Source organism: Brugia malayi (assembly GCF_000002995.4).
Source record: "Brugia malayi strain FR3 genome assembly, contig: Bm_v4_ChrX_scaffold_001, whole genome shotgun sequence".
NCBI classification, from domain to species: domain Eukaryota; kingdom Metazoa; phylum Nematoda; class Chromadorea; order Rhabditida; family Onchocercidae; genus Brugia; species Brugia malayi.
The window spans coordinates 16591044-16722940 of record NW_025062479.1 but is presented as its reverse complement, the minus strand read 5'-3'; the positions used below and the strand labels follow the sequence as shown (position 1 = coordinate 16722940).

At 30.3% G+C, this 131897-nt stretch overlaps 22 protein-coding genes across 25 annotated transcripts; 8 read left to right on the top strand and 14 right to left on the bottom strand.

The window, feature by feature from the left end:
* Positions 1-2165: 2165 nt before the first annotated feature.
* Positions 2166-5607, bottom strand: Bma-dpl-1 (Uncharacterized protein; the record flags this gene model as incomplete). Of its 2 annotated transcripts, XM_043075107.1 has the most annotated exons (10): positions 2166-2252; positions 2505-2642; positions 2761-2932; positions 3047-3122; positions 3320-3498; positions 3738-3886; positions 4067-4288; positions 4704-4763; positions 5061-5348; positions 5518-5607. In XM_043075107.1, 10 exons carry the CDS (start codon positions 5605-5607, stop codon positions 2166-2168), a joined length of 1461 nt encoding a protein of 486 aa, XP_042931041.1. The 2 variants fall into 2 exon arrangements, with proteins under 2 accessions (XP_042931041.1, XP_042931042.1); XM_043075108.1 differs by lacking the exons at positions 4704-4763; positions 5061-5348; positions 5518-5607 and having other exon boundaries at positions 3104-3122; positions 4067-4270.
* A 1848-nt stretch (positions 5608-7455) lies between these two features.
* Bm9501 (Uncharacterized protein) lies at positions 7456-8668 on the top strand (the record flags this gene model as incomplete). The annotated part of the gene is made up of 3 exons (XM_001897834.1): positions 7456-7695; positions 8293-8384; positions 8569-8668. 3 exons carry the CDS (start codon positions 7456-7458, stop codon positions 8666-8668), a joined length of 432 nt encoding a protein of 143 aa, XP_001897869.1.
* A 4675-nt stretch (positions 8669-13343) lies between these two features.
* On the top strand, positions 13344-16325 carry Bm6916 (Uncharacterized protein; the record flags this gene model as incomplete). Its single annotated transcript, XM_001897833.1, has 7 exons — positions 13344-13539; positions 14121-14218; positions 14765-14987; positions 15261-15395; positions 15576-15715; positions 15815-15936; positions 16199-16325. The coding sequence occupies 7 exons, from the start codon at positions 13344-13346 to the stop codon at positions 16323-16325; spliced, it is 1041 nt and encodes a 346-aa protein (XP_001897868.1).
* A 102-nt stretch (positions 16326-16427) lies between these two features.
* Positions 16428-16843, bottom strand: Bm18024 (Uncharacterized protein; the record flags this gene model as incomplete). The annotated part of the gene is made up of 2 exons (XM_043075106.1): positions 16428-16547; positions 16742-16843. The coding sequence occupies 2 exons, from the start codon at positions 16841-16843 to the stop codon at positions 16428-16430; spliced, it is 222 nt and encodes a 73-aa protein (XP_042931040.1).
* An 832-nt stretch (positions 16844-17675) lies between these two features.
* Positions 17676-20137, bottom strand: Bma-tmbi-4 (Uncharacterized protein; the record flags this gene model as incomplete). The annotated part of the gene is made up of 5 exons (XM_043075105.1): positions 17676-17882; positions 18171-18334; positions 18854-18980; positions 19570-19688; positions 19942-20137. 5 exons carry the CDS (start codon positions 20135-20137, stop codon positions 17676-17678), a joined length of 813 nt encoding a protein of 270 aa, XP_042931039.1.
* Positions 20138-21432: 1295 nt separating this feature from the next.
* Bm18105 (Uncharacterized protein) lies at positions 21433-23348 on the bottom strand (the record flags this gene model as incomplete). Its single annotated transcript, XM_043075104.1, has 4 exons — positions 21433-21523; positions 21681-21743; positions 22128-22214; positions 23257-23348. 4 exons carry the CDS (start codon positions 23346-23348, stop codon positions 21433-21435), a joined length of 333 nt encoding a protein of 110 aa, XP_042931038.1.
* A 300-nt stretch (positions 23349-23648) lies between these two features.
* Bm384 (Uncharacterized protein) lies at positions 23649-24530 on the bottom strand (the record flags this gene model as incomplete). The annotated part of the gene is made up of 3 exons (XM_043075103.1): positions 23649-23804; positions 23993-24125; positions 24430-24530. 3 exons carry the CDS (start codon positions 24528-24530, stop codon positions 23649-23651), a joined length of 390 nt encoding a protein of 129 aa, XP_042931037.1.
* A 3083-nt stretch (positions 24531-27613) lies between these two features.
* On the bottom strand, positions 27614-28360 carry Bma-cytb-5.1 (Uncharacterized protein; the record flags this gene model as incomplete). Its single annotated transcript, XM_001897831.1, has 3 exons — positions 27614-27691; positions 27982-28110; positions 28232-28360. 3 exons carry the CDS (start codon positions 28358-28360, stop codon positions 27614-27616), a joined length of 336 nt encoding a protein of 111 aa, XP_001897866.1.
* Positions 28361-31083: 2723 nt separating this feature from the next.
* Positions 31084-36014, top strand: Bma-rab-6.2 (Uncharacterized protein; the record flags this gene model as incomplete). The annotated part of the gene is made up of 7 exons (XM_001897828.2): positions 31084-31147; positions 31265-31377; positions 32057-32162; positions 34832-34943; positions 35284-35377; positions 35453-35516; positions 35944-36014. The coding sequence occupies 7 exons, from the start codon at positions 31084-31086 to the stop codon at positions 36012-36014; spliced, it is 624 nt and encodes a 207-aa protein (XP_001897863.2).
* On the bottom strand, positions 32637-34620 carry Bm9500 (Uncharacterized protein; the record flags this gene model as incomplete). The annotated part of the gene is made up of 4 exons (XM_043075102.1): positions 32637-33013; positions 33181-33500; positions 33992-34161; positions 34420-34620. The coding sequence occupies 4 exons, from the start codon at positions 34618-34620 to the stop codon at positions 32637-32639; spliced, it is 1068 nt and encodes a 355-aa protein (XP_042931036.1).
* A 2827-nt stretch (positions 36015-38841) lies between the features above and the next one.
* Bma-ubc-13.1 (Uncharacterized protein) lies at positions 38842-39749 on the bottom strand (the record flags this gene model as incomplete). Its single annotated transcript, XM_001897827.2, has 2 exons — positions 38842-39301; positions 39721-39749. 2 exons carry the CDS (start codon positions 39747-39749, stop codon positions 38842-38844), a joined length of 489 nt encoding a protein of 162 aa, XP_001897862.2.
* A 2008-nt stretch (positions 39750-41757) lies between these two features.
* Bm4960 (Uncharacterized protein) lies at positions 41758-42288 on the bottom strand (the record flags this gene model as incomplete). The annotated part of the gene is made up of 2 exons (XM_001897826.1): positions 41758-41780; positions 42072-42288. 2 exons carry the CDS (start codon positions 42286-42288, stop codon positions 41758-41760), a joined length of 240 nt encoding a protein of 79 aa, XP_001897861.1.
* Positions 42289-42670: 382 nt separating this feature from the next.
* On the top strand, positions 42671-42940 carry Bm9499 (Uncharacterized protein; the record flags this gene model as incomplete). The annotated part of the gene is made up of 1 exon (XM_043075101.1): positions 42671-42940. One exon carries the CDS (start codon positions 42671-42673, stop codon positions 42938-42940), a length of 270 nt encoding a protein of 89 aa, XP_042931035.1.
* A 1290-nt stretch (positions 42941-44230) lies between these two features.
* On the bottom strand, positions 44231-45346 carry Bm1248 (Uncharacterized protein; the record flags this gene model as incomplete). Its single annotated transcript, XM_043075100.1, has 3 exons — positions 44231-44245; positions 44730-44869; positions 45319-45346. 3 exons carry the CDS (start codon positions 45344-45346, stop codon positions 44231-44233), a joined length of 183 nt encoding a protein of 60 aa, XP_042931034.1.
* A 576-nt stretch (positions 45347-45922) lies between these two features.
* Positions 45923-48789, top strand: Bm9498 (Uncharacterized protein; the record flags this gene model as incomplete). The annotated part of the gene is made up of 8 exons (XM_043075099.1): positions 45923-45948; positions 46393-46477; positions 46710-46766; positions 47009-47181; positions 47507-47654; positions 47862-47976; positions 48252-48358; positions 48706-48789. The coding sequence occupies 8 exons, from the start codon at positions 45923-45925 to the stop codon at positions 48787-48789; spliced, it is 795 nt and encodes a 264-aa protein (XP_042931033.1).
* A 1861-nt stretch (positions 48790-50650) lies between these two features.
* On the bottom strand, positions 50651-52862 carry Bm4872 (Uncharacterized protein; the record flags this gene model as incomplete). The annotated part of the gene is made up of 6 exons (XM_043075098.1): positions 50651-50729; positions 50975-51093; positions 51581-51750; positions 51941-52173; positions 52455-52615; positions 52806-52862. 6 exons carry the CDS (start codon positions 52860-52862, stop codon positions 50651-50653), a joined length of 819 nt encoding a protein of 272 aa, XP_042931032.1.
* A 2594-nt stretch (positions 52863-55456) lies between these two features.
* On the top strand, positions 55457-56982 carry Bm9497 (Uncharacterized protein; the record flags this gene model as incomplete). The annotated part of the gene is made up of 3 exons (XM_001897824.2): positions 55457-55525; positions 56423-56647; positions 56839-56982. The coding sequence occupies 3 exons, from the start codon at positions 55457-55459 to the stop codon at positions 56980-56982; spliced, it is 438 nt and encodes a 145-aa protein (XP_001897859.2).
* A 2141-nt stretch (positions 56983-59123) lies between these two features.
* On the bottom strand, positions 59124-67352 carry Bma-dlg-1 (Uncharacterized protein; the record flags this gene model as incomplete). The annotated part of the gene is made up of 21 exons (XM_043075097.1): positions 59124-59233; positions 59377-59468; positions 59620-59732; positions 59922-60091; positions 60185-60286; positions 60471-60524; positions 61294-61432; positions 61787-61997; positions 62068-62167; positions 62410-62530; positions 62665-62876; positions 63254-63428; positions 63795-63941; positions 64185-64406; positions 64518-64620; positions 64761-64948; positions 65812-65886; positions 66186-66290; positions 66434-66573; positions 67072-67203; positions 67331-67352. The coding sequence occupies 21 exons, from the start codon at positions 67350-67352 to the stop codon at positions 59124-59126; spliced, it is 2733 nt and encodes a 910-aa protein (XP_042931031.1).
* A 12009-nt stretch (positions 67353-79361) lies between these two features.
* Positions 79362-80832, bottom strand: Bm18158 (Uncharacterized protein; the record flags this gene model as incomplete). 2 transcript variants are annotated; one of them, XM_043075095.1, is made up of 4 exons in its annotated part: positions 79362-79514; positions 79683-79772; positions 80165-80283; positions 80757-80832. In XM_043075095.1, 4 exons carry the CDS (start codon positions 80830-80832, stop codon positions 79362-79364), a joined length of 438 nt encoding a protein of 145 aa, XP_042931029.1. The 2 variants fall into 2 exon arrangements, with proteins under 2 accessions (XP_042931029.1, XP_042931030.1); XM_043075096.1 differs by having other exon boundaries at positions 79441-79485.
* Positions 80833-82026: 1194 nt separating this feature from the next.
* Bm9496 (Uncharacterized protein) lies at positions 82027-87061 on the bottom strand (the record flags this gene model as incomplete). Its single annotated transcript, XM_001897822.1, has 15 exons — positions 82027-82059; positions 82464-82589; positions 82760-82870; positions 83097-83329; positions 83506-83576; positions 83824-84164; positions 84440-84565; positions 84761-84910; positions 85176-85298; positions 85385-85546; positions 85728-85882; positions 85960-86068; positions 86327-86514; positions 86618-86734; positions 87019-87061. The coding sequence occupies 15 exons, from the start codon at positions 87059-87061 to the stop codon at positions 82027-82029; spliced, it is 2088 nt and encodes a 695-aa protein (XP_001897857.1).
* A 1118-nt stretch (positions 87062-88179) lies between these two features.
* Positions 88180-90121, top strand: Bma-rpl-5 (Uncharacterized protein; the record flags this gene model as incomplete). Its single annotated transcript, XM_001897821.2, has 6 exons — positions 88180-88368; positions 88685-88762; positions 89066-89322; positions 89485-89659; positions 89798-89872; positions 90008-90121. 6 exons carry the CDS (start codon positions 88180-88182, stop codon positions 90119-90121), a joined length of 888 nt encoding a protein of 295 aa, XP_001897856.1.
* Positions 90122-101078: 10957 nt separating this feature from the next.
* On the top strand, positions 101079-127943 carry Bm3148 (Uncharacterized protein; the record flags this gene model as incomplete). Of its 2 annotated transcripts, XM_043075093.1 has the most annotated exons (27): positions 101079-101157; positions 102223-102295; positions 105885-105991; positions 110287-110415; positions 114412-114593; positions 114933-115089; positions 115890-116012; positions 117658-117891; positions 118034-118188; positions 118296-118482; positions 118559-118851; positions 119072-119298; positions 119576-119693; positions 119822-119960; positions 120095-120323; positions 123002-123170; positions 123283-123429; positions 123556-123735; positions 123816-124053; positions 124404-124534; positions 125000-125207; positions 125476-125714; positions 125903-126235; positions 126406-126651; positions 126814-127071; positions 127222-127527; positions 127755-127943. In XM_043075093.1, the coding sequence occupies 27 exons, from the start codon at positions 101079-101081 to the stop codon at positions 127941-127943; spliced, it is 5076 nt and encodes a 1691-aa protein (XP_042931027.1). The 2 variants fall into 2 exon arrangements, with proteins under 2 accessions (XP_042931027.1, XP_042931028.1); XM_043075094.1 differs by lacking the exons at positions 101079-101157; positions 102223-102295 and having other exon boundaries at positions 105901-105991.
* Positions 127944-131897: the final 3954 nt, after the last annotated feature.

Here is a 131897-nt window from a genome sequence, read left to right as displayed (position 1 = left end):
ACTGAAACGAAACTTTTACATTTTGAAATTTAAAATTTTTTTTTTTGCTTTTACTGATTTGTGGGAATTTTTTAGGACATATTTTTCAATAAAATATTTGTGTAGAACTTTTGTGACAGTTTTCGAGAGATTAAAACTAATATCTCCTATTAATAGAACAGAAGATATCGATTAAAATTCAATAGCAGAAAAAAAACCCTAATAGACAAGAAACTTTGATGGAAACATAAATTTCTATACACTAATCCATTTGTAGAAGAATATATGAGTTGAAGAAGTATGATTGGCAATTTGGTAATAATATCACTAAGCTGTTCAATTGACTAATTTAAATTATTGTTTTTAATTTTTATTAAAAAAAGAACTAATATCCAGCGATGTTTATTATAAGCCAATTCCAATTTAATACAAACATATTTGTCTGGCTTAAAATTCAAAACATAGACGAATTGGTAAAGATATATCTCTCATATATTATTTGAATTCGGTTTACGCTTTACATATCTGAATTTAATGCAAGAGAATAAGTTAAAAACAGAGCTTCTCTAGCTTTAACATCAATCACTTCTCTTTTTACGATATGCTTTAGAGTTAATGCATTTATTTATGCAAACATATTTACCTAATTTGTATTTACATTAATGTACGCACATCCATCCCTATTTGATGAGGCAATCATTGGAGCAATATTATGCAGTCAGGAATGATTGTTATTCAAATGCGAAGCAATGATAACCTGCAAGTATAAATATTTTTGTGGTCCAAATTATTGACCAATATATCCCGAAATTCACAAAATGATTTCATAGGAATTTTTCTATAATAATCATCAACTCAGTCACAAATACTTCATTAATCGAGCATTAAAAGATAACATTTCTGACGTCAACTTTAAGATAATTTTGATAATGATGTAACCAAAAAAATCAATAACATCTAGAAATTTTGATAAAGTAAATCGCTGCACCCAAGGGTTCTAATATGTCTTATGCTACAGTTAATCTACAAGCAATTTGAAATGATTATCCAAAAAATCTCCTATGACCTATACAAACTGACACCACCCATAACCTCCTTACTTAGCTGTGAAAAGAACGTCACTTTCAGTCATAATCATTATATTCTCCATTGATTTTTACTGCACATATGAGAAGCTTTAACCACCTAAAATTATATATTGTCAGGAAAACTTCAGCAACATGCCCTGACAAATATAGGATCATTGGAAGCTTCCTTGACTGAAGCTTTCCCTAGGGGAATGCTTTTAATTCTTTCTCTGCAATATTTAATTCAATCAAAATTGCATAACACTGTTCATTAGAAACTTGGACCCGTACTTCCATGAAATTTTATTTGAAAAATCAACACTCTACTAGGTCCTACTTATTTCGTAATTACAGGTTGAGTTGAAACAATCTTATAAAATCAAAGCATTTAAAAAATGAAAAACTTTTGTGCTTGAAAAAAAACGCACATTGCAAGACTAAAATTTTTTGCAAAAATCAAAGTCACATTCTATGCAAATGTACAACAAAACAAAAATAGTTCATTAAAAAAATATATGTTCACAGCTTATCCGAGATTTTCCCACAATAATGGATAGAAATGCAATAATAATGGGTATAAAAACAACTGCAAGCAAGAATTGAAAAAAGAAGACTGAGAGACTTTCAAATTAGTTAACGACATAAAACAGCAGAAATTAATGAAATGTCGTCACAATTTCAAATCATATAAATTACACATACTAATTGACAAAAAACAATTCTACTCGGACTTTCAGATGATATTTCCGTAAAGAATGGAGAGATCACTTTTGCATCAGATTTCTAAAATAAAAATTAGAACTCAGATATCATTCGCCGCACATATCTTACTAATGAATAATAACTATGTGATTATCAGTACACTGCGATTACTGAGCTTGATAACATATCTTGAAAACTGATTATCACGCAGTTATTAAATGTTCTATCCAGCAATTAAGTTGTTCAGCATTTCTCTATAAGAAATAGTTTTTGTTCGCACCTTAGCTAAAAATGACTCAAACAATTAATATTAGCAATACTCAACCATAAATCATCATACAAAATATACACATTAAGTGCAAATATGGAAGCTTGAAATAATAATTTCGAAATATAGTGTGGATTGTAAGCTTTAAACTATTCATAGCCCAAATTTTCTTCCTCTTCGTCCTCATAGACTTCTTCATATTGCTGTTCTTCAGGAAGTTGGTCTTGTTCGACATCCTAAATTATATTTTTCAATAGGATAATCTTTGGGGTTTAAGAATCAGCAAATTACAATACAGATGATGGTGAGTAAAATTCTTATGAATTATTCACCTTTCAACGAATGCAAAATTATACTGAAACATTAAGCAAAGCTTAACACCTCAAACCCAAATTCCATTAGTGTCGCAAAGAATGATCAATTGGTAAGATATAAAACAACTATGGTTACTCGCACCAGTGCAAGGAGGATAGAAAATGTCAAGAAACCTGAATGGTATAAGTAACTTGTCTATTTGCAATAAATGCCCTTTGCTGTGTGTTGCTTGAACTTTCCTGTTGCACATTATAACGCCGTACTGGTGTACGAATAGCACGATATCCGTTCGAGCTTGCTGTTATATATTTCTGAAAAAAAGAATCTATGTCATTAGATAGGACTATCAAGAACACATCCCTTCATATCATAACCACTGATTTATTTGTTCCCAAAAGTCAAAATTAAAATAAAATAGTAGAAAATAACCGAATCCGAGTTTGTTTGAACGGCATTCGTGCCAGTAACCACAGTTCGTGGAAGAACAGGTGGAATAACTCGAGCAGAACATGATGCTAAACGTTTTGGACGATGGTAGCCCTGCGGGATACTAACTGTCGATTCTTCAACGCGCGGTGTCGAAGCTACGGCGTAAACAGTCCTGAAATTCAAGTTCGTACTTTTTTGAAAGCTTTAATTAACGAAATGTTTTAGAATTCACCAAGTTAGAACGAAGAACGTAAAAATATAATTAAATAAAATAATTTAAACTTATTGTTTATTGTCTTGCAATGTGTTAACCGTTGAAACAATGTTTGATGGAATATCGTACGCGATATTGTTCCAAGTACCTGCAAAACAAGTTTGAAAAGAAATATGCAATCACTACTACATCATCCTGAGATTTACTAAAACGTTTGGTATTTTTGAAGACTAAAATTTCTGAAAAAAAAAAAAAAAGTCATAAAGTAAATTTAAATTCAGTAAATTATGTTAATGAAGATTTACCAGTTTTGTCAGTAAACACTTTCAAAACTCAAAAAATCACCATCAATAATTTGATCAACATAATCTCGAAGACAAAGGGGCAAATACGACTTGATTTTATTACGATCAATATCATTAACTTCACCGCGGTCTAAACCATACGCAAGACCAAGTCTTTTGAGTACTTCGATATCATCATGTATTTCGAACGGTTGATCAAAATTGAACAAATATTCGGTTCTTAAAGTTAAATTTTATGGGGGAAATAGACTAACATCAGCTCTAATTTACAAATACACTAACACCAATTCTAATGCACGTAGAAATAAAACTTAGCAATAGTGACGATGTCATGCAGTCATGAAGAGTAACACATGACACTAATTTATATTTTACGGAGTAAGCAACATGAGAGCAGAGAAACTATGGTTACCATATTTTGCGGAAAAAAATGAAACAGAAAGAAAACTGGAACAAACTTGTCATGGGAAATAGCACAATCGATGAATGTTTTCTTCGCTGTGTTGACAATAATGAATGGCAAATAAAGTATTGAATCCTCCTTTGGACGACCGTTATCACGCTCCAATTCGCGATTTTTTTCCACCAAGGTTTTGTATGCCACAAGCTACAGACAAACGGTGAAGTTTTTAAAATAAAAAAATTTTTCGTATTAGACCATACATATTTCAACATGAGCTAAATTCAACAAATTTCGTTCTGCAAAAAACTTTGCTAGAATATTCTGACAAATTACATGAAGGACTCAGTAATCAAGGAACAGAACAATATCAGTAAATGGGTTTACCTGTATTATGAGCTCCTGAAGTTGGTCGGATTTATGACGTATTCGCTCCTGTCGCTTCGCTTTTTCTTCCTCTAACTTACGACATTCCTGTACTGAAGATGTTGGTAATCCAACCCATCGAATTTCTTTTTTCTCCTTCTCAATAATATTCATAGCCATTAGCACATTTAATGCATCGTAGACACGGCGTCGAATGTTTTTCATATCATACTGTTGTTTTTCCTAAACATTCTTAGAAAAAAAAAAAAAAAAAAAACAAGTCCCTATATAATTAAGAAGAAATAAAATATATTGTTAAGCGAATTAAAAATTCTTAAACTATGATAGCCTCTTCTTTTTACAGTTACTTATTCTCTATTAACTGGTGTTTTAATTTTTATTTAAACTTATCACTAAGTCTATATTAATTTAATTTTTTTTTCCTTTTTCATCTATATAGCCTTACAGCTTACTCATTTCCAAAAGTATAATTTTAAAATTTTAATTTAAATAAGCACATCTTTTCAAAATTTATTTTAATTCTTATTAAAATTTGAGTTAAATCATTTAACGATGAGAGAAGACACTGCATTTTCTCCTCCTACTAAAATCTGCAAATTTGACTTCCCAGAAAATCTAATTTCAGATAAAAACACACCGTATCTGTAGGCTGAACATCGGCCGAATCGAAATACTCAGAAACCAGCTCATCAGCTACCTAAGAAAGATTCTCTTAACAAGCAATCAATGAAGTCATAAAGCTCTTCATATATATAAACGAAAATAAAATGCTAGAGAAAAATATGGTTTTAAGACACAAATAATAATTGAATACCATTTGATGCGTGATACAGTTAATAATTTTAAACCTTATATTTCAGAATACAGTGTGAATTTCCTTATAATAGCTATAGACGTAGATAGAGAAAACAGCAGAAGATATCATCTGTTGAAAAATGAGTTCATACCAATCGAAGTTAAATAAAAAGAGAGAAGAAACAGCAATAGCGCGTGCCTCATTATAATTTGTATGTCCTTTTTCCTTCACTTTCTCGCAAACTTTGGTACTGAAGTGTCGCAAGCCTTTGGATTTATCAGTACTACGAGGAAATTTCCGTATTAATTGAAGATCGCACGCATAATTACTTGATAAAGGTCGTTTTGCTTGATACACAGATGAACTAGCAGCAGGATGTGTGCTTATACGATTAACCGACATATACCGATTGGGAACTACCGCAGAAACTGACATAGGCCGACCGGCTGATGGATGCGTCGAAAGTCTTCTTGCTGCTCCGGCTCCCTAAAATAGATATATGAATAAGGGGGTATCTAAATTTATTTTATGAAAGTTGACATCATGTACCATTTAAATAAAAGCCTTCCATAAATGACTAGAGAATATTAGTGATTTTGTCAATCAGTATTCACTAGTTACATATTTGTTCAACTGTATTACAATTTAAACTTACAACATAACTATTCTGACTAGATGTGACAGCTCTGCGTGCTAAGTGAGTTATAAGCTCTGACGGTGTGCTGCTCGTTTCACGCTCATCCATTACTCTTAAAATAGTAGATAGAAGCAATTCACACTTAAACAAAAGAAAAGACCGGTCAAAAATGCAACATAACAACAAATAATGAGAACTGTGTAAGATAACACCAATCAAATAAGACTATGAAAAATAATCTGAAAACTAGAAAAAAAAACGATCTGAGATATGCCAACAACACTCAAGATGGAATAGCTATTAGCACCTGCTACTGTTCGACGAAATATTTTCCAAAAGTTACAGTAGATTTCTAAAAGTCTTAATCTGTTCTTCCAATAACTAAAAATATTTTTCCTAGCACGAAACCATCGAGAAATAACAGCTAAGTCGGAAGCATTTAGAACAAAAGAATGAAAAAAACTAAAAACACAATCAGATTAACAAAAATGCCCTAAACACCATTATCAACATGCTTTACATTTACTTTCACCAACATTTTATGCGAAACAGGAAAGAAGTCTAAAAATGGTAATCAATGATAACTATTAGGTGCCGAATGACGACCCGATTTGCCAAGAAATAATTATCGTTTACTATATTAACTGATGTTATTATATCGTAAGATGTCTCCAATTTTCAAGTCATATGATTAAGGAGATAGCATAGCTTCAGCGTAAACAGCTAGCATACAATAATAATGATGGAAAACAATGTCTATAAAAATAGCAATAATGATAATGGTAATGATAATAATAACAACAATAAATAATGAACCAGATAAATATATAAACAACACATTAATTAAATAAAACAGATAAATAAATAATGCATCAATTCAATAAATAGATAAGTAAATAAACAGCAAAACAGATAAACAAATGAATAATAAATAAATAAAATAAACAATAACAATAATGTCCACAAAAAACAACAATAATAAGGATGATGACAACATCGATAGAAAACAATAATGACAATGACAGAAATGAAAGGCCCAGAAAAGAAAATGCAATAAAGATACGAGAACAGTAGACAGAAATAAAAAAAGCTTTGAAAAAAGTAACAAGCCACTGACGCCTAGTGCTTGCTGCACGCGCAAAAACCTCTAACACGTAAATTGGGAAGATGAAGAGAGTTGAATGACAGACAACAGCATGTCCAGTTCCGATTGGATTACAGACGCGGCAAAGTTCAAATAATAGCTCCTTGCAAGACACATGGCAACAGTTGCAACCAAATAGTTCGATTTGTTGTAGCAAGCTGTTAGGAGGCTCGGAACAACCGTACTAGAGCCTCGAGATTCTCACTTAATGTGCCTTAAAAGTTGCGTCTTTGCTTACATCAAAATACCCTTAAATTGTTCAGTTCACTTTTTTTTCCGGGAATTTCCATCTGGAAATTGCTTGAGGTGCAATATTGATCGTTGTTGTCAAATTCGATGAAAATTAGACTATAAATACGAGAGAATGGCAGTCATTGTGTCATTTTTAATATTTTACACATCCCGAGAGGCAGCTTGTCTAGCTCCATGTATTACTAATCACATCTTGCTGTACCGCGTAACTCATCCATTTTTCCCATTCTTAAAGTCAACCTTTTTCAGAAATGTAAACATCATTTTCTAACATTTTCTCTAGGCATTTCATATCAGCATTAAACAGTCCAAATTATTATCAGCTTCTCATCTTTTTATACTACAGCTTCCAGCTTTTCTGATTGAAAAAAAGTGGTTTTAAGGTTTACCAGAAGAGAGAAATTCCGGAAAGTAAGAAGAAATTTTCAAGGGAAAATAAAACCTGAAATTCTTGAAGAAGATAAAAACAAAGCAGATTTCGATGATTTATTCATTAACTCTGGAAAAACTTTTAAAAAAAATAAAGACAAATAATATTCGCTTACAGTGAAAAGAAAAAAATGGAAGACCAGTTAGAAAGAGATAATTCACCACAAGCATTCGATGCTGAGGATGGAGATGGAAGCTCAAATACTGAAACAAACAGTGCTATATTGGAACGTTTACGCGAAATTTTGAAGCAATGCGAATCGACTATTGAAGATCTGCGCCAAACAGTAGCAACGTTAAAACATAATATTGAGGAACAATGTGATGAAATTGTACGCTTAAAAAATTTAAACAGCAATACTCATAAGCCGGTGAGTTCATGTCTTTAGGTTTACGGAAATAATTTGTTATCAATATTGTGCTCTTTTCTGGTATTACCTGTTATTTTTGCAGCAAAATTCACCAATCTCATTACCGTTTGAGCTTATCAAGATGATCTTTTATCTGTGTGATGCCCTTACACGATGTCGCATTTGTTGCAGTAATAAACGGCTTTTTTTTTTAAAATAAATCTTTGGAATAGTAATTACATAAATTATTGCTACTCAGCGAAAAATGAACAATTAATTGATATCGAAGTGAATTTTAAAAGAGTTAAATTAACAAATGTAAGAACAAGTTTTGCAAGTGAATTAAACATGGTTAGCAAACGTAAGTTTTAAAAAGTGGCAGCTAATGCATGTTACTAAGTAAACTTTATGAATTAAATACTAAGTATTTAATTTCTTGAAAAAATTTAGATTGACTAAAGAGTTGAGCAGCTGGGTTGATGTTCAACACCTTTACTTACCAAGAGTACCAACTGAAGATGAAGCAAACAAAACCGTTGATTGATACCATTCTATTCTCATGGACACAAATATGTTTGATGAAATCCGTTCATAAACGTTCAAGAGAAAATATTTTAGGTTGTGACAGATATCTATCAAACTGTCACCAATTCTCCTGCAGTAGGCATAATTCGTATCACTAAAGCTATCCCGATGCTCTATAATATCCGGTCATTTTTCTGTGTTTTATAAGACAATACATTACTGTTTTATCCCAGGAAATAGCTAAGTAAATTGATATATTATATTCACCAGATGCAATGATTAGTGAAATAATTTTGTCCGTAAGATAAAATTGAGTATTTCGTAAATGATCCCAAAAAAAGTCTTGAAAAGACCAAAATAATATTACAGCAATGTGAAAACAATCCCGGTACAATCTTCAACAGTGCGATTTTTAGATCGTTGCAATAAGATAACAGAAGAGGGCTTTTTGCTTTGTCACGAAAATTAGAAACCGTAAAATTATGCAGTATACGAGAAAAATTTTGCAAATGTTTACATTAATTTCTAGAGTAAATATATGGTAAACATTCTATGCCACATGTGTACATCTGTATTTGTCTGATACAAAATAAATAAAATAAGTCCAAAAAATTTAAATTATGTCGAAAAGCTGCAAATATCAAAAAAAATTCATTCGTTGAGACTAAAAGTGAAAACTGAATAACTCTGGGACTGAATGGTTGGAAGTAATAATTATTTTTATTTAAAAATTTGATAAATGAAAAATACTGTTCATCAATAAATAGATTTGGATTTTTCAATCTTGTTTATACTTTGAGCGATTTCCTCACATTGCCAAATCTTTATACGCTCTATATCCAAAACACTAACATTAGCTAATGTTCCACCAGTGGATAAAATCTGCGCTCCAGCCAGAAGAAGCTGCTACAGCTAAGTAATGCATCTATTTTATTTTGAATTAAAAGAAAAAAAAAAAAAAAAAAAAAGAAAAACAAAGGTAATGGACATTGGAAATTATGTTCTTCATGATAACTTCCATGCAAAGAAATGCGCAAGACAATTTAGAGGCTTCAGTTATATATAAAATATATAATTAAACTAATTTGATCATTTATACGCTTAGAATCGTAGTGCTACTGTTATAGAAGTAGCAGAAACAATGACTAATATGGAACATTTGAGTCATTTGACGCTTGCGAGAGCTTTTCTTAAGGTAAGTTAACAAAAAAAAAGAAATCTGTAAAAATTCAGGTATAATCAAATTTATAAATTAAACCAAGAACATATTCTTTCATTTATCTGCACCGAAAAAAAGCGGAAATTTCAGCTTCGACAAGCGAACAAATATTTGAGCTCTTAAAAATATTCCATTCACTGTCAAGAATAACATTTGAAACATTAATTTTAAATGATTTCGTACAACTTGCAAATGTTCATCTATCGCCATCAGTAGCTTTGTTACCTTATCCCATTTATTTTCCTCAACGTTTAAAAATCATTTTTTTTTTTTCAGAGGGCTAATTAATCTTTTATGAGAATTATCTATTAAAATTTCAGACCAATATTTTTAACTGGCAACAGCAATCATTTTCGTAAGGGAGTTACTTAAATGAAATTAGAAATCATGAGTGTAGTGCATAATATAATATTTTGATGATCTCAATGAAATATGAAATTATTGTGTTCGTTAAAGTCTTTCAAAGAACAATGTCTGTAAATTCTTTGTTATTTTTAGGTAAAACGAATAACAGAATCAATCAAAATCGATCCCTCATGGTGAATCCACCTAATTCAATTTCTATGGAATTTTTTGACGTTTTCACGATGATAATTAGTTCAATTACTGATTGCAATTTAAAATGTAATTTTCTTTTTCAATCGAAAACACAAGAAATAAAATTACTGCATTTCAGCTACTACAACATGTGTGCTGTAAAGTACGACGTGAGATCACGTTCCAGCTTTAAATTTCCAATTGAGTCTTGTATGTATTTTGACCAATAAGATGCCACCGTTGCGGTTTGGAAGGCGAAAAAATGATTGCGGTGTACTTTCTCTGGAAAGGACATATCCTCATACGTAGAGAATATTTAAAGATAAATGATATAAATATTGATGGGATTATGTGACGTTTACTAATAAATGAACAAATCAATAAATCATGTCTGTTAAATCATTAATACCAATTTATCTAATGACAGTGATAGAAGATCAGGACAATTTAGGATAAAACTATCAAAGCAATCCATTATTAGCTTGGCTTCACTTCTTACAAATATGATGCTAAGACTTCATACCACTGATAATTTGAAGCTTAATGTTTTGTTTTACTTCACATTATACGAGTAAGTCACTATGGTACAGTAAATGAAGACGAGAATTGAAATTTATATTGAGATAAGGTGCGAATGAATATTAAACATGTTTTAAAGTTATTAATTATCAGGCACCTTTCGATCGATCAATGGGGAAGAAAACGTATGTTGGAAGTTGCAGAAAATATCGCTTTCATTGTTTTCGCATAGAGCAATAAATCTTCCACAATTTCATCGTTTTTTTGAAATCTTTTTTGTTGGGAATTTGTAAATTTCGGATTTCGACTAATTAATTTTTTCAAACCATTCTCTCTAGTTAAAATGTTGAACTGTACAGAGACTGAAGCACAAATTGTTAATAAGTTGATTTGCCAAGTTAATTGTTTTGTCGATAAATATATCTGTAACAATAAATTAGTTAAGAAAATTTTGCTGTTGTTTACTTACTAAACATACCATTCTTTCTGAACAGAAATTAATTTTTAGACGTTCTTTCTTTTTACATCTTTTCACACTTACTGATTTTGTTTCTTTATCTATATATCTTTTTTACAGGTTAAGATGATATCTTTGTTCACTTTTAAGGAAACATATTGCAAGAGAATAAGTTCCGTTTTTCCAATTTTGACTTTTACATATGCAACAATGTAAGAATATATGTTCCATCTAATTATTTTGGCTATATTATTAACTTCAGGCTAACAAAAAACTTTATTAAGAGTAGAGCTGTACAAGGGATAATTTCAAGTATCATCCACTTTTAATTCTCCTGTACACTATTGTCCCAGATTATGGCTGTCCCATACATATCCATCGGGAAGAAATTGTCCCCATCTATTAGAAAAAAGTTTTCCACATTTATTGCTGTGAAATATGAATCAAACTCGAAAAAACGAAATAACGGCATAAATATATTATTAGATCCTTCCCAAAAAATATAGATCCATAATTTAAACTTATTAATTTCAACTAAAACTTGTAATTTAACTTCCGTCTAATCTAATAGAATTGTTTTGAGACTGTCACATAGCTCTACCTGCACAAAAATTTGATCATTATCTTCAATATTGATGCATCGATTAGAAACACTTTAAAATTTCCATGTTGTTTCAGCTTAAACGATAATTTGATATCACAGTATTATTTCCCTAACTTCTTTTCAGGTTAGGATGACTATTTATTAAAAAGTTTTCTGAAGTTCTACGTTCAATTAAGTTCAACAATATAAAAAGAATATTCATTCAAGGGTGCCACGCATCATGCATCCCACAACTTATTCGCACTTATTCTATGTAACAATGAACTCACCATTATAAAATTAAATGAGCAGTTTAACTGCTTCATTTTGAAAAGATTGATTAAATGATTGAAATGTTCATCGCAAGTATGATTATAATAATATCTTTTATAAATGATTATAACAATAATAAAGTTCAAGATATGGAAGGAAATTGCTGGAGGTGCTACTGGTTTTCCAACTGAACCAAATTTAGAAGTTAGCAAAGAATGAAAAGAATCAGTTCTTTGATGATATTTTAAAGCGATACATACATTCTTCAAAAATGACTAGCTTTTTCAACAATTTCAAGGATCAGATAACGTCATCTAATATTCTTATCAGCAGTAGTTAACGATGATAAGCAATATCACTTGGATTTATCATTGTTTATCGATTATTGCAAAAGATAATTGAAATTTTAACAACAATATCGAGTTGCTCCAATCAAACAGTTTGAGAAAGCCAATCCGCAATAACGATAGCAGCAATCAATTTTTGTTTCATATCAGAAAGATTGCGATCACAACAAACAGGTAGATTCATAAAAACAGAAGGATGAAACAGGAAATTATATCTAGCCAAATCAAATTTGTTCGGAAATTAATTCATGAAGATGAAATGTATCAGAGAGTATGAAATGACAATACCCACTGTTATAGTAATTATCCACCATTGCTAATCTTTCGTCGTTTTTTTCTTCGCCGAGGGCTACCGACTGATTTAATTTAACAAAGCGGTAATCTACGAAGGTAGTCGGGTATCTATCATTTCATTTTACATATTTCCTTTTTATTTTTCAATTCTACAAATGCACCTTTTTTCCGACATTTTACATCGAATTGATTAATTAATTGCCATACCAAATAGCAAATATCTCTCCTTTATACAAAAAAAGCTTTATTAAAATCTCAAAAAATAAGATTGAATATCACTAGCAGATTACTTCCCTTACCACATAAGCATCGAGATTTTCATATTTCTTTCTCTCACGGAAATGAATTACTTTTTAGCTTTTCCCTCCATTTATTGTACACTCCCTTCCAATTCCCATAAAAGTTCTTCGTAATTTATTTGTCAATATTGTCAGCTATTAATTATTAGCTGGGCAAAACACACACAAACAGTATGCGCATAAAACTTATCGATATTCTTTCCAATCAAATAAATTGGATCTCAGGGAATAAATAAAACATTGATGACATCCCAATTAGTGATCTCACATTTTGCTACCTTTCTTCCCCTTTATTAATAATAACTTACTGCCCAATTTTTGCTAACTTCAGAACTCTTTTGTTGTGTTATAAAAATTGTTCCTATATTTAAAAGAAGCGAAATATTAAATCATTTTTGCAGTTCAAAAATTGTTTTATTTCAGTTTTTATTACAATTTATTAGAACATTCAGGACGAAAAAAAAAAAAAATGAAGTTAAGAAATACACAAAAATCAAAATTTTCTGCTATCATTTCAGCAGCTCTTTTTTCTTTTACTTTTTTCAAAAAAGTGAAGAGAATAGCAAAAATCTTAACCTAATTTAAATTTGATTGAAGAGAATAATTCCTAGACGGTATGTGTATACTATCGTCAGCTGTGCTTTATATATCCGTCAAATTCGTATTTGGAGAAGATTTATCATTAATGGAAGGAGCTTTTGAATTTGACTGTTCTCGAATACCTGCCACGTACTGCTGTACAGCACGTGTCCGAACAGTCTGTGAGACGCGATGCTCTAATATCCATTGTGATTCAGATTTTTATAGACAAGGTTCGTTTTCTTATCTTAATTAGCAATTTTTTTTATATGCGTGCAAGTGTAGTTTTGTAGTTTTAATAATTGCAAACTTTTTATTTACTAACAGCGCATAGCAAGAAGCATTATGCAATTGTATCCAAGTCATTTCATAATTAGATTGGTAATAAATAACATCATAATTTGGAGAGAAAAATTTAATTTGTTTTTGAAAGCAAAAATAATTTTTTTTTTCAGTTAAAAATTGAGCAATGTAAGATATCAGTTGACGCTATAAATAGTTTATGACTAAGTGACATTAAAATATTACAAATAAACTTGTTAAATCAGTGCAAACCAAAGCACAGCGATAACTTAAAACAGTAAATTATGAGTATAAACTGTTTAAAATTTAATTTGATAAATCTATTTTTAAACTGACATGAAAATTTCATTTCATTACTTGCGAATGTCACCGTTTACTCATCTATCAAAACATCTATCACAGTTAATGAATCTATGAAGCATTCTATTAGAGGTTAGTTTCAAATTTGCGAAATAAATTTAATTCTATGATTAATCTAGCAATTTTGTCTCGCAAAAAAAGAAATATTCAGATAAGAAAATGAAACAGCTGATAGTTAGACCAGAAACGATTTACAAAAATGGTTTAAACGACGGTGACACAGCAAACTTGCGTAGTGACAGTGAAATGGTACTTCCTTTAAAATATTTTGTAGCTAAAAATATATTTAAGTATTAAAGTTAATATTTTTTGGTCATTAATGTAGCTCCCACTTTTCATTTTGATTTTCGAAGACTTAATAATTAAGAGTTGCATCATCCATGCGAGTCACATTTGTCATCTTAAATACTATAATGCATGTCATGTGAACAGCTATACCATATCATCGTCCATTCTTCATGTTTTCATCCTTTTCTACCTTATCATTTATCTCAACACAGTGACTAGTAAGTTTTTTCATCATTTTAATTTGTCATTGGAAAAGAATAACTGCGAACCTGTAAATCAAATTTGACATACAAATTAACAACATTGGTAGGTACTATCGATGTATTTCTGTTTAATAGAATATCACAGTAATAACTTATCTACCTGAATAACAATGATTATGATAATACTTATAATGTTATAGAAATTGATTCAAATAATGTGCAAATTTAAGCTCAACATCTAGAAGCATAGAAATATATGACGCCGTATTATAACATAAAAACGTATAATTTTGAGAAACTTCAGGAACGGTCAAGCCAAAAATCGCTGTCTCGAAATGTACTCAAAAAACGATACTTACCTGTTCCAACAAACAGTAACGAGAATGAATCACTGATAGGCATGTCAAGTAGTGAGGATGATAAAGCAACAGAAGATGTAGTACCGTTTGTCACAGCAGCAATATCATCGTCTAATTCTGACTTAGATTCCTCTAATACGTTAGATCCTCAATCACTGTTAACTGCAGGTAACAGATTATAATTATTTTCCTCTTAAAAATTTGAATATATAATTAAAGATTTTGTTCAACATAAGTGCTCTCAATATTTTGAATACTGTGTAAAATATTGCGTATGCTTACGTTATGAATGATCAAATGATTTCTTGCATTTATTTACCGTTGTTTTCCCCCTTTCTATTACCTCGATTGAAATAATTAATAAACTACTTACAATTGTTTAGATATTCAAATATTAATCATTAAATAAATACTCCTATTTAGACTAATAAATTTGTTTAGTTCAGGAAGGCTTACAAAGACAACATTGGGGAATACGTTCGTTTGAAATAATATATCATGTAACTCCATCATTAAATTGGCTACACAATCGTAATTTCATGGGCTCTAATAGCAGCTTGGCGAAGTTGAATAAGGGTATGAGATTCTAGCAAACCACAACTTCACTTAATGAAAATATTAAGTTTAATTAACTTCACAAAAAAGTACTGATATATTCTTAGTAACTAATTACTAATGACTAATGATAAGTTACAATAATTGGAGCTCTAAAGACATAAAAATTTAAATGATTTTTTCAAAGTGAAACATTTACAGCAGAATGTGGCACAGCACCACATTTTTCACCATGTATGTCAATTTCACAAGCAAATATTCAATTTGAACAATGTTGTCGAAACAAAATGCTTCCAACGAGTTGTCAACATTCCTGCAAATATAATGTGAAAGAAAGTGAGGTAGAACATTTCGACTTTACTAGTAACAGATACCGTAGTAATTCGCGGTTGCTGTTATGCCTCAAGTCTCATAAAACATTGTGAATTTTAAAATTTAAGATAAATAAGATTATCGGTGCAGGCTTTTGCGCAATTTTACATATCATACCAATTGCTCAGTGTGCTTCAAATGGACGCGACAACAGTGAATGCTGCAAATACAAACAAGTAGCAACCAAAAGGTTATATATAAATCATTTAATAAATGATTTAAATTAATAGGATCCGTTCATGTTGATTTGCATGAGAAATTATTTATATGAGAAGTATGAACTCCTTAAACGATGTAGTATGAAACTTAAGAAAGAGCAGATGACTTATTTCTAGAAATACTGATACGAATAAGTTATGACAAAGCCATGACAGTAACACTTATTGTAGCATTAGTTTGTAAATAAAGTCGTGCAGTTATAATCAGGTGAATGACAAAATCATGATTTGCAGCGCGCCGCAATGCGAAATATTTTGCCGTTCCGGACAAGAAATAGCAAGAGTTGGTTTGGAACACTTGGTTTGCCGAAAAGCAATGAATGAAATCATTGCTTGCCACTTATCCGGTTTAAGAAATTAGTACTGCTCGAACTTAAATTGTGCTTAAGCACAACTTTGACTAAAAAAAAAATATTGTAAAACCGGAACAACGAGTGCCAGTTAAAAAACATCGGCAAATTTATTACCAAATAAATTCAATAGATACTTTTATCAATGATGTGCCGCTTTTAGTCTCGGTCTCCTTCAGAAATTGGGGCTTAACCGCCATAATACGCCCTTGCATACCACAATATGATTTTAGCTGTAAGACTTTTCTTAACATTCCAACATAAATCAGATAGGACAGTCTATCTGCAAATATCAAAATATCAGTCCCATATAACAAAAAAAAAAAAATACTTCCCAAACATGAAACTACCAGCCCCAACATGGTTATATGGTTTTGTCAGTTATTTGATTATCGACAACTAATGCAAAGTTTAATTCAGAGCTCACCTTTTCCAGTTCATATATTGCCTTTGGGAAACGATAATTGATTAACCACTTACCATCGTTCGCTTTTCGAATTGTTGACGGTTCACAAAAGGAAATACACATTATGATAACTTTACTAATTTGATCTCAAAAAAAATATTCTTAAAATTTTACTGCTGTTGGACTTAGTTGTGAGGACTGCATGTAATTATATTTTATTGCAAAAATTTTCAACTCTTCAATGACCAATTCTAAAATAAAAGTGACTCGTATCATTAACAAAAAACAAAGAAATTGATAGCTAAATATGAAATATAAAAAACTCATTTTAGTTACTTCTAAACTGATTTTTTTATATTTGTTTTCATTTTTTGATATTGATACTCTTAACCGAATACTGCGTATGTGATTGGAACGGAAGGAATAAGTATACACAACAAAAGAGTTAATTTTATTATTCTTTTACATATATACATATCATACAAGAGTGAGGTAAGACGATATTTCTAATTCTCACCTGAAATGGTCATCGAAGCTTATGCAAACGAAGAGTATGTCGCGTCCAACTATATAACCCAAATGGAAGTTTTCTCTGAAAAACTCTATCCCAATTTGATAAAAAGACAAAACAAATCGCTACTGAAACATGGAACTAAATAAGGTGCTGAGATAAACCAGTTATTAGGGGTCAAATTTTCACCGTAAAATACAATCGTTCATGCTAAAAACTTATCTAGAAACCATCATTCTATGTCATTCCATCATTCTATGAAATTTTTTAATGTGAAAGTTTTAATATGAAAATTCACCATGTTTAATTTATAGAATCGCTTAGAATAATATAAAATTGATATCAGCAATTCAAAATGCCTTCCAAAATTCCCAGACCTTTTTAAACTAAAAAAACAATGTAGACTGATTCAAAATTTTTCCACGAAAATTAAATAATAGGAAATTAATTTCGATTAGTTTCATTCAAAATCTCTAATATTCTCAGAAACAGATTAATAATTTCTAAATACAACGATACGCATGCTTCGATATAATCTTCAGGTGAAGTGTGATGCATGATACGATCAATATCGAATACCAAATATATGGAAAATAAAACAGCACCAAATGCAGCCAATAAAAAATCAAATAATACTGACGGTATAAGTAGCTGTAAAAAAAGGAAAAAATGCTATTTCGTTGTTTAAATATTACAACTACTTCTGAAAGTAATTGGATAATAGCTTTTTGAAATATCTATTTGTTTCCAAATAAAAAATCACCTCATTATAACGAAGTAATAGATTAAACTGATAATGCTACAATATGCATGCATGTAATATCAACAAATTGTACTCAAATAAAATTCAGCTGAAATTAAAAATCACTTTATTGCTTATTGCACTAAGATTTAGATGGAAATAGTTTCTAACAGTTTCTACTAAAAAGAAATGCTTACATGCACAAAGATAGCAGCCAGGAAAATCATGGAAATACTGAATAACGCAGCCCAATGGCTTTGGAAATCGCGTTTTGATTGAAGTGTATAAAAGAAAAGGCCAATAACAGTCAATGCTGTTAGACCAACTGCCTCAATTACGATCTTTACGTCAAAGAAAGAAACTGAAGTTTACCGTAATACAAAAACTCCATAAATGTATATTTTCATGCATTTTTCGATGTTCTGAAGACCTGAAATTTATACCAACTACTTTAAAAACATTGGCACTTCTTATACTAACAGATATGATAATGCATGCCACTAGAGGTATCAGCTACTTCATGCTGGAACTTAGTATAATTTAAGTCTCATCTAAAACTTAATACTGTACAGAAGCGTAATTGCTGCACAATGTTAAATTTGAAAGCAATTCCAAGTTTGCCTAAATATTCACGACGAGGACAGAGTTTAGCAGAATACCCAATTTTAAAAATTGAGCTCGCATAAACTAAAGCTTTGGTGCCATCTCTTTTTCAAATAATATTCCATTTAAATAAAGATGACATACATTCATTATCACTGATTTAATCCCTTTCTAGCTGGTCATCAGAACAGAAAAATTACAAACACAATGGTCAACAATGAATCTTCTTGGCTGACTGCACAAAATATTGCTTTAAGACCTTACCAATAGCACCTACAGTAATGGATTGCATGATAGTCCAAAACACCAATAATATGTAATTGAGAGGTACTGAACGGGCGTGAATAAACATTGCGAAAAGTAAAATGAATGAGCCGATGAGTGAAACAAATACAATCCACAACCTAAAACACGCTGGGTTTTCTTTTACGCAGGGATTTTTTTTTTTTTTCTTTTATTCTGAAATGAAATCAAGAACTATACTGAACATATACATGCACCATCCTTCTGAAACCGACTAATCCTTTTTTTGAACTAATTTTAATATTTTCAGTTTGATATGGTATCTTTTTCATATCCTGATTATTGCGGCACTTTTTCCCAGTTTCCAAAGGAACGAATTTAGCCATTTTATTAGCTAATTCTTTTTTTAGACCAAATTCTAAATTCCTTTTTTTAGCAACCGTTATAATAACAACTCAGAACTGATTAGTCAGAAAAGTAAACGAGACAGATAAACAACTACAGGTCTAAATAGCATTGAAGCAACAAATGCATTGATCATATTAATCTCTTCTAAAGTTTCACTGCCAACCAGTTCTTGAAAATATTTGAACTATAAGTGCTTGAAAAAAAAAAAAAAAAATATTTGAACGAAATGAGTCAAACAAACGACTAACATTGCTGAACTTAACGTGAAAAAATTGAGGAGAAACAATGAGTTCCTACCAATATAGACATGTCATAAATTAATTCAAAAAAAAGAGAACTCACTGTTGTTGCAGAAAAAGACGAATTTCCAACGTTACATACAATGCCATAAAAATACAGCTGTAATGAGTAGCTGCAAAGATAGTATACCAAATACTTCTCGTAGAAATCCTGGAAGTTATCTAAATTACGAGAAAGTCTGAATAAAACAGCATAAGATTCTTTAACTCGTCCTTCATATATCAAGAAAAATTGTACACAGTATATGTAAACAAAACAGTAACAATTACAGTTATGATGACAAATAGAAAAAACTGATAGCATTTTTTACTACTTAACTTAGGATTTCTGTTATCTACAACTAAACCGGTGATAAATCATTCGAAATATTCTAGTGATGAGACAGGGAATAAAACATAACAAGCAAGATGATACCTAATCTAATAGCGACACTGGCAAATACAACAGGTGTAAAATTTGCAGTCGCCTTGGCGAAATTAAAATCAAAAAACCAATGACGTTGCAATGAACGATCCTGCAATGTCCATTCCACATCCACTGCTTCCTTATAACTGGGCGGTGAACCAAGTTCGATATTTTTCTCCAGCAGTAATGGTACTGTTGCTGACATAATTCCGTTAGATAACTGAAATCTCACGAGAATTACTCCCTCCTTCAAAGTATTCATTTCAAATTCTCCCTCTCATATTACTCTTATTTTCCAGTCCTCATCACTTGACACCTTCGTTGTCACCCACAACCCATAGAAAACTCACCGCACATAAACCAACAGTCCACCCTCCTTACCAACCACCAAATCTCTTCCCGCACCTGTAACCATTCTCCAGGCGCAGACGGTCGTTCCAGAAATCGTTACTTTATATTACAGCTCGATTCTATCAGCTTATGTTACTATTCCTTTAAAACCAAAAGCCAGGATAATTGATATTAGGGTTAATCGGAAGATAACTTATCGAATCTTACGTGGTCCATTGCTCATTCTGCTTCATTTTTTCGTCTATTCCATCTTATAGTACATACTATTTTCGGAAATTCTAGCAACTAAAACTTAATATTTCAATTTTATTTTGCCTGCAAGGAAAGAAGAACGATTTATTGAAGTGACGAGCAATAGAGAACTATGGCAAATAACAACACAAATAGAATTAACAAAATCACAAAATGAATTAAAATTTTTATTCATATAAGCTCTTTCTTCTTGTAGATGCTTAGTTCATAATAAGATCAGATCTCACTTTTCTTTTCAAATTAAATTATGAATTAAATAAATGCAGAGTGAAAGAGCATAACTTTCAGTGAATGATTCCTTTTTGCAGTGTCAAGGAAAAAAATTTAATTTATAATGAGCAAAACGAAAATTTTAGGTTTCAGTTATCAAAAAAGCAAATTGCTTTTACAAATTGTTTTCCATTTATCTTCATTTAAGCATCCAATTCCTGATTGCCATCTCTTTTCCATCCATTTTTGTAATTTCTAAACTTCTACTAACAACATTTCGTCGCCCGCATCTTACTGAACGTAATCCATCGGAATTTTCACGCCGAACAATATCACAATCAATTTTCATTGATTTTTTAAAAATCTTTAACCTTTTTATCATTGTATAGAAATTGTGAGGATGAATTTCTTTCTTTCATTCTGCAATTATTTCAGTATTCATTCACTTTAAAAAATGCTTTTATTCAACTAATTCCTATTCTTTTGAAAGATTGATTACTCATTTCGTAAAGATAGATCTGCTAGATTATTCAAATTTATTTAATTTGATTTTCTCCAGAGGGTGACATACGAATGTCCATCAGATTGTCAAGAGAAAAGAAAATCCTGTATTTTTGGACTCTAATTTCAGCTCGTTTTCAAGTCCTTGAATAATTTTCGCAAAATTACCAGAATTTAGTTGTAGTCTTATAATAAATATCCTGCAGATTCTTCATTGCTCTCATCTAAAGTAAGAATCTGTTTCGATTCATTGTCAATCGCTTGCTGAATATGATGCCTATAATTGCATTCAAAAGTTGTTAACACTTAAAATATTTCTTTTCCCTCAGTATCCTATTGAATTTCCCGAAAACATCCATTTAACACTAAGTTTCAAGTCGCTGTACTAAACCCGCAAATTTTGCGCTCAATTCATGAAATTTAAATAAAATAACCTCATCAGAGATGCAGACGACGCTTCATCACTCTTATCTTGTAATTCCGGTACGTTAAGCAAACTATAAGCAACTAATTAATTTCGTAACTGAAAAAAAAAATTCAAAACTATCCCAATTTGTTAAAGATGATATTTTGCCTAATTTTAAAACATAATCAAAATATTTCATATTAATCAACTGGCCCTAAAATTGGATTGCGTTTGAGCTGGAGACTCATACTCAGCCGTTTATAAATATGAAAATAAAGAATAAAATGGGGTGATTGTTTCCAATTTTTCAAATTTGCAAAAATGCACGAAGAATTTTAATTGTTTTTGAAAATGAGGCAAAATCTCCTTGAAAGCAGAACTGTTAATTTTTCATGGCATATTCATTATTTCAACTATTGCTTTTTCAACTTTGATTAGATTTACTTTAATCAAATTAAAACGCGTGAAAGCAAACCCTTCTTCCAACTTATTGACCCAAACCAACGAGGTTAGACCAATAATCGCTGATAGTTCCTGTTTATGTGATATTCCCGCACCAACTCTGTAAATTTTCTGATTGAATTTTTTAAATGACTCAAGCAGTTTTAAAAATATGAGAGAAAATTGAAATTTATATCGAAGTAACTTTGTCATATGTCTAGTAGGACCGAATTTCACAATATTGTCTTCATTATTAAATTTCGAATTGAATCGTTCTACACTTTTTAGCAAGCCAATTTCATTTGTTCTACAGAAAAAGAGTATCACGTTTGTTAAATCTCGTAGAAAATATGACTAATAAATGGAATTAAACTTCTGCAGATTATGCGGTGCATGCCCTGCATTTTTTCTTTTCAGCCTTGACGTTATTTTATGCTTGGCTTTTGGTACTTAGTTGATCTATGTGACATATGCTGCTAACGAATAATATATGTGTTTATGAATAGTTAACAATTCGATTTTATTAAAATTGCCAAATGACAATCTTTTAAATGTGTTTTCCTCCACGCCTTTATCTGTTATCATTTCTTTTCCTTGTTCTAAGATTGTTTCTATTGGATTTGCTGATAACTTGATAGAAGCTTCTTTTACAAGTTCTATTGCTACGATGAAGAAAAAAAATAGAAAAACTTTGAAAATTCTTGAGCTTAACTTAAAATACTATCTGGAGAAAAAAAAAAAAAAAAAAAAAACTAGATAAGAGTAAATTAATGAAAGTATAAAGTTGAGTTGATAAGTGAAACAATCAATATGATAACGTATACTTAGGTTTGTCTTAAAAATTTGTTGGATTCATTGTGCATGAACGATTAGCTGCGAATGATACAGTCAATTAATCATCTTCTATATGCAAGATTTGCATAGATGATTAATAATAGATAGATCGTCACGTGAGAGGTGAGATATCGGATAATCAAATAGGAAGTATTATTGCTACAATATGAAATAGTATAAATCATAGCTAAATAAATCAGTGTGTCAATTAAACTGATTTTCTGGTTAACTTTTCTTGCAATTTCTTATGCGAAGCTGTGAAATTAATCCAGTAAAGAAATGGATGAATGAAATAAAAAGAACAGTTCTGAAAGCATTAATAAGTTCACTTTCTGATAGAAGATGATAGATTTCTGGGTAAATTCGAGCCAACAATCAAATGATTCGACTGAAATATCCTTTGGTCATTTACTTCAGCCATCCAGGCTCGTCGGCAACGAAAATAACAGTATATGTTGTAATTGAATAGTATTGTGTAACTAATTACAAAAATCCTAAAAAAATTTTCTACTGTAGTTTTTACTTCCAATTTAATAATTTCGAATTTATTGAACAAATGGATAGAAATTTTAAAAGGGAGAATTGATACGTTTATTTATTAAGAAAAATAATTTGCTGCGATACTGACTTTAATTTGCACAGTAATATTTGGTCTGATTACCATCCAATTTCTCAAACTCAAGAAAACTTGCTAAAAAAAAAAAATTGAGAGAAGAAATAATTACACTATGTTCACACAAATTACTATAAGGCATCGTTCGGTAGGATTTTCACGAATTAATTTCTGGATAGTAGCTAGTTGCTTTTTAATCTCTTTCTCGCTTCGTGGCATCACAATTCGGATTGTTTTTCCGAATAATTTCCATGTGTATGAGTGCTGAAATTAGGGTAAGTCTTTGGAATTTAACTTTCTTTTTGCATTATAATTCATTAAATTAATGCAATTTTTCTAGGCGAACTCAATTTGGCAAAGTTAATGCTTCAAATTTGCTTTGGACAGTGGTGGTGGCTTACTATTATGAGAGAAAAAAATTTAAGTTTGAACTTTTTTTCGAAAGGAAACACCTTGCCATCAAAAAATCCTGCGGTTGCCCAAAAAGTTTTGTTGTATACTTCTTCGACTAATCGTTTTACTTTTATCCATATTTGATTAATTATTCCTTTTGAAGACGATTGTTTCGGCTTATTCTTATCTGTGCTGAAATTTAATTTAAGCAAGCACTTTTTAAGTCTGATAAATTGTTAAAATGATCTAACTAGCTTAGCTTAGCTTCAAAATTAAAATAGTAATGAAATTATTTCATCGTGATGGGAAAAAAATTTATAAAAGTATCAAAGTCAATAAAATTTCAAAAATTTACTCACTAAAATCACAAATACTGATGTTCTATTTATAAAAAATATTTTATGTATACATTCTAAATATAATTTAAATAATATTTTATGAAATGAGTCAAATTGCTCATTGATGAGAGATTTAAAAGAAAAAAAGAAAACACAACCTATTAAAGTCCTCTTTTTTGGTTTGCAAAGCCTTTTTTGATGATACAGTGATTATTTCAGCCGCAATGGCTAAGATTATTGTCAAAAGCCATAAGTTCATTCTTTGGACCGAATATTCATCGAGTTGAAATGTTGAGATTTTGTTAATTAATTGTTTTATCCTTATATAAGCAATATATCTTTGGCCCCACCATTTAGCAATTGCTTTCTCTAAAATTAATAATGTGCAATGATGCAATAATTTAATCAGATTTATTTTGAAAATTGTATTCAACTAATCAACCGAAAGCGATAAAATTGTAGAAGTTGCGAATAATTTAACCTCAATCCTAAACGTTACAATCCAAAAAAAAAAAAAAAAAATAAATAACAGAATGTGCAGAATTGATTAGCAAGCGATTAGTTGAGGATCAATGAGATCTTATTGTTCAGTCATTCTGTATATGTAGTTTGCATCGATCAAAGTTAATTTTCTTACCGCCAAAATATATATTACCTCGTGGAGAATCCGTGATGATTCACAACAAGTAAGCGATATTTCTTGAAAGCTTCCAAGCAAATAAAAGTGAAATAATCAAAATACAATAAAAAAAAAAGATTCATAAAGTTCGACTTGTTGCAAATGGAATTTCATTTCTCATTGCAAGTTAAAATTTATTTCTTCATTTTCAACAAAATATTGTCGATGAAAACTTTGACGCCAAGCATCAGTCTTACTTTTTAATAAATATATTGCTGGAATCAGCTGACAGAAATTTGATAGGAAAAAAATGTCAGAAAGAAATACAAAAATAATGTCAGAAATTATACAAAAAATAATTATACAAAAATAATGTCAGAAAGAAAGAACGGAAAATCTCACTACTGCTGTTCATAATTAAATATTTTACATGTAAAAGGAACTGTTAATCATTAATCATTTTCTTGTGCAAAAATCATATTTCAATTTAAAAGTGAAGTTTTTTTGCGAAGAATTAAGTTTGAAGGAAAAAAAAATCTGAAATAATACGAAAAGTCTCATTAAGCAAAGTATCTATAAATTTGGAGCATTTAATTGCATTGAAAATCTTGCCAGATTTGAAATAAACACTATGAACAATAATGGAATTTTGGGAATTCTAAAAGGGAAGTGGAAAATAAATTACTACCTAAAAGACGAATAGTAGTATTATTTAAATATTAACACCACAGTTTCAAAATTATGTAAATTAATAAAAGGCGTCAGGAAGTGTACTATGCTTCTGGAATGATAACACTATTAATAGATCTCATTTCACTTAAAAGCATTTTTAAGCATACAACTAGAATTCTAGGTGTTACTATACATTCTAAATGTTTTAGTACTGTACGAGGCGAATATTCTTTTTTTTCGAAAATTTCCAAGCAGATCCGACAACAGTAGATGAAAAAAACAACAATTCATTTAAAAAAAAAGAAAAGAGAAAACACAATTATAAATATTAAATGAAAGGAACAATGCATCTGAAGAAAATTGACGACCTTTCGCCTCAATTTACATTAAAATTTTCTTTCACTTTTCGTTTTTTGTTTTTCTAATTTTCTTAATTGGAAATTGTTATTCACTTATAAAACTAGACTGTTCAACATATTGCATGTGATAAAAAAATATCGGATGTCGGTATTAAGATGAAAAATTTCTTTTTTTTGTAAGAAAACATTTTGAACAGCTCAACAAGTCATATATATTATCTCCAAACTAAATTATAAATATTATAAAAATTGTTTCAGTTTATTGCAGGCAAATAGTGAAAGATCTAATATTATTTCCATAAAAGCTGAAGCAAAGACCCGATGTGTTCATGAAGTTTATGAATATCTTGGAACAGATCATATCTACATAATTATTTTCGAGAGTTCAAGCGGATATCGTCCTAGTATACGATACTTTTTTTTTTTTTTTTCACAGATCCAAATCAAATCTACAAATCTTCGCGTGGAAAATTTAATTCTCCTTTAGTTCTGTTGAAAAATTCTTATGCCAACTTAACTGTGCTCAGAATCAACTCTGGCCACTTTTTTCTCATTCTCTAACAAATCTAACTTTCTATTATTACCAATTATCATTTTTAGCACTTTTGGATTACTTTGATCGAAAAACCACCTTCATATTTCGATTTTGAATCCTTAGTACCAAAACTAAAAAAGCAAAAGGCAAAAAAAAAACATTCATTTCAGAAAGCACCCATAATGTAAAATTAAAATTTAATGTACAGACGCTTTGAATTAATCAATTTAATAACAATCTAAAATGTGACCCATAACATCGTTGTTAGCATTACACTTTTATATGATGAAACATTGAAAACAGAAAATGTATGGTTCAGAGAAAGATACTACTACTGCGGAAGGTTACTGACATTGTTTGTTTGAACTGTTGTTAATTGCACTCTACCAAAGCCGTAGATCTTCATGTGCATCATCTGTTTCTCACTTTTACTATGCAAATAGTAAAAAGTATTTTTGATGTGATTATCGACTGTAGAAATAAAAATAAGCTAGGAGTTCAAAATCTCTTGATGAAACGATGACTTTAGAGATGCTTAAAATACAAATATCAAAGAATTGTTTTTGTTCATTAGCAATTCCCCATAAAAAAAATGATCATTTTTGAATGTATAAAGTTTTTTGAATTCGTTCAGGAAATTACAAATGGATAAAAAAAAGATCAGTTATCGTAATGTTCAGCTTTCGGAAGATAAAACGTGCCAGTATTGGATGATTTTAATTAAAACAGAAATTTGCCGAAATTTGGATGAATTTCCTGTAAAAACAACTAGAAAAAATTTTTTTTCGTAACACTTGTTCTTTTATAAAAAATCACGAAAAGAACAAAACAATTAAATAAAGCACTAGGTAATGTGTTAAATCTAGGAAAAATATGAAGTTTAAAAAAAATAAACAAATTTCTAAACAATGTAAGAACCAAGTAAAATTAATACAACAGGAAGTAGTATATGATAGCAAATACTACAGCCAATATCGCAACAAAAACCATCGGATCCATCGTAGTAGAGTCACTAAATTTAAAATATTTCATTAATATTATACTCTCACTGTTTTACTATAACTAAGGGCAATACTGCAGTTGATATGTACAAATTGAATTCAACGAAATCTCTTCTTTTCCATGATAACATTTCATAAATTCCGTTCCTACTGAAACTACCTTTTGTTTTCAGCTTCAATGGTTTCTTTCTCGAATAATTCCTCTCCATCATTTGAATAAGTCATCTTTTCCTCCTGAAGTTAATAACGATAAGGATCTCATAACATGAATATCAATAATTAATCATTCACTTCGGTAAAATCATTAAAAATTTTATCCATTGTCTTGCTTATGAACCAAAATGAATTTAAATGCATTTTTTTTTATATTCAAAAACAAAATTTAAATTTAACGCATGACACACAAAAATTTTATGATTAGGAATTTTGCAAGAATTTCGGTAATAAGCTAAAATAAATGATAGAGAAATCACTTATGGTTTATTTGAAAAAAAGGAAAAAAAATTTGAAAAGTATTTTTTTACATCTACTATTTCGGCAACCAAATATTTATCCTTCATAAGTCGGGCATCTGTAGAATGTCCGATATCTTCATACTGTTCAGTAGCATCATGACCAGCCAACTTCAGCAAAACTTCACTACCACCCGGATGCTGAAATTATCGCAATAATCTGCGATGACAATGCTGTGGAATATGGTAGAGCAGTAACAAGATAGTAGATAATTTGTATGTACATATGAAGGAAGATGATGCGCAAAAGCAGTAAAACTACTGGAAGCAAGCTTGCCTGATCCAGAAATGTGGTCAGGTCATAAACTTGGTTCTCGATGCACATCCATACACTACTATTAGTGTTGTGTTCTGCCACTTGCGCCCGTGTTACTCTTTGCAAATCAGCCATTTTGCCTATAAAAAGAGCCATTTTTAAATATGTAAAATTTTGAGAACTCCACCATCTTCACTACCGTAAATTTCGGTTTTTTTTTATTCATCATCATCAACAAAATCTAACAAAATTAAATTAATTTTAAAACAACAGAAGATTTATATTTGCAAAAATTGCGCTGCAAACATCAAATAAAAAAAAACAAATTTGTTTGTAAAAAATAAAAAGAAAAAAGAAATCTGTTCAGTCTTGATACAATCAAAACTAAACACTGGTCTCATCTGAATTAATTAAAATATGAAATTCAAAATCTGAGTAAATTAATTGAAGAATGATTTCTAACAATGATATTAATAGTGAACATTTTATAATATTTTCAGTGTTCATCGAGGTGTTTCTTTAATTTAAAAAATGAATTTCAGAGTTCACTTTACTTCAGAAAATTGCAGTGAAACCAAAGTTACCATAGTGATATGAGGAAAGTGACATATATCTTCCCAGCATGAATAATTGAAGTAATCGAAAGCATTCATTCAGTTGCATTATATAATGTCAATATTATTCATAGATTAATGACATTAAATGTCAGATTTTTTTCCAAAAAACAAGAAAAAAAAAAAACCAGAAAAAAGTTGGGAAGAAGACAGAAAACATGTGCAGAAATGCCGAAAACTAGACAACGGTACTGTGACATGAAGGGTGAAAATAGGAACGACAAAACAATGTCACTAAATGAGCATCACATTGCATAATACACTTTCTTAGCAAAAAAGGACAGTTCCAAGTAACCGGAAAGAGAGAGAGAGTAAAACGGAAAGAATGAGAGAGTATTTGTAATCTTGATGAAGGACGATATTATCTATATTAGGGAGAACTAGGAAAACATGTAATGTAATTACTTCATCAAGCTACGCACAGTAAATATGTATGTCTGTGTCATCGTAATATAAAAAAAGAAAGTTATTAAAAATCTTTTAAAAATATGGAATATTCAGAGAATCAATATCGAAAATTTACAGTATATGAAACATTACATTCATATCTGTGCGCACCTGAATGATTCCGGAATAACTACTAATAATAGTCGATCGTAAACTGATTAAATATATTGACACTGATATTTCGTGATACAATTGATATTATTGTGATAAGAATGGCATAATCAAATATGACTTTAATCTTCATTTTCTGTATATAATAGTGTCCACTAATTAAATATTTAATAAATATTTAATTTTTAATGCTTAATAAAGATGAGTGCAGAACCATAGCTTACATTTCAGCGTATTTGAAAAAAGTGCTTGTCGCTTTTGCATAAAAATGGGTGAGTGAACCAAGTATATTTTATTTGCATCTAATTTCATTACAATTTTAAAACTTATTTACTGAATTGAGAAACAGTAAAAAGTTTGATTCAAAAATCGTTTAGAATATTTTATCACCGATTTCAATCAAAAATGCAAAAACAAAACTAAACTAATATGGAGAGAAGGAGAGAAAGAGAGAGAGAAAGGAGAGGAGAGAAAGGAGAAAGTTAATGAATAAATTTGATAATTTTTTTCCTTCTCAAATTGTCCACCAAACAATTTTTCATTATTTATTGACTACTTTTTCCCCAATCCAACACAGCAAATTACATTTTAAACAAAAAAAAAAAAAAACGATTTACGGAGTTATCACCCCAACAAAGACCTTTAAGTCACATGAGTTAAATTTAATAAGCGCAATCGTCCTCGTCACCTTTATGACCTCACAAAGCAACTTTTTGTTGTCATCAACGATGATCTAAGCACTTTTAAAATTAGCACTGATGCACTTTTCCTCATCAATAATTTGAATCAGAAATAGCATAAAGTTTTAGAAATTAGTTCTTATCACAGTTTTCCATCGTTAATAAAGAAGATATATAGAGGGAGAGAGAGAAAGAGAAAGCGAGAGAAGTAGGGGAAAGAGGTAAATAGAAAAGGTTTTGATAATAAGTCGATAAGGCAATCATCAGTTCACTGCTCGCACATATCTGACTTCAAAATGCAGCATTGATGAAAGAGTTAAGCGATTAGGACTGAAACCTTCGAAGGAAGTTCGTCTTTCGGTGCCTGTCCAATCCGAAAGGTAATAATTTAACTGGTAACTCATGCCACTTTCGATGATAACAAACACTCGCAATATGTTACCGAACTATATCCCATTACTCGTAAAATATTGACACTATGCATTCGTGCATTTCTATATAACATACATGCATGTCCGTACGTGTGTATGCACGTGTGTGCGTGTGTGTACGAATGTTGCCTCTAAATCAGCTACAAACGTTCCTTCGACGGCCTGAGAAAAGTAGAGTGCTGCAACAGGTCAAAGAGTGTGTGATGATGACATGGGACGATGGATTTTCCAGTTATGGTTGCAAAATAAGGGTGGGAGTAGGTTGAGCTTCCGGGTTGTCCTTATTCTCATCACAGCGTTGTTAATGCTGTCTCTTTCACGTGTCACTCTGTCACTTCACGTCCTCACGTGGTTTTATTGGCATTGCTTCAGTTCTTTGGTTATATTGTATGTATATGTGTTGAAAGATTAAATCTGTAAATTTCAGATTAGAATTCGATGTAGTATATGGAAAATCTTTTATAACTCAATTAAAATTAAGTGAGAAACTTTGTTACACTGATGTATTGCCCTGCTGAAGGCACCAAGCATTTTATTCATTAATATAAAAAGTTGAATGACTATTATTTCAGGATATGGCTTCAGATTTTGGTAATCCGTTGAAAAAATTCAAGTTGGTATTCCTGGGTGAACAGAGTGGTAAGTATTGGATGTCATTCTTTCTCCCCTTTTACATTTCTGCAACTGCTCTTGTTTTTCTACTTTTAATATGCAACTCATTGCTGTGTAGCTGCATTACATTGTAAATCATTTCAGTTGGAAAAACATCACTGATAACACGATTTATGTATGACAGTTTCGATAACACGTATCAAGCTACTATAGGAATCGATTTCTTAAGCAAAACTATGTATCTCGAAGATAGAACGGTACATACTTTGAAAACTCTCGAAGTTTCTTCGCGAAATACTATGTTCATATATCATTATCAACATGCATTTTTTAAAGATGTCCATGTTTCTTAGTCACAGATGCAAAATGATTGTGGGGGAGGACGTAATATGTATGATTGATATATTCTTTCTTTTCTGGGAAACCTAATTCATAGCGAATCCTATCCAGTTTAGAGCAAAAGTCTTGCCGGCTTAACATGTCATACGACTGTCACGAAAGCATAAATTGTGATGCATCAATATATTTCAAATTGTGACTATCATGCATTAGATTTGGTTAATATTTGACATTTTTTTATTCGTTTTACGTGTGAGTTTTGACGGACAAGCTTGATATCGTAATGTTGGCCAATGAAAAGAAATTTTTTATGTAATTAGGTCATCTTTAATATTTATTGCTCAACATTTTTAGTGGTGTACTGAAGCACAAATCTGATTAAAAAGATTGCATACTTTAAAATGATCATCTTTGTTTGTCGTGAAAGATTTCTTATGCACGAGCAGTCCATTTCATTCTCTTGCTTGCTTGCATAATCTTTTGTACCCGACAGTAATGGGTAAAAAAGACTATAAGTATTATATAAATTGTTTTGACAAAAATTAATAATAAAAATTAGAACATGATGTTACAGTAATAATAGCATTTTTACTCCAGGTTCGGTTACAACTTTGGGATACGGCAGGTCAGGAACGTTTTCGATCCTTGATTCCATCTTATATCCGTGATTCGACTGTTGCTGTCGTCGTATATGACATCACAAGTTGGTTTTGCAATTTCTAGTATTTTGACTGTCTTGAGAATAAGTATCTATTCATGACAGTCATGAACTACTACTACTATTTGCCGTATGAGATACAATCATCAGCTTTAGCCTAGTTTACCACGGTATTTTCTGCAGCGTATTTTACACATATCTTTCAATAATGTGTAATTTACGAATGAGTGTCGTTATATTTGGGATGGCATTTTTGTAGATTCTGGAAATATTTTTCGTAGAAAAGATTAACCCCTAAGTTGAAAGTGAGTGCCATATTTTTATTTTCAAACTTTTATATACAAAGTATTTTTATCCCGATTTTTTTACCACTGAATTATTCCATTATATTTTCATTTTCAAAAGTTTTCATTTTTTTTTTTTTTTTTTTTTTTTTTTGGCAGTTCTTTTATTCTTTCTACTTTTTCTTGATTTTCTTCGACGATTAGCATATTTAAATGAGGTTGTTTGTTTCGTTTTCTAATTAGATTTCTTCTTTTTTTTAAACATTGCATTTCTTTCTTTTAACCTCTTTTTTGCTTCCGTCAGCTTTGCTGCATGTTTTTTAAGTGCATTACTTGTGTTACCCAGTTCTGTCGGTGTAGACATCTTTAGAACAGATTTAACTTTTTTTGATCGACTTTGTTTTGCATCTTTTTGAAATGTCTTCTTGGGTTTTTTTTGGCATTTTGTTTCACGGTGGCTTTGTGACTTCACTTTTCGAGTCCAGCGCATTCTTTTGGAATTTTTTTGAACTGTTCCCTCAACTCTCATATCTCTCACATGATGTTGAGAGCGGTCATTTTCTGCATACGATGTTTTTTCTAGATTTTTGTAAAGCAGAATTGGATCCTTTCCTGTAAGATTTTAACTTCAATATGCTCATGGAATGATTGCACGTATAGCTAATAAAAGACGAGAGAAAACAGTAGTAGCGATGTTCTCTAAAGTATACACAGTGGTGTTATGTTGATATATAAACGGTAACGTCCCTAAAATATTTGGAAAAATATTCACTGGGTACCTGAATTAGCATTCTTTATTCGGAAAAAATTGAAAGCGCTTTTACTCCAATGACCAACTTTCGTCAGCGCTGTCTCACCAAATCCCTTTATTTTTTTACCAGTGTTATCCGTATGTTCGATGAAGATTTGTTCGCTTTCAACTTTGTTTGGTGATGTGACATATGTATCTTTATGAGTTGGATCTGGTACGATGTTATGTTGTAATATTAACTGTTGTTGTTCCTTTGGCGATGTTTCGAGTTTATCAGATGTTGAACCTGTTTGACTGGAATTGATTCCATATGCTCCGTCATAGCTATTTTTAGTCGTGATTTCTTTGCTGAAATATAAAAAATTTTCGTCAGCGTTTTTTTTTTTTTTTTTTAAAGTAATGGTACTTGATGTATGTGTTTCTGAAACCGCTGGTAAATCATTCGTACTTGATGTGTTGAAAATTGAAATCACTTTTTATATTTATATTCTTTAATGCATTAATCTTTTTGTTGTTCTTTTTTTCCACTTTCAGATTTGTTTTCTAAAAAGAAAAAAAAAAAAAAAATGGATGCTTGCTGTTAAAGTTTCAGATTTTTGCAAAGCAGAAACATTTAAATAGAAATTTTCACAACTCTTTTTAAGGAACATTTTTTGTAATGTAAGATTTTTAGTTAATTCAGAAACTTTCTGCACTCATTTATACTCTCCCCAGTCTGGATCATTCAATGCAAAGCGTAGTTTGGTTGGTTTATTTACAGCGTGTAATGTTCGACTGGTCTTTTACTGCTTGTCAATTTTTTCGTTTAACTTGTCTTTTTTTCAACTTGTCATACCTACAATGAATTTTTAATGAGTGTTTCGGACTGAATTATTGTTTCAAACGCTGCTGCACGTGCTTCCATCTCAGCTCGTGTATTAATACAAGTTTTGATTTTTCCATCGAAATTTTTATCGAAAACAGAATTCAGCATGTCTCTTCTTTTATCACCTTCTTTCTTCATTTCTCTCTATAATTGTTTCTTTAAATATGGAATTATTCCTTCGTTTTGGTTTGAAGGAATTAGGTCACTTGAAAGGTCTTTTAGATTCTTTAATTTGGATGATTTAATCTCGACTTTTTGTTCAGAAACTCGGGACTTTCTTTTCAATCCGTTGTTCAGTTTTGTGGTTATAGGATAATTAAGTTTTTTTTTTGGATCATTTTTGAAATGGAAGTAAGAGTTCAGGAATTCCAGTATGAAAGAAGGAAATGTTTTTTGGAATACCAAAAAATTGTTCATAGCTTCAATCTCGTTGACAGCTTCATTTCGTTCAGTTGTATTGCTACTTGTTTGAATATTTGGTAACCATCCTGATATGTCTGTCGTTACGGGATGTGAATAGTTGCTCTGCTGCCGTTTTTTCAAAGTAATCTGAGACGATATCTGAAGTTTTTCCAACCTTTTTTTTGACGTGTCGTTCAGCATAATGAAAATCTAAAGAATGAGAAAACCGAGAAATTTTTCCGTTAAATAGTAGGAGTGGTTAGTATTTCATCCTAAAAAATTTTTTGATACAAAATTTTTATTTCTGTATGAACTAAGAAGACTGGAAAAGTCTCAGTCTAAGTAAGTCAAAGTTGTAGTATGCAAATTGGAAATGAAATAAAGTTTAGTTGTAATGGATTTACTTCTGCAGATGCAAATTCGTTCCACCAAACATCAAAGTGGATTGATGATGTACGTACTGAAAGAGGAAGTGATGTAATCATTATGCTCGTGGGGAACAAAACTGATCTGGCAGACAAACGGTGACTTTAGTTTCGAAATGTCGATTCAAATGAATTTTAAATGTTTTTTCTTTGTGCATTGCAGATTAATTTCAAAATTAGACACTTAATACAGCAATGTGAAATTCAAGAAAACATTGAGCGAAGAAACCTCCAACAATGCACTAATGCTCTTTGTTAGGATTTTTGCTGATGATCATAGAAAATATGATCGTATTAGCATTTATTGTCTTATAAGTGAATGTAATATTCTTATGAGTCCATTTTGAATCAATATTTGCAAATATTTTGTATTCATTCAAGATGATTAAAAGTTGCTGAATCCTAAAATAAAATTTAAAAAATGGTTCAAAGGTTCCAGGCAAGTGTCTACTGAGGAAGGTGAGCGTAAAGCGAAGGAATTGAATGTTATGTTTATTGAGACATCGGCTAAAGCTGGATATAATGTGAAGCAGGTAACTGGATCTTGAATATGAATTGCAATTGATACACTTGAGGTATATATTTTAGTAAATTATTTTATTTTTTAGCTTTTCCGACGTATTGCTGGAGCGTTGCCAGGCATTGAAGCCGATCAAAGAGATAAACATGACAGTATGTTTTTTAATTTATTCTCCCATCCTCCAGGAAATTCATTCTTCATTTTTTCCCGTAATTGTAGTTCATTTTAAAACTTTATGCTTTTCTTTCCATCATTTCTGAAATTGATAGAAAAAATATGAAAACTTAATACTAAATGCTTTCGATTCTGTTTAATTCATTTACGTATTTCATCATTGTTAGGTCCTAAAGATACATTTGGTACAAGGTGTCAACAAAGAAGCTTTTTTTTTTTTGAATGAAATTAACTTATTTGCTGTGGAGTAGACCATTAATTAAGTAAATACTGCTTTAGAAGCTATCAGATAATGGTGTTACAACAATACAATATAGTACTATTAATGATATATATGCCACTAATGAGATGATCTGTAAGGGTAATACAGTTGATGTGGAGCTATTGCATGTTTTCTGTTTGTAGTGCAGGAAGTGAAGTTAAGCGATGCGCCTATTCGACAGGTTCAAATGCAAGAAAGCGGTTGTTGGTGTTAACGCCGTCATTGTTGTTTTAGTACCAAAAAATATCAACCAGGATATCATCGCCATAAAACATTATTCCGTTTTTGGTATATCTGCATGCATTTCTCGCTGCGCGCTATATCAAAATGATATTTATTACGATTACTGTTACCATTTTTATTTAAATTAAAGTTCTTTTTGCCTTCTTGTGATCATATTGAAATTTGAGTCACTATCCTGCTTTTATCGGTTCAAATAACTTTTTAGCTTTTATGGAAAAAGTTCAACATGTGCGCTTTATATGCATGCTTATTTATGTTAATGATGAAGAAACTGTTTGGTATTATAGCATTTGAAGAATTGAAGAAATTAAATTTAATTGCTTAAATTCGCAAAATATTTCGCTTCGTACGCATTCTTGTCGACACTGAGTATATTCGTTTCAATGCATTTTAATCTGTATTGCTATTTATTTGCTAAAGTTTGTATAATTTTAATGGCTTAAATTGCATGGCAAGTTTAGTCCTTAGTTTCAGTTTAATGAATTCTCTTTTACTTCAAGCAGAATTTCAGACATCAATTTCTAGCGAAGGCCGTTTTTTCATCAGCATGTGTTGTCTTGTTTATTGTTATTCTTTAATTTCTTCCTTTTTTTCTTGGGTATTTCAATAATGGTATCATACGAATTGTCATAGCTCTGCAGCAACTTCTACATTCCTAAATCTTTGTATTTTTGGCGTTTAAATTTTGAATTGGAACAAGTATGGTGATTAGTAGGATGCTGCTCACTAGAGAACATATTCAAGCAAGATGAGATATTCGAAAATCTTCAATTTAAAATATGTCGCCATCGTTGGTAGCTCAGTACTTTAAATATGTCGTTTGTATTACTATGTTGCTTATAAGAATTCTAAGTAATAATTGCGGTGAATATATTACAGCCATTATGCTGTAATGATTAGTAAATGTTTCATATCCGTTCACTTTTTCAAAAAAATTTTCCAGGTTTTTCAATTTTCACTTCGAAATATTTCTGAAATATTTCTTCGTTTACTAACATTTCTTTTTGGTATTTTCAACTAAGATAGTAAAACACCTAATAGAGGTTTTTGGTTCCAACTAATCCTAACAAATGTCCTAGTTTTTTATAGTGTGTGGAAAAAAAAAAAAAAAAAAAAAAAAAAAAAACGTAGTTTTGTTGCATATGTGAAGATTTAGTTTTGTAACAAAGTATCTTGTAGAAAAGTCGACTGAAGACTATATGATGAATTCTGTTTTTTGATGTCTAATCTTTCTGATATAATTTTCGAATTCTGCACGAAGCTTGGATAATTGTTTGACATGTTTAACGTTAGGTGACTATAATGATGTTGAATACATTAAGGTTAAAAAGTCGAGATGACGAATTGCAGGAACACAACCTCACCCTTTAATTTTATGCACATGATATTATAGATCCAGTGATTGAAATTGGTCCTATTAAACCAAGAAAGATAGAAACAGAAGAAGGTTCATGCTGGTGCTAGTGCTTTGGTTGTCATTATCTCGAATTCCTGGCTCTGCTAAGACACTGTCAGTTTCAATATGAAGTGAAGTATTTGAAAAACGGTTTTACACTTCCTCGTTATTTTCTATGTTTCCGTTTCGCTTGGATAGGTTATTGGTATTTTCATATGTGTAATAATCTTCTGACCTAAATCTCATTTTGTCTTTTCCAAGTTTTTAGTGGGCACTTGCGAACAGTAAAATGACTATGTGATTAGAATATTGACTTAAGTGAAAATTGAGTTCCTAATTATTCCTAATTAATATTTCAAGAAAAAGAAAAATTAAAATCGTATTTCTAATACAGTGGAGTCTGTAGCATATTTTTATTTTGCTCGTCCATTTGCAGTATCTCTGAAGTGGCATTTTGTCCGTTCTGTTTCCCTGTTATCCATCATTTAATCCATATTCTAGATCAGATGTTTGCACCATTTTCCTTTGTCTGTAATACGTGTATTCAATAATGGGCTGTTTGCTGTGACTTTTTTTTACTTACATGCTTGCTCGCTTATTATCTTCATCTCGTTTTTTTCTGGTGGATAGTTAAAGTTATACCAGCACTTAGATTATGTATTTCGTAAATATAGCTTTCTCATATGAAATATCGGAATTATACTGAGGACATTACACATCGACATTATCCGACGTCTTAATTCATTGCAAACATTTCGACTTCATATATGAAAAATTCGATCTAACATAAAGGTAAATTCAGACAAGCTCTAAATCAGAATTTATGAAAAGAGATAATGCTATATTAAAAGAGGCATGTCTTCACTTAACTACTAGTAAAGGTTTTCTAGAAATGAAAAAACGGAAATTATCCACCCAATGCAATGAATACTGCGGGAAAAACCTGATAGAGATCCTTATTGAGAAAAGCAATCGCTTTCTGTATTAAAGACTGTAAATCTGTCGTAAGAAAAAGCGATAAAACATTATGAAAGAAAAGACAGAAGAAAGAAGTAGGGCTGTGAACTTTCCGCATTCACTTCCGAAAGAAATGAATTATATGAGATATGATATGAACAGATCAATGACAAGTGTGATAAAAATTTGGAAACTTGGGAAGTATTGGTAATGAAACAATTATAACTGTAGCTTAAACAAATTATGCAATATCTGGAGAGACAAATGCTCTTCATATTTATATAAAAGTAAGAAACGTAGCGAAGATTTTGTTAACGATATGAAAAAGTTGTCTCAAACATAATACCTATTGAAATCAAGAATTTTAGAAACTCATGCAACAAAGAAACACGTCTTGATTATTTAAACTGGTTGATTAACGTGACCAGATTTGATTTAACGGAATTCAATCACCAGTTGCATAAGTACGTGTCCATTCTTGTGCTGTGCGTATCGCATCACTTTCATTATTCTTCCACTGTTCTGCAACATCAGTTGCCAATGGATCGTCTGGATTTGGCGCTGATAGCAATGCCTGGATTGAAAGCAGAACAGTACGTATTTGAAGCGCCGGTGACCACTTATCCTTTAGGATATCCAAACATATTCGTCCCAGTTTGTCAATATTTGGGTGGTAAATTTTAGTCATAAATCGAACTTTCGGCGCAGCCATCGGATATTCTTCAGGTAAGAAAAGTTCCAACTTAAATACACCTCCAGCAAATGGACTACCTTCAGGACCAGCAATAATAACATGAAAATAACGAGCATTACTTTCATCCGGTACTGCCGAAATCCCAGGTACTGGATCATTCATTAGACGTTGTGTTTCTTTTGTAATGCGCCTTGGCAGGGCACTCGCCATTCTGCAATTTATTACCTGTAAAAGGAAAATCGTCCTACTGTACTTTGCTCTCTAATGAAACAAAAAACCATACCAGGATACATCTAATCTTTTTTTTTTTTTTTTTTTGAAGCATTATATGAACTAATTCCTCAGTAAATTAAAAATAACATTATGCAATAAGCAGGTTGGTAATCAAACTCAAGTGATAACAGGAAATATTTTTGACACAAGAAATTCCTTCAAAAAATTAAGAAAAAAGTGATGTGAATGAGTCATACAAATAGGTTCAAATAGGTTTACTGCCAACAACTAGCAAGAACAATATACTCATAAGAAATTAGTAACCGTTTACTATAACTCTGAGGTGAATCATTCCCATATCTATATATTTTAGTGAATGAAAAGATGCATTTAGTATTCACTGTAAAGATGATATACTTTTTACGAGTTCTACTGTGACACAGCATTACAACAAACTTTTATTTCCACATATTATTGAAAACAAAAATCAATTTTTACAAACTGTAGGGGTATACAGTGAATCCCTATAAGCTCTAAAACCGTGAAAAGTAATGCTCACGGACGCAAAACCTTCACCCTATGTACGATTCGTTGGATACAACTGACAGATACTTTGACAATATTTAGTTTACAATATTCTCATAACTTTACAAAAGCTAACCAAATATCATTCCAAAAAATGTGACAGATTTTTGCGCCAATCAACAACATAGTAATCCAAAACAGCACAGCAAGAATTGTATCAGAAAGAGGAAGCAGAATTCAACAAATTATTAAAAGTAGCTGCAGTGTATGTTTTCTGTCCATCACATAGTTAAATCAGTAGTGTACATAAAATTTATATTTCGTTCTTTCACGACCACTTCGTTCATAGAAAAGTGAGAAAACTCTCTTCCCATTGTATAACCTGTGAAGGAATTACTTTTGCATTTTAATATAAAAAAAGTGCGAGTAAAACATTTAAACCGAGTATAAATTATTCACTCTCCAGTCCTCCATAGTCTTTTGAAAACCGCCAGATATATTATATATAATGGAGTTATTTCATTTATTCGCTAGTGCACTTATCATCAGTATTCCAAAAGAAAGGATGAGGTAAATTCTAGAGGACGATCACTGAGCAGCGACTTGAAATAAATAATAAAGACATGATCTGCTAAATTGAGAATACAAAACTCTGTTAATTTCAGTAAAAACTTTGGATTTTAATCCAATTATTGATAAGCCTTAAAATCTACAAGGAAGGAAATATGCAACTGACAATTAAAGATCTAATAAAAAAAAAAAGTGCAGCTGCTGACATTAGGGCAAAATCACCTGTTTTGTTCTAAAATAGGGATTGTAACAAATAAAGTTTTAATCCACTGTGTAATCAAGCTTTTTCACTGAAGATTAAAAAACATCGTAAACAGTTAAATTCACTTTATAATAGAAGAGATCAATGAAAAAGCGTTATATATTTTCCTTTGAATTACTAGTAAAGTAAAGCCCTGAGAGTCCAAAGAAGTTCTTCATTTTAAATCGCATCTCAATGGATAAGTTATCCATTGTTATCCAAGTACATTATATATTCGCTTATGAAAATATGAATGTGTCAGAGCAATCTCGGTTTTTCCGAGATGAAATTAAAACTTCTACAGAGAACTAACATGGAAATTCCACGAAGAAAATTCCTGCATTCACAATTTTTTGAAAATATTACAAACTGAAGTTCTGCAGTTTTTCTTCATTACTCTGAAACTGATGTTATGCCTTCAGAAAATGAAGAACGACAGAGGAGAAGAAAATAAAATTGTATTTTTGAAAAAACAAAACAAACAAATAATTTCAAAAGATCGAAGATTAAAAGATAAGTAAGTAGGCAAAGAGCATAACTGAGCACTAAATGTGCAATTTCTGGTTAAGACAAAATATTTGGCAACAAATAATTAATATCTGACCAAATGATAGAGCAACTTTCAAAAAATCTGAGGACTGGCTACTGAGATAAAGGAAAGTAAACATTAATTTCAAAGAAAATAAAAAGGGAAAAAAAAAAAACCTTCTATGACTCAAAAACCTATATCCTTCTTGCTGTTGCGTCTTTAGCAAAATGATGACTTTTGAACAATTCCCCAATTTTATCGAGAAGAAAAAACAAATTTGGTAAGATCATGCGAAACTAACCGCTGTTATTTGTTCACTTGCGGAAAGCAAATTACTGCTCAGCTGTTTGCGTTTCAACTGCTAACCCCTAGCCTGGTTAGTTATTATCAAAAAAAAACATTTATAAGAAATCACTAATTAGGTGGCTTCTTGGTCATAATAATGCATAACTATCACACAGTGCTTCCCTCCTTAGTTCAGTAAATGCATACTTTTTGAATATTTGCTTCATGTTTTTTCAAACGAAAAACCATGCGTATTTCATCGGGTAGTGAAATAGTCGCTCACTAACTGCTACTGAATCGATTGCTAACTATCCGTATCTTTTTCTCCTAAAATACAGCAATTAAAAATCAATATCTGGAAAACACTGCATAAATCAGTGGAAGACAAATGAAGCAAATACGTATATTGAGCAACAAAGCAAATGATAAGTCAACAGATATGGATGATGTAACAGGTTCAGTTGTATAGGAATATTCATAATGATGACCTTATTTTCGCAGAAGAAGGTTAAACAAATAGAAGAAATTGCAACTTTTGTCTATGAACACCGAGTGGTGAAATAGCGCAGGTCAAACAGCTTTAGTTTTGTTTCATTTTTTAGACAAATCGATAGTTACCTGTAGCATCACTTATAGTGCAATCATCTCGGCTAACTGTGTTCATTGATGATAAGCGTTCTGCAAGTTTTGCAGCACCCGGATCTATCCCTTCCGCGTCAACTTCCGGTATAGCATTCCGTCTGCCACTACGGCCGGAATTGACAAAATTTTTCATTTGATCATCTTCCGTCGTACTACCACCTTTTCCTTCTACGACATCATCCATTTCGCCCATTTTTATCACATTCAAATGAATTATCAGCAATTATCATGAAGATTGCCATCAAATAGCCAAACTCACTGCATACTAATGCAGTCGTCGAAATGCTGCAGTAATCGATACCGTTGCTCAACTCTGAAGTGATCTGCAAACATAGCTAAATCAAAAGATTACTTTTTTCTTGGCAAAGAGAATATTTTGAGCAATTAATGCAAGATAATTAGACGAAGGCTAGAGTTGAATATTGTGTAAAATGTCATGACGAGCAGTGTAAAACATCGGATAAGTGTTATGGTGGGTGATCAGTTACAATGATTGGTGCAATGATAGGCAAATAATCCTAGCTATTCAGCAAATGGAATGTTTCAAAAGTTCAATTTTTTTTTACAACGTTTGGATGACTGTAAGAATAAAAGTAGAAAATGGGTTTGAGAGGATAACAGTTGACAACAACATGTACGCTAGACAGTACCGAAATACGCAACATCCGGTAAGTGGGTCCATAGCAGTAGACGGTGCAGCAGGTGAAAAGAACTGGTCTACTGGTGCACTGCGGTGCACAGAAGCACGTCTAACGAATCAATACTGCACGAGTGCTGCACAACGGGAGAGAAGGGAGTGCAGGGATGCGAGTGATGCCCGGGTGGAAATGAGAGAGAGCTGCTAGGTGGAGGAGTGCTGGTTGACGAGTGTCACCAATTGGAATAACGTCGCACTGACGTGTTAGCTATGGGTGTTGGCTGGCATCTCATCTAATAGGACGACAAGTAGTGATTATCTATCGACAAGCAGTCTTGTGAGCTTTCCGGCTGAATTTGTGATGAATTGCTAGTGGTGGTCTAAATAGTCGCAAAGAAGTTGATTTGAGGTACAATCATATCGGAAGAAAAATTTTTGTTCCTCTGCATTTAACTCTAATAACGCGATAATCTGAAGTTGTTGAACTACAATTTTTGCATTAAAAATTAAGTAAATTATTTAGTAATTAATCATGGTTCAGTCCCAAACTTTAACAAATGCTTTTCTTAGCAGTAAAGAAATGGATTTTTGAAAACCTAATTTTTGCAAAGAATAGTTAGTTATTCAGTCGAAAATAAACTTATCAAAATTGTTAATCAAAAATTGTTTCAAAATAAAGTTATTGTAGGCAAAAGTTTACAGGAAGTAATTTCTTTTGAAGCTTAGCGAAGTTCTTTAAACTAAAGCAGTTAAGTTTGAATCGCCATTTCATATTGGTTTGATAATTGTTGGACAGTATCATCGATTTATATGGTAAGAGAATTTTTCCGTCAGATTTTGAGAAAAAATAATCACAGAACTCCAATTCACAGAAAAGGCACATAGCAGATGGGAATTTGAAAATATCAAATTAAAGTATTCAATAACATATCATAAATTGAGAAACTGCGCATAGACAGGTTTACGGTGTAATAGTAAATTATGAAAGGAAAGAAATTTTCACCTAAATTGGACAAAAATATCAGTAAGAATGTTTGTAATGCTAAAGTAATGAATCTATTTGTGTTCTATCAGTCATTCTATTTTAATTTTTTTGAAAGTGCAGCAACACGTACGATACATTTACTTCTATATTTGAGTAAGTAAGTAATACAATAATTTGAATATTTGAATAAAGAATAGGTAGTATACAATGCAATAGGACAATAGTTGAGTTAAGAAGAATTAACAGAAAAGAAAATCCTTTTGAAATTTATTCACTTTTCTAAATACCTTTATTTTTTCATAAAAAAAAAAGAGAAAAAATCATTATTTAAAATTTTTGCAACCAAAACTTTATTGAAAGCACCGGTTTTGAATTTTTTGTTTTTTTCATCATTATATTGTATCACAAGTGCATAAAATACATAATTAAATAAGAAAAAAAAGCAAATAGTGAAAAAAAAAAAACTGACAAATAAATGATAATTGCTGCAACGGGTGATTTCACTACCATCTTTTACGTTAGTTTTGCCTAAAATATAAATTATTTGAATTTTTAGCCAAAGAGAGGGCGAGGGAGAGAGAGAGAAAAGAACAATCACTTTTTTTTCTCTCTTTACTTTATGGTATACATTTAATTTGAGGACAATTCCAGTGATGTTCGAATTCGAGCAGAAGGAAAATAATCCCATAAATTAAGATATACCGGAATGAACTCATTCTTTTAATCTTTTTCACTTCTTCATATTTCTGGTTAGGCTTATTATTTCAAGATTTCTTCTTGTTTAATCAAAAAAGAATTACGAACGGCGCTGCGTCTATTCATTGTCGCTTTGCGCGACAGTGTTGACACTGTAGCGATGTTCAAACTACTCATTTTAAACTAGATTGATTAGACTAAACGAACACAGTAACATATTATGTATTATGTGATACAATGTTATCAGATTTAATTTCAAATTTTATTTATAAAGCAATGAGAAAATATTTCAAAAAAAAAAAAAAAAAAAATTTACTCCGTCCAGGTGCCAAGGGATTTTCGGATAATTGGGCAGATAACCTTCTTCCCATTCATCATGATTTTCTTCATCAATTTGATGAAACAGTAGGTAAGTGGTATATCCAAATAGAGTCATAGTACCGGCAATTGTTAATGCTAAAATAAGATTTCATTTCTGCTCATACTTTAGGGAATTTTGGATAAATTGGTAGGAAATTTTAGATCATAACTAAATCATCTAAGAGAAGAATTTAGTTTGGAAATTTTGGATGGAAGTCTGTTCCATCAATGGAAAATTTCTGAAGGAGGAGTCATTAAATCGAAGTAAAAGAAATGAGTAACACATTCAATGGTCGGAAGTAAATGAAGTGTCACTGGGGAGATCTGTGAAATGAAACTTGAGAGTGAGCATAACTTTGATTTGAGAAATGAATCTTTGATGAGTATTAAAACAAATGCAAACGAAACGATTCTGAAATCTCATATTGTTTCAAGTATTTTCAAGGAAATAAAACTTAAAGCTAATCAATTACAATGAAATCATAAAAAATCGATTATTTTGTATCTTTTTATAAAAAACAAAGATGTTCATATGAAAAGCGTACACAAAGTTGCGATCGTCCACCAGTGCATTGTAAAGAAAAATTTTGAATAAACTCTCAGGATTTTCAGTTTATACGAATGAGTTATATTCCAATTCATTCGTTCAAGATATAGTTCATGGCGAAAATTTGCATATGAAAATCAACAGTCTCTTATTAATTCAACAGTGTTTTGGTAGGCCTGAACATTGTGAGTTATAGCAGCTAAATCCCAGTAAGGAACTATTTTTATTCGGTGAAATGAAAGAGAAGATTTTGATTATTAATCACTTGTTTACTGACAACAATAATTTCTTTTCAATTATTTAATTTCAAAGAAATCAATCGATAATCTATTAAATTAACATCAAAATAATAACCTTGCAACACAAAACAAATAATTAGGCTCCCAAAAGAAAAAACTATGCTAATTTGTTAAAATTTAATATTTATACAGAAAAAGGAAAAAAAGCTTTCATTTTCAGAAACGCAAATTTTGATAGTTAGCTAAAAATTTGAGGCATTTATCTGTGTAGGAGATTTTAATTGATTAATTTGCATAAGTGAGCGGTTTAAATACACCTTAGATAATCGCATTTCATTTAATGTGCTAAAAACTTATTAAAATATGACTGCTTGCAGTTGTTCTTTAAAGTAATTTTTTTCTCATCTGTTGCGCTGCGCTAATTTAATTGTAAAGTACAAAATAAACAATTAGAATTTGCAAAAAAAAATTAAAGTTAAAACAAAAGGTTCAATTCTTCAATTGTTAGTTAGTTATCTTTCTTAATGTAATTAAAATATCCGATGCAAGTTGAATACTCGAGTAGACTTATTCTGCACTTTTTTTATAATTCATACAATTCATTTTTGATTCATTCTTTTCACTCAATCTAATCTCGGGTAAATTCATTTTTACTTAGTCTCTATTATCCTGTCATCAAGAGTGACCAATTGCTGCTCTCTAACAAATTCAGTTATCAGTGAAAAGTAAAATAATTAGCAAGCAGTGTAACGAAGCAAACATATAACATGAGTAACTTTAAATTGTCCATGATTTTGTTTTAAAATCAAAGTTAAATGTGTTATTTATTCTAGAAAAGGAAATGCAGCAATGGAAAGATGTAACGATAATTTTTTTAGTGTGCTACGACAGATTGAAAGTGAAACTCAAAGAGATTTGGTCTTTCCGATTTTTTTCTCTTCTTTCTTCCAAATTTTCATAAAATGGTGACATCTAATTTATTCATTTGTGGATTTAAATTGATAAAAAAAGTAACTGAAGAATTCTAATTTGAAAATTTCTTCCTTTGATACTTTTAGATATAACATTTACTGAATAATTTATTGTTTACCAAGATTTACCAAGATCAAAAAAGAGAAAAAAACGGTGGTAATAATTTCCGATCTTTCAGAAACGACAACATTTGCTCAGTGAGCGTCTTCATGCTCTTCAAGAACCTAAACGATATGTATGATCTAATTAAAATTAATTCTAAAATCTGACATTTGTATACTAAATAATATTGTATTCTTTATTCAATTTTTTTTAATGAATTCAAATTATAATTCTTTGCCAAGTTTTAAAAAAAGGAAAAAAATCCACAAAGTTATGAAAAAATTTCATAAAATTGCTTAAAAATATGAGCAATTAATTCATAAATTAGCCATAAAAAAATTTGATTTAGCATAAGCAAGAAGTCGCAAATTTCAGGAGAATCCATTGCAATATCAATTGATTCCACAACGTTATCGTATAAAACACAATGGTTATGCAGTCTGTCGTTCGTGTGCGGAACACTCACGTCATCATTGCGTGCCGCTTTTCACAAACTTCAGTCGATTTGATTACTACCGAGAAGATTCACCTGAACATTCTGCAAGATTGTAATTTTCTTCTGGCTTTAAAATCAATTTCAATTTGATGTTATTGTTTATGTGAAACGAATTTCTGCATAATATTGGGAATATCATTGAAATCCTCAACAGTATTGATTAAGAGTTTTTTTTTTTAATTTAAATTCATATTTATCAGTTACAGTGGCTTAATTGTACATGTAAAGTATATTATTTTCAGACCACGATTGAATGTAAGGATTTAGCTAATTTTCTGTGATCGTTTTTTTTTTTTTTTTAATCAAAGCTAATTTCGAAATATCCTACCCTAAATTTTTTCTCTAAATCTTAATCATCTAACCGTATTTTTTCTCAGGACATTGAATAATGATGAATGTTACCTTACGGTTGAATTAGGTTGTTGCTTGGCCCGAATTACACATTTGATGTTTACTTCAGTGAAAGCACTAAAAGAGCTGAAATTCGTCTCCGGCAATATGTATCCAATGATAAGCAATGACATCGTTAGTTTTGTTTAGTCAACAATTTCTTATTTTAGTTAACATTACTGTATTTTTCATGAACTGTGATGGTTGTTAACTGATATCAGTAGAAAAAAGGAATTATCATTTAATCAAATCTATCATACTTCTCAAAAAGTACTATAAAAAAGTGCTGTAAAAAGAGAATAAATTTTTTTGTAAGTATCTGGCAAAAAAAACAAATTTTAGACTTATTTAAATGGGCTATATCTAAGAATGAAATCGAGCTATATGCAGTATCGTACTTTGAGAATGAAACAGATGGCAGAGGACAATACTATAGGAGATGTTAAACTTTTGCAAAGTTCATTCTCAATTTTAATTCTTTATTTGGTGTGTAGCATCAATCGATATGGTACAATCTGAATTAAGTTCAACACTGTTAATAAATGCTAAACTAATTTACATAATATAACTGTAAGTCTGTTAATTGTGTTTCATTGATTATTTAGAATAATTTACTTGGAATCTGACTAATGGGAAGGTAATCTGAAATTTTTGATTTTAAGTAGTGAAGCAGCAAAGTGAAGCAGATTTTATGATCCATCGCCAATGAATAGATCTGATGAGATTCTTCAGAGTCAGAGAATGCTAATGACGAAGTACTTTGTGATTTGCCTGAGGATACCATCAATGAAGTGAATGGACGATATTTTGAAGTAGACTCGCACAAGATTTTAAATATGGTAGTTTTTCGTAATTTAAAAATTTAAATGTAACTAACAGACTAAAAAAGAGTGGAAACAGTATAGGAGAAACTGCTAATTTTCAAATATAAGAAAAAAAATATTTTTAGATATAAAATAATTTCTTAAGCTCAAACCAAAAGTTTTGACTTGTTTTTTGCTACACAATGCAGTAATTAGATGGATAATTAGAAGGAATACTAATTGGATGAAATTGTTAATAAAAATATAAGTCATAGTTTCTTTTTTTTTTATTTTTATATTTATGTCATTTCCCTTCCATAAGGTTCTCATTTAAACTTTGTGAAGAATTTGAATAAACAAAAAAATATTTAAAAAAATTGTAGTCCAACTCGGAAAAGGATTTTGAGCAATATGAAACGCGAAAGCAAAGATTTCATATTGGTTCCAAATGGAAAAGAGATGAATGAAAAATATCATTAATAAAAATAAAAATTTCTTTCAAATTACAGAACTTGTTATAAGAAGACCTTACTATATAACAGATATGTCTAATTACACAAATAAATACATCTAATTAAAACACTACAAATACCACTTCTTACATATTATCGTTTGAGAAATATTTGAATAAAATTCTGAAATTTATTTTGAGTGTTTTCAAATTACTATATCAAAAGATAAGTAAAAAATTTTAATTCATCTTGATCAGTTTTGTCATTTATGCATATTTTTCCTTTAAATAAATATTTATGTTATTTTACCATTTTCTCCACTGATGAAATCTACATAAGTCTGCACAATTAGAATTTTTATTAATTCTGATCGTTTAAGTCATATTGGCAGATTACTGGAACAAATTGTATTGGCTCTGTTGTCCTTCTTAAACTAACGATCCGTCACATCTAGTATTTAATGCGTATTGTATTTTGTATTATATTTTTTCGGTATGATTTAAATTTGATGAAGATTGTTTCGCTTTCCATTGAGCATTTATAAGCAATCGGCAAGAGTATTAATGATTTTCTACCTGAATTTCTGCATTCCTATTTTAATGCAATGTAATATTTTTCCCAAATTTTTTTATTTTTAATTGAAAATTTCAGTTTTTTTTTTCAAAGATTTTCTTCTGGAAAATTTCTATGCTTAAAAAGTTGCCTGAAAAGCTTATGAAAATGTAAGAAATTCCCGTTGAATACAAAATAATTTTGATGGTGAAAATAGTTTCTGAAAACGATTAATAGAAATATGTAAGCAAAAGGCTGTGCTTATTTGTGAGTGTAAAATGCAGAAGAAAAATAAATAGATTAGTTGGTAAAAATTATTTGCTAAAAATTTTTGAATTTTATTAGTTTTTCATTGTGCTTCTTTGTTTTAATTATAATTGGCATAAAGTCTTTTGACTTGTTATCATTTACCAGTATGTATTTCAGGCTGATTCTACAATTCCCTTCCAAACTGATTTTACTATTAAATGCATATTTACTAATTTATCACTTCATAGCATAATTTTTGTTCGTTCCGTTTTTTTTTTTTTTTTTTTTTTTTTGCAGTTTTTATTGTTTGAATGTATTTAGTTTTATTTTTTTTTTATAAAAATTCTTTCGTCTTTTTAGTATCAAATCAACACTCTGCTGATAGTGTTCAATGATAGCCAATGGTCACTGATCGATACAGTATTATGCATCGGTAAAGCCAATTTGATCTGAATCGAAACTATCGGAGAATGAACCAATTTTGGAGTGATATAATTCAACAACTTTAACCTAGCACATTAAGCATAGTTTATTGCCACTACCACATATGGTTTACTCTTGAATCCATCTGATATTGCATAAGAGAGAATAAAAGCGATAATATGCTTATTTGAGAAATCAGTTGATTAGAAATTAGCAGTTGCTTTCATCGCTTCAGTTGTAGAAAATTTCAACTTTTCAAACGTTTTGATCAGAGAAGACTTACTAATTAGCTTCTTAACAATTGCGTTTCTACAAATTCTTAATGGTTTTATTACTTTGCTCAAATTTGTTTATTCTATGAAATTCATTTGAAAATAATAAAAGTCAGGTAATTGAAATATTTGATTTGATATGTAATTAACGAGTGCATTAATAAACATATTTCTGCATCTTAGCATTATCAATCTTGTTAACATCTATGTTGACATTTCAAGTGATTCTATCAGTAGAAGGTATATTAGACACAGTAATAATGAATAATAGGAACTATAAAACATGCCACAACAACCTTATTTCAGGGGAAGTAAATTATATTATTAATATTAGTAAATATTAATAGGTCAGTTAATCGTTTTCTTCGTAGAAACGATATTCACTTATTTGCAGTTGTACATACATTCACTACGTTTCGATTCATCAACAAATTGCGATTGAAGAATATGAATGTGAAACTGAAATCAAAATTTTGTTGAAAAAAAATTATGAAAGAGTACTTCTTTTTTTGTTTCTGGAAAAATCCTTTGCATTCGGAATAGTTAATACTTGATTAATAAGATTTGTGAGCAATTCAACAATGCATCAAAAAGTTTGGTGAGGACGAAAAACGTAAAATTTAATAAATGAAATCATGAAACTTGTTATTTCAGCCTAACTTTACAAGCTGTATTGAAATCTTAAAGTAATAAATAACTATTACCTATCTAATGTACTCATTGCAAGCCACATATATGTTACTTTAGTCACACGTGCTATAAAAGGTCCATCAATACGGAAAATCGCTATAAGAAATGCATGTATGCCAGTAGTGATACAAGTCTGAAATATTTTCTGTTAAAATAACAAAAAATTATAACATAATTTTGCTATCCGGCAGTATCGATCAAACAATTTTAAAGCTTAACATGGAATAAAACCTAAGTTTTGTCCATTATTTTACTATTTCCAATGACTCTGATGCTTTCCGCAACAAATTATATCGAAAATTATAAGTTCACAGTTAATATAATCAAGAATTCAATTTAATTTTCTACCTCTTTGAAAAAAAGAATGTCGTGGCTCAAGCTTCCTCGCGTTGCATTAACTTCCTGATGTTTTTTTTTCTACAATTAAGTAATAATGTTCATACTGATAAAGTCTTCCACTAAAGAGAAATACAACAGAATTATTAAATCATTTATGATTTTATGGATTTTGGGAACTCCAAAATAAATCGTAGCAATTTATTTTCCAAATGATTTGAACATTCTGATTTTTTGATGAAAAGTGCATGGACAGCTATTATGTTGTAAACACTGAAACATACTTTTATATAAGCAACTATGCGATAAAAAGCAATTGCATCGACCATAACAGTGATAAGGATGATACCATCAGATAAGAGTATAGAAAAATAAATGAAGAAAGAGTGATTACATGGTCCGTATAGCGTTGACCATGAATAAATATCTGATTCGAAGTAACGGACGCATTCAACTATTAATTAAGAAATTTTAACGATAACAGTGATAAGGATAATACTATCAGATAAGAGTAGAGCAAAATAAATAAAGAAAGAATGATTACACTGTTTTTTTTTTTGTTAAATCTGTCTTGCAACTGTATTATAAAACCAAAATGTCACAAACACCTTCTATTATAAAAAAGAAATGCTATAAAGAGTTACCGTTGTAATAAAGCACCATGATTAGCATACTGAATGACCAAAGGAACACCACTGCCAATCGAGCATTTTTTCGACTAAAGATGCGATGGTATGTCATTGGATATGAAATGGCCCAAAGTCGATTAATGGCCAAAACGAATTGAATCCAAATGGCTGCGTACAACGTTGAATTTGCAATAGGAGAAAATATTCGAATGAAAGTCGTCCATGGAAATGGCTTTAGTCCTGCGTGTCTGTAACTTATGTAATCACAAGGTGGAACTAAAGAAACATCTAAAGTTGGAGAAGGAAGGAAAAAATTATCATAAGCGAAAAGAAAGCCAATATTTAGCAAGCCATTAGACAAATTTACTTTCAAGCTTATGATGACTATCCAATGGAAAATAATAATTTTTAATAGAAAACTTACTAAAAAATATTTGTTAACTTTAAAAAATGTAAGCAATGTTATGCATGACAAATTAGCTCTTCGTTATTGTTTGGTGAATAAACAAGAATGCACTAATGGCCTTACACAATAATTCTGACAATTGTCCAAATGAATAAGACACTGACAGTTTGTATATGAAATGAGACATAAGCAGTACATAAAATTCCAAATACATTGTGGTACCGTTCCGACTTATGAATTAGATAAAGCGATATTGCATATGCTAGTAGTCCGAGCAGTGCTATCTAAAGTAAAAACTTTGAGCTTAAAATAATGTCTTTTGCTGAAATTAGTATTACAGAATAAGTAAAAGTAAAGTTGGATCGATGTAAAAACACTAATGAGGTTGTCAAGGTAAATTTTAGTATTTCAAAGAGTAATGCAGTGAACAGTAATAAATACACTTTCTGTTAAGTTAAAAAATTAAAATCATACCGGTATTGCGAATATGTGGATAACAGTATTAGTATCAAATTTTGTGCTATTTGACATTCCTTTTTTGTCAAATTTGAAAATGAAATCTAATCTGTTTCACTGTTACTTAATTGTCTGAAATTTTTCATTGACAATTTATTTGTTATTATTATGGGACAAAAATTTCTTTAGTGAAAACGCAAAATCGATTTCAGTTTGATTAAAAAACAGAAAGACCTAAGGCGAAATTTTGAGATAAGAATAAAAGTTAGTTGAAATATAAAATATCAGAATGGAAATGATTGAATGCATTTTTTAGTGAAAGTAACTTTTCTCTTATGAAATCACTTTTTGCTGAAACCTACAAAGTATCATGTTATGAAGCTTTGAAACAATAACTTCCAGTAAAAATAAAATCTTAGAGAAAAGGATCAAAGTGTTATTACTGACATGTAAAAAGAGAATAATTATTTTTTAGCAAAATTATTTTCATTAAAAGATTAAGTGAAATATATAAGCAGAAAACAACCCTCTTTGTAGTTGTTTTCAAGTGAAAGTTAATGAGTTTCGCTTTTAACAATTAAGTTCATTATGACATTTTTTCAATTACCGTACGAGATACTTCATATGTATGACGTCTTTGCCTTTAACAACTTTTAAATCAGATAAATTAAATTCTTGCATCTATTGCATTTGCATTTCTATTTGACTACAAAATTGACTTTCGGATAAAATACATTTCTTTTGCTTATCAGACCGTTTATTCAAATGATCTCTTAATGTATTGAATAGCTATTGAAAAACACTGAAGAAAATAAAAAAATAGAAAACACATACTAAAAAGAAGAGAACGAAAAGTAAAAAAAAAAAGAGTAAAAAGTGAGAAATTACTTACTGATAAATAAGTTTTTCATATCTTAGCAAAAGCCAAATATCAAAATACCATTATCAAAATATATTTCACTAAACAAAGAACAGTAATTTAGAGATCAGAGATTTTAAATCAAACTGAAACAGATCGGAAGATTAAAGTGAACAATCACTAAGTGAAAAAATCATAATTCATTCCATAATTGACACTAATTACAGAATAAAGTGGAAAAGAACAGATAACTATAGCTGGACATATCAGATCATAATGATTGATAATGTGAAAAGCTGAAAATTATAATTTTTGTAGAAATTAGCATTTATCATTCCCACAAAATGTTAAAGAATCGAAAATGAAGAAAGTTAAATCGAGCCATCAGGCATGTTGTTAGCCAAAAAACTGAGAAGTAGCCATGATAGTTTTTAATAAGCAAATACAAATGTGTCATTGCGCAAATGGGTAATGAGCCCTCTAAGCAAAGGCTAAAATTTAAAAATGATAGTTTCTTCAAATGATGAAGAGCGATAGTCTCTGTAAAATAAAGAACTTAATAAAAAAGTGGTGGAATGTAATCATTTGAAAAATTTTTTCGAATTTTTAATACAATTAATGAAAACATTGTTATTGATCTTATATCACTGTAAACTAAAGTGATTTTAATTATACATAGTTGAAAACGAAATTAAACAAACCATACATGAAAGAAATAAAATTTTAGTAGTTCATTAAAATAATTGCTAGTAAAATATTTTGCACTTCATGCAATTAGAAGCGATGAGAATAATTTGAAATACGCTTATACTCAGATATCAACCAAATCTAAATAATTGGGTAATGAAACAAAAATGGCTCTCAGTTAAGTTACAATGATAATTCAGCAAAAAGTAAAGGAAATTAGCTGTAGTAACTATAATTAATTAAATATTTACACCATATTTTTTATTTACAAAATTGCTCAATTAATAAACAAAGAAATAAATCAATGATAACCCTTATAAGCCAATAAAACATAATTAGCAACAAGTTAAAGCTAATTATGCAAAACTGTAAAATAAAGAATCAGAAAACGAGTATGACTGTAATCGATTGTACTAATAATCATATATTAAAGTTATAAAAATAGTAGTATAGATAATATGAACTCTCTAAGAACTTGTAAAATATATGTAAATTATGAAACATCCATTGTTTATACATAATTTGTATAACAAATACATAAATTATAAAAATAACATAAGTAATGGAAACAATGAGTAAATCAAAACGAAAACATAATGAGCAGCAAGTTAAAGCTAATTATGTGGAAATGAAGTTTAAAGAATCGGAAAATACTTCAAGCGAAATTTATAGGAAAAATAAATTTATGTATATACAAATATATAAAAAATTTGTTATCCTTCATAATAGGCTAATTTGTACTAATTTAAAATGGTGACTTTAGCTAAGCAAAATCAATTACTAATTGAATTATATAAAAATATACGAAAAAAAGGAAAGACATTTACTGTATTACTATTACTGTTTAAAGACTTGTAATATCTCCCAAAACTTTGCAATATTTTATCGAAATATTATTACCTTGTCAAGAAATCGAATTTTACGTTTAATTTTTGACTGGTTTTTTTTTTTTTTTTTCATAAATATTCTTTCTACATAACGATTTCATGCATCATTTATTAATTAAACAATTGTAAATAATTTTCTTAATATGAGATTAGCTATCGAAATATTGTTAGCTATCGAAATATAAGTGATCGGTTGGTTACAACGCACTACGTAGTATTTTAAATTGGTAGAATGTATGATGTCTTCAATAACTCAGATGAAGCAAATTCTTTATACCTGGGTGAGGACGATGATGCTATTGGAGGTATTTCGCATTTCTTTCTGAATTTGCAAATTGCAAGCTGTTGATGACAACATTTTCACGTACTAATACATTGTTAATGACTCGTTTGGAGGAAATATATGAACAACTTTATTTCACTTGCAGTTTTTTGTTTAACAAAATATAAAATGCAAGATAATATTTTAATGATTTTATTGGAAATTGTCACTACCTATCTAAAAGCGTTTTCCATTTCTTAAAAAGTGCTCCAAAAATATCATTCATCATCTGAAAGCGATTTACCAAAATATCAAAGTTTCCAGAATTCCTATACTTTAATGCCAAATGATGAAAAATAAATTGTGACTAGGAACATTGGAAATCACACACGGGTCATACATCTGTATACATATCAGGAATTATAATAGATGCATATTAAGAAAGAATTAAATGAATAGTTACAGGAAATATGATACTACAAGGTATGGTTAAAATGCCCATACCAATAACTACCACTGTAGCACCGACAGGAAAACCGGAAGTTATATTAGCATTAACTATTGTTTTGGTTGTTCTCGTCATCTTTCTTATTATTTCTATATTTCTTCTATTGTATTGTGTACTCAAACGACAAGGAGGGAAAATAGAACGAAAACGGGTTGAACAAGAAAAGAGACGGGCAAGTATATCTGATAGTTTCCGGAATTGATATGTGACAGTGATTGAAAGGTTGATAAGGGATTAAACAAGGCCTTCATTTATCGTAGCTTAAGGAAATACGAATTCATATTGAGCAGGACCTCTCTTCAGATTTTCCTTATATATGTGTATATATATTGTTCAACATCGAAAATTTATTGCTTTTAATTTCAGCAGTAATTATAATCGGAATTGAAAAACACTTGTTTGTGCTTTAAAAATATTCAATTAATATTTCAGCACAAAACGCAATCGAAGATGATTGTGACAGATTCAGCAAGAAAGGCGAAGGTATCCCAAATTGCAGCTGGTATCGAAGCGGCTGTAAGATCAGCTGAAAGTACTTTGAAAACCCCTAAGCAATCCACGCAAGTACCATCACCTACACCATTCCCGATTGCATTACCCAGGGCAAAATCGATATCAAAGAAGTTAGCAGTACCACTTACGCAATCCGAAACTGCGGTAATTAATTACGACTATTTTAGCTCAAATTTCAGTTTTCTTTATTTGGCATAAAATAAAGAAGGCTGAAATTTACTTTATATTTCTAAGTAAATTTTAATTTGGAATCCTCAATTAAGTCACTTAAAATTCTAATGATTAAAATAGAATATATTTATTCCATTATTTTTATTTTGTGTGCCGTTTTTTAGGTAGAAGCACCACCATTATTTATCAACCAAATTTTTGTAAGCCGTTGGCCTGATCCATGGCAACAGGTAAATCATGAACCATCCGATTTTTCATTCGAACTGGAATCGGATAGTGTCAATGATATTTGTTTGCAGCCATTATGAATAATTCTTGTTGCAGTGATCCCTTATCTTCTCGTTATTATAATTATGATTGATAATATGATTTTAACTTGTGCAGGTTAAACAGTTTATGACTACAATTTTAAATATCATTTCGTTTTTCATACATATACTCTTTCATGTTATGAGAATAAACTACAGATTGCTAGTACTTCTAACATTCTGCAATTAAGATAAAAATGTCAGATGTCGTTTTCCTCACCGTCATCTATTTAATGTATGCAAAGGGAACATGTGGAATACGTGGCTCTTGAAACGTAATAGTATATATGCAGTACACTCAAAAAATAGTTTCTATATATGAATGATGAATGACCCGCTAAAACTAACAATCATCGAAAATACCAGTTGCACTGAGATATCTTGGTCATCTTATACCCTAATATGAAAGGATACAGCTTTATATGATGTGTCATATATTGCCCATTAAATATTCGCCTTCGTGATTTCATCAAATTACACTACCTCCATACATCATCTCTCAATGATCTATCTCTGTTTGTTTCCTTCTTTGTAAAAATTCTTCAAATTTTATAACACCACGTGCTTATAGTAGATCTCAAACATAGTACAGCAGCAATTGACATTTAGATGAAAAGAGAGAAATTGGCACATTTTGAAAAAGGAGTGAAAGAAAGGTGCGCGGACAAAATCAATCAGAATTTCGAACAAATGATAGAAAAGGCTAACATATATAAGGGAAGGTAGCATGCGACAAATGAGCTTTTCCTGTTTTTATGTTAAAAGAAGAAAGAAAATTAAATGAAAATACGGTCCACTGTGATGAATGTGCAATTGAATAACAGTATTGCAAACTTGACTGATCTTCTTGATCCTTATGCTACTACAAAAGCATCTTTGTCTCATCTTACAAATGTTTATCTTGAGAATAAGAGGCGTTTCTCTTCTTGCATTATCAGTGTTTACAGAAAGAAGCAACCAAGAAATTACTGAAGTGAATTAAGCTAATTTTTTATCGTAAAAAAAGTGTTCGCTAAAGGATTACGACGAATATGAACCGTATTCCCCCGTAAATACAATTTAAGAAAAAAAAAAGATAACAAATTAATAGAATCACAACCTTTAATGTAAGTGCAATGAGTGAGAATGGATAAAACAATTATAAAAAGGTCAGTGCATGAGATAGAACAATAGATATGCTTCATTTCTCCAACTCAAATTTTTTTGAAATACTGAAGTTTCTAACAATCTGACGCGAAACAGAATTTCATGATGGACCAAATTCTGTACAATCTAGCTTTACAGATGTGATACTCTCCAGAAAAACACCAATTTGTCCAAATGAACAAAAAAGAAGAGAAATTCTACAGTTTAATGGTAGAATTTTCCACATAGTGACATATCTTTCTTTTATCTAAGTAATTCAAAAAACTAGTTATTTGCTATTCGAAAATCTTTGAAAATCCCAAGAAATTATTCTTGAAAATTCTCGGCCTTTGTACTGTTCATATATCAAATTATAACGAAAAGAAAATAAGGAATTAACATATTGAAACAAAATAAAGACTAATGTAATAGCTGCGTTAGATGGAAAACGGCATTATATCAATTAATCGAAATAAAAAAAAAAAACAGAGTAACACAAAATATAAATTTTTTATCGTAAACATGAACTTGGTTAAATGATCAAACTAACCGTAAGATTTTACCTATTCCCTTTCTTCAGACAAATGAAACTCAAGGAATATTTTGATTATTTTTGAAATTTTAAAACAAAATGACTTAGTTTAACGTTTGTTAGCAAAGAAATTATGCTCACGTTCAATTACTTTGTCACTAGAGTAGTTCGATTATTTCACCAAATTTGGATAAAATATTTTTATCTCAATTTCATAGAATAAGAGAATAAGCAAAGCAGCTGCATATCGGATATGTGTACAATGAGGTTTGCAAAGCAAGGAAAGAAAAGCTTTTCAAGAAAACCTTTAAAAAATTAGTTACTATAAAATCGGGTGAACTAATGCTTTAATATGGGACTGAATAAATTTTTTTGTTAAACAGAAAGAAAACTTCAAAAAAGAGACTTTTCAAAAGTTTCTCTTTTGAATTATAAAAAAAAAATGGTTGTCTTCTTTGTTTGTTTTAACCAAGCAAAATGAGGTTTAAAAAACTTGTGCTCGAGATGGTACCCAAGCATGCGGACGTGATTGCTCCGCGATGACGTTCAAGACACGGCGTACGAGATCTTCGAATGTTTGACCACTTACAACAGCTAAAATAATATCATTTTTATGATAAGAGTGATATACTATTAGAGAGGAAGATTGAAGTTATTGCATGTAAAGAAATATGAAAGAAGGAACTAAAACTATAATTGGCTGATGAATTTTAAATAACATAGAAATAAATATTCACCAGTAAACAAATCTCCAAAGTTTTGTTCTGTTCTCTGACAGCGCTGATATATAGTATGAGCATCATCTTCATTTATCGAATGATCCCATTCCCTATAAGAAATTCTAAGCATTCTATAATTACGGCTTGTTATCCACAAATTTCAGTAGTGCTTCGCCAACGGAGGATAAAACAGAAAGCTTTAATGGATGACATCATCGCTGAATGATTGTTTGAGGTGTTAAGGTTAGGTAAATTACTTACATAATTTGATGCGGTGTCTGCGGTTTCACGAAAACTGCTATTGGGTATATATTAGCAATAGATTGTAATCTACGGATAGCATTTCCACTCACATCGAGAATGCAATGTCGACCCTACAATAAACACCATAAAATTAGTTCCTAACTATAGAAATATGACATAATCAAATTAGGAGTGCTAATTGTAATCAGAAGTTCAATTTTGGCCATTTCTTTTGCACTCACAAGGAACTAAAAATCATTTCACGAGTACAAAATGGTATAGCATATGGTCATTTAAAGATTCTTTCAAAGCTCGCATACCATTTCTGCAACTTCACGAACAGAATTAATGCTCGTGCCATAAAGATTATCTTGAAATTGTCCTGCTTCGATAAATTGATTGTTTCGAACATCTTCTTGCATTTGTTCCTTTGAAACAAAATGATAATCACGACCGTCTATTTCGTTCGGTTTCGGAGGTCGGCTAGTATCTGCAATATTTCAGTTTTTAAAAATTAAGGTAAAACGATTTGACAGCTACCTAATAGTAAATAAATTGCTTTTGATGAAAAATAATAACATACGTGGGACGCAACTGCTAAAACGATCTCGATCACGGAGTACCAATTCATCGTTGATGCGATCTTTCATTGCTCCAAGAATAATAACCGGACGTGGGTAATTTACTGGAACAAGGGAAACTCAAGTTGAATATAATCAACTATCTAAGATATAATATAAACATATATATTTACAACAGTAAAATTCTCAATTAGAGCAAAACAACGAAAGTTTTAGCTACGCTAGCGAATATTCATTTATTAGTGGAAGAAATAGAATGTAAATAATAAAACTAAGCGTAATGGTTACTTTGTTGACGTTCCACTGCGACATATGACATTATCGGATCTTCAGTTGGACCAACTAAATATTAAAATAAATGTTTTAAAAAACAATTACTACTTTATAATCTGGTATCAAAATAATTCTTTGTTCAATGATTGTGAATCAAACACTGTCATCTTCCAGATATTAAATAAACAGCATATGTTTTACAACTTGATTTAAAAAAAGTTATAATTGCAGTTACTTCCACAAATAAAGAGCACAAAAAAACACAAAGTGATTGTATTAAGTGATTCATGTATATTAGAATCCTAATTCTTCACATTTTTCTCTTAGTTAGTAACTCTTGTTAATAATGTGACAGATAAAGCAGACACTGCACACAAAGCAGACTATGAAAACTTACAGTAATCACTATCGCTTGTAGTGTATGATGTATAAGTTGTACCATCTAAGGAAATCTTATAGTAATACCGAAGCAAAAGTTATCATTCATATCCGAAACCTTTCTACCTATTTTTCATTATGAAACAATACTCATAAGGTTGCGGAAGCTTCTGGAACCATGATGACCTATGAAAATGCCGAAAGAAATAGTATATGCACAGAATTTGCAAGACTCCATAAAAGAATTGCCTTTATTTATTACTAATTTTTGTCATCCCAGCTATATAAAACTAAATTTAAAGTTTTTTCTTCGCTTATCTTGATCTTGCAACTATGTCTCTTTATCCATTACGTCATATTTCGTAGGAAATGGCAATAATAATAAGAGAAGCTTTGCTTCTCACATTTGAAAGTGTTAAGAAAAATAAATTAGTTAAGCTAGAAATTGTAATGAACTTACGCTCATTATCAGTAAATTCGTTAAGTTTATCGGTACTTTTAACGAAAGGAAATTTGCGCGAGAATGACAGCTGTGAACGTGAACCACGACGACCATCCATACCTCGAGGAAGACTTTGACTACCAGCGTTAAAATTCACCTGAAAAACCGATGAAGGGTTTTAGGTGTAATATATTTATAGAAATTTTCATGTGTAATTTCTAATATCAAAGTTAATTTCGGGAAATAAAGCCCATAGGAAAATTGATAGAATAAAGAACTAACTCATCCTGATGCATTGGAAACATAATTCAATAAACAACTTAGAATCTAACACCCTAAATTCTGATTATCTTTATAAAAATCAACAATTATGCAAAGAAATTACTTTACAATAAATACACCTAAAATCAATGACCCGAAAGAAAACTAAATTTTTTAAAACTCGTCCATAAATATATGCATATATAAGTATCAGTAAAAGAATTTCATGTAAAGACTAACTATGCTTTACCTGTTTTCTCCGTTGTCGTTCTTTCTTTTCAACTCTTTTTTTGGATGGAATAATTCCTTCCATACCTTCTTCACCGCTTTCCGTAACCAGCCGTGCTGTCCACCAATCATCGTCCGCAACATTGGTAACATGTAAAATGTCACCATAAAAGAAAGGCAAGGCACGATGTGGAACACCTGCTTCGCGTGCTGGATCATAGTCAAACATGGCTCTGAAAAAAACAAAATCGCAAATTGGTTTCACATTCTGAAAACTACACTAAAGACATATTCTTACTATACCTCACAAAAAGCTCTTTACGTGGTCCACCAAAAGTTACCGCTCCACCACTAATCAAATCTCGACGAAGTTGGTCAATTTTAGCTTCAAATTGTCCGTACTCTGTAATAATAGCAGTAACAAAGGGCAAAACAAGTTTTTCATTTAATTTAAAGACATTACAGATGGGAGGTAATTTCGAAAAAAATTGAATGATTTAAAATGGTATCACTTATAGTTCCCGTTTTGAGCGGAAAATAAGGCTTTATGTTTTAGGTTTAGCATGCGCACCAAAAATATTTATTGAAGAAATTATATAAAATCGAGGAAGTAATTTAGCAAAAGTTGAAGGCTTAAGATGATACCTTGTGGTCGATACTGTAACGTTAAGGACACAGGATTCATAGCTTCCTTTAATGCACGAGCTGCTTCAGCATGGGTTGCATTTCGCAGATTGACACCATTTACTTGCAACAAAGCATCACCCTGAAATTTTTAGACACCGATTCAAAGCCATGATCAGGGAATGCTGAAATTCACCACGCTCATGACCAAGAGCACCTGAAGTACCCAACATATTTATGATGAAAACATAAACTAATCCACCCAAAACGGCATACCTTTCTTACGTTTCCAGAAAGATCAGCTACACCACCAGGCAAAACGTAGCTTATATAAATCGGTTCTCCATCTTCTCCACCGACAATGTTAAAACCTAGTCCTTGCATCCCACGATTAAGGTGAACAATACGTGGACCTAACGGTAACTCTTGTTGCGCTATTGTATGGAATGACTGTTGCGTATCAAATGAATCGTGATGCAGCGAAGCAGCTAAAAGAATAAAACATTTTCATATCAAATTTTAAGTCAACTGTAGAAAACCTTTTTGTACTATCAATTAAAAACAAACAAGAAAAAAAAAGTCCAAAGATATCAACAGCAGTCCAATTAATGCATAAACTCATAGATTATCAATAATTTGGAAAATTTTTGTTTGGAACTAATGCTTCCAGCGATATATTTATATTTTTGAGAAAAAGTAATCAATCTCGTGATATTAGATGAGTATTCAACATATGAAATGAATATATTAAAAGAATATTCCAGTAGCGATTTTTTAAAATGATCATTATTGTCAATTTATCTATTCGACAACAGATAACTAGAAGATATACTAACTGAAATGTTAGAGTATCGTTGAAACTTACCGGAACGAGCTGGAGTAGGTGGAGCACCCAATGAGCGATTACCACTATCGTCAAAATTCGGCAACAGTTCTGGGTGAGGATTTTTTAAATAAACCAGAGTTACTTTAGAAGCCGTTTGCTTCAATGTATTCACAGCAAATTCATGCGTAACATTTTCCAGAATTATATTATCAACCTCAAAAGTAGTTTAAGAGACAATGGAGATATCTCATTTATAAATGCAAAGTCTGTCATAGGTATTGACATGTAATATAAGATGCAAAGCAGTGTTTATTCTCATATAATGTTAAAATTTCAGCTGAATAGAACAAGTATTTCCATTACATCTCGATCTGCTATTTATTAATTAAATTCTACAATCTCAAAGGGATTTCACATAAAGAAATATTAAACCATTAAATTAATAATACGAGGAATTAGAAATCTGCCTAATCACAAATATATTATGGAAAATTTAAAAGAGCTCGATTATAAACGTTTCCCGAAAATGACTGTCAACACCACAAACTTTTTCCGAAAAAAGCTATATAAAAAAGCTTACAGCTAAAATTTTGTCGCCAACTCGCAAACGGCCGTCATGGTATGCTGCTCCTCCATCAATAATTTTCGTTACATAAATGCCAGTATCACCAGCCACATGTTCATTACCTACTCCACCAGCTATACTGAAACCAAGTCCCTTCGAACCCTAAAAGAACATAAAAATAATTGAATTCTTTCATATTATATATATATATATATATATATATATATATATATATATGATGGAGCAATGACTTATTAAATTTATGATCTTATATGGGTTTCCATTAGCTTAGTAAGTTTCTTAATTTTGTTTCTCACAGCGAAGACAAGAGAAAGAAAATATGCATCACAAATTATACCATGTTCGAGCGAACTGCCTTTAATGCTTCTAAAATAAGTACCATACCTTAAATAAATCAATTTTTTGGGCGCCTGGAATTCGCTCTAATCTTTCGATTTCACGTAATGTCCTCTGAATAGGAATATTGGTGTACGAGCTGTGGGCTGGTGGAAGTGGTGGTGGTATAATTGAAACAGATGATCCATCATGTAAGGGCGAAACATACGGTGATACGACACCTCCTCTGAAATCAGCACTTTCACGTCCTGAACGACGTCGTTTTAAAATCTGAAATTCATTATTTTTTCATTGAAACTAATCAATAAATAACAAATCTATATTTTAACCGTTAATCATTAAAAATTTTACTGTCCCAAAGTTAAAATGATAAACGCTAACCAATCGCACAACATTTCCTGCATTTTTCAAAGCATTCACTGTCGTCTCATGTGGTACCTGTGTACAGTCGGTGGTGTTTACTTTCATGATAATGTCTTGAATCCTTCAAAAATACACGTTAGTTTATTAGGAAAGGGCTAATTACAAATATACTTTTTCTACATGTTCAAAACTAACTCAAAAAATGAAGTCTAGTAGTTTTGACATAGTTCTTTTATACAAAAATGTTAGGATACAGCTTACTTCATTCGTCCATCAGCAGCTGCAGCTCCACCAGGTATAATGTTTGTAACGTAAATTGAAGGATCTCCGTCGATGTACGGCTGATCAAGGCCACCCGCAATACTAAAACCAAGTCCAGTATGACCCTTCTCTAGAACAACTTCCTCAATTTCCCACTCTGTGCCATCGTTATCAATTAAGCCACTTGTCTGGAAAAAAACACAGCTAATCTAAATTTAAGCGGGCGCTCGGCTAAATAACATGGTTCTGAATTAAATCAAGTGTGAATCCATACAAGACTACTATCAAGAATTATATTAATCAGGTTCCCAAGCTTCGAAAAGTTTTCAAACTTTTATGCGTAAATCATTAATGTAGTTGTAGAAATGTTCCGGAATTGGTCAATTACAATACCAGCCCTCTTCTTTTGAGGATTAAATGCGCAGTGAATTTTTTATTTATCATCTCTGAAACTGTCCACTTATTAGCTTCTTCCCGAAAAATGTGCCAGAACTCAACAGCTACAATGGAATCATTCACCATAGCAATATCGAAAGACCCCTTAATCCAGATAAAATCTTATTCGGTTAAAGAACGAATTACTTTCATCAACTATTTCATTTACCTTTCTTATTCTGCGCATCAAATACACCGAGCTAAGAAACATGGCGTAATATGCAACAGTTCTGAAATTATCAGCGATATAAATCGGTATTAACACCACTCATTCTACTACATTTGTTCACATTTTATCTCCACCGTTCTCTTCTATTCATTTAAGATCAGTTTGTCGCCATCTTTATTGAACAGGCCAAGAGTGGATGCTTTTAATATCGATTTACAACACTGCTAATTTCACCAACTATCGCATATTACATAAAACATTGAAAATTCATATCTAAAATAAAAAATGCAAAAATAAAAAAACAAAAAAAAAAAATTGGAGTTATTATCTCTGTCCTTCATCCTTCATTATCATTTTGGGACAATATCCATAATTTGGACAGTGAATTTGGATGATCGAAAAAAAGAAATCTGAATTTTAAAGCAGTTGTGATCACTTAAATCTTACAGTAGTTGTAACTATTTGGCCTGTAGGAGTCATTTGAGTAACTCTTTCTGTAGATCGCCAACCATCTCCCGAAGTCTGGAAAAAAATTGTAATCCTTATATTTTCGAAGCACTCATAATGTTTTTCCCTTTTCATCTTCAATGTTCGATTTCATTATTCAACATGTATTCAACAGTTATTAACATAGTTTAACATATTTCCTGAAGAGAGCATTAGTGAAATGATAATGAAATGAATCAACTGCAAGTAGCAAACTGCATCCAGAAATGGTCAGTATTTAATCTAACCAGTATTAAATATTCTCCAGATAAATCTTAACACACGAATCAGGAGAAATACATGAAGCTGATAAGAGTAAAAAACAAAAAGCTTACAAACTGTTTCCTCTGTTCACGTAATGAATATGATTGAACATTATATTCAGCACCATTTGTGTACGTGTACGGAATAGTTTGATCACCATAGTGAAGGCTGGAATCCTGGAATATGTGTGAAAATTTGTATTTACAATCCGTAACTCGTGATGTCGGTTACTATGTTTATATTTATATTAAGTAACATTCAAGTAATCACATATCAACTGTCTAAATAAAAATCAATCCAAAAAAAAAGAGGAATTTACCAGTGAAGCAAGCGGTGCATTTATACGTCCAAATGGTGGATTTGTTTCCCAACGCTGAGCAATTTTTCGTGTTTCATATGCCTTCTGCTCGAGACTTTTCCGTTCATTCAACAGCGTATCTTCATACAATTCTTGAATATCTACAAAATATTATACATAACTTACCACCACTTTCAAAAGAAAAAAATAAATGTTCCCAGGAACCATAAGCTTGCATCCTATGACATGAATTTATGGAACAACTTGATTAAATAATCACCAACAGAATACCTTTTATGTAACACTTTGCGCCTCAGAGAAAGTTATGATTATAAAAAAACGCTTTGATATAGTATCCACCTTTGCGGACTTTTTTGTTAAACTTTTATATTCCTTCATATCTTCCTCAATATGAACATCAAAGACTCGAATCAAAACTAATTTTTATCATTGAATAAATACTAAGGCTTATATATAACAAGTAGTACAAGATACACAAATTAATACGTAAAATTTTCATTAGGTATAAATAAAACGGAAATAGATGAAGCGGCAAATTGTAAGAATTTTGGTAAATGAATTTTTTGGAAGAAATTAGTATTTTTGGAACCTTCTAAAAAATACTTCGAAATCAAATAATTGAAACAGAAGAACGGTACCTATTAATGATTGAAAAAGAGCTCCCTTGAAATTGTTGATAAGCTTTTCAATTTGTCGTCTTAACTCTGCCGAACTAGCACTTACCAACGAAGCATGATACTCTTCAAGTTGTTCTAATGCGCGATGCGCCTCTGAAAATTTGTCCCACTCTCAATAAGGGCATTACAAATCATTTCATTCAATAAATTCTACTATTCAAGAAAGTTGGTTCAGAAAAACCAAATGAAAAAATAAACATGCATACCAATTAAAACAAACCTCCTGCTCTGTGAACTGGCATATCCTTGCCAGTGAACGTTTAAACGCCACCTTCGAACAATTACCAGTAACTGAAATTGAACTAAATTCTGGCAAATAAAAAAAAAAAAGAAACAATTCTCGTTGTTCTCAAATATAAACGTAATGAAATTATGACAACTAAGTTTCACAGAACTCTTCATCCAAAGTCTAGAAGTAACTAATCATTACAGTTATAAATTTAAAAAAAATGAACAAAGCCAAAAAAGGACTTAACTATTATATCACGTGATAACACAACAAAAGGCAACTTGTAAAATGATTATCTATCACACAAAATATTATCAATTTAAAAATGGATCATTTGGCATTAGTTCAATTAGTTATTTCGACATTTATTATTTGATTACTTCCTGTTATACCTCATGTTTAGCCTTTAATTCAAGCTTACTTGATTACTTGATTATCTAATCAGAACTAATAATTCATGCTTAGTTTGTTTGATTTAACTTGTAATTAATGGATGCGATACGTATTTCTTTCGAAATGCTACTCTGGACTAGTTGAACCACTCTATCAATAAATGCAAATGACAAATAAAGCTAACGTAAGTATAACGTAAACACTTTACTAGCTTATTGCATAATTTAAGACAGTTTAATTTAAGCATGAATTATTAGTTCTAATTAGATAATCAAGTAATTAAGCAGTATAGGAATAGTTGTGGCAGTAGCAATAGCAGTAACATCAACAAAAGACGAATGAAACTATAAAAGGTTAATTGGAATGAAAGAATTTTAACATAAGAACAGAGAGAGAGAAAGTATGTTGTATCACAAAATGGTTACGAAATAATATTTCATTACTGTTACAGTTGACATGAAATCGAAATAATATCCATTCATTATCTGACTCAGTGCACATTTTAAATCGTTCAGTTATTCAAGCTAAAAATTGTTCGCAACTAATTAAATACAACCTGAAAAATGATTTTAATCTTTTATAGTACTATCTTACAAATACTTTTAAATCACTTACTAAGCAACTGAAGTAGCCGTCGGAAAATAATTAAAATATTTATTTTTCTACTTCCACCTCATTTCCTTTTTCTAAAAAAAGAACAAGACAGAAAGTAATTCGTAAAAAAAAGTTTGAAAATATTCCAGGTATTAGCGATTTGTGCATAAGCCCGCTACTCTTATCAATCCTTAATGTCTTCTCTCACTTATCCGAACTATTTCACTCTTAATTACTACAATTACTATTTCTGATGAAATATTATCTTTACAGTGGTATAATAACTAATTCGGTTCACATCCAAAGTTGTAAGAGAGAAGAAAAGTTCGATGATTCCAATTACTAATTACCATTTCATTGCATATAAAATTTAATCCCCTCGTTAGGTTATTCGAAGCAAACGTGGCGCAATGGAGGTTTACAAGTTGACTGCTGCGCCAACATTCAGCGGTATTGGCTTCTTTCTGATTTTAATTTGTCATTTTTAATTTCCTCACTGAACTGTTACTTCTTAATGATTGAACTTCTCGATCTTTAATGATCATATGCATGCTTACTTAGACTTTCTCAGACAATATGCTAAGGTCAAAAACCATACCGTATGGAAATACCATATCAAATCTGTTTGAATATTTCATAAACAAAATGTATTTTCAATGTAATATGAATATATGTTGCGATCTAACAGTACTCAAATAAATGGTATTTTAATTGATGTATTGAATGAATAACCGATTGAATCATCAAATTGAATCATTCATTCAATTTTTTTTTACAGCAGAAATTAATTCGTTGGTTAGATATCAACGGAATAAATCAATGCTAACATAGTTGTGATAAAATAGGTGAACAAAACAGATAAATATATCGATAAAATGGATATGAACCAAAGATTGTAAACAGAGTATCGATGATCATCAATTCTAATAAAGGAACTGTTGCGAACACAGCAGGTGGTATAGATAAATTGCAGCATTCTGATTTGAAGCAAGTGAAATTTTAGTAAGTGTGAAAGAGAGCAAAGCCAGAGAGCGAGAGAGAGGAAGATAATGCTTGGTGACAATTTTTCGATCTTTTCATTATCTAAAGTATGAAATTTGATCAAAATATAAAAACATCCATTTAATTAATCACATAATTAATTAGTGCCCTAGTCGTCATTAAAAGATAATACGATAATAAAAGTAATATTATCATGTGTAACGGCAAATTTTGCTTATTGTTGCTGATATGATTAGATTTCTTGATTTGGTATTTTAATTTATTTCTTCTTTACCCTTTCATACTGACTATAATAAACTGATTGAGTAAACAAAGCATTAAATATTATGGATTAACTTACTTAATTTTTAAAGATTTTTTTATTAAGAAAAATTCTTTAAAAGGTATTTACATTATTTGTCAGTGATTGTAATATCCTAACGACTCATAAATATAGAAAAAGAATGACAGATTAATAATTATTGATGCCCAGAATGATAGCCAGATGATTGTTTCAAATTTTATATAAAATATTCTTTTCTTCTTTTCCCTTTCTTTCTTTGTTTCAAAGGAAAGGATAAATCATATTAATGAAAAAGAAGTATTATATATTGAATGTATGAGAAATAAATGTAATAAGAAGTGATTAATCAATTTTGTGTCTTTAGGCGATAATTATTTAAAAAAATTGATAAACGTGTCAAATGATTAGATTAGCAAAGAAGTGATAATTACAGTAATCTCTTGTTCAGTCCAATGATTTCATTATAGGATTGGTTAGCATTAAATGGAAACAAGAAATGAGTGATAGCGTTTAATACTGGAAATGGAATAATTAATATTATTGTCCATTTCGTATGAAAGAATTTTACTAACCAACTGGAATGTATATTTAGTTAAATGAGTCATCGAAGAATATACAAACGGACACAATTTCAGTTAGACAGGTTTGTTTACATACACTGACATACAATCACATACACATATAAACATAGAGTGACAGACAAAATTTGCCTGCATATTCAGTTTTTGTGTGTATGCCCGTATATAAATATATATGTATGTGTGTTTGTATGTCACGCCATGTTTATATTTCATATAAACATGGGAGGTTTTCATTAAGATTTGCTGATATATATATGCATTGTACGCGTAATCGGTTTACAAAATTTTTAATGAAATGATCATTTGAATATTTATAGAATTAACAATCGATTTTGAAATGAAATGGGATAGAATGAATTAAACTGAACTGAATTATAAATAAGCAAAAAGCTCCATTTGAGACGAAATGAGATGGATTTAAATGAAATAAACTAGATTGAATTAGTCAGAAAAAAATCCGAGAAATTCTTTTAAATCGAAGCTTTAAATAGCTTGAAAAGTTTTAAAATATGATTATTTTCAATAATTTAAATTTTTGCATAATTTAACACCTTTATTAAATTTGTTTTTTTTTTTTTTTTAATTTGTGTTACACTATGCTCATGCTTAATACGATTAATTAGGATCAGATGAAATTTAATATCTAAACCATTTTTCTTATATAAGCGAACAATCCAAACTTTCGTTAAACTTCTGACTGTTGGAAAACTTACCTCTCTGTAATGTTTTTAAATAATTTCAAGACCGAGAAATGTAATTATTAGGAGTAATTTAACATATGTTAAAATTTCATTTACGGATAAATCATATAGCAGTTTCATTTACGAATTTTAACCGAATTAGGCGCTAAAAACAATTATGAATTTTACACGCATTAGCTTCCAATAACTTTTCAGTTATCTTAACATTCGAAAAAAGTCATTGTTCAGATAGGACTGAAACTTCTGCTTTAAAAAAATAAGTCAATAAATTGCATGAAACAAAATCATCCAGTCCATAAAGTTACATGTCACGTAAAACGTCAGTGAATAGCAGTACAATTTTATTTATTCGTTTCTTTTTAATTTTTTTGAAATTTTGTATTATATGCTGTGCTTATACTTAGTGGAATTAATTAAGAATAGATGAAATTTTCTCAATTCCTATTGTCAAGAATAGAAAGAACATCTTTAAAAACATATGAGATATTATGCTTTACTTGGATTACATATCTTTCACCTGAGACCCGATCATGTAATATAATCACGACCAGTTACGACAAATCTCACGTTATTAGCTTTTGCTTTAAAGTGAAATAAAGTGAATCCAACCAAAGATAGGAAAAAACGTTTTCACCAAGACGAAATAATCGAAAAGCAATAAAGTGGAATTGAGAGGGGTAAAGACTGAGCGCAAGTGAAGTGAGGGGAGATTGGAGGGAATGGGAACAGGACATCTAAGGCAATGGACAATGCAAGGTCACTTGTAATCTATGACAGGAATTAGGGAAAGATAGAAAGAGAAGCGATTGAGGTGGTGGGGTCGGAGAAGGGTTGGTAGTTTGACAAACGGGTCAGATTAGATCGTCACCTCTTTTTCCCTCACCTTTGTCTCCTCAAGGACCTTCCTTTCTATTGTTTACAGTTGTTGTGGAATCTTCACCTGCACATCAGTTCTCTATTCATCTGTGCTACCTTTTACCACTATCTGAATACCCTTCCTCTTTACCTTTTGATCATTACCTTTCGTCATTACTGCTTAGTACCGCTAGCGCACATACAGTAGCGAAAAACTACTTTACCTGGTTAAATTGGAAGTGAAAGGACAAAAGAAGTAATCTCTGGGGTGCTTGGCATACTGAAGGAATGGAATTCACAAATGTAAACCCCTAACATGCAATATCAGGATTCACTAATAAATTCCACTGGTCAGAATTAAAACTTAAAGTTGTATTTGCTCCATTACTGCCAACAATTGAAAGATGAATGGATTATTTTGGAAATGAAATCGATACTCTAAATATTACTGTTAAATTGTTACCCATTATTTTTTACAATTTACCATTTAGAAATATGCAACAAATCTTTTCCACTTTTAGTTTTTTAAATTTTTCATATTGTTTATAAAAACTGCTTTTTTAAAAATATTTTAATTAACAATTCTTTTCGCTGTCTAAAATATTTTTAGGATTTTTTTTGTTGTTTTATATTTTAACAAAAAAATAGCAAATTTAGAATGAGAATATTTAAACTTTTGATTTAGATTGTTCCATTTTTTATAAAAATTTTCATTTTATCAAATGATACCATTTATTAGATGGAAATTCATTTATTATATACCAATGGAAAACGACATTTTCATCTATTTTATTTCTTTTTTTTCCCTTCGCATTTTTCCCTTTTCATTTTTATGTATTTAAGAAATGTTTTTTTATATATGTAAAAATTGTTTCTTTTCAATTCTCATTATATTCTAAATTATTTAAGATTAAGACGCGTTATTAAAACTTATCTGAAAGTTGAAATTGTTGTTTGCATTATGCTAAGTTTAAAGAAATAAATATAAAAAGCTATGTGACAAATTTTGTTCTAAATTTTCTAAATTTAGAACAAACATTTCTCTTACAATCAAAAATTAACGAATTTAAATTGAAATTTCAATCGTAAACCTAATTTGTAATAAGATGTAGTGTAGTAGTTAAATATTTTTTGCAATGTTCTTTTAAGAAAATCTGGCAGTGTAAATCCATTTTGATGAAATTTTTAGCAAAAAGAAGGAAATAATACATTAATTTTAGTCTTAGTCTTACTTCTTGGCCTGAACTATATTTCCTAGCTAACAGCAAAGTATTCTTTCAGTTGTAATATCTTTAAGGGAAGAATGCAAATGTCTGTCTTTTAAATGTATTCTTACTTGTCTTTAAGATTTAAAATTTAGATAATTAATATTATTCAATCAATCCTTAATATCTACCCCTTAAAATATTTTTTATTAATGAATATTCGAATTACTTATTTGTAAATAATTTTGTAAAATTTTGAACATTTAACTTTGTTTTTCATTCACTCAAATGGGGAGAGATAAACGTTACAAAATGTAGTACTGAAAGACAAAAATAAAAAAAAAAAAAACCAAACAAACTTTGAACTAATATACACGATTGCTTATTGAAATGATAGAGTCTTTTCTTCTGTCTTCATTTTATCACTGATCTGAAATGATCAAATATTAAATGTCAAAATTGATATCAAACATTTCTTTCTCTTTTCTTTCATGTAATTATATATATTTCAAACAAGGAAACGTGTTTTTTTAACTTGTACTTCTAAAAATATCTATAAAGAAAAAAAGATAAAAATACTTTAAAAATTATCTATGCATGAAATAATGAAACGTTAAGTTAAATATTTCTTTTTTCTTTAATCTACGCGTAAAATAGAACTAAATAATACTAATTGTTGTTATCACGGCAACTATTATTGCATACGTTAGCTCGTATGATATTTTATATCTAAAGTTTGACCGCTTAGTTAAATGTGTATCCTGAATGTATTCTTTATCATTACCATCACTGTAATCATCGTTATTATCATAGGGAGCGAAAAAAAAAAAAGAGAAAAAAAAACCAAGTAATGATTAATTCGATCAAGATAAGAAGGAAAACAGATAATAAAAACAGCAGCGATTGTTCAACTGACGTATTTCTTTATCAAGAAAATGTTAAATTCCAAACATTTTCTTACTAATCACTGATGTAAGATTTTCCTTTTCTTTTTTTTCCCAGGAAAATATCATCAAATTGGTATTTAAATTGAAAAAACAAAAATATTGATCGATTGTAAAGGCAATAACAAAAAGACCAGAATTTTGGTCTCTGTTTTAACGCTTAATAAAATAAATATTGATGTCAGAAATATTGATAACCTTTCTTAGTTTTAGATAATAAGGGAGATACTCAATTATTTTGGATGTGAAATACTGGAATTATGCAATGTATTTAGTAAATTTCAAAATCAGTTCGCTTCGTTAATAATTTGATTTCAGTGATTTGAAGAAGTTAATCTGACACAAAGTGTCTAATAAGCTAGTTTTTTGCCAGATGAGTTAATAAAAAGAAAGGAGTAAAATTAAGATATTTTGGAAATTTAAAGAATTCGAAAAAATGGTCGTATCAGGCAATGATTGAATTGTTGAATGAGGTAAGTATGAGGTTTGTAAATAAGTCTGTTATATTTCATTTCACAGCTAGAAATCATATGGAAACCAATAATCAGTAAAAAAGTTAGTATGTAAAGTATGTGCAATTAGTTTTTTTCTACCGGAGATCTTATCAATTCTTTTGATTGGTGCTAAGTTTAATGATGTGGAAATGAAGTGTGTCGCATCCTAGCCGGATCACTAAGATAGCAATGTTTATGCATCAGTACAGCATCGGGAAATATCAAAATATATTATTAGGCCCAATCTTTCTTCCATTTTTATTCCATTATATTAATTAACTTCCATCAAAAAAATAGGTTTTTTTTAGTTCTGTTCGTAGACCAAAAATTCGATCTTGTGTTGTTTCATTTTGTTTAGGATTAATAAAGTTGATAAACAATAAGTTTTTAAATGAAAAAAAAAAAATAGGACATGAAATAGTTTATGCGAAATGCAAGTGAAATCTTGAGTAAGAATGGATGAAGTGGAATGAATATTTAGAATAGAAAAATGGAAATTATTGAAATAAAAGATTAATTCCATTTATCCATTGATAGTGAAATTTGTGAATGAAAAACGGTAAAATAATAAGCAAACAGAAGAACTCGGTTTTATTTTAAGCAGGTATACAAATAAGTACTTTTCTTAAGTGGACAAATAGCTACTACTTTTAGTGGTTAGGTAGCTAAGTACTACTTTTAATTAGATTTTTAACTGGTAATAATAGTAATGGCAGCATTTTTCCAAACCGAATTGCATTGAATATTTGATTACTATTCTTACTTCCTATCAATTATCGGAAAAAATTGAAGCACTAAATGATAAAAATGATGATGCTTTAGACATTCAAAATTAGCAAGGAAAGCAAGAAATGTTACAAACTTTACCAGAATAAATCTAATTGAAAATAAGAACACATTTAGATAGGTATGAATAAGTACTACTTAACTAGAAATAAATCTAATTTAAAATAATAGTAAAGATTTGAGTAGGAAAAAACCGATCAAAGAGCATGAAAATATTTTGCTGGCAACTAGTCCAATGAAATTGATGTTTTAACTGAAATGATATAGAGATAAATGCAATTTTTGTTGCGGTGCATTTAAATAATCGCAGAAGAGATAGACATCGTTTTTTTTTTGGATGGATTAACTAATGTTAATTAAAGAGGCGGGATAAAGTAAGAAACCTAATTTTTTTTTACTGTATTGTTAAAATAGCATATTGATAAAGTAATCGGACAAGCAACGTCATCTGATTCGTTATTCTTGACGTATTTGAGTTTGGATATTCGCAATTCTTTTTGCTCCATTAAATTTAAATTACTTTTAAAGTAAGAGTATTTTAGGAGAAAACTACGTTAATGAATGTTCTTCAACAAGTAATTATATCAAAAAATAACACATCTGTCTTACATATTATCAAATCTAAACACTTCATCAAAGCAAATTATTAGGATAAACTATCCTTAGAAGTTAAAACATTGCAACAGCGCTTATCTGATAGTAAATATAATATAATCAAAGTTTTCTTCCAAAAGATGTAAACATATTCAAAAAATCTATCAAACATTTTGATTTAATTTTTTTTATGAGATGAAAATTTCAATGCATAAATTTTCGAAAAATCAAGTTTGATTGAATAAACAAATATTTCATATTGCATTGATTGATATAAAAAGAGTATGAATATTTATGATTTTGTCACTTCCCATTTTTAACACTATGCTATCATCGTTTATCTTTTTCCCTCTTCTTTCACTTCTACCATCATCGCTTTCTATTCCTGTTTCGCTTTTTTTTCGGTATCATAAAAAAGATAAAAGCACTACACAGAGAATTTTTCTGCCTAATTCATCAGTCTTTTGTATCATTTGTTACATTTTTTAAAGCAATGAAAAGGAAACTAAATTCTAAATTTACATATGCAAAATTTTCGGACATTGAAAGAAATGGAATTTTAAAAAATCGATTTTAAATCTTTTCTTAAAAATATATCCTACACGTAAATGAGAATTATGGAACATCAGTGGGATATAATCAAAGAATGATACAGGAAAGACTGAATGAATAACAACTGTAAATATGATGGAAATAATTTTATAAATGAATTAATTTTCAACAGCAGAAATGAAACTGCACGATTATTAGATTATTTCAACCATAAAATTTCTATAACTATTACAATCTTTGAAGAGAAGAAGGACTAAAGATCAACTGAATTCTCATTTCATGGAAGAATGAAAAAAGGTTGAATTTTAGATTAATGTTATTAGTGAAAGAACAAATAAGTTATCAGCGATAGACAAATAACGACAATAATGGTAGCATAAGCAAAGAAGAGTTTATGATTGAAGAATCGATGCTTTTCCAGTCTTTCCATTTTCTTTTTTTGTTCTCTCTTATTCGCCACCTTTTTACGCCCCGAAAACTACCAATCATCCATTCTCAATAGTACTACTCATCGACAGGAGAAGAATTTCAAGGCGACCAATACAATGACAACGGATGGGAGTGAAATAGATTTAGATTTGACATAAAGATGAAATGAAACAGACATACATCAATTGATGGCCATCACAAGGTGCAAAAAGTGTGAATCGAAGAAATGTAACGTCTCTTTTCTTTTTTCTCTCTCGATTAAATCACTTATACGAGAAGGAAAGAAATGTATCCGGAAATAATTCCATTTTGCAAATATATTTATTAGAAATAAAATAACACAACGACTAATATGTTTTGCATATGCTACAACGTAACTAACAGATTATTCAGACACTTTATTTCTAGTAGCAATTTTTTTTTATAGAAAATTTATGTTAAGATTTAAAAATAGTAAAAAAAGATTTATAGCAGTAATATAAACATCAGAACATATTATTAGTTCGAAGAGATCTTTGCTGTGTGAATTACGCGAATCATAATAAAAAAGACATGTTATCATGGTATCATGCTAAATGCATCGATGTGTTATATTTTAAATAAAAATGGCAATCCAAAACTTTTTCACATAAGATGAAAGCTTCAGCAAGAATATATCATGTAAGACTGATTAATCATCAAAAGGTCAACAAATGTTGAGAAATTTTACCTTCATGCAACTACCTAACATTTATTATAGAATAATTACACTTGAAGTCAAAATTATTATTTTTAACTGTGCATCAAAGAATTTTAGAGAGAAACGACGATGTATCATAGATCAAAAAAACTCATGCTGTTTGCACCACATGAAATACTTAGATATGATATATCTCTATTATCTAATAATAATAATAATAATAATAATAATAATAATAATAATAATAATAATTATTATTATTATTATTATTATTATTATTACTATTACCGCACTTATCATGACTGTAATATTTTTAAATAACTTTTGTGAGTCCTAGTAATAAAGTACTATATGAAATGTCTAATCAAATATATATCACTAAACTAAATGTTTGCGATTTTTGCAGAAATTTATTTAACAAAATTCTATGAATTGATCATATTTAATCGTTTGCTCTTCTTTGTTCTAATAAATATGGAATAGAATAGATAATATGGGGATAATATTAAAATACAATATTATAATATTAAAAAATATATATATTTAATATTAAGAAAAAGGAGAAACAAAGAAAAGAGGAGGAGAATATTTCGGTGATTGATGCTTTAAAGGGAAAGTATAATTTATATTAATTTATATGGTCACATTACATATTGCAACTCCATTCTCAATTGTAAAATTCTTTTCAGTCGATGAAATTTGTGAGTGGAAGAAGTAATTTTTATGGTAATTTTTTAATTTTTATTAGCTTACATTTCATTTAGAATTCCTACAGCATAGTTGTCATAAAAAAAGATGACAGACGTTAATAATGCTGAAATTTCTGGTCAATGATGATAGAAGAAATATTCAATAAATAGATTTCCAGAAATACATCCTGAAATAGCAACAAGAATGATTCAGATTTGCATTTCGAAGAATATGATTTTTTTTGAATATAATTTTTTTCTTTGTTCTCTCAGTCTCAGGTTCAGGGACTTTCGCTCACAATCATTATTACTTCATAAGAATGAATGTGGTCATCTGGGGAACATTTCCCATCACTTATTTATTATTGGACAGTAATAAATTCCATTTCTATTATTCGCCACGCTTTTACTGTACTGCAGCTATTAAGGCAATAGTGTATTTAATTAATGCGATAAAATAGTAAGGAATAACGCTGAACAGTTTTATTTTATTCCAAATTATCTTTAGATTACAAAATTAATCTTTCCTAGAGTGTTCTTTTGATTCATTTATCTGTTTAACTTCAATTTGAGTAACATGTGATAAATACATATTCCAAAATAGGCCCATTAATTGAACAAATGTAAGTCTATAACGGAGCGGTAACAGATAGAAATTTATGAGTTGTGCAAGTGGCCAGACCTAAATTGAAATTACTTGCATTTTTTGAAAACAAAATTGAAAAAAAAAAAACAAGTGGATAATAAATACTCCATTCATTTCGACATTTATGTAATTAGTGTTACTAGTGTCACATATATTCAACTAACGAATATTTTCAGTTAAACAATAAATTAAAAAATTCCTTTAATGATAACCGAAAATTTTTAGGAATGATATGTAAATAATCAACAAATCACTAATAAAATTAAAATAGTAATAATGGCAGCCATTCATTCCATCTTTTTTGAAAGCATCTTATGTCAACTTATCACTTTCTCTATTCCTATATATTATCACTAGCCTTTAGCTTTTTCTTTTCTACGCACACTGAATACGAAAATAATAGAATAAGAAGTATGATGAGATAATTTCGATCTATGATCTATGTCAAGAAGTATGATTAATAATATTACTAATTATTTTGATCTGCTGAATAATTGAATATATGACAAAATTACGGAACAAATACTACGACAGTACATATCATGTAGTTTTCTAAATTCAATAATTTCATCTCTTAAAACAATATTCCAAAAATTCAAACAAAAAAGAGAAATCCTGCTTTATAATTAGTTTTCATAACTGGAACAATATCTTTCTTTGCTTTTTCCAATGCATCATGTGGAGAATTGCCTTCCAATATATGCAAATTTGTGATAAAACTAAACGTAAATAGCGGTGCTGCTAAGGACTAAAATATTAAATTGCAAGTTCAAAAAAAGAAAGATATTCAAAAAATATTGCTAAAATGTCTTTTGATTTTGAATTGGAACTAATTAACAAAAACAAACTGTTATGACGTAACAATTGCCAGCGCCATAATTATTATCACCATCAATATTCGCCAAAAGTAACAAACCTGATCAAGAATCATCCGTTTCAACGGTAGCAAATTTGCTTTACCTTTCACTTTTTCAAGTAATAAAAACCATCGATAAGTTATAGGAGCCTTAAAAAAAACTGTATCGAAATAAATATTATTTGAAAATATAAGATAAACAAGATAACGCTCATATCATATATTTTAATATCAAATAACAATTGGATTGGATATATCAGTCCTTATCGGTACTAGAATTTCGATCTTAATTACGTGAATTACATAACATTCTCACATCTCTCTTACTTTCCATTTCTTGAGAAAAAGTTTCGATGCACTAATTAATTTTTTATGTTTTTATTAAATATAACGTATATGTTATCATTTTTACTTCTTCTAAAGCCCCCATAATCCTTGTTTATCCTTCAACTTCGATGAATTCAAGATAGGCTTTTATTTTATTTGATAAAATTTAATAAGTGTCTTCCCGAAGTCTTCTGAAAGAAAGAAAAGAAGCTAACAATCCAGAAAAGAATGAGAGCAGAAAAACGTATTGTTCTTGCCGGATTGTAGTTCCCTTTTTGCCAACGTTTTTCAACAAAATTTTGAGTTAACATATCAGCCATTGCTGCTAATGCTCCTAAACAGTTGTCGAAAAGAATACAAATAACACTGAAGATGGACGACTGAGATAACAGCTAACGACAGGAAAGCTGGTGATATTTCAGACTTAGTGATAAAATACAACCGAAATATCTATGTTGAGTCTCCTATTCCAACCAAAATCATTGTACTTTCTCTATGGGCTCGTAAAAAAATGATCCCAAATAAAAAAAATCTAAACTATCAGATGTTTGAGACAAAACAACATTTCGAAAACCCATACTGGAGAGTAAATCTTCCATGATTACCTTTTATCAGTTTTATTTCTTGAGATGATTATGTATCTATGAGAACATGTGAAATGATAACCACTGACTTCCCAATAATCAATCTTTTCTGGGCATAACCATGTTTAGTCCTTTCTCTTTCTATTCATATATCATAACTTGCTTTCCTTATCTTTGAATTTTCTAACTTTATGTTACCTTAATCTGAGATGAGAAAACTAACCAGCACTTGAAGCTTGCGTTAAAAACGGATATTTTACTAGAGCTCTTTCATATGCTCGATATACTGCTAGCAACATTCTAAACAACAAATCTTCCTGCATCAACGATTATCTCAAATTTGTTTGTTCATCAGGCTAGTTCTACACTTCTCTGTGCTTTCAAAGTAATTCATTAAAATTAGAAGTATAAATCGTTGTCATGTCGGTAAATTTCCCAATTTCCATTACACTTTTATTCATGTTTTGAACAGAACAAGTGTCACAAGATTACATACAAAATCCTTCCCCTTAAACAATCAATTAAATAATAAAAGTTTGATATCTATTTCATTATTGAATAAATAAAGAGCAGAATAAGATCATGAGAAATGGTATATGATCTATTAATACCGAGGAATGGATCTACTTCCATATTTACGATATAACACCTGTAGAACATAATTAATAAGTTACCTTACATCTTACTTTACCCTTTCCCAATTTTCCAAAAAATTGCTAGCCTATGTTTAATAAGATTCCCCTAACATTTATCTAAGAAAAAAAAAATCACAGCTAAAAATATTTCAGTAATACTCGATATATGGTTATTGTTTGACAGTCAGATCCGCCTTAGTTTCTATAAAACGAGTAATCAAGAGTGATTAATGAAGTTGTGAAAAAAGAAAATAAATAAGTGAGAAATACACTAGAAGTAATTACAATATTACCTCAAGAACCAAAGATAGAAGCAAACACACAGCCACTAGATTATACAACGATGAGAAAAAGTGATTATCACATTATAGTTTAATCTTAACAAAGACCATCTCGAAAATGAAAATTTACATAAGATTAATAGGGAATAATTTGAATCTTGATATTTGTAACTAATAAATTTCAAATCCTCGAGTCAACAAATCCATAAAATCACAAACGCAAATTTATTTTTTCAGGACATTCCTTTAGAAATTTGAGGGTGAAAATGAAAATAATTTTAACAGACGATTCTAAAAAAATAATTTCAGTAATACAAACGAAAACAATTACAAAGAAAATAATTCCGGTAACAATTCATAATTTTCACCAAAACAAATACGAATATCTATTGAGAAATTGGTGAACATAAGTTTTCATGCAGCTATTCGTCATCCCATGAGAAAAAAGGAAAAGGTGCCACCACCAAAAAATAGGTGGTGTTAAAGCAACAATATTTTCCTTGTAATTGAAATCAATATAATTTTTGAATAGAAAGAAATGATATGGAAAGATCGTTTGTTATCCTAACATTCATTTTCAAAGAAGTCCAGCAAAAAACTTGGCATATATCTAAAAACGAGATTATCCTGATAACAACCATTGGATTAAATAAAGCAGCGTAAATTAATACAGTCTACTATTTCTTCATCCAAATTAAAATATTCCATAAACTTTTTGAGAAAGATCATGTAAACTTAAAAATAGATCCAAGGTTTCAATCTCACTTCTCTCTCTTTTCTGCAAATGAAATATCTTATGCAGTCATCGTTAAAATGTCACGCAATAGTTAGACTTCTAATAAGTGACGCTTTTGTTATATGATCGGGTAACTTTTTAATGTGAAAGAAACCAACACGAAATGGTATCATCATCAGTTAACAAAATTAGGACGGATAAGCCCCACCAAAAGTGAAAATCATTAACAAAACAAAAGCAAATAAAGAAGGAAGGAAAGAAAAAAAAAAAAAACTTACACCATCGTTCTGAAGAGTATTTGTAAGAGATAACTCTGGTGTTATCGTCACGGAAGTTGCTTCACAATTTACATGATCTTCAGTTAGAAATAGTGGTGGTTTATCATCTTTGGGTGCTGGGTTAAGCTAAAATTTTGCCGTTGGCTAACAGTTGAGGTTGGAAATTTTATAGCAAATTTCGCTGATAGTGGTGATGCAAATGCAATGCAAAAAGAAAATGTTATGCATTACCAGGCAAGTAGACTAAGTTTTCCCTAGAAAATTCTTCTATCCCAAATACCGAATCATTTAATAACCTCTGCTGCTTCAGAATTTCTGTTGCAATACGGCAGCCTCCCTAACTCAACATTTGCTTTCCTATCTTCCGTTGAATCTATTCTACTTGAGATCCTGCGAGTGAACCACCACTAAAATATAGAGAAATTTACATACGAATTTAACTGTCTTGGAACAATGAAAACTTCGCGAAACAAATAACTGCATCACTTCTCAAGACAAAATCCTCATTCACCAGCACTTATCTAAATTGTAATTTAAAATTGATAGTTTTTTACTCAGTATCTTAGTTTCTCAACTAAATTTTACTTTTTTCAAACTCACTAAAAAATGTCAAACTCAAGATGAAACACCAACCCCATCATCACTTTCTCTTTTCACAGACACTGCATGGAACATTTCATTCTCAGAATCATCATCGCTAGTATCTGTCTCTTGATCAACAATTAATGAGTCATTGCTAATATCAACCAACTGTTCAACTACAGAATTTCCATTACATAGGACTGAGCAATTTTCCACACAATTTTTGGGTTTACATGATGTAAGTTCTACTGAACAATCGCTACTTTCCACTTTCGCTGATTGTTCTGAAGATGGAAGAGTTCTTAGACTTAAACTTCAGATAATATGGAAGTACTTATTTGAAAATTTTAAAGCAATAGTCAGATAAAGCTAAAGGAAAAAAAAAGATGATGTTAAAAAATTAACGACGATATTAGAACTCTATCATAAAACTGAATATGGACCAGATTAAGAAACCAACCTTTTGTAGTTTTAAATCCATTAATATGATTCAAATCAACATTTCTTGACCCTTTGTCTAGTGATGCCATGCTTAAGCAATATAAATTAGTTGCTGCTGAACTATGTCCTAAATGTTACGGATGCAGCAAGCGAAGACACTCTCAAAAAATGTTCAAATACTTCGCACTGCTCGATAACTTACAATCGAATGAAAAAAGATATCCGATAGTTATGCTTTCAGTGAAACAGGAGGTACTAAGGTCTACCTAAATATCCTCATATATCAGGTCAAAAGACAACCACATGCTAAATGAAGCTGAGAGAAAAACAAACTTACCATACGTCTTTATTATCTTGGTAATTACTATAGCCAAACATTTCTGCTTTGCTCTTCGCCTCTTTAAAATCAAAATTTAATGAAGAGAGGGTAAAATCTTCATCTAATATATGAAAGTGTCGAACTTCCGTTGCGACTTGTTGTACTTCATTAGCAGCATTGAAATCAACCAATAAATTGCGATCAGTCACATCGGGAGGATTTGGATTTTGTAAAATCATTGTCTCATTGATACCACTTGCTGTTGCCGCACGAGATGTATCGAAATTAACAGCACTGAGTAGGTTTAGAGTAACCGGCGAGACTGCTGTGGGTTTTGGAAAAGCATTTGGTGAGGATACCTGAACTACTGAATAACTTTCAGTTTTGAAATTGACGCAATATGAGTGCAGTTATCCAAGGATAGTTTACTAACTCATACATTTTTTCTTTACGCTTAGAACATAAATAGATACCACTCTTACACATATGCAGCATTAGCAACAATCTTTTTGTCTTTTTCATCTTCATTTTCTTCTCTCTTCTTTCCCCATTTTAATGGTCATGAAAATTTCCTACCGATTATTAGAGTCCAAATATTGATCCGAGAACTGTTGTCGTATTCAATTAAACGTACCGTTAAAGGTTTATCATCGAATTCAATAAGTTGGTTTGAGTTGTCTAGTTGGTCATTAGTAGATGCGTTCACTTCCAAGGCACTGGTCGAGACATCAATAGTAACAGAGCCTTGAGTCTTTATAACCTTAATACTTTGCAATTTAAATAAAATTTCTTTTCTCCTTCTCTGAATATTACTTACTGAATGTAAATATATAAACAATATTATTTAATTCGTTCCATTAAAAACGCTTATGAAGCAATAAAATAAGCAAATCTAATTATCGATTAAAGAGAAAATAATTAAAAAAAAGTAATTTATTAAAGAGAAAATATTTACAGTATGATCAGAAAGCTGCTCCTGCGCTATTAAATCACCACTGACGATGGCATCCAAACTATTGAGACTATACACTCGATACTTGTATTTACGATTCGGTAATTCTGGACATGCACGAAAATACCATTTTGAGCCTAAGCGATACACATCCTGAATGTGTACAGATATTTTTCTAAATGTATATGGACGATAAATGCCACTAATTAATTAGCAATATTTCTCTTAGAAAACTCCACTTTTTTTTCACTTATGTACAGTTAAAGTTTCTGAATACAATGGAAGAACACAATGATGTAAAATAAATATATCATCTCAAATTATTATTATACATTAGATCGACACCTCGACAGTGATTCATCATATGATCAGACTGAAGACACATTTTTCTTAAAATATTACAGAATCAAACTTCTACCTCACATCCTGTCACCGTATATGACGACGAATTGACTCGCATTTCATAGGGGTAAAACATATCACCACATATTTGCTTATCGTCTTCGTCGACTGGCGTAAGGATAACACCTCGTCCGATATACTGCAAAATTTTCATAACTATTACAGAAAAGGAATGAAATCTAAATGTAATCAACTAAATATTGAGATGCTAAAAGAAACAAGAACCTCCTTTATCACTGCAAAACCTTCTCGATCCCGCCCAAAGCGTTGCACACTCAGTGCAATCTTTTTGACTGAAGGATTTGTAAATTCACGGATCCACGGTGGTGCACTCAAGATTCTTCCTTCTACGGAACGTCCAATAGTTGCAAATTCTGGCAACTCTACCTAAGAATGTTTTAAAATGTCAAAATCTGGGATATTTTACGCTTCTGGGCATATTTTTTGTCATGTTTTAACATTGCTGAGTTTTTTTCGAACTTCATATATTAAAATTCTTTGTGGAATTTGGAATTTGTAGAGGTAATTCAGAAGTTAAGCAGGTCATAAAATGTTGAAAAAAACTTACATCTGTGATAACTGAGTTCTTCTTTGCCATAAATGCTGAAGTAACCTCTTCTACTGGGAAGACCTGCCGAGGGAGTGCAACTAGCTCGTGATTAGTTATCAGAGCAAGTGGTATTTCGCAATCATCTTGTATTACTACCATTGGTACCAGTTCCGCTAAAAAACATACAATGAGTTAAGTAAAAAATTCACCAATAGTACTGCTCGTCTAAAAAATCAAAATTCAAACGTACGCTTATGACCAGCCTCCGTACTTGGCCTTATAGAGGTACATGTCAATATCACGTGAATGTTATGTTTTAGCTCTTTTAGATTAACACCTCCCTCTACTTCGATTTCCACCTGAAATCCCCCTTTGTATCAATAAACCTGACATCGATTTAATGACAATCTAACAGTAAAGCCAACCGTAAACATCATTAAATATTAAAAAATATTTCCCCAATAGTTTTAATAATAAATTATTACATGTGCATCAGGTAAATTATATTTACGTATGCTGACCTCAGGCATGTATTAAATAAGGCAATCACTTGAGGAATACAATCGTGGTACAAAAAATTTGACAAGTGCAATATGAGAATGAAAAAAAAAGCATACCACTGCTCCAGCTTGAAAAACATCTGCAAGATTATCGGTGATTACACTCAGCGGTGCATCATTAACCAGAGTAGAGAGCGAAAAATAAATATGAACATTTGGTGTGGAAAAATTAGATTGACTAAGGATACGACCATAATCTCTTTGTACTTCCAGAATTAATCCTGTTTCCCTCACCAATTCCGGAACTGAAATTATATTATCCAATTTTTCTCGGAAAATACATCAGTAATTATTGCTTTTTGTCTTTTCTGTACCAATTTTGACGATATTTAAGCTCAAATAACTTACTTGACCAAGCATGATTCCGTTGAGCGAAATGCCTGCGATTCAGACCCAACGAAGTACCACCAGTAGCATTAAGTGCCGATCGTCTAGGTCCAACATTACACTGCGAATGTTCCTGATCTGGAAAATGATGTCCTCAGCTTCTTGCAAGGGTACGCTACAATACAAAATACATAACCAGAACTTCAACATATTCAAACAAATAATTTCATCTCTTCCTTTCTAAGAAACAAAAAGAGAACAAAAAAAAAGCAAAAATTTCGAATCCTTTTTATTAAGAAAATCAGCAATCAAGATATTACTAAAATCATCTGTAGAAGAACCGAAATCGGACTTTCAGTGGAATAAATGGAATATTCTAATTTCCGCCTACCTCTCCCACAGAAATCATGAAAAGAACTAACGATGATAACTGCAGCGATTGCTGAAATTATTGCTACGATACATCGACTATGAACACGTCTCCTATTATGTATCGATCTTCCTGACAGCACTGCTAAATTTCAGTCAACTGATTCTGCGGCTAAACTTAAGCAACTATTTTTCCAAAAAAGTGAGAATTCAATAGAATGGAAATATATCCGAGATGGAAAGGATAAAAATAGCGGCAACACAAAAACTAATGATGTAACAGACCGCACACAGATACACAGCTTCGAATGATTGTAAATTTCTCTGGTAAGCAGCAAATAAATACGAATTCAATCAGTTCTCAGGTCACTCTGAGATATGGTTATAACTGCAGCAAATTTTAGAATCTTAATTATATATTGTATATAAACATTCTTCTTTCGAATCTATACAGATGCTCCCTGAATCCTCTATTCCGATCAGGATAAGGCAACAATTTCAGAAAGTTCTAATAAACCCATCTGGACTCCTACCGTTTCATGTTCTCGTCTCTCTACTCTTAAACATCGGAGCGACGGTTATATTATGAAAGAATAAAATATGTACATCTCCTGTGGATAACGTCAAGCAGAAGTCAAAAAAAAAAAAAAAAAAAAAAAAAACGATTAATGCAAAAAGTTCAAATTTATTTCACATGTTTAATTGAATCGATCTCAAGTTATTTTTCAATGACATCAAAATTCGAAGACAAACAATCTTTAGTCAACCCTATTCCAGAAATCTTCAAAAATTTCTGGACATTCTACTCTCAGAATTTCTAGACAGCCTTACCATTTTCTTAATAAAACTAAGTAAAACAGCTACAGCATAAATAAATCCGCCCTGGTCCATAACTTTTTCATACCGTCCGCGTTATGCAGAAGCCTAAAGACCGGTTCGATTGGTTCGTGTTGATCTACTAATGCGCTGGTCGTGAGTGTGTGGCACTGTTTAGGTTGAAGAAGGGTTACGTTCGAGACTTGTCTTACGTTCGAAGTGCGCTGGTTCAATGGGAAGTGTTAAAGCGATATTTTGACTTAGTGCGTATGTTCTGTCCTGTATGTGAAGCGTACATGATGCATTGCGAGTTTCTTGTATTTAGTATTACATTAAATTATAAAAAATACGTAACATTCAGATTGGATTGTTAAAATTTTTCAACTTTAGAGTGTAGGATGGGATTCGTGAAGGTAGTCAAGAACAAGGCCTATTTCAAACGTTACCAGGTGAAATTGAAGCGTAGACGTGAGGGTAAAACGGATTACTATGCGAGGAAACGTTTGACTGTGCAAGACAAGAATAAATATAACACTCCAAAATATCGTCTTATTGTGCGTTTCACCAACAGAGATGTTATCGCTCAAGTAAGTCAAGTTGCTTTATTCTAAGTTGATCTAGTTGTATTGAGGTAATCCACAACTGTGGAAGCCAAGGGATGAAATCAGATGCATATGATTCCATAATCTATTTCTTTTTCATCATTTCTGTAATGAAGATGTGTAATGTTTGAGTAAACGCTGTCTTATCATTGTAGGTACGGAATATTATTATACATGCTCGGAATTTTATGTTACATATTCCTGGATAGTATTTGCACTGTAAAAATTCTCTTTAGTATTATTTAGAGCTAGATCATTTTACTATAGTGTTGTGCATCAACAGCATCAATTTAAATTCTAGATCGCATATTCTCGAATTGAGGGTGATGTAGTCGTATGTTCTGCATACTCACATGAGTTACCGCGTTATGGGATTAAGGTTATCTTTGCTTTGTTTGTGGTCAATCATTATTTATAAAATTTGTAACTGGATAGTATTTATGTTAATTCAGCGGCGTACTTGTTGATTTAGATTGATTTTTATAGTTCAAGTTTAGCATGAATTGCATGATTTCTCAAAAACAAGAACATTATATAGTATTCATGCTGCGATTTGTAATGTAGCGTTTGCGTTACATATAGTTAGTGAGGATGGTTAAACTTTCGAGACAGGATACAGCTTTAATAATTTTCGGACTATATGATGGATGTAAAAGAATGAAGACAAATTTGTCGTTTTTAGGTAGGCTTGACCAACTATGCATCAGCTTATGCCACTGGTTTATTGTTGGCCCGACGTCATTTGCTCAACATCGGTCTAGCAGAAGCATACAAAGGTGTGGAAGAAGCGACTGGTGACGATTATAATGTTGAAAAGGAAGGCGAACGAGCACCTTTCCGAGCTGTTCTCGATGTTGGGTTAGCGCGCACTGTTACAGGCGCTAAGGTTTTCGCGGTCATGAAGGGTGTTGCCGATGGTGGTATCGATGTTCCACATAGGTGTGTATCATCTCATAATGGTCCTTTTTGATATATATATTGATTCCACGTTTTGGAGCAATTCTTCCATGATAATTCGTCGTTTGGTAGCCAGTCATTCTATGTTATTTAGATTAGATTATGATTAAAAGTTGATTTAAAAGTGATACGGTGTTTTTTCAGTGAAACGCGTTTCTTTGGTTATAATTCGGAAACCAAATACAATGCTGAAGCACATCGTGATAGAATACTTGGAAAACATGTTGCCGATTATATGGCACTATTGAAGGAACAAGATGAAGATGCATATAAGCAACATTTTTCGCGTTTTATTGCTGCCAACATTAGTGCAGATGACGTAAGCTTTTTACTTTTTTTATTTTTTATTGCTGACAACTTTTTTACCTAAACTATAGATATTGAATAATTCCTGTAACCAACACTAATGTTTGGCTTTTTACCTGGTGTTAATATGCAATAGATTGTGTACTTGCAGATTGTGGATATGTATAAAAAGGCACATGAGGCTATTCGTAAGAATCCAGCGAGAGAACCTAAAGAGCCAAAAGAGGTCATTTTTTGCTTTTTCGCTCTTCATCATATATTATATGAACTTCGGAGATTGTTGCGATATTGTTTCTAAGGTGCTTCATGGTGTATGTAGTATTTCTTTACTTTGATTATTAATTTCAGTTAATATTTTCAGGTGACAAAGAAACGTTGGACGGCGAAGAAGGGATCATTGGCAGTACGCAAGAATCGCGTTAAAAATAAGAAAGCATATCTTAAGATGCTGAAAGCACAACAGGAAGCACAATAATTAATTCACAAGTCATTTTGTTGATGTCATCGTACATCTTTAAGAATTATAAGATTGTTGTTCGCTATATAAATGTTAAGTTTTGTTTGTTGACAAAAACAAAAAAATATACACCATTATTGGATTGTAACTGTGAGATCATTTTAAATTATTTCGAGGTAGGTGATGAAAATGAAAGCTGGTAAAGATAATGCGGATCTGATAGTTTCAGTTTGATAACTTGGGGTTCACACTATTGTATGGGTAAGAAACCGCGGCTACTGCTCTTCGAGATGGGACACAGAGTTTGGAATTTGGCTAGGAAATCTCGTAGTTCTCTCAACTAATTTCTACATTTTGATCAAGATGAAAGCATGTGTTAGTGTTGGTTGGGTTACAGTGTCCAGAATTGGTTCGGGTGTGGTCTTAGAGACCTTGTTACAGTTGATGTTTTAGCATGTGCCCAGTAGAAGGCAAGAATACAACCGAACGGATTTGAAATCACAAGCCAAGGATAGAAGCGATGCAAATAAAGATGATGTGTATTAAGTGGGGTTGAATAGTTTTAAAAGTTGTAAGTTTCCACTGGGTGGTTCTTATTTAACAATGCCGATATATTACGACACGACTGGGTAAGCTGTGCTGTGTTAAATATCATCAATTAATGGGATTAATTTAATTTCAAAAAGTCCCGGTTATTGGTTCTATTCTGTTTTGTACTTTCATTATCACATATCAGAATTACCTTTTTGGTTCTTTCAATTGAATCATTTTGTTATTAGGAAATATCACAAGAAAAGAAAGATATGTTCCGAAAAGAAAAATGAGCAATAAACGATGATCCATGGAAATGTAACATCTAATCTTAATTATTGTTCGCATAAATTTATAAGAAAGTGTCAGGTGAACTATGACCCCAATAATTATAATTACAATTCACATGTGAATACATTTTATCGTTTTTATAGAAGGAAGACAACAATAAGTATAGGAATGTGTTAATTTTCGTGGGATAAAGGGCAATAACTTCATTGAAGAAGGAAGAAAGAGGGAGAGAGAGAGAGAGGAAGAGAGAGAAGGACGCAACAAGGAGAAACATTTAATTGTTATTACTGTGAGGAATTTCAATTTTTTGTTTGTCAATTTTTTTACAAGTTCATTTCAGTTATTTAAAAATTTTTTGTTTAATATACTATACCACTTCTACTGATTATTTTAAATGCCATTTCGATTCCGCAGTACGGTTTACTTCAGAGTTACAAATCCTTTTTCATTCTTCACTGGAGATTAACCATACAAAAAATCGACTCTTTTGAAGCAAATCTAAAGAAATGTGAGTGTTACATTTGAGTAATTGTATGTTTCGTCCAAGAAATTTGTTACAGAGAGCTATTTGACTGGATTTTAAAAATCAAAAGGTTCAATTTTGTATAGTTTCACTTAAACCTTTTGTTTACTTTTGGTTTTTAAGGAATTACAGAATTACTGATATGTAGGAGCACTTTGAAGTAAATGTTTGGAATTAAATCAATTAATTCCATTGAAGTTGGAGATATAGATAAAAAATATTATGAAATATATAACAGTCTACTGCAGTTTTGATTTTCATTTTTTTTGCTACAGCTAAAATTTTTATCATTTTTAAAACTTGATTGTTATTGTTTACATTTTGATTGTTGTATTCTCAACAATCAAATCGTTGGGTGAATATTTTTCCAATTTCCAACTTTCAAGTTAAATGATTTAAAATTAAATGTTCACTTTAGATCTTACATTATGCAGAATTCAACTGATGTGATATTTCAAATCAAAATTTAGAAATTCGAAAATTTCTTAGTTAAAATGACTGAGTAGAAATAATTATTTTCGACTACTTACACATACCGTTAAATATAGCACTTCATAGAAGGGTCATTATTAGGCGACGAGATGTCGCATCGTTCGGAAGATTCATTCATGGGAAAATATTTCTTGAGAATGTAATGAGACCTCACACACTCTGTGAACTCACCGACAAAAGTAATAATGGAAGTACCAGTAGTGACCATAACTGTAATTCCAAAAAATGTTCTGCTTCACAGTGACTGGATGATAAACAATTTTAATTTATGAATTAAAATATTTCTTTGATAACAATGATTTAATGAAAATGGAAGATAAGTTTAAGGGTAAAAATAGGGTAAGGAAATAAGGAAATGATGTTGAATGATATGTGAAAAAATAAAGTCATGTGCCTAATTTAATTTCTAACTGGTGTAAAATAATAGTTTTAATAATAATAATAAATAGTATTTTATGTGACAGTTTGTAGTAATTTGCTGAATTTTACTTACCCTTTAATAATCCATTATTTCATTTTACTTCTCACAATAGTGTCATCGACTAGCAATTCAAAAAAATTTGATTCGGATTAAATTCCTATCATGCTTGTTGGAATAGATTTAAGGCAAATCAATTAGTTCAAGTTGTTCGCAAATTAGCTCAGCAAATTAATTAAGAGATCAGTGTGGAAGTGAAAAAAAAAATGTAAAATCATATTTTATATATGAAAACAATATAATAATATGACTTGAAGTATTACAGAGAATTTTTGTTTTTGTTTTTTTTTTTGAATTTTCACAATGATGAATAGATTTTAAACGTCGTTATGTATAGTACAATTTATGCACAAGTGCAAGTTAAACTTCAAATAGTTTTTAAATTGTTAAATTTGGAATTTAACAAAAAAGGGAAATGTGACATTTCCACAGTAAGAAAATAATTGAATTTGTTCCAAGTGCACATTCCCATGAAATTATAACTTGCAAATTGCAAGAATAACATTTTTGCATTTAACCTTATGTGATTTTTTTCCTATGCCTCACTTATTTGCGTATCGATTAATATTCATTTTTTTCTTTGCATCATATAAGTTTTACTATTGCTTTATTTACTTACTGTTTAAATTTTTTCTCTTTTATTACCTTTTGAATTATTGAACAAGTTCTTCCAAATATTTTAATCCGTTTATATTGGTAAGCAATTAGAATAATTATGTAACAAATGATTTTTCTATCTTCCAAAATATCAGATTCCTAATTTTTAAAAATTCATTTAAAACAAAAAAAAGGAAAACTTTTCAAGTGGGTAATTGATGATAAGAAAGGATTATATAATGAAATAACTGCTTTAAGTATTTTTAATACTATAAAATTAAAGATCTCAAATTCACCAAGAAAATATTTCTACAATTGATTGTCACTTATCATTTATCTATTTTAATATGAAACTTTTCATTTATCACCTAATCATCTAATTAATTAACTTCCACTTTCAAATATTTCATAATAAAGAAAAACTTCAAAAACTTATCGATTAGGAAATATTTTATCTTAGCTGATATCATTTGTCGTTTAACACCAACAGTCAAATATTTCAGCGTATTGGTCAGCCTAAAGTAGTACTTGTTGATAACTGATAAATATCAATGTATCACAAGTCCATCTATTATCAACAATTATTCTTCTTACTTTCGTTATCATCAATTTTTTTTTCTTCCTTGAAAATACTGAGTACTTTAATTATTTCTTTTAAAACTAAGATGGTAGCAATCAAATGATTATGATGGAAATATTGTGAATATAATCTAAATCATATTGTTTATTTTACACCTTCCCCTTCTAAGAAAAACAATGATGAAGTTGAGAAGCATTACAATTGTTGACAAATATAACAGAAGCATGCATGCATATGATGTTACCGGCGCCAGATTAAACTACTGGGTAGTGAAAGCAGGGATTATCCAATAAATCCATCAAGAAAAATGAATCTCGTAACCGACAATGTTTTAATATAATATTCTTCCATATTTATACTCTCTCTAATATTTGCATCAATCTTTTCGTCTTTTTCTTTTTTTTTTTTCACACAAACTATAAAAGATGAAGTAGAAAGAAAGTTGAGCTAATAGATGACATTCAATACAATGTTAACCTTTAAACTTTGACCCATTAATGTTCCCAGCATATTCTTTCATTCCTAACTTTAACATTTCATTAGACTGATAAGATTATTCATTTATCTTTTGTTAATTTATTCCATTTCTAAAAATGATCAGATAAGAAAGCAAAGAAATCTACAGTTTATAATTTTTACCATACTTTATTTGCATTTGTCAAAAGCAAGAATTAAATCCTTTGAAGGACATCAATTCATAATCGAAAAAAAAAAGAATGGGATTAAAGAACCAAATCAAGCATAATAATTATTAAATAAGATCATGTAACAGCCCGGAAGTTAGAAACAAAAATTTAAATCATTTAAGACAGTTCGTTTCAGAAGTTAAGGACAAAAAATTTAAATTAGTTAGGGTGGTTCATCTTTTTTTTCCCTTTTTTCAGTGTCTCATCAATCATTCACTATGACAAATTCCATTAAAATGAGCCGAATAATTTGTAATTATCTCAAACTGCATGATTTAAACAATTAGTTAAGCAGGGATAGGCTTATTTAACCATCGCTTGATTCACTTATTTGTGTATATCAAAATTAAAATGATAATATCGCTGTTTCTTTTTTCTTTTCTTTCCTTATAATATTATGGTTTTAAAAATGTGATCAAAGAACTAGAAACTATTGATTGAATAAATCATTCGATGACAATCAAACATTTAATTGTTTGATGAATAAGCGATAACTGAATAATTTAAAGGTTATTAAACGATCGAAGCTGTTTTATTAATAACAAAATTACAACACTGCCTGAGAAAGTTGTTAGCATAAATGTCAAAGTATGAAGGATGTATTCCACAAATCTTTTCCTCAATTGTCAGATGATCTAAGCTATTAAATTTGTGATTATTTTGGATGAGAGAGAAATTTATTCCATCATTCATTCCTATCCCTTCTATAATTCGATCAATTTAATATAATGTTTGAATTTTCCTGTCATTGCTGATTTAATAATGCAAAATCTTTTATTAAATTTTAGCAAATTTTGATCAAATAATTGAAATATTTCTTTTTGTTTCTATTGGTCAGATTTCATCAAAACAGAACAAAATGATGGATAAAAGTTATCCGTGGATATCATTCATTGCTATTTGAGTTTAGTGTAATGAACAAATGATATATGGTAAAGAAAATTTTTCAATTTTTAATTTTAAATCTACCGTATCCCTTATTATTGGTAGATTTTGATCAATATCAATTCTCATGATTTTTGCTTTAAAATGCTTAACGTTTTGAAATAATCAAGTAATCCTTCGCCTTGAAAATTGCCACTCATTATCTTTAATCTTTAATTAATGCACCAGTTAGGATTCAATAAATAAAATATTCACAAAAAAAGAAGTAAACAAATTTTTTCTCCAAAATTTTAAATACAAATTTGCCATTAATCAATATTTACTTATTATTCACATTTGACTTATATTTATTTAATTTTTATTATTTAATATTTCATCATTTGTTTAAATAAAGCTAATGTTGAGTATTAAAAATAAATTCATTATTATTAAATTCAATTTATTGGAAACTTTGCTTCCATTCATTTTCATCTTACAACAGATGAACAGACAACTGTTATTTTATTTATCTAAAACATCAAAAAAAAAAAAAAGTAGTTAAACTACTTTGAAAAAGTGATGGGTTAGAGGTTGGGGATGGGAAAACTTGATAGGATTTGATAATGAAAAGAATACCTACCCGGGTAACGGGGAGAAAAAAAAAATTTTTTCAGGGAATGATTATTATGCGAAAATAACATCCCACCCCAATGGTACTATTACAATAATATTATTACGGGTTTTAAATCATAGCAAATAACTTCCTCACTCGTAGAATAATACTTCTATTAATCGTATAATAGTTATTGTACATATACTGTGAGATTATTAACATTTTCCGGTTTTAATCGATTAGAAAAAATAAACGAAAAATAAAACTTTTTTTTTCTTGCTTTTTTTTTGGGAAAAATTTTTTTCTATTTTTTTTTACTTTTCACATTTTCAATCATCCATTCATGTCGATTTGTTAGAAAAAAATGGAAAAAATAAAACAAAAAAAGAAGGAAATTACTGATTTTTCTTTTTTCTTTTTTATATTATTTGAAGACCTTGGAATAAAATATATACTTCGCAGTTGCTAAGTTTTTTTTTTCTATTTTTTCTGTACTTTATTATTTTCACATACTTTAACGGTTTTTTTGGAAAAAAAATCACGAAGTTCCAAATCCAATTTTAAACGTTGTGTTTGAAGAGGAAAAAGAGATGAAGAAAAAGCTGAAGTAGTGATTAAAGAAACCAAAGTAATTTAAATAACAAATTAAATATAGTACGGTAGTTTTTCACTGATTCGTAATCCTGTTTTTTTAATAGCTTACCTACTATTTACTTCTTTTTTTTTGTAATGAAGTTTAAATTTCAATTTAAATTGCTCTTTAATTAATTATTCATTTAATCTTATTTGTTTACTTATAGATTATCTTTTTAATTTAATATATAATTTTGCAGCAGTATTTTTCAGAGAAAAAAATGTAAAGTGTAAGGGAATGAAATAATAATTCCTTCTTTTTCACAAAAATTCTTCCATTTATTATTAATAATACTGATAAAAGAAAAAATTTAATTCAGCAAAGGAAAATTTTATACAAATTTCCATATTATTGCTATACTTTTGATAACAGTACTTTTTTTTGCTAAAGATTATAATTTTATGAAATCCATTAAAGTATGAAATTGATTTAAAAATTGTGTTAAAATATTTTCCATAAAATATAAACAAAAACCCAAATAAAGTCTATGAAAATTGCGAGTAAAATTTAGGAACGAATTAAGGTAAAGAAATTAACTCTGACAAAAATATTACTATCTTCATTTTCTGTTTTTTTCATCATTATTAAATTTATGTTTTCTTCTGTTATTTCATAATCATCTTAAGTAAAGCTTCTTGTGATACTGCAATACTTCTCCTATGAATCTATCGAATAGATCATTTCATATTTTATTTTATAGATCGATGAACATATCTTTTTCCTATATAAAATTATGTTTTCTTTTCCTTCCTTTCCTCTTTAAAGTTATTTCGTCATTCGTAAAATTATGCTCATCGCTGTTATGCAACCGATTATCGTTACTACATTGAATCATTTACTAATTTTATGATTATCACAATTTTACAGAATTCGGTTGAAGTTGTGACATCACTTAATTCTATCTCATTTGTTAAAATTGTGATAGAATAATTTCTGCTATCACTTGCGGATTTTTGATTAATTGATGAATAAATTATATAATGAAAAATTCAATTATTTACTGACTTTACAATTTTACATCACTAAAATTTTGCATATTTAAACGAAGTGTTAAATTTAAGTAATTAATTAAACTTTGCAGAATTCCGAACTGGAAATTAGCTATTACACTTAAGTAAACTTGATCACTGTCATGCGATATTCCTATCAATCATTAAATAACCATTTCCCATCATCCTGTTGATTTCATATCGTGCAATAATTCATATCAATAGAGATAAACCTTTGAAGTTGCTGTTAAGAGGTAAGCGAAAAGAGAAGTGAAAGTGAACATATTGAATAGATTATATCTATCTGTTTTAACTTCCCGATTTACCATTTCCGATTAGTGATACTTCCCTCTTCCGGAAATCAACAAGTATATCGTCTGTTTTATTGTAACAAATTACCATAATTAATTGGGTGAGTAGTGAAATTACCTCATGCTGTTCCACTCATTTGTCCAGCGGGGGGCTCAATATTGTCATTGTTGTCGTTTACCCATCCTTTTACCTGCTCTTCCTCTTCCTCCTCTTCCTTCTCCTTCTCCTTCACCTTTCCCTTCTTCCACTTCTTGTCTTTCATTGTCCGAACTTATTCATTCATTCATTCACCATATTTAGATTTGTTTATTTTATCAATTCAAACTTCTATTCCAATTTACTAATACCATATATGCCTCTCTTTATTTGCACTTCTATGTGTGTGCGTGTGTGTGTGTGTTTGTCATGTAGTTGACAAATGCAAAGGATACGGTAACATGGTGGTGACACCAATCTACCTCATCATCTATCGATGACACCATTTTTCATTTTTACCGTCAAATAAATTTAATTCTTCTTTATTTCCTCTTCAAAAAAAAAAAAGAAACTCTTAAACGATGCCAACTATAATAAATAAACTTTGCATGAAATGAATTTAAACAATTGAATGCATTTATTCATTATTAACATATATTTTCGCAATTTCAACATATTCGGAATGATTCAAGAAACATGAGAAAGATATATGAAATGGGATTCTTTTGATAACTGCAGTCGTTTTTTAAATTATTTTTAAGTAATATGATATCAACCACTGATACTGAAATTAGGAAAGTATAGTGCACTACTTAAAATTTGCTATATAATCATAGAAAGATTTATAGCTATTATTCGTTTGTCAAACTTAAAATTATTTCCAAATGGCTAGTTTACCATATATACAGTCTAGGACATTTGGTGGAAGAGAATTCTGAAACTATACTGACCATCAATTTCGCATTAACTAATGCAAATATTCCCTAAAATTCCGAAAGATTACCTTTTCCGCCTTAATTCGGATTATTAAATTCGTCTTTCTTATTATCTTAATTTTAGTGTCCAACTTTCACTTTCATTAAACACATATTTTAGTACTCATCACTGATGATGCAACAATTAGCAGTGGCTCATTAAGATTCCACAGGATGGCGCCGATCCATCATTAATATTACTACAAAATACCAAAACTCTAAACATTCTATACTAAATTTTTGTTTCATTTCTTCAGTCCGAGCTTTTATTTCATTTTCATATTTCAGTTCTATTACAGCATTTGTCTTATTTGAAATTTGAAGTTATAATGCTATCAAACTTTATGGTACATTTTAACCATCAAATAAAAAAAAAAAAGGTTGCTTATCAAGTTTTTCAAAAGTAATATTCCAATTTTTATCCTCTTTTTAACCTCTAAATATTTCGTAATTTGTCCAACTTTTTAGAAACTTACTTTCTAAGCATGTTATTGATTTTTTTCTTTTGAAAAAAAAATGAAAGTTTGTAATATTTTTAAAGAAGCATTCAGTGGAAAGAGAGCAATTTGCAATTTCTCTGGAAATTTAACAAAACTATTAAATTTTTCTCTCAAAAAAATTAATTAGTAAAAACTTAAAATCAGTAAAAAAAACTTTACCTCCATATTTCTAATTAATGATGAAAGCAAATCATAGGCGAACAAATCGTTATCCGTTTGTTCTTAACATTTTCTTGAATTGTTCAATGATTGGTTACAAACAGTTTATTATAAATGAACATTCAGTTTTGCTAAACATAACACAATGGCTATTTAAAAATTGGACTTTTTGAAATTATCAAAGTTTCCATTTCCTGATTTAAATAAACAAAACCATTTGTTAAACAAGGCTGAAGCGCACCGCTGAAGCTTTTAAAGATATCCAGAAAATATATTAGAGCTTGCCTTTTTGTAGATCGGACACAATGGTCAATCAGTGCAAATCCTTAATAATCAGCAAAGTGGGAAAAATTCTTTCAGATCATAAAATAATCATAAAACCTGGAAATAAACTTCTTAGAACATCAACGCAAAGCCTAAAATTAAAATCTTTCCGGGACAGCATATTAGTATCAAAATTATCACCTAAATGATAAGTTTAATAAATTGAAATTATAAAATTCATCCTATCATTTCGAGGTAAGCATTTAAACTCACTACTGATAATTGATTTCATCACAATAATCATTCATCATAGCTCCCACCTTTTCTTAATTCAAAGATTGACGTTTTTCTTCTTGAAACAATTATTTTACAACGAACTGATTTGTGCATTGATTGGTACATATAACAGATCAATCAGTACGGTTTCATAGATTTTTTAAGAAATTTCAAATTCTAACAAGCTAAACAATCAAAGAGAAGCAATGTCAATTTTCCTTTTTTTGATTTCACCGTTTTTCTCTCCTTTCTCCTCGCATTCTTTTCCGTTTTTTGAAAAATTAAATTTCTACAAGTACTAACAAACAATATGAAAGTCAACTACAGCAAAGCGATGATTTATTCGCCCTTCAGTTGTCGGGGCGGTCTTCATCCGACCGAGGACCAACCCCTCACCTCCTCCCGCCCGCCCGTCCTCGTCCCAGTCCATCCATCCATCTGTGATGCTCTTCTGTCGTTGATGTTCTTTTTGCTGCATGTTGCTCGACCTATTCCTCTTGCAAAACTGCAATTTACTCGCACTATTCAACACGCACACGCACGCAGATACACAGACAGACAGACAGACAGACAGACAGACACACACCCTCTTAGACAGAGTTATTTCTTAGAACACAATCTAATCTATCCTTAAATGGATGGTGATGGCATGCATGCTTGTCTCTTAATATATGTTTTACCTGTCATTTTTTGTTTCCTGAAGTTGCTGTCATTCCGGCGATTTCACTCACATTTATATGTTTCCTTTACTAGCATCTAATTATACTAGAATTACTAATTTTCATGTATGTTTATGTGTATGTGAAAGCTATATAACACATATTTCTGCTCTATTCCAGAAAAGTTTTTGTTTCAGAAATCAGAAATTTCGGAAAATTCTTTTTTGCTATTTGAAAATTATTTAATGAATAATTTTGTCTTACAATCCGGTAGTAATGGCGTGGACATTTCTATGCGCCTTCATTAATATTATGTGCTGTTGTATTGATAAATAAGAATTCGATTTAATCAATGTCAATTTCTACAGGGCTATTTGATGAATGCTCAAATAACGGAAACAATAATAGCAAAAACAACAACAACATTTTCTACTACAATAATACTGGATTGCTAATTAGCACCGTTCTTGAACGAATATTTAATTTCTCATATATTTAAATTCATTTTTGCCATAATTCTAAATCTAAAAGAAGAAAAAATAGAGGTTTTGAAGGAACTCTCAATACGCCTCTTACAATGCATTTGCTGTTTATTGTAACAGCTAGTGCAATCCTCGCATATTTCCGGATTGGAATCGATGCTGCTATCATAACCGGTTAGCTTTACAGTTTAGTTTTACGGTTCTTTTTTGCTGACCTTTCATCCAACAAATACTTCTTTATGTACAATTTTTTCTCTTGAGAAACGATTGCTGATCATTATTTAATCTACTTCCCTTGATAATTATCTCGATACACATTCATTGTTCACTTTCTTCCAGAATTTTTTTTTTTTTTTTTTCATTCTTGCACATTACGAATCCAACTGTTCTAAGCATCGTACGTTGCGTAATGAGCAACTTACATACCACTTTCACACGTGTTAATTAAAATTAGTTAAAATTTTTTAAATTAACATTATGACAAAAATTATGTTTGTAAAATTACCGGAATAAAATTTGCGAATAAATGAAATAATTATTTTGTTAGTGAATAATTAAACTGCGAAAAAAAAAACTGATGCAATTTTCTCCTTCAGGAAGAAGGAGAAAATTGCATCAGTCATTAGAGATAAAATAAGAAAAAATAAAAGTGAAATTAGTGGAAAAATTAATTTCATTCTTTTCACGATTGTGAAATGTAATTTGTTGAATGATTGAATAATAATTGCTAGGGGAAACAGTTAAAAGCTTTCATTCCCAGTCACATTCCAAATCTCTTTATCATCAATTTCCATCAATCATCTATAAATCATCCATATCATTTATGATGTTAATTACCGTCTTTTCCAAATATCCAAACATCATTTCCTACTTAAGCGTTACCATAACATTCATGAAAATTTGCACCTTCAACAAATCAGCTGAAAATTTGAGTCGTTATGGTTGCAGCTGAATAAAATAGTCAGTGGTTGTTATAACTCTGATAATTTTGATTTAATTAACACGACTTCAGTCTTAATTTAATATTTATGAAATTCATGCATATACTAATAACAATAATAAAGGTGTAAACAAGAAATTAATATTTGGAAATATTGAAAATTAAAATTCATTTAAAAATTTGAAACAAATATGGGAAATAAACATAATAGCTTTTTCATTTTTTGAATTTTCTACTTATTCCAAAAGGGACATTTAATCATAAATAATATGATAAGGAATTTATTTTTTAATTTTCAGGTCGGTGTAATGGAGCATCTTGTCGTAACGATGGATATTGTATGCAAATTTCATCAAATGTTCATAAATGCATGTAAGTTTACTAATATTTGATAATTTTTTAAACTCTAAAATAGGAAAGTTTGTTTCTTTATACGAAAATATTTTCTACAATTAGTCAACTTTTTATAAGGCTTCCCAAAATTGTGAAGAATTTGTTGTGATGATTTTTTCGACCAAACTTTTTGTGATCTCTTCAAACAATAAATTTTAAATAGATGAACAATTTCGGGTAAAAGCTATGAATTACGGTGGAAAGAAAGGCAGGCAAAGGAGAATATTTTCCCAAGATAAGGTAATTTAGTGGTGAGAAGTTAAGAGGCGTCCTTGTCACTCAACGTAAAACTTGTCTGTTTATGTGTGATAACGCTTTAAGCAATTCATTGCATGCAACCAACAGGGGGTTCTGTCCCCTCTGCCACCGTTTTCCCCGCCTTTACTTTCCCCCATAAGGTATTAACCGCAATAACGATGTATTATAATGATTATAATCTCAGCGAAGTCTCCTGCCTCCTTTTTTGGTGCGTGTGACTTACTGTTGGGATTCGATTCATTTTACCTCCTCCGTGAAGGTCATTAATTATAAAACTATTAATTAGCATATATTCATATACTATCATAAATGAAAATGACATGTCATTTTATAGTGTTACTCATATTATTATTGTCAAAATTTGATAACTAAGTCTTTATCAGCTAATATAGGACAAGATGATAATAATTGATTGTTTAATTATTACTTGACTAATAAGTGTTCAATGTTACAATGATAAAATTTTGTCAGTAACTTTCAATCATTTATGATATCAAATGAATGATATTAATAGGTGATAATTAATTTTGGTTCACTATGAATTTTGATTGGCTAACAATTTATTTTATTCAAACATTGCCAAACTAATCATGAAAGTAGTGTATTCGTGTTGGAGTTTCTGCTGTAAAAAGCAGTATAAGAGAAGAATTAATTATACGTATAAATTATTAATATTTACTTTGATTGGCGAATTTCTTTTTGTTTCATTTTTTTTTTTTTTTTTTTTATTTAAAAAAAAATTCTATTATGCGAACGATATTCATAAGTTTAATTTGCATGGAATAAAGAGGAGTAAAGGATAGAATTGGGTAAGATTAAATATGATTTGATCGATTAATATAATTGCACATAAAGCATGAATAATTTTAATCTAATTAATTACTCAAAAATTCTTTTCATTTTATCTTATGCTATCTCTTACTAAATTTGAACTGGAAAAAACTGATCAAATGATATGATGACTTTTGCTCATTAAAATAACCTTTAATTCCGAATGCGTAACATCTGATTTACGGTTCATTAAGCTGTCTATACTTATCGATGTTAAACATAATAGTGGTGTAGTACTAAGCTACCTTGACCTTTTTGTTTTACTGATGGATGGTCACATAATTTACTGTCACTTAACAATATCCTTAATCCGATTTTCTTTTTTTACTATCTTCTTACCGAATCGAACAATCGTTTTCTTTTATTCTTTCTCTCTCATTCATCCTTCATTCCTATCATTTCGAAATATCAGCAAAGTAAAGCCGATCGCTTTTGTTAAAGTATTAATGAAATTTATTGTGAAGACAACAAATCTAATGGATAGAATGGCAGTTTTATACTATAAAGGTAGTAATGTATTAACAAATATTGTCATGTTATTTGGAATTTCAGAAATTTTTAAATATTGTAGGTTTTCGATCAATTTTCAATGTTTGATGCTATGTTACACGGATAATCAAAGAAAGAAAAAAAAAAAAAGATTCACTGCCATCTAGAGCTTTTTTTGCTTTAGTAACAGACACGAAGAAGTTTTAAGTACCTCTTAAATTTTTAAATTTGAAAATTTTTTCCAGTAAAGAATTGATTCTGTTTGAGAAAAAACCGTATACATTCACTTTATTTAGAGAGAATTTACTTATTTATTAAGGTCAAATTTAGGCTCAATGAGCCTCTCAAATTTAATTTCGATTAAATTTGACCTAATGTAAATTTAATATTTAAATGTTAATTTAGGTTTCATTTCTTCATAAATTAAATATCAAATCAATGTTAATGCCAACAAAATATTGATCACCTAATTTTACTTCGTTTTTCCACTTTTTTCATTGATTTGAAACTTGAATTCTTTGCCAGTTAAATTTAACTGTAACCATTGGGTCGGACTTTCAACTTCAATGTATTTCTTTCCCAAACTGCTAATAACATCAATCAGTGTGAGTGACAGCTAACATGAAGCGCTCTTCATTGGAATTTATTGTCATTGTCCCCAAAGCTATTTACACATACCTATCGATGTGTATATCTATATGTGTGGGCGTGCGTGTGTGAGTATGCATAGGTGTGACATACCATCCTTGTGATGTGTTTTTGATTGGGGAAAATAGAAAAGAGCAAAAAAACTTTCTTTTTTCCAACGAAATGTATGAACAAAAATGATAAGTAATCAATAAAGTTTTCTGACAGTTCCATCTTATTTTAAAATATCATTCACGTATTTTACGTCCATTTAATACATATTTATTAACTGAAACAAACATTTGATGACAGTTCATTCGTATTGTAAACGGGTCATCTTATACGGGTGTTAAGGTTGTTTACATTATGGGGAGATTTATTCAAATCACACCTTTTTCTTATTCTAACCCTTAATTAATGATATACCATACTTTTGCATTATTTGCATCTTTTGGGGATAACCGTCCTTAAATAGAATTAACTATTCAAGCATTGTTTGCCTATCTTATAAATACGGATGATGAAATGGGTATCAATCATATGGTTTATGCTTTATATGCATGCCCTCATGTGGTTGCATAATGATGGCATTACACAACTAGTACACAGCCGTGTCATCATTATATGATGTCGTCGGTCGTCTGATGAGAGATTCCTATCATTGATAAAACTCAATCATCATTCCCACCAGATCCCGCCCGAATTTTCCCCTCCCCGAATATTTCTCAAAGTGTGGGGGATTATCATTTGTGGATGCTATCTTCTTATGCTTATTTTCCTGTGTTTATTTCTTTTCAAATTATTTCCTTTCGAAAAGGAACATATTTACTTTAGAAAAGATAGTCATGCTTTAAAATATTACCCATATATCGGGTAAAGAAAGAGCGGTATATTTCATCAAAAAAGTCTTAATGTATTTATCACCCGCACCGAGGTTACTTTTTTGAATGAAGTTAATCTTAAACACCTGTGTTAAGGATTCTGAAAAGAATAGTCCCATAAATTTAATATTCTTTCTAAAAATTTTTTTGTATAAGGTTTTTGAAATTACAAATAAATAAAAATATACCAGTTGAGAGTAAATGAATATAATGTCACATTTTTCAACGTCTAAAAATTGGATCACTTAGCATTAACTAAATAAGAGAATGAGAATGATGAAAATCTAATGTCATTTGAAATTTCCAAAAGTAGTTTCATCAACCGAATTTAGTAATCTATTTGTAATAATCTATCACTACTCTCATAACTGATTCATATTAGTGCAAAAAACAACGCAATTTGAATACGAGCAAATTTTAATAATATGTTATCTTTTAATCAGTAATTTTTATCATTAACAAAATAAATTAATTTGTTGCAGATGTACAGGTGGGTATATGGGTGATCGATGTGAGGAGCGTTGTGATTGCTTGAATGGTGGCGAATGTCTCCGAAGAGGATCACTGTCGATATGTGTTTGTCCTATTGGTATGATTTTCATTATCATTCGTAACTTATCACTGTTAAATACAAATACAAATTTTAGTAAGAAAATTCTTATTATTTCCATTATTATTAATTATTATTTTTATATTCGTTAGTTATCCGACAAACTTCCAGACTTGAAGTTTTTTTTAAAAACTTTAAAAAGAGAAGAAATGTGTTATTAAATTATAATTGCAACGACAATTTAAGAATTTTTTTTTTCATTTCGCATTTTCTCATTTGTCTAATTATTTCATTAATAATTTTTTAAAACTTTTTTTCTTACTTTTATTTTACCTTATTGTTTTCAAAGATGGTTTAAAACATGAAATCCCCTTCCCAAAAAGTTAAATTTTTTTTTCCATTTGGAAAGATCAGAGAATTCAAAAATTCTTCTCTTTCGATATGCTTCGAATATCTCTCTGAATTCAATCACAGCATAAGATTTGATTATGCTCTCCTATACTTCTTATCACTCATCCTTTTTATTCCATGAAAGAATTGATTCCCGGCAATTTCCACCAAATAATATATCCTATCCTCTTATTCCTTCCTCTTGCAAAAGAAAAAAAGAGAGAGAGAAGAGAGGAATTTTTTGTTGTCCCTTACCAATCTGTTAGACACTTATTCTTTCATCTTTTTTCAGTCAAATAAAATAAGAGCAATTAACAATTAGCCATTTTACATGAAATCAAAAAGGAAGAAAGTAGAAATAAATGAAATACTGAATTACTTAAAAAAGGAATTGTTATGTGTCCCATAATTGTTAATAGATTGAATACTTTTAAGTGAGAAAAAAAAGGTGCCGAAAATAGAAAAGGCGCAATTGTTGCATTAGCACCAAAAAGAATACATTAAAAGAAGAAAAAAAAGAAAAAAGGGGTCATCAGTTATATTGCGCAGTAATCTCTTATCCTTTTCACACATCAAACAGTATTTTTCCAAATCATTTACCGACAAAAACACTAATCTTTATTATTACTTTTCCATTTCTACCTCCCTCTCTCTCCCTCTCTCTCTCTCCTTCTCTCTCTATCTCATCAACAGTTTAATCAATTTCCCGGAAGTGTGTTATTTAATAAAAACAAAAAAGCACATTTTCAACTCCCATAATTGTTGCTTCTTTTTTCCTTCCTTAATTTTTCTTTATTCCTCTTTCACTTCTCCCGTCATTTTGTTTTCTTTCTTCATTTCAAATTCAAAAGCTTTTTAAGAATATTATTTCTACCATAATGAGGTTCTCAGATCCCTTCAATATCCTCAGAGAGACAAAAAAGAGAAGACGGACGACGATATTATTCATATCATTTATTGCATTTTTGAAATTTTCTTCTTGATTTCATTTCTATCTATCAATTTCTTTTCTCTCTCTCTTCCTTTCTCTTCTCTCTCCCTCTCTCGTTTTGTTTTAATTATTAGAAATTATATCTTTGCACATAAAAATTGCTCAGCATATGTCATATAGCATATAGGTTGTTTACCAGCGTTAATATCTCATCGTCAATGTTTTGCATTCATTTCTTTATACTACTAATTAAATTAGTAAATTAAATTTGAATTAAATCACTTCATTCTACATTCCTAACATTATTTGCAATAATTTTTCATTTCAAATACTAACTTCTCAAATAATTTATTTAGCAACTTCCCAATTAACTAATTAGTCAATTTGAAAGTGCAAAACCTCAATCAAATATGTCTCAAAAATGAACTTGTGAGCAATTCTTGTTTGTCTTCTCACTAAGAAAGTAGAGAGGAAGAAATGCCAATACCAGATAAAGTTAATTCTTTAAAAAATCATTTTTACATTTTTATCAAAATACTGATTTCTATGAAATTGCCGAACCACCCATAAGTGTATTCCGATTACACGTGATGTCACTTACACGGAATCATCGAATTTCTCTATTCTATAATTCATAACAAACAGAAAGAAAAAATAAATGGTAAACTTTAGTAAGCATTATAAATTTTAATGACATTGAATTAATGTTTATTTCAATATCGGTCCTCTTTGATGACATGTACCAGTATATTTCTGTCTTTAAATCATCTTTTTTGTACAGTATGTGTATATCATTTAAATATCATTCCTATCTTCCTTTTCCCTTTTTTTTTTTGATCATAGGAAGAAGCAAGAAAAGTTTTGTGTTACTTTAATAAAAGAAGGTATTGACATACAGTGGGAAATAGTATAAAATAATAATAGTAATAATAATGATAATAATAATAAATATTATTATAATTATTGATTGTAATTGTCAGAACTCATTGTCCTTGACGATTTTGGTATTACGAAAGTAAAAGAAACGAATTCATCCTCAGTTCAATTGGTCCTTTCTTCTCTATCACCGATCTGTTGTTCTATGTAATATTGCGTCCTTTCCCGCCCGCTTTTGTGTCAGTGTACTTTGTAACTTCTACCAGCCACTTCATTCACTCATTTGAATAATCATTACAATCGATATGATGGCTTCTTTCTTTGATTTTTTATTGTTATTACATAACGAATCACTGATAATAACAGTATGAACCAATGATGACAGTAACAGTATGAGTCAATGATAACAATAACGATAGCAGTATGAGTCAGTGATAACAACAAACAAAGAAATATTGAAATACGAGAATTATCTTTCATTCCATCTTTTTTTAATATGATTTTGTTCTCCTTTCATCCTTTTCTTATGTGACCGCAGAAAAATGAAGCGAAAAGTTCTGTTCATGAAAAAGGACAAAAGAGAGAGAGAGAGAACGGAGGGAGGACGAGGGGAAAATAAAAAAAAAAGTGGACACTGACAAAACTCTACACTTACTATCTTCATGATACACGTTATTTCTTTGTTGGGATTTTCAGTATGACTTGGGAAAACTTCTTCTGGAAAACAAGAGGAGAAAAGAATATTTTTCATTGAAATTTTAAAAATAGAGTTTAAAAGGTTTATTCATTACCAGTTGCATTTATTTTAATTACAAATTTATATATGGTGATGAGTTAAATTAGTTAGTTTACAACGCTTAAATTTGACATTTATAACTTCATATCATTGAATATAAGGAAGGTTTGACCTCTAAAATCTGACCTTCCATCGATTCATACAGATTGGTAGATGGTCAGTATAATGAAGTGGAATTCTTTTTAAAAGAAATCAAAATCTTAAATCCATTGAATTTATATTTGTAACAACGGTTGAATCTGCGAGAAGATCCATTGCAGCTCGTTTCAGGGTTAAATCGATCGTGCAATTAAACTTAGAGAAAATTTGGGGTACATTTGATATCAAATTATTCTAAAAAATGAGAGTGGTTGGAAGAAAGAGAAGGAGGCGAGATATCATTGTCAATGCATAACCTTTGATACGAATAATCAATAACCTTTCGATCAATTAACCTTTTCTATTTTTTTCGCCAAATGATGGAATGCTTTAAAAGCTGTACATATGTGTGAACGGGATTGATTTTAAGAGGTTTAAGGGGAGGAAATAGGGAAAAGCAAAGAAGGCGCTATATGCGGGGGAAAGGGGAGGAAAGGAAGGAACGAACGAAGTCTCTTTGTTGAAAAAAGAAGGAAAAGAAGATTGTAAGTGATCAATTTGCATTTCTATAGAAAATGCCACCAAAGATGAGATATTTGCTATATGTATGTGTAACTGTGTTGAATTTCCCTCACATTGTTCAAAATAAAAAGGGAAGAAGCATTTTTAAAACAATTTTTGCTTTACAGTCTTCCAAAAGGAGTACGACAGAGGGAGAGAGAGAGGGGAGAGAAAATATTTTTCTCGAGAAAGATTGTCCAGGTCGGGTGGAAAGAAAAACGAGTACTTGAAAATGAACAAACAAAAGAGAAAAATGGAAGAGAGCAGGGTAATAAGGGTAGATAGGGAAATGGAAATATTGAGAGTGGGGGAATTGAAAAGTCGCGTATGGACAAGACGAGACAGGAATCTGGAAATGAACAAGAAAGAGAAAATGGAACGGTCCGGAATGGATAAGACCAAAATAAGGCAGATAAAACGAGAAAATTGGCTTAAATCGTTTGAATAATATTGAAAACATCTTTATGAAGATCAAGACAAAAATGATAATTTATTAAGTCAATATGAAAGATTGCATTTCAGAATTTGGTATTGTTGAAATATGCTACAATCAATTTGCAAAAAATTATTATTGCATTACAGAATTTTTTTTTGAATTTTTAAACTGTTCTATTTTATGACTGAAAAACGAATAAACGATATGAGAGAAAGATGAAGAGGATAATTGTTAATAAATACAAAGTACCAGGAAATATTTTTCAGGCTTTAACGGAACACTTTGTGAATATCGACAACCTAGCAGATGTGATGAAGCGCCATGTGTTCATGGGCGATGCATTTTGTCTAAATCATTAGATACATTTCGGTGCGAATGTCAGATCGGATTTACAGGTTATTATTATTTGAAGTCATTTTAAGCAAATTTAGGTAGCGTATATATGTGCAGAAATGTACCTAACCGGCAATGACCTAAATTAAACTATGCCAATGTATTTAAAAATGGCATATTCCACGAAGAGTGGATTTCCCATATCCTTTTGGTGTTCTCCCTGGTTTGTCAATAGGGGGTCATTCTTGATATCAGCTGAATTTACAGTATACGGTACATTTCCCATCGTTTCATAGTAAGTCATCTTTTTTTCCTCAAATATTTCCGATTAATTCTAACCAAACACATGCCTTCTCATCTTATTTCATTCGAAATTATTTCCCCAAAAAGTCTAACAACAATAACAAACAACTCGTTTGTTGTTTACTTTTTGCAATTATTGTAGAAAGCCTATGGGATAGGATATATTCCCAAGAATTATACGATATTGTCCGTGAAATTCCTCTATTTCTCATTCTATTTTTTCGGCAATATATAGACATCATATAAACGATGAAAGGAACAAATATTTGATCCCTATAATTTTTTAAAATTTTAATTTTCTTAGCAAACATTTCATCAGTATCTTTTTATTTTGCTTTTGTACTACCAAGAAGTGGAGATGGAATTTATTTTAACATTGGTCGTTTTCATATAGCTTATGGAACTTTAATCGTTCAATTTAAATGATAAAAAATTTTAATGTAAGACAAGTATTGAAATTGAAATTGTCCTTGTTTGAGAAATTAAGCGATGATAATTGTTTTCACAGTTATGTTGATCATCAAGAGATAAATGGTTGTTTGCTAGTCCTGCTAACTGCTATTTACTAGGACTAAAAGATAAATATTCCGGAAAAAAGTATAGATCATATTTTTGTCAAATAAATAAGTAATGTAGCGAAATACATATCCAACATTTGTTATTCATCGCAGTGCAGATGTAAGTCAGTTGGATAATAGATATAGCATTAATATTAATATGATTGAAATATTTCCTGCAAAAATTTTGATGAAGCCAGAAAGACCAAACTGATCAGGCAGTTAATGTTAGCTATTTTGATCATCCGTTGCATTAATATAATTTTCATAATTAGCAGATGAATTAGATGAAATTTCAAAATATTTTTCCCTCGGAAAATCATTAAATTTCAAGATTAATTCATCTTCTTTCTTTAACAAACAGAAATTTTGATGAGATGGATCATCATCCTCTTTGCCTTCATCTTCGTTTTGCTCCCAATAGCGGTGTGAAATGTCAACAATGAAACGATGAAATCTTTTCGATTTGCTTCATTCATTTCATCTCTTTCCATTCCTACGTTCCTTTGAAGATTATTTACCTAAAATGCGGCTATAACTTTGAAATAAATTACGATAAAAAATTTCTTATTTCAATTAGATTCAAATTAACACCAATAAAATTGCCTGCGTTATTTCTTGTCATTTTCGGGCATTTCAAAAAAATTTTCTTCCAATAGAAAAAAGAAAATTATCCTCATTAATTGCTACCAATTATAAAGAAGCCTGATTGATAAATAAGGAAAGGAAGGGGAAAAAAGGAAATTCACATTCCGGACGAGTCCTCAGTTTAAGAAAGATTCAGTTCATCCGCTTTCCACTTTTCCCTTTTGCATTATCCTCTCCCTCTTTCTTTCTTTCTCCCTCCCTCTCTCTCTCTCTCTCTCTCCCACTATATTGGTTATATCAGTTTACCACCAACTGTTTGTTATATGTTCACCCATTCAATGGTCATTTCTTCGTAGAAATGACCATTGAAGCTATTGATAAAGGATAACAAAAACTGGGCAATTTTTCTTTCATTCTTTCAAAATTACCATTTTTTTCTTCAAAAAAAAGTGGTAATTTTGTCAAATGGATTTGATTCGAAGGAAACTTTATTCTGCTGAAAATGCTCTTAAAATTATGTGTCCACTGAAAATTATTCAAATGGGATCTTTTTTCGTTCTTTAATTTCGTCCATGAAAGAATGTAGCGAAATCGTTGAAGTATTAAAACAATTAAAAGCATTAACTGGAAGCTTTAATTCTTTCCGGAAGGATTTTATCATTCGACATTTTTAGGTTAACATCTTCACATATACAAAGTTATTCTATGATTCATTTCTCCACGACATATGTCGATGGTTGGTAATGGCACGATAATTTCTGGATGTGATCGTGTTTAAATGTTTTCAACCATGAAATTCTTCCTCTTATATAATTAATTAATTAAAGACTTTTCCACACGGATTATTTTCTCCATTTTATGCATTTTAAATTAGCGATCCTTTTTGCTTTGTTTTTCAACTCGAAACTTTCAATGATTTAATAATTTGCAGTCACATTATGCAATATTTATTCAGGCTAAAAAATTTTCAGTTTTTAATTAAGCAAGAAGATTGTATCATTCGATATCTGCAAATCATTCAAAATTTATTATTCTAGCAAACATAATCAGTTAATTGAAATAGAATTTATTAGAAGAAAAAAGGAGGGGAAAATAATATCCTCATTTGAATAATTATGAAAATATCAGACTATTCATCATTACAAATGCAAAATTAACAGTTTTAGTTAATAGGTAATAATGGAAAGTGTCATGGAATGAATGAATGGATGATTGAATAATTATTGTATGGAAGCAATGCTTTTGCTTTTGCTGATAGATATGCTTTGCATTCACGCATATTGTAATCATCGCTATTATCGTATCAGTTTAAAAAAAAATAAACTAAAATGATAGGGAATGGAAGGGTGAGAGAGAGAGAGAGGGAGAGGGAGAGTTTGCATTTCTCTTTTCCAGGGGTGGTGTAAAAAAAGAATGTATTTTGATTATTTGCGATGAATAATGAATGTGATACCGATATTCATTATCAACCACCAATTTCTCCATTTTCTTTATCAGAAATATGATTGAAAAAAGGCACAGAAAGAAAGATTGAAATTATGATTGGTTTGAGGTGGACCTCTTTCATTAGAAAATAAGGTAAACTCCAAGAAGAGAACAAAAAATAGTAAAGAAGGAATAAAATAATCCATTAGTGGTCTGTCAGCATTGCTGGAGTGGTTTGAGATTTTTTTCAGATTTTAAAGTATGCGGAATTTAAATCAGTCAAAGTATAAAAAGTGATTGTAGTTATAATTTAAGGGTCCTTATCCAATTAATGATAGTTAAAAAATTAGTATTAAATTAAAACTTCAGCTGAACTATAGCTATCATTTAGAATGTCATTAGGTCTTCTCTTAATTTCATTCCAGGCCTATTGTACTTCAATTAAATTAATTTTTATGGATTCCACTTCTTATTCTTCCACTTTCCAGATCATCAATTGTGAGTAAATAGTGACTGATTGAAGGCATATATTGAAAAATTTAATTTAAAGTTACACTTGGATACAATCGAATAAATTAAGAGTTTATCAAAAATGGAGACGCGATAGTGGCGGTGGTGTATAGTGGTAGTAATTAACTTTAATCAATCAAATAACAGACAGCTAATACGTATGCAAAGCATTTGTTTTATGCATCGTTCCATTTGAAATCAGTTTTTTTTTTTCCTTTTTTTTCTGTATTTCAATATCATAAAAGAAAAGCTGAGAGAAGGATAAAATATAATGATTAAACGGTATGTTACAGTAAGATATATATATATATATATATAGAATCAGAATCAAATCAGATTGAAATGCTTTCAATCATCCACTAAAGAGCATTAATAAATATGATACCACCGTTCCTCATGTTGTATCGATTCGGAGATTTGTCAGTTTTCCAATTAAAGGACAAAAAACTTGAAAATATGTCAAAGTAATTCATAATTCTAACATATCAGAACGACATCATTCAAAAATGTCAAGTGATACGGTGATGTAATAAGTTCAAGCTTAAAAATAATCATTTATTAATTCTTTTTTCTATCTGAAATGTAAATTCCGATAGTTATGCAGTTTCTTAATTAAGAACATGACAGGAAATCAGGAAAATATCTGAATGCAAATGTTTATATCGTTTTTTGCAGGTGAAAGATGCGATAGACGAAATTATTGTGAAGGTAATCCATGCAGAAATGGTGGTTCATGTATATCAACAACCGGGGGTTATCGTTGTGGTTGTCCGGAAGGCTTTCACGGCAATAAATGCGAATTAGATATCAATGAATGCCATTTGAATCCATGTGTTCGCGGTAAATGCATCAATGAGGTAAATTATACATCAACAAAGGCTCCAGGCTATATATCTTTGGGATAAATGGATTGAATTGTTCATCATATTAAGTGATTTGATACACTTTCATACAGAAATAAATATTCGAAGTATTCATAGAAGACTTAAACAGATCTGTTACTTGTCAGTTATTCATTTTAATTTTCAAATCACTTAAAAATACCTAAAAAGTTTGCAAAGATATTTGAATTTCAGTGGAATATTTGAAAAGTGCTCGTAAAAGACCAAGTTTTCGAACATTTTTTCTTTTACTTTGTCATCCAGAGAAAAAAGAAAACTAAATCATTAATACTATTCAATTGTTATTGGTTACAGTTTGGTTCATATCGATGCGACTGTCCACATGATTTTACCGGTCGTAATTGTGAAACGTTGTTATTTAACATTGATCCCTGTTCCACATCTCCGTGTCACAACAACGCCAAATGTTATACGTATCGTGACAAGTACTACTCTTGTGAATGTCGTCCTGGTAATCTGTTCTCATTCTATTATAATTGATAGCACTATTGATGTCACTTCTCTAAAATTTTCTTTTCCATTAAGTTTTCTTTTTTTCTATCCTTTATTTTAGGATTTTTTTAAAATCGTTTTTTGAAAGTTAGAATTTGAATTAAAATAGGAAAAATATGATCACAGAAAACGCTATTTTTGCATTCTTTTCTTTTTTTTTGGAACTGGTGAAATTAATTTATTTTGAAAAAGAGTAATTATTTTACACAATTTCAAATGATACGTTGTCTCAATGCGATGACAAATTACTATTCTTTTTTCTCTTTCTTTCTGTTCCATTCATTGTTTATGACCTTAACTTTTTTTTTTTTTTTTTTTTTTGATTTGTACACTGTGAATGGAAGCTAATGGAAAAACATTTCAATCTTTTTATTTTTTTGGAAATGAAGTAAGAATTGAGTGAATGAAAAAATGGATTAAACAGAAAGGGATTCAATTATTTAAAAATTGAACAAAAAAAGAGATATAACTGAGAAATGCCGAAATTGAAAACAAACAATAGAGAGAAATTTTGAAAAAAAAAAAAAAAACTTTTTTTCTGAGATTCAGATGAACGATCTTTTTTGAAGATTAAAATGGAATTGTCAATTTTAGTTAAATACTTCATCTAATTATTACTCTTTTCTTTCTACCATTCAATACTTTACTTTCACTTAAAAGTTTTTTGTATGGTGCTATGAAAGTTTGATCAAAATAGTTTTTAAAATCGATTTATTATTTTAATCTTACTTACATTTAATGTTAAGGTAAATATTTTAGGCTTTACTGGAAGACATTGTGAAGTGAATATAGATGACTGTTCGGAAAATGCTTGCATGAATGGCGGTACTTGCATTGATCGTGAACAAGGTTATGAATGCAAATGTCCACCATTTTACACTGGTTTGTCTCTTCTGCTACTGACATCATAATGAGTCAAATATTATCACAAACAACGGTGTTCTAGTGTCTATTGCAAAATACTCTTTTTGATAATAGCAATATTTTACAAATAATAACTAAACTAGAAGAATACTAAATATTTAAATAAGCTTTTTGTGAAGCTGGAACAGGTCTTTTATATTCTCCAAAACAAAATACAATATAACAAAAATCATGATTACTGCAATCAAAAAAATCGTCATTATAGATACTGATGAGAAATTTCAATTTATAGAAATAAAAATTACAATTTGTTTAATGTACTACCATCTATTTAGTCTTTAAAAAAATTACATTTTTTGGATTTCAAAATTGTCTCCTGAAATATTCAATTTTTAAAACTGTATTGCTTCATCCTTTTTTTTTGCATCAAATAACTATTCTTGATAAGTGTTACAATGGAAATGATCGATCTTTATCCATTTATCATCTACTATTACCACAGTGACATTCATAAAGAACATTATTATTCGTGGGCTTCAATACACTTACATCTTAGGAAAGAGTAGTAATTATTAATTATTTTAATTATATTAATCAGGAAAAGATGTTTTATTTCCGGTATAATAAGATCATTACACTTTCTGTGATTATCCCAGTCATAGATTTGATATTCACTTTAACTCATCCAAGTTATTATCATCACCATCTATTCACTATAATTAATGTTAATTTTACTAACAATCATTAACAACAATAACAGATGACGTTTATGCAATTACTTGTTCTCTTATGGTATGATAATTTAGGAAGAAAGAGTGAGAATGACATATGTGAATTAGAATTAAGTTGAAGCTGTCGTGATCTTATAATGTGACTATAATTTAGAGAGAGATGATGATAGAATAGCAATAATAGTAAGAAATTTCTCACACTATACCCTAAACATCTGCCACTTATTGCTCAAACGGATGACAGCTATGTATTCATTTTCTCCTCCTTTCCCCACCCGTTTTGTTCTTAATGTATCGGCATCTAACATCAATCAAAACTGTTATCCGTTTTTGTCGTTTCGATGTTAGTTGTATCAGCATGGTGTAGTATAACTGATCTTTGATATCCGTCATTCATTTACACCCTTTTTCCCACACTTCCATAAGTCAACGTTATGCAAATCTGTTATTCATGTTTTTTGTTCGAGAAATGCTTCAACATACTTCTGGTGTAAAACTTCAAATTGTTTATCAAATGTGGGGAAAAAAGAAAAAAATTCGAGAAGATGGAAGATCAGTTGACATCTGTAAATGAATCAAATAATTTAACAATTCTACAATAATATTACATAAATTATTTTAATAAGTGGAAGATAGTAAAAGTAAGGCATAGAATGAAACATAAGAATATAAACTTAAACAACAAATGATTGGACTATTTATTTCATGACAAATAAAAAGATAAGTTAAGGTATCATGCATACTATTATTGTATGACTTTTGAATATTCCATCCAAAGCAATAGTTCATTGATAAGTTTAGCAAGGATAACAAATGTGCAGATAATTAATAGAAGGTGCAAAGAGATACAAGTAACAGAAAAAATATTTCGTGTAAAGTAGCATGAAATTTCGTATTTCAATTAAATAAGAAATGTGTAGTACACATTTCAGGTCGCTTCTGCGAGGAAGATATTGATGAATGTGAGTTAGGTTTGCATGAATGCAAGAATGGCGCAACATGTTTCAATAAAAAAGAAGGTTACCAATGTGTTTGTGTGAATGGTTGGGAAGGTATCCATTGCGAGATAAACAAAGATGATTGCAAAGATGCGCTTTGTGAGGCAGGTAGTACGTGCGTGGATCACCTCGCTAAATATACCTGTGAATGTCCACCGGGTCGTATCGGTAAGTTATTGGACATTGGTTCTGCTCTTTCTTGAATTTTTTTAAATGTATAAAAATGTATAAAAATAAAGCCTAGAAATGAAGTGTAACATATATTGTTATATTAAATTGTACTTAATTTCTGGATTCATATTTTTTGTAGGTTTATTATGCCATATGGAAGATCCATGTCTATCAAATCCATGTCAAGTTGGGTCCGTATGCGAACCTGATACATCGAGTGGAAAGTATACATGTGAATGCCCGAAGGGATACACCGGAGAGGATTGTTCTAATGATATTAACGAATGCAATCAGGTAATACTTAATAGATGCAGTTCCGAAATCATTTCTATGAATCTCTAGACAATGAAGAATTTGAAGTTGACGAAGGCAATAATACTAGGAACATAATTAATTTCTAGGATCATGCTGTTTGTTACAATGGCGGTACTTGTGTGAATACACCTGGATCATTTCACTGTGAATGTCCACCAGGTTACACCGATTGGCACTGTCAAACTCATGTGAATCAATGTTCCACTAATCCATGCCTTAATTCTGGCACATGCTTGGATTATGGAACACGCTTCAAATGTGTTTGCATGTCAGGTCAGTTATCTTATATTAATCATTTTGTATAATTTATAATGAAAAATGACTTCCAAAGAAAGAAAGTTCATTTCAGGTTTTCATGGAAAGCGCTGTGAACTTCACTGTCCATCTGGCTACGAAGGTGAAAACTGTGAGCGTCGACAGTATATAGAATGTAGCATAACCGATTGCCTAAATGGTGGCGTTTGTTCGAAAGGTTCATGTCGTTGTCCTCCGGGATTTACTGGTGATCGTTGTGAGAAGAAATTAGATCCGTGTAAATATCATAACTGCCCTCAAAATGCCATATGTATTCCGATCAATAATAGTGTTACCTATAAATGCGAGTGTAAATTGGGTTTCTATGGACATGATTGTAAATTAGAAGTAAGTGTTTGTTCCTCATCTTATCAAAAAATATCCCAATATGTCAGTATTAGAAGCAGAAATTAGCCAAGAAAAAACATCCCAGTATTAATGACATCAGATTAGCGAGAAAGTATTTCAAGATTAGTTGCAGAAATTAGCCATGAATAAATGAATGGAATCCAAATCAGAAATTCAGGCCTGTTTACAATATCACTACGAACTGTTTAAATCGTTTCAGATGAATGAATGTGCGTCAAATCCATGTCAGCACGGTGGCGTTTGCACAGATCACTTGAACGGTTACGTGTGTTCGTGCAGTGCCGGTTATACCGGCGAACAGTGTCAAACGAATATCGATGACTGTATTCATCATCCATGTTTACATGGTGGCACTTGTATTGATGGTATCAATTCTTATTCATGTCATTGTGCACTACCATACGACGGTGATCGATGCCAATATGAGTAAGTGAGTTTGGAAAAAATTATGACATTTCTCATCTATGGAGAAGTTTCTTTTTTTTTTTTAATAAATAAGACTGCTGTACAATCTCATATCTTATTTGCTAGACGAAATATTGTTGCTTTTTTCCTTTTAATTCATTAAACATAACGTATATTGACATTGACGTTTAAGTTTTGTAACCTCAAGTTTGTCAAAGTATTTTAGAATAAGTAAGTATTCCAAAATGTTCGCAATTTTTCTTTCAGAATTTATTTTATTAAAATACCAATATTTAAGATTAGATCCATGTCGGACAAATCGCTGTGAAAATGGTGCAATTTGCAAACCAACGCCAACTTATCGGAATTATACATGCAGTTGTACGAACGGTTTTTATGGGTACTATTGTGATACTGTAAGTTTTATTCTGTTTAACATCATCTAGAAATTTATCATTAGATAACGATATCATCATGGCTTCTTGTGTCATTAAATCATATTCGACCATTAAACTGATAATAGTTGAGTATTTGAGGGTTTCAGGATATTGATGAATGCGCAGTAAATAATCCATGTCTCAATGGTGGTACTTGTGCAAATAAATTTGGATCATATCATTGTCGTTGTTCGGATGGTTATACCGGTAGGAATTGCGAAAGCGACCGGGATGATTGCTTACCAAGTATTTAGTCATTTTTAGTTTCATATTTTTGTCGAACATGGATCCTTTGCCTACGACAGTAATTCAACTGACCACAAGTTAGAACTGTATCACACTTGTTATTCGTTCCCAGATTTTCTCGTCAGAATTTTCAGATCCTTGTCTAAATGGTGGTCATTGTATGGATGAACTGAACGGCTACCACTGCGAATGTTTGGCGGGTTTTACGGGTCGTCAGTGTGCCACGAATATCAATGAATGTGAATCGTCACCATGCGAAAATGGTGCATCCTGTATTGATCATATCAACGGTTTCGAGTGCGTATGCCGTCGAGGTTTCAGTGGTACTTTTTGTCAAACCAACGATGATGACTGTCAACCAGGGTATAATAAAGCTTAATTTTTAGAAAACTAGTTGGAAATTGTGACATTTAAGGATTTAGGGGGATTCAGATTTACAGATGTTATTTGCAGATAAAATGAGTCTGCAAATAATTTTCAATTATTTGAATTCGATAATTCTTAAATATTGCTGTTTTCAGTGATTTTCAATTTTTGTAACTCTGCAATTCATCAGAGTTTTTATTTAAAAAAAAAAAAAAAAAAAAAAAAAGAATAGAGTCAAATATTGGTAACTTTTTAAATTTGTACTAAAATGAAGTGAATGTGGTAAATCAGTAATATTACGGTAATCTTCAGTTACCAACAACAGTATACACTTTTTTAATTGAGGAATACCACTGAATTTCAGTTTTGCTATCTCTATAAATCCATTATTAGCGTTCGACTGTTCATTTTGCATTTGTTGGTATTATTGATGCTAATAGCGACAAATATTTTTCTCATCATTAAGTTACTGGTAATTTATAGGAAACCTAAAGTTATTGCATAATTATTACACATTGATGAAGGGAATAGTTGTTGCGGTAGCTAATAGAAAATGAGTAATTAATGGAAAAGGATGGATGAGAGAATCACTACTGACCATAAGTAGCAGTTTTTTTTAGTACTCAAATTTCAGGTAATTAATTTCATGCTTGTGCAAGAGGTAATGAGTGTTGAAGAGAGTATGGAAGAAAGGGATCGAGTATATTTTTGATAGGTCTGAAATGTAAGCTGCTTTCCCACGACTGTCCTCCTTGATGACCAAGACAGGATGGCGATCTGTTTTGACCGTCCCATCTGATACATATCTTTTGTTTATCATATTGTAAAGAACAGCAGAATGTGTAGTTAACTCTACGATGCATTCTTCTCTTTTGCTTTATGATATTACACTGCTGCTGACTGCCAATTCGTCCTTTTGTCCGGTTTCAGAGTAGCCCTGAATACTTCCTGGCCCTAAATCAGGTTTGAAATGCTTTACGACCGTCATTTTTCATTATTTTCTTCTGTTCAGTAGGAGTGAAAATGGAAGCACCGAATGAGTGAAACAAAGAGGACAGTAACAATAATGAGCAATATCTCGAGAACACATGTAATAACGGGAAGGCATTTGAGTGGATGACCATTGGTCATTATTCCCAAATTTGTCACTGATGAAAGTATATGTGTCTAGTTTCACTCACGATAAATACATTTTAAATCTGTTTCTGGGATCGAATGAATTACTGGGTCAATCAAGCAAATGAAGAGATATAACAAAGCATACCTGGCTTGCAACACTTTACGGTGCTAATTTTAAGATCTAAAATTCCGATATAATAATAATCTGTTTCATTTTTTGCTATTACTGTATTCCATTTGCAGTTTGTCTTTACCTGAAGCATGGTTGGAAGAGATTCTTATTTAAATAATGTAAACCATTGTGTTTAGGTTAGCAATGATCTGGTAGCATCGAGTGTACTTACGCATCTGTTGACGGATAATTGCATAACAGCAGGAATGAAAGATATTTTCACACACTTCACAACTGAAAGTGATATATACTGAGATAATTTTGCGGATCATTGAGTTGAGTAAATAGACGAAATTATTCCGTGAAGAAATCAAATTTAATCATACACCCGAAAAAGAAAATGAATTGGGGTAGGAGAATGTTTTGACCGTATCATCGAGAGATCGTGACTGCTTATTGAAGAAAGGTATCCAATACATATATATATATATATATATACGCATATATCATGGGATCAATTTGTGGACATTACAACACCTAAACCTCATTGTTTATTCAACGAATTATTTTCAAGTATTGTGTTGAGAAAATCACTGACCCTTACATCGTACCATTCCTTTCTTCCACAATCCACAGGTCGATTAATCGTCTAACAATACCGGGACAAATCATTTTGTTTAAAGGAAAAAATCTATTCATATTTAAAGGGTAAGCATATATTTACCTATCTAATTACTGGGAAGGATACCGAGGGAAGGGAAGGATTAACTTGTTTATTATCTGTTTTTGGGATGTTGAATCTTTTAATTACCACATTCGGTATACTGCTTCAAATTAGGAAAGAAGTCAAGTTAATTTAGTTATAGATTTGAATTTTTATTCAGAAGAAAAATCCAAAGTTATGTAAAACATAAATTGTTTAAAGTTTTGAATTATGTTGCGCATTGTTATTAATGTTAAATTCAGTTTTCATGACTTTCCAGTCTTGAAGTTAGGACTGGGAACTTGAATTTAATCACGACAAAAAAAAAGAAAGGGAAGAGAGTGCTTTCACCATTTTCAAAGAGAAATATTTAAGCCTTGTTTAAATAGGGGGCATTAAAATGGATATGAAGAGAAATATTACCTTACCGTGATTCACTGAAATAAAATACTATCATCTCCGAGATTTATTAAAATCTCTTTTCTTTTATCAAAATTGGAAAACTATTCCAAAGTGAAGGAAGTTTGCCAAAATATTTCTTTGTAAGGTTTTGGTAAAAAATTTTGTTATTGATATTAATATCATAAGTAAAAAACTTTTTCAAACTATTAAACATACAAAAAAGTTAGTTTTGGTTTTATCATGTTTAATATGAACAATTAGAGAATTTAAGATGAAATAGGAAATTTAACTTATTAGATTAATTGAATTTGATTGCTGAATTCATATCGTTCATTATAGGTTATGTTTGAATGGTGGGACGTGCGTGGATGGTGTTAACTCGTATCGTTGTCGGTGTCAGCGTGGATTTACCGGGAAGAATTGTCAGCATCAAATCGATTTGGAACAATTCAATGTGACTGATCTGTTGGAGCATGAACTATGTGCCAAGCATGATTGTATAACAAAGGTGTCAACTCATTTAATTATAAGATAGATTAGTTTGTTTGTTTACGTCTCATTCTGCGTAATAATGGCACAATCGATCTTTCTTTTGCCTTCATTTAATTTATCAATTTCAGGCTGGTAATAAAGTGTGCGATCAGGTTTGCAACTATTATGCGTGTCATTATGATAGCGGAGATTGCAGTGCTGGTACGAAACCGTTTGAAAAATGCGAATCACCAAGTTATTGTGCTCATGTTTTCAGAGATGGAAAGTGCGATCCGGTAAGCTGTCAGGGTAACATGAATTACCTCAAACTGAAAAAGCTAAAATTTGAACTAATTTAAATTTCGAGTATATTCAGAGAAATATCATTACTGTTACACCACTTTTATCATATTTCTTTACAGATATGTAACAATCAAGAGTGCTTGTTTGATGGATTCGATTGTGATAGTATTCCGGAACAGTGCTCCAAAAATGATTACTGTACAACACACTATGCTGATGGACAGTGCGATCGAGAATGTAATGTTATCGGTTGTGGATGGGATGGTGGTGATTGTGATTCTTTTGATGTTGAAACACCGGTTTGTTATTCATTGTCATTGTGACAATTAGCTCTTCATCATTCAGTGTTTATTTCATCTTTTCAACATAGATTTTGCAGTTAGAGGGAAACATCATAGTGATACTTCTGATCAGTCCAGACGAATTTCTGCATAATGCGCAAACATTCCTCTTCACATTGAGTCAAAAGTTACGTGGTGCTGTACATATTCGAACGATAAATGGCAAACCAATGATATATTCGTGGAGCTCGGAAGGTGGTATTGGACAATTATATGATGTAGCACCAGAAAAACGTTACTTACTTGTTCCCAATTTGCAACGAGTCAAAAGACAAAGTAATCTCTGTTACAAATCTCTTCTACAACTAACTTATATTTCACTTTTAGGATAATTAAGTACACTTGAAATATAAAAATAAAATTGAAAAAAAAAAAGATCCGAAATATAACCAAAGTATTATGCTAAAAATTTTCATACGATATTCTAAAAAAAAATTAAAATTAATTGGTTAGCGTTTTTCCTAGGCGCACAGATGCTTCGAAATATATGTGTAAATACATATCCTAAGATTAAATCCTTTTGCATTCTTTAAAATAAAAATTAGTTTTGTTCTCAAGAAAATGCAACATTAGATTTATTTTTGATTCTTTTCCCGTTTTCCGATATCTTGTAAACGTTTTTGCAGCAGACCAGTTACGTGGCACAATGGTAATGCTTACGGTTGACGTATCATATTGCCGTAAAATTGATCGTGAAGAATGTTTTTCGGATTTGTTTAGTATTGTCGATTACTTAGGTGCAGCTAATGCTAAACAGGTAAGAGAATACTTAGTTTATGAAAGAAATTCATATCATTAGATTAATTTACAATCGATTTCGCTAATTTGTCACTGTTCAGTTTCAACTTCAAAATTCGTTAATTTAATTAAGAAAAGAAGAGCAATTAAAATTTCTCTTTCCTTATTTTTTTAATATATATATATATATATATATATATATATATATATATATATATTAAAATTGATTTTCTGTAATGTCTTGTCATGTCACATCCTTATCCAATTAAAAAGAGGCAATATTATATTAGTATTTTATATCATTAGGAAGGATAATTTATAATGAAATCGAATACTCTATTGTTTCTGGCTTTTTTCTGTTTCTAATGCCTAGATTATATCAAACACTCTCTGGGATTTTTTGCAGACTTATATATATATATATATATATGCTTTTTTTTTTTCTTTACAAAAATTTTCATCCGTCACGAATAACAATTTGCAGGAGTTGCAAGAACTTGGCATGCCAGTGCATTCAGCTCGGGTTGAATTAGATAATGCTAAACAGGCTAAAGGGATCTCCTGGCAAACCTTACTTATTTGTCTATTAATTTTTGTCACAACAGTACTTATTGCTTATTCTATGGTTCAACAGGGACGAAAACGGAAAACTCTTCATGCCCGTATTTGGCATCCACCGCCATCCGAAAGTTGTACGATTTGCATTTCCGTTTATCTACCTGTTATATTATTTTCTCTCTTATCATAGTTTTCAAGTTGATTTTAAAAAGTTGAAGGATTAAACAAATAACTTTCCATGTTGATGCATCTGCTCGTGAATTCATATTATTTCTACTTATATCCGATAATCTTAATCATCCGATAGAAAATGTTTCCGGATTTAGTTATTTTCTGAACAGTAAAATATTTAGTAACATTATGGTGTACATGTTCATTCTTTACATTGCCAGATTTTTACAGGTAAATCATCAACTGGAAATCTAGACACTTATAGCATTCATAGCGGATATTTGTTCAGTAATTATGGTACAGCAAAACGCTCTCGTGCTGATAATATCCCTGTTGGTATTGCTCATCCGAATTTGTACATTGGAGAAGATACGCAATCATTTCTGAAACCGAAAACGTTAAGTACCGATGAACGGCAATGGACACATTTGCATGAAGCTGCTGATTCGACTATACCTATATCTTTACCGGTTTGTGTCTTTTAAATGAAATGGAAGTGATTAGAATCACATAAATATTACAGTTTTTAATAATCTTAAAGATTAAGTATTTCAAGATTTTTTTACATCATGGAAAGGTATCATATTACAAATTATTTCAGCAATTAGGATCCTAATCTTACACTACCGTACTTCAGTAGCCATAAAATCACTTTCAGATAGAGCCTTTATTGGTAAACGTACGTGGAAAGCATGGACGTACGCCTATGATGCAGACAGCATCTAATCAAGCAAAAAATGAAGAGGCATCCTGTGAGGATATTCGTAATTTATTAGAAGCTGGCGCTGAAATTGATGCACAAGATGACAGCGAAGATACGGCTTTGATGCTTGCGGTGAAGAGCGGTCGAACAACGGTAGTAGATTGTTTGTTGAAGAATGGAGCTGATCCAACAATAGTTGATGAGAAGGATCGTACTCCATTGCATCATGCTGTTGCTGTAAATATTCCGAACATCGTGCAGTTGCTACTCGATACAAGACAAGTTAATGTAAGTTAATTTAATTTAAGATAATTTTAACATTTCTTTTGAAAATTTAACAATTTAAGATAATTTTTATATTTAATATCGGACAAGATTTATTGATCTTTCATTTTTTTTTTTTCACTCTAGTAAGATCCCTTGAAAATTTTGATTAGCTATGAATAAATGATTTCTAGGTGGATGCATTAGATGAAGATAATCGAACACCGCTGATCATTTGCTCCAAATTTGATATACGTATGGGTACTGAAATAGCCGAAATGCTTTTGAAAGCAAAAGCAGATGTAGCATGTGCTGGTGATAAAAGTTTGACAAAGTATGACGGAAGAACAGCGTTGCATTTCGCTTCACAACATGCTAATTTGGATATAATTCGACTTCTAATTCATAATGGCGCTAACAAGGATGCACAAGACTCATTGGTAAGCAGGAAGTATAGAATATTAAATTTTCAAGAATTCTTCGTTTTTTTTTTTTTTTTTTTCTATTTTTAATTTTTTGGAATATTCAATCGTTTTTACGATAACTAAAAATTTATTCAAGTGTAATGTTGCAAAAAGATAATGAAATGTTAAATAATTTAGGATCAAACACCATTATTTTTGGCAGCATCTGAAGGACATCTTGATGCTGTAGAATGTCTGATCAGTCTTGGTGCTAGCAAAGAAATTACGGATCAGAAAGAACGATCACCACGTGATATTGCTGCAGAGAAGGAATTCCGTGATATTGTCCATTATCTCGATACAGTACCTACACCGAGAATTTTGCCGTCAAATATGGCTGCAACTTTAGCGCTTTCAACACATCAACGCTTTAAAAAATCATTCAAGAAAACAACGGTAGATTTTTTTAACATTTGGATTTTTATTTCTCGATTTTCTTTCTTTCTTTTTCTTTGTAGCCTATTTAATGAAAATGGTCAATGGAATTTAAATTTCACATTAAACTGAAATTTGAAAAGTTAGATTAAAATTCAATAAGTATTACAGAGACCAGTCATCAAAAAGAATCCATCGCCAACTTATCCTTCGGCAGTGACAGCACTGACAGCACAGCCAGCAACTTCAGTTAATCCACTTACTCCGCCGAATTCTGACGGTTCCAACTACTCCACGACACCATCACCGCATGATACAACAGCGGTAGTTCACGGTGGAACAGCAGCAACACGTGGAACTACGGTAGCCCAAGCTACTGCTGGTCATCCGGAAAATGCAGTACTTCAATCTTCATCTGTTATGTTATCACCCTATTCCGATCATCATAATGGTACTGGATGTAGCCCACCACAAATGGTCAGTTTATAAATCATCATTTAGTTTTGCAATAATGAAAATACACTATAGAGAAACTCAAAAAATTTAATCGTTCCAGCAGTATATGTTACCTTGTTCATTATTTATTGAAAACTAAGCTTAGGAAAGAATATCAAAAGGATACTCCTACATGGTGTTGGTGGTGCTTTGATATTTTCCGAAATGGTTGAATATTTACAATATCAGTAAAATATCTGTTTTTTCAGATGACAGCAATGCAAGCTGGGTGGTTGTTTCCGGCTAATCAATCGTCACATCAACAGTACGAAGAAGGATTATTTTACGGTACGGGAATGTTGCCTTTTGTTTATGATCAGAGAACGTTAAGGCCTTCATATTCTCAATCACATATGCCTCATGTACAACAACCATCTACTGCTTATTATAATGTATAGTTTTAATCTGTCATATGCTTTTGTCGAAGATGTGGGGAAGAAATAATTTGTAGTTAAAATTTCCGGTTTTCAATGTCAGCATAGTATATTCCCCTTTCAATATTGCTTGTTCATGATTCGGGTATATCTTTTCCGTTTTTTTTCCAAACATTTTCCAAACACTTTTTCGTTTTTCTCCAAACTTTATTGTGTCTGCTCCATCTATTAGACACCGTATGATTGTTTATTTCATAATGAGAAGCTAAAAATCGTTGTGTTATTTATTGTCTATATATAGAATCTAGGCTAGTTGTATATATTTACTTTTTTTTTTTTTTTTTTCAATCTAAAATTTTAATTCATAAATGGAAAAATTGATAAGTGAAATAAACGAACTCTTTTTTTTTTCTTCCCTAATTTCTGTAAATTTTTCGTAAAATTAAGATGGCTTCAAATTACGAAAATTTTAATAAAAATTTTAATGTGAATTATGAGATACTGAAATAGATATTTTTTGTGTTACATTGAAATTCAAAATTTACTACCCAGAGTTGTAGAATTGATAGAAATCCATCAGTTGATAGGCTTATATAAGTAATGTGTGTCAGTCAAACTCAGACAATTAAGAATACTTAATTGTCTGATTTCATAGATTTAATTGTTTATGAAATCACACTTTTTATATTCATTATCTTTTTTTTTCCATAATTTTTTCACATTTTAAAGTCTCTCTCTCTCTCTTTTTGGACATCATTAATTGTCAGTGTATATATCAATCTTACAGTAAAATGCCTTAACTTTATGTTCTTTATAGTCCGATATTGTCCAACTTTCTCAATTATATGATTTGTGCCTTTTTGATATATAGGTCTGAAATTTCCTTTCAGTAGTTGAATGAATTGGACTTGAAAGATTACTTACATATTAAGCGAGTGAAATTTATGATTAGTTTTGATAATTGTCCATTTATCCCTAAATTATCAGTTTTTTGCTGATGAAAACTTCTTCCATTTAACAATACTAATCTGATTTAGACTATCAGGCTAGTTAGGCTAAATAGAAATTTCACTTGCTAACCTAGAATATTTGTATTTAACATTTGATAATGAATTATCAACCATTGTTTTTCATAATCTCTTAATTATAGATCTTTTCGATCATTGAACATAGGAGCTATCGGTTTCTTTATTTACATATTATCTTTTTGATTTCAAATTTCATACTTTATGTTTTGATTGCTTATTCGAATGATAATATTGAACACACTTATATGTCTTTTTTTGTGCAAGTACCTTCATCTTTTATCTTTATTTTATGCTGTTTTAAACTTTCAGAGTTATTAATAAACATTTGTGTGCCATTGAAAATATTTAAAAGATATTTGAATTTTTTTGTTGAAATATGAAACAGAAGATGAATGAGCCGTCAACATCTAACATACTGCTTGGTAGTATTAAGTATTTGAAAGTATCAGTACCGTTGTAGAAACGACGGTAAATATGATAATGCGCCATACAAAGAATGATAATCTCACTTGTCGGTGATAATGTCTCAGAATATTAGCTTGAATCGTGAAATGCTTTATTAAGCTGGGTGGTGACCTTTAACTCTTCTCTAAAACAGTATTATATATGAGTTTTTAGGATGACATCGTTTTCAATCTTTCTTGAATAGATAATCCGTATTGTTGATTGCTGTGTGAAATTTATGAACTACTTTTGATAGCATTAGTTTGATATTTCCCTTGGAGTCTTTCATCTCTATGACATTTATTTATTTAAAACATTTCACTGCCACAGTTTTATTTTCCGAAAGATTGGAAGTGTCATGAAACTCATAAATCAACATTTGGTTAGCATTAAACTATAAAATTTTAATTCCAATTAGAAAAAGGAAAAAATTCAATTCATTGACAAATATTCGAGTTTGTACATCTATCGAAATGTTCATCTTGGAGTAACGGGTAAATCTTCCTTTATGAGATGTTTTGCTGAAATGATTTTCAAGAAACTTCACTGATGATACGTCTTTGCATTTATTTATATTTTTGGTGTTGTGCTATTCTGGTGTTAAGCATTTATGTAGTCGAAGAATGGATACCTTTTTGTCTTATTCTTTTGCTTAAATTGGTGATAAAATTTTACAAAAAAATTGAAAGTTTTATGAGAATAAAGGAGAAAAAAGTTAGATGAGGAGAAATGCATGGGAAAAAAAATGTAGCAAAAGCTATTTTCCATGCCTTTTCATTTAGATTATTGTGTATCCTAAATTAACAATAAAGTAACAGTTGAATAAAGTAACATCTGTAAATAACATTTGTAACGAGTATATATATAATTAAAATGAAAATATGAAGGCTTACTTAGTACTGGTGATGTTATTGTGAATTAGATAAATTTCTGGATTTCGAGAATGAAATCGAAAAATGATGTTGGCAAGAAGAAAAACAGCACATCAGCTTTCAATTTGTTAAAAGAAAAAAGTAAAATAGAATAAAATGGAAGCTTAAATAGAAAGGCAAAAATACATTCTGTTTCCTACATGGGTTGCAATATATAATCTTTCTTAATGCTTTTTTTCTACTTTAATTAAAAAGCCAAAAAAAAAAAAAAAAAAAAAAAATTGATATTTTACAAATGTTCTGTATTTCATTCGATTAAAAACAAATTTTAAAATGAAGCGGAAATTTTTTTCCTATCTTTGATAAAATTTTTTTCCTATCTTTGATAAATTATATTCTACTTGAATTTTTCATTTTTGGTGATATTTTTAAAATCATTTTTTTTAAAATCATTTTAAAATCACTATTGGATATCGATAGAAATCCGTTTGATTCAAATAGGCATTATATTTGATGATATAAAGTTTACTTGGTAATTGCTATTATCATTATAGTAATATTCGGAATTTAATATGAAGCACTATTTACATTTTAAATTCCTTCAAATAGTAAGTAAGTATCATAAAGTAATTTTACGTTTTCCATCCATTAATTGGCATTTTCCTCATGAATATACTTAAGTTGCTTGACTTGTTTGAGTTTTATCATTTCGGGTAGAACAAGATAAATGGTTTTAAAATACTGTTGAACTGTTGTTAGTGTTTATCATGGAAGACAACCAATGGATATCTTTGAAATAGAAGTAGAAGGACATAAAATTTTAAAAAACTTGTGGTTTGAGAGCTGAGGGTATTTGTTAATCATTTGAAGTTAAAAAGATTTTTTTAATTGAAAATAAAAACATTGCACTATTTGAAATGAATCAGTTTAATTCAACATCCCACGGATGAATAATATTCATATAGGAAGGCTTAAGACTTGAACGTAACTTAATGGTTTAGCTCCGGGCTAAAAAAAGGGATTATTCTAAAATGGCATCCATCGGTTCTACGTTGCTAGCAGGCAAATGCAATAGCATTTGCCTGAGCTTCGCAAAAAAATTATTTTTGTTCTTTTAATATCTTCGTTGATTTTTTGATTCATTATTTTAAAACTATTTTTGTGAGGGAAGAATTTTGGAGATTTTTTAAGGACATTCTGGAAATTCCTGAAACTCTGTTTAAGTGTGGAACTTTGACGATTCAAAATTTGCTCACTTATTTTTTTCTCAAAATTTTCTCAGAATTTGTGAATTTCTGGGGATTGTTAGTGACATTTGTCATAAGAAGCAGTCGGAACATTATGAAAAAGCGAAGAGCACAGGAATATAAGCAGTTTCACTGGTATATTATGCTAGAAATTTTTAATTTTATGGTTCCATCAATGTCATTAGAATTAATTGATGAAACTTAAGGTTGACAGAAGAAAGTCGCAAAATTTTCATGTCAATAAAAGAATTGTAACAAATATAAATGCATAGTAAATACTATTTTGAATAACTCAATAAGGAATAAAAGCGAAGTAATTTTAGAGAATAACAGAAGGAACAATAAAATTTAAACGCTTACATTTAATCATCTTCACTAGTCTCCCAT